Source organism: Mya arenaria, chromosome 8 (genome assembly GCF_026914265.1).
Source record: "Mya arenaria isolate MELC-2E11 chromosome 8, ASM2691426v1".
NCBI lineage: Eukaryota > Metazoa > Mollusca > Bivalvia > Myida > Myidae > Mya > Mya arenaria.
Genome location: NC_069129.1, coordinates 4799117 through 4943295, shown reverse-complemented (window position 1 = coordinate 4943295; position 144179 = coordinate 4799117). Strand labels below are relative to the sequence as shown.

General features: G+C 36.0%; 2 protein-coding genes and 2 pseudogenes across 5 annotated transcripts; 2 read left to right on the top strand and 2 right to left on the bottom strand.

Moving 5' to 3' along the window:
* Window positions 1-52207: 52207 nt before the first annotated feature.
* Window positions 52208-53983, top strand: LOC128243031 (uncharacterized; annotated as a pseudogene).
* An 843-nt stretch (window positions 53984-54826) lies between these two features.
* On the bottom strand, window positions 54827-56792 carry LOC128243030 (uncharacterized; annotated as a pseudogene).
* A 20038-nt stretch (window positions 56793-76830) lies between these two features.
* On the bottom strand, window positions 76831-99767 carry LOC128243022 (proprotein convertase subtilisin/kexin type 6-like). 4 transcript variants are annotated; one of them, XM_052960489.1, is made up of 14 exons: window positions 99216-99333; window positions 91490-91588; window positions 90792-90805; window positions 90431-90520; window positions 89566-89703; window positions 88458-88528; window positions 87985-88055; window positions 86165-86349; window positions 85775-85948; window positions 85432-85520; window positions 83160-83266; window positions 82892-83003; window positions 82128-82393; window positions 76831-78927 (listed from the first exon to the last, which is right to left on the bottom strand). In XM_052960489.1, the coding sequence occupies exons 4-14, from the start codon at window positions 90515-90517 to the stop codon at window positions 78668-78670; spliced, it is 1560 nt and encodes a 519-aa protein (XP_052816449.1). In that variant the 5' UTR covers window positions 90518-90520; window positions 90792-90805; window positions 91490-91588; window positions 99216-99333; the 3' UTR covers window positions 76831-78667. The 4 variants fall into 4 exon arrangements, 3 of the variants coding, with proteins under 3 accessions (XP_052816449.1, XP_052816446.1, XP_052816447.1); XM_052960486.1 differs by lacking the exons at window positions 90792-90805; window positions 99216-99333 and adding an exon at window positions 99603-99767; XM_052960487.1 differs by lacking the exon at window positions 90792-90805.
* Window positions 99768-99818: 51 nt separating this feature from the next.
* LOC128243021 (endoprotease aex-5-like) lies at window positions 99819-132597 on the top strand. Its single transcript, XM_052960485.1, has 13 exons — window positions 99819-100007; window positions 105686-105808; window positions 106372-106491; window positions 107672-107815; window positions 112721-112812; window positions 113395-113492; window positions 113650-113840; window positions 119117-119308; window positions 120327-120445; window positions 127336-127442; window positions 128062-128176; window positions 129140-129435; window positions 129864-132597. Exons 1-13 carry the CDS (start codon window positions 99819-99821, stop codon window positions 130100-130102), a joined length of 2025 nt encoding a protein of 674 aa, XP_052816445.1. The 3' UTR covers window positions 130103-132597.
* The last annotated feature ends 11582 nt before the right edge of the window (window positions 132598-144179 follow it).

Sequence of the window (144179 nt, the reverse complement as noted above, 5' to 3'; positions counted from 1 at the left end):
CCCTCGTTGAGTGTCTGTTGTCTTATGACGCTTTGAGTCCCTCGTTGAGTGTCTGTTGTCTTATGATGCTTTGAGTCTCTCGTTGAGTGTCTGTTGTCTTATGACGCTTTGAGTCTCTCGTTTAGTGTCTGTTGTCTTATGACGCTTTGAGTCTCTCGTTGAGTGTCTGTTGTCTTATGACGTTTTGAGTCTCTCGTTTAGTGTCTGTTGTCTTATGACGCTTTGAGTCCCTCGTTGAGTGTCTGTTGTCTTATGACGCTTTGAGTCCCTCGTTGAGTGTATGTTGTCTTATGACGCTTTTAGCATCTTGTTGAGTGTCTGTGGTCTTATGACGCTATGACCATCTCGTTGAGTGTCTGTTGTCTTGTGACGCTTTGAGTCTCTCGTTGAGTGTCTGTTGTCTTATGACGCTTTGAGTTTCTCGTTGTGTGTATGTTGTCCTATGATGCTTTGAGTCCCTCGTTGAGTGTCTGTTGTCTTGTGACGCTTTGAGTCTCTCGTTGAGTGTCTGTTGTCTTATGATGCTTTGAGTCCCTCGTTGAGTGTCTGTTGTCTTATGACGCTTTGAGTCTCTCGTTGAGTGTCTGTTGTCTTATGACGCTTTGAGTCCCTCGTTGAGTGTCTGTTGTCTTATGACGCTTTGAGTCCCTCGTTGAGTGTCTGTTGTCTTATGACGCTTTGAGTCCCTCGTTGAGTGTCTGTTGTCTTATGATGCTTTGAGTCTCTCGTTGAGCGTCTGTTGTCTTATGACGCTTTGAGTCCCTCGTTGAGTGTCTGTTGTCTTATGACGCTTTGAGTCTCTCGTTTAGTGTCTGTTGTCTTATGACGCTTTGAGTCTCTCGTTGAGTGTCTGTTGTCTTATGACGCTTTGAGTCCCTCGTTGAGTGTCTGTTGTCTTATGACGCTTTGAGCATCTCGTCGAGTGTCTGTTGTCTTATGACGCTTTGAGTCCCTCGTTGAGTGTCTGTTGTCTTATGACGCTTTGAGTCTCTCGTTGAGTGTATGTTGTCTTGCGACGCTGTGAATATCTCGATTAGTGTCTGTTGTTTTATGATGCTTTGAGTCTCTCGTTGAGTGTCTGTTGTCTTATGATGCTTTGAGTCTCTCGTTGAGTGTCTGTTGTCTTATGATGCTTTGAGTCTCTCGTTGAGTGTCTGTTGTCTTATGATGCTTTGAGTCTCTCGTTGAGTGTCTGTTGTCTTATGATGCTTTGAGTCTCTTGTTGAGTGTCTGTGGTCTTATGACGCTTTGAGTATCTCGTTGAGTGTCTGTTGTCTTATGATGCTTTGAGTCTCTCGTTGAGTGTCTGTTGTCTTATGATGCTTTGAGTCTCTCGTTGAGTGTCTGTTGTCTTATGATGCTTTGAGTCTCTCGTTGAGTGTCTGTTGTCTTATGACGCTTTGAGTCTCTCGTTGAGTGTCTGTGGTCTTATGACGCTTTGAGTCCCTCGTTGAGTGACTGTTGTCTTATGACGCTTTGAGTCTCTCGTTGAGTGTCTGTTGTCTTATGACGCTTTGAGTCTCTCGTTGAGTGTCTGTTGTCTTGTGACGCTTTGAGCATCTCGTTTAGTGTCTGTTGTCTTATGATGCTTTGAGTCTCTCGTTGAGTGTCTGTTGTCTTATGACGCTTTGAGTCTCTCGTTGAGTGTCTGTTGTCTTATGACGCTTTGAGTCCCTCGTTGAGTGTCTGTTGTCTTATGACGCTTTGAGTCTCTCGTTGAGTGTATGTTGTCTTATGATGCTTTTGAGCATCTCGTTGAGTGTCTGTTGTCTTATGACGCTTTGATGCATCTCGTTGAGTGTCTGTTGTCTTATGACGCTTTGAGTCTCTCGTTGAGTGTCTGTTGTCTTGTGACGCTTTGAGCATCTCGTTGAGTTTCTTTTGTCTTATGACGCTTTGAGCATCTCGTCGAGTGTCTGTTGTCTTATACGCTTTGAATCTCTCGTTGAGTGTCTGTTGTCTGATGACGCTTTGAGTCCCTCGTTGAGTGTCTGTTGTCTTGTTACGCTGTGAATATCTCGTTGAGTGTCTGTTGTCTTATGACGCTTTGAGTCTCTCGTTGAGTGTCTGTTGTCTTATGATGCTTTGAGTCTCTCGTTGAGTGTCTGTTGTCTTATGACGCTTTGAGTCTCTCGTTGAGTGTCTGTTGTCTTATGATGCTTTGAGTCCCTCGTTGAGTGTCTGTTGTCTTATGATGCTTTGAGTCTCTCGTTGAGTGTATGTTGTCTTATGACGCTTTGAGTCTCTCGTTGAGTGTCTGTTGTCTTATGACGCTTTGAGTCTCTCGTTGAGTGTCTGTTGTCTTATGATGCTTTGAGTCTCTCGTTGAGTGTCTGTTGTCTTATGACGCTTTGAGTCTCTCGTTGAGTGTATGTTGTCTTATGACGCTTTGAGTCTCTCGTTGAGTGTCTGTTGTCTTACGACGCTGTGAATATCTCGTTGAGTGTCTGTTGTCTTATGACGCTTTGAGTCCCTCGTTGAGTGTCTGTTGTCTTATGACGCTTTGAGTCTCTCGTTTAGTGTCTGTTGTCTTATGACGCTTTGAGTCTCTCGTTGAGTGTCTGTTGTCTTATGACGCTTTGAGTCCCTCGTTGAGTGTCTGTTGTCTTATGACGCTTTGAGCATCTCGTCGAGTGTATGTTGTCTTATGACGCTTTGAGTCCCTCGTTGAGTGTCTGTTGTCTTATTACGCTTTGAGTCTCTCGTTGAGTGTATGTTGTCTTGCGACGCTGTGAATATCTCGATTAGTGTCTGTTGTCTTATGACGCTTTGAGCATCTCGTCGAGTGTCTGTTGTCTTATGACGCTTTGAGTCCCTCGTTGAGTGTCTGTTGTCTTATGATGCTTTGAGTCTCTCGTTGAGTGTCTGTTGTCTTATGACGCTTTGAGTCCCTCGTTGAGTGTCTGTTGTCTTATGACGCTTTGAGTCCCTCGTTGAGTGTATGTTGTCTTATGACGCTTTTAGCATCTTGTTGAGTGTCTGTGGTCTTATGACGCTATGACCATCTCGTTGAGTGTCTGTTGTCTTGTGACGCTTTGAGCATCTCGTTGAGTGTCTGTTGTCTTATGACGCTTTGAGTCTCTCGTTGAGTGTCTGTTGTATTATGATGCTTTGGGTCTCTCGTTGTGTGTATGTTGTCTTATGATGCTTTGAGTCCCTTGTTGAGTGTCTGTTGTCTTGTGACGCTTTGAGTCCCTCGTTGAGTGTCTGTGGTCTTATGATGCTTTGAGTCTCTCAATGAGTGTCTGTTGTCTTATGACGCTTTGAGTCCCTCGTTGAGTGTCTGTTGTCTTATGACGCTTTGAGTCTCTCGTTGAGTGTCTGTTGTCTTATGACGTTTTGAGTCTCTCGTTTAGTGTCTGTTGTCTTATGACGCTTTGAGTCCCTCGTTGAGTGTCTGTTGTCTTATGACGCTTTGAGTCTCTCGTTTAGTGTCTGTTGTCTTATGACGCTTTGAGTCCCTCGTTGAGTGTCTGTTGTCTTATGACGCTTTGAGTCCCTCGTTGAGTGTATGTTGTCTTATGACGCTTTTAGCATCTTGTTGAGTGTCTGTGGTCTTATGACGCTATGACCATCTCGTTGAGTGTCTGTTGTCTTGTGACGCTTTGAGTCTCTCGTTGAGTGTCTGTTGTCTTATGACGCTTTGAGTTTCTCGTTGTGTGTATGTTGTCTTATGATGCTTTGAGTCCCTCGTTGAGTGTCTGTTGTCTTGTGACGCTTTGAGTCTCTCGTTGAGTGTCTGTTGTCTTATGATGCTTTGAGTCCCTCGTTGAGTGTCTGTTGTCTTATGACGCTTTGAGTCTCTCGTTGAGTGTCTGTTGTCTTATGACGCTTTGAGTCCCTCGTTGAGTGTCTGTTGTCTTATGACGCTTTGAGTCCCTCGTTGAGTGTCTGTTGTCTTATGACGCTTTGAGTCCCTCGTTGAGTGTCTGTTGTCTTATGATGCTTGAGTCTCTCGTTGAGCGTCTGTTGTCTTATGACGCTTTGAGTCCCTCGTTGAGTGTCTGTTGTCTTATGACGCTTTGAGTCTCTCGTTTAGTGTCTGTTGTCTTATGACGCTTTGAGTCTCTCGTTGAGTGTCTGTTGTCTTATGACGCTTTGAGTCCCTCGTTGAGTGTCTGTTGTCTTATGACGCTTTGAGCATCTCGTCGAGTGTCTGTTGTCTTATGACGCTTTGAGTCCCTCGTTGAGTGTCTGTTGTCTTATGACGCTTTGAGTCTCTCGTTGAGTGTATGTTGTCTTGCGACGCTGTGAATATCTCGATTAGTGTCTGTTGTCTTATGATGCTTTGAGTCTCTCGTTGAGTGTCTGTTGTCTTATGATGCTTTGAGTCTCTCGTTGAGTGTCTGTTGTCTTATGATGCTTTGAGTCTCTCGTTGAGTGTCTGTTGTCTTATGATGCTTTGAGTCTCTCGTTGAGTGTCTGTTGTCTTATGATGCTTTGAGTCTCTTGTTGAGTGTCTGTTGTCTTATGACGCTTTGAGTATCTCGTTGAGTGTCTGTTGTCTTATGATGCTTTGAGTCTCTCGTTGAGTGTCTGTTGTCTTATGATGCTTTGAGTCTCTCGTTGAGTGTCTGTTGTCTTATGATGCTTTGAGTCTCTCGTTGAGTGTCTGTTGTCTTATGACGCTTTGAGTCTCTCGTTGAGTGTCTGTTGTCTTATGACGCTTTGAGTCTCTCGTTGAGTGTCTGTTGTCTTGTGACGCTTTGAGCATCTCGTTTAGTGTCTGTTGTCTTATGATGCTTTGAGTCTCTCGTTGAGTGTCTGTTGTCTTATGACGCTTTGAGTCTCTCGTTGAGTGTCTGTTGTCTTATGACGCTTTGAGTCCCTCGTTGAGTGTCTGTTGTCTTATGACGCTTTGAGTCTCTCGTTGAGTGTCTGTTGTCTTATGACGCTTTGAGCATCTCGTTGAGTGTCTGTTGTCTTATGACGCTTTGAGCATCTCGTCGAGTGTCTGTTGTCTTATGACGCTTTGAGTCTCTCGTTGAGTGTCTGTTGTCTTGTGACGCTTTGAGCATCTCGTTGAGTGTCTGTTGTCTTATGACGCTTTGAGCATCTCGTCGAGTGTCTGTTGTCTTATACGCTTTGAATCTCTCGTTGAGTGTCTGTTGTCTTATGACGCTTTGAGTCCCTCGTTGAGTGTCTGTTGTCTTGTTACGCTTTGCCTCTCTCGTTGAGTGTCTGTTGTCTTATGACGCTTTGAGTCTCTCGTTGAGTGTCTGTTGTCTTATGATGCTTTGAGTCTCTCGTTGAGTGTCTGTTGTCTTATGACGCTTTGAGTCTCTCGTTGAGTGTCTGTTGTCTTATGATGCTTTGAGTCCCTCGTTGAGTGTCTGTTGTCTTATGATGCTTTGAGTCTCTCGTTGAGTGTATGTTGTCTTATGACGCTTTGAGTCTCTCGTTGAGTGTATGTTGTCTTATGACGCTTTGAGTCTCTCGTTGAGTGTCTGTTGTCTTATGATGCTTTGAGTCTCTCGTTGAGTGTCTGTTGTCTTATGACGCTTTGAGTCTCTCGTTGAGTGTATGTTGTCTTATGACGCTTTGAGTCTCTCGTTGAGTGTCTGTTGTCTTACGACGCTGTGAATATCTCGTTGAGTGTATGTTGTCTTATGATGCTTTGAGTCTCTCGTTGAGTGTCTGTTGTCTTATGATGCTTTGAGTCTCTCATTGAGTGTCTGTTGTCTTATGATGCTTTGAGTCTCTCGTTGAGTGTCTGTTGTCTTATGATGCTTTGAGTCCCTCGTTGAGTGTCTGTTGTCTTATGATGCTTTGAGTCTCTCGTTGAGTGTCTGTTGTCTTATGACGCTTTGAGTCTCTCGTTGAGTGTCTGTTGTCTTATGATGCTTTGAGTCCCTCGTTGAGTGTCTGTTGTCTTATGATGCTTTGAGTCCCTCGTTGAGTGTCTGTTGTCTTATGATGCTTTGAGTCTCTCGTTGAGTGTCTGTTGTCTTATGATGCTTTGAGTCCCTCGTTGAGTGTCTGTTGTCTTATGATGCTTTGAGTCTCTCGTTGAGTGTCTGTTGTCTTATGACGCTTTGAGTCTCTCGTTGAGTGTCTGTTGTCTTATGACGCTTTGAGTCCCTCGTTGAGTGTCTGTTGTCTTATGATGCTTTGAGTCTCTCGTTGAGTGTCTGTTGTCTTATGATGCTTTGAGTCTCTCATTGAGTGTCTGTTGTCTTATGATGCTTTGAGTCCCTCGTTGAGTGTCTGTTGTCTTATGATGCTTTGAGTCTCTCGTTGAGTGTCTGTTGTCTTATGATGCTTTGAGCATCTCGTTGAGTGTCTGTTGTCTTATGATGCTTTGAGTCTCTCGTTGAGTGTTTTTTTGTCTACTGACACCGTGAGTCTCTCATTGATTGTGCGGGTCCAGTTGAGTAGGCCGGTTTATGGACGTAAAACATATTGGTGGCTTTGCGTGGCCTGGTTTGTGGGCGTTTATAAGTATTGGTCTCGTTGCGTGGCCTGGTTTGTGGACGTTTACAAATATGGGTCGCATTGCGCGGCCGGGTTTGTAGAGGTTAATGAATGTGGATCGCGTTGCATGGCCGGGCTAGTGGACTTTAATGAATTTGGGTCCAGTTGCGTGGCCTGGTTTATGGACATAAATGAATATTGGTCGCGTTGCGTGGCCGGGTTAGTGGATGTTAATGAATTTTGGTACAGTTGCGTGGCCTGGTTTATGGACGTAAATAAAAATTGGTCGCGTTGCCTGGCCGGGTTTGTGGACGTCAATGAATTTGGGGCCAGTTGCATGGCTAGGTTAATGGACGTTAATGAATATGGGTCGCGTTGCGTTGCCTGGTTTGTGGACGTTAATAAATATGGGTCGCGTTGCGTTGCCGAGTTTGTAGAGGTAAATGAATATCGGTCGGGTTGCGTGGCCGAGTTTGTAGAGGTAAGTGAATATCGGTCGCGTTGCGTGGTCGAGTTTGTAGAGGTTAATGGATATCGGTCGCGTTACTTGGCCGTGTTTGTAGAGGTTCATGAATATCAGTCGCGTTGCGTGGACGGGTTTGTAGAGGTGAATGAATATCGGTCGTTTTGCGTGGCCGAGTTGGTAGAGGTTTATGAATATCGGTCGCGTTGCGTGGCCTGGTTTGTAGATTTTAATGAATATCGGTCTCGTTGCGTGGCCGGGTTTGAAGAGGTTCATGAATATCGGTCGGGTTGCGAGGCTGTGTTTGAAGAGGTAAATAAATATCTGTCGGGTTGCGTGGCCGAGTTTGTAGAGGTTAATGAATATCCGTCGCGTTGCGTGGCCGAGTTTGTAGAGGTTAATGAATATGGGTCGCATTGCGCGGCCGGGTTTGTAGAGGTTAATGAATGTGGATCGCGCTGCGTGGCCGGGTTAGTGGACTTTAATGAATTTGGGTCCAGTTGCGTGGCCTGGTTTATGAACGTAAATGAATATTGGTCGCGTTGCGTGGCCGTCTATGTAATAAATTAGGGCCCAAAAAATTCGAGCCCGCTCAAATCGCCTCTGTCGGGGATATCACGCCTTTAAAGTGCCCTATATGCCCACGCCCCAAAACCAAGTGAGACAAATATTGAATGATGTTTTATACTTAAGTATGTGGTGGCTGGTTTGAATTGACCTCTATCCACCTCAAACGCAGGTGAAACTAAAGCGAGCCAGTCGGAAGACACATAGTATCTCGTTTCTCGGTACGAATGCAGGCGGCATAAAGCGATATGACAGAGCCCAACCGTATTACAGACAATGACAGCGTACGTAACGTCACCATGTATTGCTCCATAACAGTGTATCTGTCAATGACAGAGTGCATAACGTCACCATGCGTCGCAACCATCATTATTACCGCTACTGACAGCATGCATTATGCATCGCCAACATCAGTGAAACCGTCAATGACAACAAACGTAACGTCACGTCATTCTTAACATCCCCATGCGTCGCAAATAATGGTATCGTCGTCACTGACAGCAAACGTTGCGTCACCTTGCACCGCCACCAACAGTGTCACCGTCATGACAGCGTACGTAACGTCACCTTGCATCGCCACAAACAGTGTCACTGTCATGTAAGTGTACGAAACGTCACCTTGCATCGCCAACAACAGTGTCACCGTCAATGACAGTGGCGTAACTTCAACATGCACAGCCCCTTACAGTATCACAGTCACTGACAGCATACGTAACGTCGCCATGCACCGCAATCAACATTATAACCGCTACTGACAGCATACGTAGCGTCACCATGCATCGCCAACATCTGTAACACCGTCAATGACAACTAACGTAACGTCATGTCATTCTTAACATCCCCATGCACTGCACCAATGGTATCGGGGTCACTGACAGGAAACGTTACGTGACCGTGCACCTTTAACAAGAGTGTCAACGTCACTGAGAACATACGTAACATCACCGTGCACCGCTAACAAGAGTGTCAACGTCACTGAGAACATACGTTACATTACCATGCACCTCTACCAAAAGTGACAACGTCACTGACAGCATACATAACCTCTCTTTGCACCGTAACACTAAGTATCACCGTCTCTGGCGACATACGTAACAGTATCACCGCGGTACTGTCACTGATAGCACACGCAACGTCATCATGAACCGCCACCAACAGTATCACCGGCTCTGACAGCAATCATAACGTCACTCTACATTCCCCCCAACAGAACAACCGTCACTGACAAAAAATACGTAACTTCACCTTGCACCGCCTCAATCAGTATCACCGTCACTGACAGCATACGTATCGTCACTATGCCCCGCTTTTATAATGATCATTGTTACTGACAACCAACAAAACGTCACCATGCACCGCCACAAACACTTTCAATGTTACTGACAGCCTTTGTAACGTCATTTTACACAGTCTCTAGCACCACGCATCTCCCCCAGTAATATCAACGTCACTGGCAACATACGTGACGATACTATGCACCGCCACAAGCAGTATCACCGTCACTGACAACATACGTATAAGGGATATTAATTTTGTTGATTTAAGTGTGAGATCATATTTTATATCATGAGTGGTCATAAAAAATATTATAACAATATAACATTTTCTATTACTACAAGTGAAACAAAAAATGATCGTATACTGAAAATTTCATTTTATTTCATGCATTTTTCGCGCTTTCCTATTATGTTCCCGCTTGAGACACTCCTGTTAGACGAAATACCCTGTGTGAGGTCTCCCTGCTAATGGAATAAACTGCTGCATGGATTATTTCTCCAAATATCGTGAGCAGTATAAACATTGAGATAAAATAGCTCCGCGCTCATTGAAACTTAATGTTTTCAAATATGTGTTGTTGTTTTTTCAAACTTTATATTAGAAAAAAATAACAGATTCATTCCCTTTCTGGTAGTAAATGCAAATATTTTTTGCCTTTGTAAACACATCAGTCGCCTTTTGATGGCGTATGAATACATTTGACATTTTACACATATATTGGATTCTAGTTTCAGTTAATTTGAAGAACTTCTGAAACTTTTGAATAACAGAGAATAATGCCGTTGAATTATGGTTGTATCTGTCCTCAATTTTATATCTACAGTGGCTGAGGACACAATTAAGCACAACGGAGCTTACCATTTTTTTCTGGTAACTTTTTGGTTCTACTTCTTGCTTGTTTTGAGACCTGCTTCTGCGTGTAACGAGCTCTACTCTCTCCCTTCCGCGCATGCGCCAGGCAGCCAACCAGGCCCCAGCTCACAGCGTCCTCACATCCCGTTCGCACGTGGTGGGCATGTCATCACAACACCCCCCCCCCCTATTTTATTAAACAGCCCCTTAACCTCTAAAAACATTATGACCAACCCACCGCCCGACCCAAGCCAGCCAAATCAGGCCAAGAGGATAAAGCCAGCGTCCGTAAACCGGCAGCACCCTTGGGACCCACAAGTCGCTAATCCACCACAAAACGGAAATAACAATAACATAAAGGGCAACCTACCAGAGTACCCCAAATATAAAAAGAGAGAGTAAACAATAATGAAAAAGACAACTTTCAAGAGACAGAAGAAAGATATAAACCATAATATAAAGGAAAACAGAGCTATTATTAATAAAACTGTAAGATGACTAAAAACAGAACTGCAAATTATAAGGCTATGCCTGTAGCCTAGAACACGATTGGAATGGACAGTAAAAATAAATAGCACTGCACAGGTACGCCCCCCCCCCCCTCCATCAATTCTCTGCCATGTTGGGGGCCTTCAGGATGTTGCTGCCCATGGTCCCTGTCTAAGAAAACCTTGTGATGCACTGCTGGAGCTGTTCCTAAGTACACAAGAGGAGGTTTTCCAGAATCACCTAGTCCAGTCCTCTGTGCTCAAGCAGCAGCCTGTTTATCTACACTGTGTGGGGATTGATGTGGGTATGGCGACCCGTTGGTTGCAACGCTTTCCAAACTTTTCTCCACCAAACATCTACGGAGATTAACAATTGTTTGTTCCCTTCGCAGAACGCCTAAAATAACATCTCATCTTCATTAGGGGCTACGTTGAATGTTTCATAGAACCAATTTCCCCGATACAAAACTTAAGGGGATCAACTTTATCAACCTTCATTAAAGAGTCTCGAGCTGCATAAATAAGCGTGAATATTTGAGGCTTGGGGGAGCGCTCTTTTATCCTCCTTTTCAAATGGTGGGAAATGATTGTCACATCTGACGCAGTATCTTATACAGCAGACACCTCATCTCGACCCAACTTAACCCCCCCATACACTGTGATAGGTTGACCTAACCCTCAGACTTGTTGGTTCGGACTGTTCCGATATAATAGTATTAAGCCATTCCCTTATTTCCGCCGAAGAGAGAGCTGTATCCCTTCTGGGCGGGACATCTTAACTTCACCTAGGGGTGCCTGCTGTGGAAGGTACTATATCACCGTTTGAGTAGTACTTCCTAACTGCTTCTACTGAGGGACCCCTGCCAGCAAGTTGGTGTCATTATTTAAGGAGGACGTTTTAACACTATTCGCCCCGTTTTCTGTTAGAGATACCCCTACAACATCGGTTGATGCCTGCATCTGGTGTTGCTTAACCACCAAATTATCCTGGGTATCATACGGAAAATTCTCTGACTTTACCCAGCCCTTAACGTTCTAGGCTGCTGAAGGCCAGCATATCTACCTGCTTATCTACCCTTTTACCCCCCCCCCAACAACCCTTGGTGGTTGTCTTGTCGGTTCATAGACCCGAGACACATACTTTCGGACTCGATCGGCCCAATCTTCAACCAATTTACTCTCATGCTGTTGAATCCAAAGTGGCTGTTTCTTTAATGGTTGACCCCCAATACCTTTCCCTCGTACATTGACGGGTCTCAATAAAGGACATGTTACGGCTAGGTTTAGAAAACTGGCATCAAATTCAGCAGCTTTCCCCTAGAAAGCTGATCCGAAGTGTGAACATCAGATCATTTACTGGGAATTTTGAATCGCATAATCTTTGATTAAAATACCTCATTAAACTTTAGCCCCAAAGGCATTTGAGCCACATACACTGACTTATTGGACTTGGACTGTTTGATCCATCTTGAATCATCTCATTACCTTGAACCACATCAAATCTGACCCATGCTTGCATACCTTTGCTGATTCCCATTAATCTTTAACCCCCGCTATTTTCCTTGGTACCTCAACCCCATGTGCTACCAGGGAATCCCTTAGGTTCAAGTTCATTTCGGCCAGAGAAACATAGACATTCACTTGGCGTGTCATGGACACAGGTTAAAAACCAAATATTCTGCTCTTGCGATTACATACACCCCTAGAACCCTCTGATCTCCCTTTTTGGTGTTCATAATTTTCCTTCCCGCTCCATAGCACAAGGACTTTTGTTAGAGCTAATGTAGAAATCTCCAGAATTAGCTTTTTGTTGAACGTGGCGAATCAACAGCGACATAATAATGCTGCCCTGCTGACCATAATTCCCAAATGTCTATAATGTAGTAGAGAATCCCTGTCCGGTGGATAACTGAGATTGATTCCGAAAAATGTAATTAGATCATCATGAGTTTAAGAAGACGCATACACTTGGCTATGTGTCAACGAAAAATTTAGAGACACATGCGAGGCACCATAAGTTTGAGGAGACACATAAACAAAGCCATTTGGCCAAAGTAGGAAACCTTTTTCCCAGCCGCCAACTATCAAACGTTCAGTTACTCTCTACAACCATTGTTAGTATATCGGTATGTTGCGGCTGGAGAAGGCTGTGACCTATGAACGCTATGCCCTAGCCTTTGTAACCCTACCTATAACGTTTTAGAAATCCAATTCCCCGGTTTCATATTGAAAATCCAAATATCCCTCTTCACTTTTTATATGAGCCTGCTTGAGGTTCTTTTTATTCATTACCAAAAGATGCACCTCCAGTATTCCTAGTATATTCCTTCCCTTTCGCCCGAGGAGCCTGTCGGTACCCTGTTGTCTGGTTATTGTCTGGTTATTATGGGACTGCGTGCCCTTATACCTTACACATGCGGTTGCCTAACCTCCATTTATGCTCATGAACACCCAAGACCCTGCGGTCCTGAAGCTCGTTATCTGAAAAGGCCTCCCACGTTCATGAGAAAGCCTCTTGTTTTCAGCATCAACGGACCGTGGATACCCATCCTGGACCCTGATTAGATCCTTCATTCATTCATTTTTAATTAAAACGCAACACACGGATACTCTTATTGCATTACAAAACAGGCGTGGAAACTAGCTTGGATCACTTTGTTCTAGGAAACCAATTCCGTTTGTCTGTTAAAGATAATGCGACAAGTTAATAATATAATAATAGGATAATGCGATGTGACCGTTGGTATATAGAGACGCTGTAGCCTTATATGGCAGTGAACTGTGGAATAATATTAATAACCATGATATTTTTACTATCAATAAGCTTCAACATTTCATTGTTAAAAGGATGCAAGGATTTCATATAAGGACAAGATCTGATATGTGTGAATCTATGCTTGGTGTGTTCAATCTGTTCTCAAATGATATTATTAGAAAATTGATATTCCTACATAAACTACTGTCCTTAGACGTTAATTGTACTAGCAGGAATCTGTTCATAAAACGCTACATCCAATTTACCTTGGACAAAAATAGTGTTACGTTAGGGTTTATTCCAGACATTTGCAAACTACTATGCACGTTTGGGTTGCAGACTTTCGTTAACGATGTTCTTATTAACCCAAATAACCTACCGTCTAAGCACCAGTGGAAATGTCTTGTGAAACGTCTGGTAAACACGAGAGAAACAGAACTGTGGTATAGGAGAACAATTACGGATGATGACTTTCGTTACTTTCGAATGCTGCATCCCACAATAGCCACCCGCTGTCATTTACAAAGTGTTCGACAAAAATAAGGACAAGAACATTGAACTTTATGTGGCAAAACTATGGACAAAATTATATCAAGTAGCTTACCAGTGCACTAACTGTTCACATATTTGCGTGCATGGTGAAGAAGTGCACCTCGTGTTTGATTGCAGTACAACCGAGCGATTCAGGTGGAAGTTCCTCTGTGAAGTAGCCGAACTGGGATTATACATCACAGAAACGCTATTGTTAATGGACGCAGAGACATTTTACCTCACCTTACTTGGTGCTCCTTGTGAACGTATCATGGACAGAAGTTTACACTCGGATTTCATGAAAATATCCCTCCCTTTTGTGAGGAAATGCATAAACAGTATATAAACGAACTTGTTTGGCTATAAATCACTGCACGGCGTGTTGATGAAATGAAGTATATTTCTACGTACTACTGATATTAATATATAAATAAATTCGACTACTAAAGGGCATTTGAAGCTTGGGTGTACATAAAACATATCGCACATTGTGTGTTCTGTACATATAAAGCAATAGTTTAATATCTCTTCTTTTTTTTTCTTTTTTTTAATATCTCTGTACACTGTAAATAATTTGAATGATGTGTAATTGCTAATCCATGTATTTATGTTTGATTATTCCTCTTATGTTTTGCATATTTGTATTCATGTTTAATAATCATCAATTATTGGTGGAAATAAAGAATATTGAATTGAAAATTGATATGCTGTCGTTATTCATATGCGCATAAGCAATTATTTTAACAAGTATGCACATATGGAACAAATTTATGCCTTCAATATTTTGTCCCTTACACGCGGCGGTTTTATTACCATGTTTAAAGTCGTCGAACATTATCTTTGTGCTTGTGAGTGTTGAGCGATTTAGAAAAATGACAGGAAAACGAAACATTATGTTGTCCCGTCAGGCGAACATCCTTGGAGGAGGGGTAATGATATTATCTCTAGGGTTACGTTCCCCTTCATATATCATCAATGCCGACAACTCGAACGGGTATTGTACATTTAAAGAGAGTACAATTGTACTTCAACGTGTAGCATACGTGCTATATCTAAGCATTGCAACATCATGTAGCATCATAACATGTGTGTGCTACGCAAAAGTGTTTTTGAAATTGAGGAATCATAGAGTGCAACCTCTCGCTTCAAACGAAAACGCGTATACAGAAGCTTTTCAAAGAACACGGAAATGGAAAACCACCAAAGTTAAGTGTGTACATCCATATTTAGTGGGTATAAATAATACAATTTTAGCTAACTATGTATCAGAGACATCTTTACCCTACACGTTCTTATAAACCTGTTTTGATGTATTCGTTGTAAAACTGGGATGTCGATGTTGTACTTCGCTCTTTCTTTTGGTAACTGGACTTGTATTACTTTATTTGCTTATATTATTTGTAATACCCTCTCGGTAAAGTCTGGCTTGAAGTTTGTTTTGTACTTACTCGTTAATAATTAAAATATGGTGAGTTAAGATCAGCTTCCTTTCGCTTAAAATTGGAGAATAATATTCATATAGAGTGTACATGTGTTTTCCGATTGTCACAAATCTCATTTTACATTTATATTATGGTATTATTATTTAATACAATTTGCTTGTACTAGTTTAAACATTGATTTAAAATCAATCATTAGGTAGTATTGTATCGACACGATACGGTAACACTTGACCAATTTTCACTGCTCTGACCATTTTTACGTCATCATAATTTGTACATGTTTTGGGTGTGTAATTCTCTAGTTAGTTGGGAACACGTTTTTGACCAAGACAGACGTGTAACATTCTCTGGGTGGACGGACGGAACTGCCACGTCTGCAGTTATGCAGCCGAAAAGCTGTTGGGGAATGAATGTGCATTAATACTAAGTATTATTAACACCTGATACCAGGGTTATACGTAAACAGCAGAACATCGTTTGCTATGGTTGCCACGTTACGGTTACATTGACGTTTTGGGCTCATGACGTCAGAGGACGTTTTCAACGTAGTTGGGCTTCCGGACGCTAACAGGGCGGGATGTCAGTGGACCTCGTGTTTTTACCGGTAACGCAGGCTGATGCTGAGGACGGATACGCCTAGGTGGGCGTTGATATATCCTATCGTAGACGTCGAGAGGCGGGACGTGTATTGGGATTGGCATCTGAGTGACGTCAGTGTTGACGTCTAAGTGACGCCTGTATTTCCTGTGGTCGGCGTCTGTGTGACGTCGATGCGTCTATGTGGTGTCTGTGTGACGCCGTTGTCGACATCCGGGTAACGTCTGTGTGACGTTTACGTTAGTGGGAGATTGAGATAGTGGAGTGGTAGACTGGTAACAGCGTAACAGTGTGGCAGTAGTGACATTCAACCATTATTACATAAGAAGATCTCTCTTTATTTATTGTAATTTATGTAAATAATATATTTGTTAAAACTTGTATTGTCATTTGTCAATTTCTTCATAACAATTAGGACTGCCCCTCACTATGCTTTTCCTGACCTGTGACATTGGTGTCAGAAGTGGGATAGTTCTAAGAGTTATGAAGAGATATTGATAGTAAAATAATATTAATTAAGTAATATTTTCATACAAGTAACATTTATATGTCTATGTATTTTACAACTATGTGTATTATTTTGTGTACATACATGTTTTTGTGTTTTTCAGATTTAAGGTTTTGCTGTGTAACCCTGGAGTCAGGTGGTGTTTGTATGGGTGTTGGTTTGGGTGGTTATGGTTTACATACAGCTGCATCGGTGCATGACTGAACGCTGTGGTATGTACATGTGTTGACACGACGACGTAGACTGTTGACTGTACGGTAATACTTACTGAGTGTTACGTTATTACGGGGGTACGTCATTATTTAATTCTTAGTGAAACGTCGTCAAGTGTTATCGTTAGTTTTGAACAATACAGTTTTATCTGTAATTTCTATATACTGTACTGTGTGTACTTTAGGAATAGCATTTGCTAATTTTATGCCATTGTGTTTGTTTAACCATGGATGTCCTTGAGCAGTTAACTACTCAGGGTAAGGAGTTAGGGTACAGCGGAAAGGAGTTGCAGGACTTTGTGCGGGAGCAACAGGCCATTCAGCGTGAGGATCGACGTATCCAGTATGATAAAGAACGTGAACGGATGGAAATGGAACGTGAGCGTGAACGTGAGCGAATGGCACATGAAAAGGCACTTAAGGAAATGGAGGTAAGAGATGTAAAGTCTGAGCATAGGGAGCGCACAGATTATGTTAAGGCACCTAAGTTACTGTCATTTGATGAGACCAGGGATCAGATGGATTCGTACCTTAACCGCTTTGAGAGGTATGCTAATTCTCACAAATGGGACAAGTCTACATGGACTCTTAATCTGAGTGCATTACTCAAGGGTAAGGCATTAGATGTTTACGCAAGGTTGCCCTGCGATCATTCTCTTGATTATGATGTCCTTAAGACTGCACTACTTAAGAGATTTGATCTGACGGAAAATGGTTTCCGGCATAAGTTTCGGTCCAGTTTGCCTGAATACGGTGAGACATTTCTTCAGTTTAGTAATAGGTTATCAGGGTATGCGGACAGATGGATTGAGTTATCCAAAACTGAAAGGACTTTTGAAGCTGTGCGTGATCTTTTGTTGCGTGAGCAAATATTAAATATATGTACTAAAGATTTGGCTCTTTTCCTCAGAGAGCATGTACCCAAAGACGTAGCTACAATGGTAACGCTCGCTGATCAGTTCCGTGAAGCACGGGCGGTAAGTACAAAATCCTTGTGTTCTTCTTTTAACATGTCACGTAATCCAGAGCATAACGCACCAGGAAACAAAGGCCATATTCATGGAGGCAACCAGAGTGGCAAGAGTGACAACAGACCGGCAGATACAAAGGGAAAAGGTGACGGTGCCGGACGTCCTCAGGGTGGAAATTTGAGACGTTGCTACCGTTGTGGACGACAAGGTCACATTTCTACTGAATGTATTTGTCCAGATAGAAACAAGAAGAGTGCAGCAACGGCGTCAGTGCAAAAGGACGGGACTGAAAAGGAAAAGGTTTTTGCTGCCTTTATTCCGGTTACAAATACAAGTATATACTCGAATGCTGATTTTGGAAAAGCTCTATACGTCGTCTGATAATGTAATGCCAATGGCTGAAGGATTGCTTTGTAATCGTCATGTTAAGGTGTTGCGAGATACAGGGTGTAGCGGAGTCATTGTGAAGAAGGCACTAGTTTCTATAGATGATATTACAGATCGTACACAGACTTGTCTGATGGCTGATGGTTCTAAGGTCACGGCTTCCATTGCCCGTGTAAGTCTAGACACACCATACTTCTCTGGTGATATTGATGCTTGGTGTATGGAAAACCCTCTGTATGATGTTATTATTGGGAACATTCCTGATGCTAAGGCTCCAGTTTTACAGGCAACAGGCGGCTCAGCAGCCAGAGTGACGGCGGTGCAGACTCGACTGATGAAGAAAGATGAAAACGAACGTCAGAAGTTCAAACGCATGAAAGCTCCAACGTTGATTGATAGCAGTGCAACACCAGACGACATCATGAAAGCGCAACAGAGTGATGCGACATTGGAAAGAGTGAGAAAATACGTGACTAAACCAGGTACCGATAAGACCAAGTTTGTCATCATAAAGGGTATCATTTATCGGGAGTTCGTTTCGCCTACAGTTGACCACGGCAAAAGTTACTTGCAGATGGTAGTACCGAAGAATTACCGTAAAAAGGTTATGAGTCTTGCGCATGATTCCATTATGTCTGGACATTTAGCCGTCAAACGTACCGTAGCTAAGGTGCTGTCAGAGTTCTACTGGCCTGGGGTACAAGCGGACGTGAAGCGCTACTGCCAGTCTTGTGATGCATGCCAGAGGACAATACCGAAAGGAAAGGTAACTAAGGCTCCGTTAGGTAAGATGCCATTAATTGAAACACCTTTTCAGCGAGTTGCCGTAGATATTGTTGGTCCGATAGAGCCCAGATCTGCAAAGGGAAACAGGATATACTCACCTTAATGTATTATGCCACCCGATATCCTGATGCTGTTGCTCTACCCTCTATAGAAGCGGAATGAGTAGCTGAAGCGTTGGTAGAGATGTTTTGCCTTCTAGGTGTACCAGGGGAGCTCTTGACAGATATGGGCACGCAGTTTACTTCAGATGTTATGAAGGAGGTAAGTAGATTGCTTTCTATAAGACAGCTTACCACAACACCGTACCATCCCATCTGTAACGGACTGGTTGAGAAGTTCAACGGCAGCATGAAGCTTATGTTAAAGCGTTTGTGTTTGGAAAAGCCCAAGGACTGGGACAGATATCTTGGACCAGTTTTGTTTGCCTACAGAGATGCTCCACAGGAGAGTTTAGGGTTTACACCTTTCGAGCTCATCTATGGTCGATCGGTGAGGGGACCTATGAAGATACTCAGGGAGCTGTGGACCAAGGATATTCAGGACCAAGAGGTAAAAACTGTTTACCAGTATGTTGTTGACCTGAAGGACAAACTAGAATACAGCGCTGAAATAGCACATAGCAATCTGGACAAGGCCAGTAAGATGTACGCTACCATATACAATCGCAAAGCCAAGGTTATGCGTTTGGATGTTGGTGATCGGGTATTGGTCTTACTTCCAACCAAGAATAACAAGCTTTTACTTCAATGGCGGGGACCATATACAGTAACTGGAAAAGTAGGTGGCTTAGACTACAAGATACAAATGGACAATAAGGTCAAAACATTTCATGCAAATATGCTAAAGTTGTATGTTGAAAGGGACGCAATAGTACACGGTGTCGCAAGTGTTGCTGTTGTCGATAACTACAGTGAAGGGTCACTCAACGACGAGGAACAATGCATAGCGGAGCCGCCAACGTTGTCAACAGGAATAGGTAAAGACTACCACATAAGCGAACAACTGTCTCCAAATGAGGTTGAGCGTCTGAACGATCTGTTGGAAGAGTTTTCCGATGTGCTATCTACTTCACCAGGGCGTACAAGTTTAGGTGAACATGACATAAAACTGAATATAGACACACCGGTACGGTCCAAACAGTATCCTGTACCTCTTGCAATGAAACAAACTGTTATTGAAGAGGTAAAAAGCATGGTGCAACTTGGAGTCATTGAACCGTCAGATAGTCAGTATTGCAGTACGTGATTGTAAGGAAACCTGACGGGACCAACCGTTTCTGTATCGACTTTCGTGCTATAAAAAGAGCGAGCATGATCTGAACGAAATATCTCTCACGGAAAACAATGTAGATGGCATAGTTGAAGAGTTCGAAGATCAAGTTCAGAATATTTTAGATACACTAGCACCTGTGAAAGAGATAACTCGTGTACGTCGTGCTCCAAAGCCGTGGTTTAACGAGGATATACTGCAATTCAAACGAAAATCTCGTAAATGTGAACGATTATGGATGAAGTATAAGACCCCTGAGCACTATCAGTTGTTTAAACAAGCAAGAAACAAGTATCATTTCGAACTGAAAGAGGAGAAAAGAAGGACACTTAGTCAGACAGTACTTGATCTCAAAGGAAACTCAAAAAAGTTATATAAATTTGTTGCTGACATCACTGGAACAAGTGCTGATAACCCAATGCCGAATGGAGAAAACGACAACACCACAGCTGAGAAATTCGCCGATTTTTTCATGGACAAAATAAGCAAAATCCGAGAGTCACTACAAACATTTGATCAGTTTGGACCCCAAGTGAAGGATATACCATCTTTTGACAATTTTGATGAACTGACAGAGAATGAAGTTAAACAAATCATAGGAAACATGCAATCTAAATCATGTGAACTAGATATTCTACCAACTAAGCTTCTGAAACAGTTTTTAGGTGAACTTTTGCCATTCATTACCAAATTGGTCAATGTATCCCTTATGCAAGGTGTCTTCCCTAGTAAATGGAAAAAAAGCCATTGTTCGACCTTTGATTAAAAAGATTGGCCTTGAACTTACATTCTCAAATTACCGACCGGTCAGCAATCTTTCATTCCTTTCTAAAGTGATTGAAAAGGCAGTGCTTCTGAAATTAAATAAACATGTAGATGAAAATAATCTACTCCCCAAAAACCAAAGTGCCAATAGACGTCATCACTCATGTGAGTCTGCTCTCTTGCGTCTAGTTGATGACATTCTGGGTGGGTTGGAGCTACAAGAGGTAACAGCATTAATAGCCATAGATCTAAGCGCAGCTTTCGACACAGTCGACCATAGTATTTTTGTAGATGTGTTGAACAAGCAATATGGCCTCTCCTCTACGGCTTTTGCATGGGTTGACTCGTACTTACACCCTCGTAATTGTAGTGTTAATGTCAATTCGACGTATTCAACACCTCGAGAACTAAAATGTAGTGTGCCCCAAGGAAGCTGTCTAGGCCCATGGTTGTATCTCACTTATGCAGGTACCCTGTTTGATGTGATACCCCCGACCATCACAGTGTACGGTTTCGCCGACGACCATACTGCCAATAAACGTTTTCGGCCAAACATACCTTCTGCAGAACAAAGTGCTATTCAAGACATTGAACAGTGTGCTGTAATAATCAATGATTGGATGAATGAAAATAAACTAAAAATGAATACAGCAAAAACTGAGTTCATCATGTTCGGGAGTAGGCAGCAACTTGCAAAATGTCAAACAAAAAACATCAATATTGTTGGTGACAGTATCGAAGCTGGACACTGTACACATTACTTAGGTGCCTTTCTCGATGAAACTTTAAACTTTAAGGAGCATGTAAAACGAAAATGCCGAACAGCCATGCTAAACTACATGAGAATTAAAAAACATTCGAAAATATTTGACCAAAGAGGCAACGGAGATTCTTGTTCTTTCACTGGTAATGTCACACATTGACTACTGTAATTCCATCTTGTAAGGCATTGCTGCCTGTGATATTCAGAAAATGCAAAGAATTCAAAACATGTGTGCAAAACTTGTGCTTTCTCGAGGCAAATATGAAAGCTCCAAACAATCTTTGTTTGAATTACACTGGTTACCAGTGCAAGCTAGGATAAACTTTAAAATTTTAACCATCATGTACAATTGCTCGGTCGGAAAGGCACCGGCATACCTAGTAGATCTGTTGACAGTAAAGCAACCACCACGCAATCTTCGTTCTTCGCTATCCAGTGTGGGGTGTTACGTCGTACCAACAAACAAACATAAAACATTCTCTGATCGCAGTTTTAGTACCATTGGCCCAGCCCTGTGGAACGATTTGCGATCTGATATACGAACATCGAAATCGTTAGAAGTGTTTAAGAAGAACTTGAAGACACATTACTTTCGAAAATTTGACATGTTGTTTTAAAAACAGTGACTGAACAATGAACAGTGGAAAACTAATTGTGATAAATTAGCATGCGATGATTGTTTATTTTATGTTTTATATTCATTTTATTTTTAGATATTTTAATTTATCTTACTTCATGTCATGTGTTTTATTTGCTTTAACGATGTATTTAGCTTATTTATTTTTTTTTCAAATTAAGTATGTTTGATGTCTAGATAGTATTATATCTTTAAATTATTTAAAATATTTTATCATTGTATTGTACAACGCCATTGAGTATTTAATGTAAAAATAGTCGTTTAATCAAATAAACAAGTTTCAAGTTTCAAGAGCATCTTTGATTGTGAGCCAATGCCGAACATTGATGACATATTTGTAAAGTTATCCAACTGTCGCTACATCACCAAGGTGGATTTGACGAAGGGATACTGGCAACTACCACTGACGGAGCGGTCCAAGCCTCACACAGCCTTCCAGACACCGATTGGTCTGTTTCAATTCGTTACTATGCCGTTCGGTTTGGTTTGCGCCAGCGCTAGTTTTACTAGAATTATAAGGAAATTGCTTGATGGAATGGAAGATATCGACAATTTCATTGATGACATCATTGCCTACACCGAAAACTTTGAACAGCACTTCAAGGTTCTTAGAGAACTGTTTGAAAGATTGCGTGACGCCAAATTGACTGCCCCAACCTAGTAAATGTTATTTTTGTTTTCATTCTGTAGAGTGTTTGGGTCATGTTGTTGTTAAGGACCAGGTTGGGTTGCTACCAGACAAGGTTAAGTCCATTGAAGAAGCGCGAAGACCGGAGACAAAGAAACAGGTTCGTGCATTTTTAGGTCTTGTAGGTTTTTACCAGAAGTTTGTGCCACATTATTTTTCTGTTGCAGCCCCATTGACAGATCTACCTAACAAGGTTAGGTGGGGCGAAGCACAAGAGAAAGCGTTTGTCACACTCAAACGTGCGCTGTGTTCATTTCAAATACTAAAGCTACCAGAATTGGGTAAGCAATTTGTTTTGCAGACTGACGCCAGTGACGTCGGAGTAGGCGCTGTTTTGCTCCAACAATGTAAGGATGAGCGTAGACCCGTTGCGTATGCTAGTCGTAAGTTAAATAAGGCAGAAAGGTCGTACGCGACGGTGGAGAAAGAGTGTCTGGCGTGCGTCTGGGCGATACTGAAGTTTCAGAGGTATCTCTACGGACAAGAGTTCGTTCTGGAGACGGACCACCAGCCTTTGTTACACCTCCACAGGGCAAAAATAGGTAACGCTAGGCTTATGAGATGTAAGACTTAAAAACAAGCTCTGTTTATAAGAAAAAAAGGCAATAATTGAAAAAAAACTTCATTACAGATAAAAATTCAGTTTTGATCAATATCCGTTCCAAATTTTTAAGTAAAGTCTGCGCTAAATTTTTTTTAGATTAATACAAAAACCGCTAGCGCGGTTTATGGATATGCAAAATCGCGGCCGAGCGTACTGCATGAACGCGCAAAAAATAAGAATCAATCCTTAAATGAGCCCTGGCTTACATAAATGTGGCAATAGGCTGCCGTGATAAGAAATGATCATTGTCCCCAATAAGCTCTTTCTTTTTATGGACACGGTGTATAGAAACAATCGTTTGGATGATTTCGTAAATTCAACGTACTTCATAAGAGTCAATTTGTTATTGTGCTTATTCATTTTGTATGCTTTGCCTCGTGTGTTAGGTGAAATGTATTTCATTTATATATTTCATCCCCAATTTTAACTTTTTGAACACTAACAAGACGCTTATATATGCGTATCCTTTTGGTACAAAGATAATTTCAGCCATTATTTAACAGTGTTGTTGTTTTTCCTTTCAAATGTCAGAAATTTAGCAAGTATACATCCATCCATCCATCCATCCATCCATCCATCCATCCATCCATCCATCCATCCATCCATCCATCCATCCATCCATCCATCCATCCATCCATCCATCCATCCATCCATCCATCCATCCATCCATCCATCCATCCATCCATCCATCCATCCATCCATCCATCCATCCATCCATCCATCCATCCATCCATCCATCCATCCATCCATCCATCCATCCATCCATCCATCCATCCATCCATCCATCCATCCATCCATCCATCCATCCATCCATCCATCCATCCATCCATCCATCCATCCATCCATCCATCCATCCATCCATCCATCCATCCATCCATCCATCCATCCATCCATCCATCCATCCATCCATCCATCCATCCATCCATCCATCCATCCATCCATCCATCCATCCATCCATCCATCCATCCATCCATCCATCCATCCATCCATCCATCCATCCATCCATCCATCCATCCATCCATCCATCCATCCATCCATCCATCCATCCATCCATCCATCCATCCATCCATCCATCCATCCATCCATCCATCCATCCATCCATCCATCCATCCATCCATCCATCCATCCATCCATCCATCCATCCATCCATCCATCCATCCATCCATCCATCCATCCATCCATCCATCCATCCATCCATCCATCCATCCATCCATCCATCCATCCATCCATCCATCCATCCATCCATCCATCCATCCATCCATCCATCCATCCATCCATCCATCCATCCATCCATCCATCCATCCATCCATCCATCCATCCATCCATCCATCCATCCATCCATCCATCCATCCATCCATCCATCCATCCATCCATCCATCCATCCATCCATCCATCCATCCATCCATCCATCCATCCATCCATCCATCCATCCATCCATCCATCCATCCATCCATCCATCCATCCATCCATCCATCCATCCATCCATCCATCCATCCATCCATCCATCCATCCATCCATCCATCCATCCATCCATCCATCCATCCATCCATCCATCCATCCATCCATCCATCCATCCATCCATCCATCCATCCATCCATCCATCCATCCATCCATCCATCCATCCATCCATCCATCCATCCATCCATCCATCCATCCATCCATCCATCCATCCATCCATCCATCCATCCATCCATCCATCCATCCATCCATCCATCCATCCATCCATCCATCCATCCATCCATCCATCCATCCATCCATCCATCCATCCATCCATCCATCCATCCATCCATCCATCCATCCATCCATCCATCCATCCATCCATCCATCCATCCATCCATCCATCCATCCATCCATCCATCCATCCATCCATCCATCCATCCATCCATCCATCCATCCATCCATCCATCCATCCATCCATCCATCCATCCATCCATCCATCCATCCATCCATCCATCCATCCATCCATCCATCCATCCATCCATCCATCCATCCATCCATCCATCCATCCATCCATCCATCCATCCATCCATCCATCCATCCATCCATCCATCCATCCATCCATCCATCCATCCATCCATCCATCCATCCATCCATCCATCCATCCATCCATCCATCCATCCATCCATCCATCCATCCATCCATCCATCCATCCATCCATCCATCCATCCATCCATCCATCCATCCATCCATCCATCCATCCATCCATCCATCCATCCATCCATCCATCCATCCATCCATCCATCCATCCATCCATCCATCCATCCATCCATCCATCCATCCATCCATCCATCCATCCATCCATCCATCCATCCATCCATCCATCCATCCATCCATCCATCCATCCATCCATCCATCCATCCATCCATCCATCCATCCATCCATCCATCCATCCATCCATCCATCCATCCATCCATCCATCCATCCATCCATCCATCCATCCATCCATCCATCCATCCATCCATCCATCCATCCATCCATCCATCCATCCATCCATCCATCCATCCATCCATCCATCCATCCATCCATCCATCCATCCATCCATCCATCCATCCATCCATCCATCCATCCATCCATCCATCCATCCATCCATCCATCCATCCATCCATCCATCCATCCATCCATCCATCCATCCATCCATCCATCCATCCATCCATCCATCCATCCATCCATCTATCCATCTTCTTTATTTCCTCCATTACTGAAGATATACAAGTTATGTACAAATTATTACAATAAACATATTATAAATGGAAGGGTTACATAATGTTTAAATAAAAAAAAATAAAAAAAGAACATGGTGATGTACAATGCAGCATACATGTAGTTAACACAATATGTGTACAGCTTTTGCGTGTCGGTCAGGTACATGGATTTACATATGTATACATGTATATATTTCTATAAACGTCAGCAACATGTCTTGCGTGCCCTACGCATTACCTTCCCTAAAGGGGAACTTTAACACAGTCGAAGATGAACTTAAATGATCGTTTGAGGAAAACAAGGTTTTCGTCTTCATTCAACAGTGGTAAGATAGGAGCACCGAGGAGTCTTAGTAAAAAGAAAGTTCCGTCTAGATGCAATAAGTCTGCTAGGAATTGCGTCCCAAAAACATGAATGTCACTTATAAATGACGTGCGTAATGTCGATGTCGCAACGCATACATGTACACTATGTACTAGCACATCTGTCATTGGAAAAGAACATTGATCGCAAATATTATGCTGGAGTTTGACGCTGCGGCACCAATGCCTTGCAATAGTGTTCATTATACATCTGTATCCGCTGTGAAAACACACTTTGTATACAATACATGGACGGACGTTTGGGTGAAGAACCCTAAAATATTGAAAACTGTCATCACAAAGCACACGCGAGTTCCACTTGCTCTCTTCATACTGGTAAACTAAGGTCTTAACGTGGCTCTTCCAATTTGATGTGCATGGCAGCTTTGATGGATTAACAATCACATCGTTAACAGTTGACTGTAAACCATATTTGCATAGGATAAAACATATATCAGGTACAAAGCCATACATGTGAGTTCCAACTTGTGATAAATATAATAGATACCTACGAATAAACAGATTTCTGCTAATGCAGTGGACATTTAAGCTTAGGAGTTTGTGCAAAAACAGAAGCTTTCTAATTTCAAAGTCGCAACTAAGCTTATGCAAGCCAACTATCGCTTCACACATCAGATCTAGTCAATATCGTAAACCCCAGTATCTTTTTTACAATAAAGTGTTGAAATCTATTTACTAAGTTAGCATTTGTCGTAGACATGTTACACCAAAGCTCACAACCATATAATGCTATTGGTTTGACAATTTTCTTATATAGATCTATAGAGATCAGTGGGTTGATTCCATGGGGACTAACTCCCTGCGCAGCCATGGAATAAAATGCGTTTCTCGCCTTCTGTAATCTTTCTTCAATGCGAGTTGTATATTTTAAATTATAGTCCTGCCTTATACCAAGGTGAATTACGTAGCTTGATTGTTCAATGTACATGTTTCCATAAAGTATTCCAATTGGTGGTGCAGTTCATCGTTTTGTAAAGACAACCGTGTTTGATTTCTTGACATTGACTTCAATTTTCCAGCTCTGGCAATATGTGTATACAATGTCTACTAGGCGTTGTAGATTAAGGGGAGTGACTGATACTAGTGAGATATCATCCGCAAACGATGGATTACCTCCCTTGACTGACATAACCAAACTTCCATAATTGCTTCGTTCAAGGTCGACGAGAAGTTGGTCGACGTAAACCAAATACAAAAATGTTGACAGGACCCCTCCTTGCCTAACAGAACGCAGAACGTCAAACGGCTCTGATTTAAGTCCTTGCACTCTTATTACACATTTCAGGTCCTTGTACGAGCTTATTAAGAGTCTCAGAAATTTCCCAGTGTACCCCAATTTGCCTAACTTGAAGAAGAGCCCCATGTGCTAAACGGAATCAAAGGCAGCTTTCTGGTCCAAGCAGGCAACGAAGGCATTGCTTCCACTTTCAATTTGATGGTAGATCGTCTCTTGAAGGTTAAACGAGGTAGTTATGCAACTGAGATCTTTTTGGAAACCTTGCTGCTGAGCTGATGGAAATTTTTGACTATGCACATTGGTGTTGGTATTTATCCTTGAAAGAAGCATCTTTTCAAACAATTTACAAAAACACGGAATTAATGAAATCGGCCGATAGCTGCTTGGATCTGTTTTTTCTTTTCCCTTTCCCTTGAAGAGTGGTACTAAAATGCTTGTTTTCCAAGTTCCCGGTACATTTTCATGGAATAGTATTGCGTTAAATAACCGTACTAGCGCTTCCTGGATGATTTGTCCTCCCTTGAATACGTGCTCGTTGAGGATATTGTCAACCCCAGGAGATTTCTGTGCTTTAAGCGTTTTGGTAATTTCTTGAACTTCAGTCAATGTAACTTGCTTCGTAAGTATATGATTATTGAAGAATTCGCAACCAGAATACTCGTTAACATCGTCTATTATTGATTTGTCATTTTGCAATGTTTCGTGGGGTCTGCTGAACACAGTCTGAAAGTAGTGCCGAAAACCGTTGGCTACTTCGTTGTCTTTATATGAGAGTTTGTCAAATATTATTTTATTGCATCTTTCGGATTGTTTCCCATTACGTTTTCCAAGTAACTTCCAAAATTGTTTTTAGTCCATTTCAGCGGTTCTGTTTAACTCATCCAACGAGTTATTCTCATATTCATCTTGCTTTTGTCTTTGGATGCGCCTGAAGTTTGCTTTTGCCTTTTTATACAGATTGTATGACGGGTTTCCATGTCCGCGCGGCTGGCCGTCTTCAATCCACAATCGCCGTAAATGTCTAGCGTGTGTATGAGCGTTCTTCACGGTTTCGCACCAGTAAGGCTTTGCACGTTTGTTAAACTTGCTAACTGGGAGACACTTCTCAGCAGTATACAACGATTGCACGATTATCGAGTTCAAAAAATCAGGGTCGCACTGCTCACTGTTTGTTTCTACAATACATTTAAGATTTTCACACAACACAGCTTGGTATTGTGAACAATGTTCTGCCGTGCATTTGTTCCAGGCTATGGTGGTCCGTGGGGGACTAACTGGGGTGAAACTGGGTTTGATGTCACAACACATGATAATGGGTAGATGGTCAGAGGTTAGCATATTCGTGGAGTCAATAATTTTAAAAGATCGTATCTGTTCAACAAATCCTTCGTCGGTTATTACATGATCCAACACCGTTCTATTTGGTAAACGTATATTCATTATGTTTATTAAAATGGTATTGGATGGATTGTAGATGTTTACTTTTGATTAAGCCTGTTAGCAATTTTGACTTCACGTTGCCAGATTTGTCACCGTATAAATACTGGCCGTTGAAATCCCCGCCTAGTATAATGGTCCCCACCTGTAGCTGCTTCAGCATACGTTTTAGCTGGTGACACTGGCGTAATGCCATTATTTATTCCAACTGGGTCGTTGTGTGTCTCGACTGCATTCGAGTCCAAAAGTTTTTGGTTAATCGTGGCTATCGTGGAGCCAAGTCGTTTGACATCACATTGGAGCTTGTTCATTTCGGAGCAGGCTGTGGCTTCCGGGAGACGAGCGAGGATGCTCCTGAGTGTTCCATTTAGAATTCGATAATTGCCGTTGAGTAGTGATATTTCGGTATGGATTGACGCTAGTATGTTGGAGTCTTTTGCTTGTTGAGAGGAAATTTTCTGTATTTCTAGATTCATATTCGAAATTAGCGCCAGGATGTCCGGTTGAGTTAACAATTTCTTAGGTGACACCGTATTGTCCTCCAAGATAGTTATTTGGTTGGTCCCCGGGTTCGCAAAAACATCAATGATCTCCCTTGTTTGCTCTCCGCTGATGAACGCACTGATGATATAACAGTCATTCGCACATTTTTTCTCCCGACTTGCGTGGGAAGAGTTTCGTCTGTTCACAAGGCGCGTTCGCGGGCAATCCGGTAATGCGCGCGCACGCTCTGCCAGACGATGTCTGTATTCGTCGAGCCTGCTGAGGTCGTTACAGCACAGTCGAATAATCTCGCGGATGTATTCGTCGCGCGTTAGACCGTCGAGTTGAGAGTCTAACTCTTGAAAGAATTGTTGTGGTAGTGGAGGCTGAGTGTACTCAAAATATTGATCTTTTAGATATTCATCTTCGTCCTCAAAAATCGACTCATTTTGTGCTTTTTCGCTCTTGATCCGCAGTAAGCTTTGGTTTACAATTTCTTTAGGGTCAGTTTGATCCATGACGGTATCCTGCGGCGTTCAAGGAACCGTTATGTTGATGGTTCTTAACGGTTAGCAATAACTGTCCAGTTATTTAGTTGATTGCATAATTATATCCCCAGGGCATGTGGGATACAATCCAGCGTGACCTCTAGGTAAAACGCACTTTTCTCAAACTTGAAAATCGCTCACTAAAATGCCTTTGTTATGATTTCCAGACAAAGAGATTCACTGTTTTATCATATATATATATATATATATATATATATATATATATATATATATATATATATGTGTGTGTGTAATTTTATTTTGCGAATTATACACGAACAAATGTCCTCCATGTACGTACCCAGTTCAATCCATTTATATAAAAAATATAGTCCAAATTGACAAGGAAACACGCAAAAACACTATTATTTCGGTACGCCAAGAATTTCACAACATCACACACCGGAAACGGAAACCAGATTTTACGTCGTGCTCCAAAGCCGTGGTTTAATGAGGATATACTGCAATTCAAACGAAAATCTCGTAAATGTGAACGATTATGGATGAAGTATAAGACCCCTGAGCACTATCAGTTGTTTAAACAAGCAAGAAACAAGTATCATTTCGAACTGAAAGAGGAGAAAAGAAGGACACTTAGTCAGACAGTACTTGATCTCAAAGGAAACTCAAAAAAGTTATATAAATTTGTTGCTGACATCACTGGAACAAGTGCTGATAACCCAATGCCGAATGGAGAAAACGACAACACCACAGCTGAGAAATTCGCCGATTTTTTCATGGACAAAATAAGCAAAATCCGAGAGTCACTACAAACATTTGATCAGTTTGAACCCCAAGTGAAGGATATACCATCTTTTGACAATTTTGATGAACTGACAGAGAATGAAGTTAAACAAATCATAGGAAACATGCAATCTTAATCATGTGAACTAGATATTCTACCAACTAAGCTTCTGAAACAGTTTTTAGGTGAACTTTTGCCATTCATTACCAAATTGGTCAATGTATCCCTTATGCAAGGTGTCTTCCCTAGTAAATGGAAAAAAAGCCATTGTTCGACCTTTGATTAAAAAGATTGGCCTTGAACTTACATTCTCAAATTACCGACCGGTCAGCAATCTTTCATTCCTTTCTAAAGTGATTGAAAAGGCAGTGCTTCTGAAATCAAATAAACATGTCGATGAAAATAATCTACTCCCCAAAAACCAAAGTGCCTATAGACGTTATCACTCATGTGAGTCTGCTCTCTTGCGTCTAGTTGATGACATTCTGGGTGGGTTGGAGCTACAAGAGGTAACAGCATTAATAGCCATAGATCATAGCGCAGCTTTCGACACAGTCGACCATAGTATTCTTGTAGATGTGTTGAACAAGCAATATGGCCTCTCCTCTACGGCTTTTGCATGGGTTGACTCGTACTTACACCCTCGTAATTGTAGTGTTAATGTCAATTCGACGTATTCAACACCTCGAGAACTAAAATGTAGTGTGCCCCAAGGAAGCTGTCTAGGCCCATGGTTGTATCTCACTTATGCAGGTACCCTGTTTGATGTGATACCCCCGACCATCAAAGTGTACGGTTTCGCCGACGACCATACTGCCAAACATACCTTCTGCAGAACAAAGTGCTATTCAAGACATTGAACAGTGTGCTGTAATAATCAATGATTGGATGAATGAAAATAAACTAAAAATGAATACAGCAAAAACTGAGTTCATCATGTTCGGGAGTAGGCAGCAACTTGCAAAATGTCAAACAAAAAACATCAATATTGTTGGTGACAGTATCGAAGCTGGACACTGTACGCGTTACTTAGGTGCCTTTCTTGATGAAACTTTAAACTTTAAGGAGCATGTAAAACGAAAATGCCGAACAGCCATGCTAAACTACATGAGAATTAAAAACATTCGAAAATATTTGACCAAAGAGGCAACGGAGATTCTTGTTTTTTCACTGGTAATGTCACACATTGACTACTGTAATTCCATCTTGTATGGCATTGCTGCCTGTGATATTCAGAAAATGCAAAGAATTCAAAACATGTGTGCAAAACTTGTGCTTTCTCGAGGCAAATATGAAAGCTCCAAACAATCTTTGTTTGAATTACACTGGTTACCAGTGAAAGCTAGGATAAACTTTAAAATTTTAACCATCATGTACAATTGCTCGGTCGGAAAGGCACCGGCATACCTAGTAGATCTGTTGACAGTAAAGCAACCACCACGCAATCTTCGTTCTTCGCTATCCAGTGTGGGGTGTTACGTCGTACCAACAAACATAAAACATTCTCTGATCACAGTTTTAGTACCATTGGCCTAGCCCTGTGGAACGATTTGCCATCTGATATACGAACATCGAAATCGTTAGAAGTGTTTAAGAAGAACTTGAAGACACATTACTTTCGAAAATTTGACATGTTGTTTTAAAAACAGTGACTGAACAATGAACAGTGAAAAACTAATTGTGATAAATTAGCATGCGATGATTGTTTATTTTATGTTTTATATTCATTTTATTTTTAGATATTTTAATTTATCTTACTTCATGTCATGTGTTTTATTTGCTTTAACGATGTATTTAGCTTATTTTTATTTATTTTTTGTTTATTTCAAATTAAGTATGTTTGATGTCTAGATAGTATTATATCTTTAAATTATTTAAAATATTTTATCATTGTATTGTACAACGCCATTGAGTATTTTATGTAAAAATAGGCGTTTAATCAATCAAATAAACAAGTTTCAAGTTTCAAGTTTTAAGAGCATCTTTGATTGTGAGCCAATGCCGAACATTGAACCAAGGTGGATTTGACGAAGGGATACTGGCAACTACCACTGACGGATTGGTCCAAGCCTCACACAGCCTTCCAGACACCGATTGGTCTGTTTCAATTCGTCACTATGCCGTTCGGTTTGGTTTGCGCCAGCGCTAGTTTTACTAGAATTATAAGGAAATTGCTTGATGGAATGGAAGATATCGACAATTTCATTGATGACATCATTGCCTACACCGAAAACTTTGAACAGCACCTCAAGGTTCTTAGAGAACTGTTTGAAAGATTGCGTGACGCCAAATTGACTGCCCCAACCTAGTAAATGTTATTTTTGTTTTCATTCTGTAGAGTGTTTGGGTCATGTTGTTGTTAAGGACCAGGTTGGGTTGCTACCAGACAAGGTTAAGTCCATTGAAGAAGCGCGAAGACCGGAGACAAAGAAACAGGTTCGTGCATTTTTAGGTCTTGTAGGTTTTTACCAGAAGTTTGTGCCACATTATTCTTCTGTTGCAGCCCCATTGACAGATCTTACCCGGAAAGGACTACCTAACAAGGTTAGGTGGGGCGAAGCACAAGAGAAAGCGTTTTTCACACTCAAACGTGCGCTGTGTTCATTTCAAATACTGAAGCTACCAGAATTGGGTAAGCAATTTGTTTTGCAGACTGACGCCAGTGACGTCGGAGTAGGCGCTGTTTTGCTCCAACAATGTAAGGATGAGCGTAGACCCGTTGCGTATGCTAGTCGTAAGTTAAATAAGGCAGAAAGGTCGTACGCGACGGTGGAGAAAGAGTGTCTGGCGTGCGTCTGGGCGATACTGAAGTTTCAGAGGTATCTCTACGGACAAGAGTTCGTTCTGGAGACGGACCACCAGCCTTTGTTACACCTCCACAGGGCAAAAATAGGTAACGCTAGGCTTATGAGATGTAAGACTTAAAAACAAGCTTTGTTTATAAGAAAAAAGGCAATAATTGAAAAAAACTTCATTACAGATAAAAATTCAGTTTTGATCAATATCCGTTCCAAATTTTTAAGTAAAGTCTGCGCTAAAAAAAATTAAGATTAATACAAAAACCGCTAGCGCGGTTTATGGATATGCAAAATCGCGGCCGAGCGTACTGCATGAACGCGCAAAAAATAAGAATCAATCCTTAAATGAGCCCTGGCTTACATAAATGTGGCAATAGGCTGCCGTGATAATAAATGATCATTGTCCCCAATAAGCTCTTTCTTTTTATGGACACGGTGTATAGAAACAATCGTTTGGATGATTTCGTACATTCAACGTACTTCATAAGAGTCAATTTGTTATTGTGCTTATTCATTTTGTATGCTTTGCCTCGTGTGTTAGATGAAATGTATTTCATTTATATATTTCATCACCAATTTTAACTTTTTGAACACTAACAAGACGCTTATATATGCGTATCCTTTTGGTACAAAGATAATTTCAGCCATTATTTAACAGTGTTGTTGTTTTTCCTTTCAAATGTCAGAAATTTAGCAAGTAAACATCTTAACATAAATAACTATTTGATGTTTTTGATTTTTTAAAGAACGAGTCATGAAAAACACTATTACAATTGTTTCACTTGCTTGTCCATCCTTGTCTGCACTTTTAAACTTGGCATTGTGCTTGTTATAAAAACAATACAGCGCAAATGGATATAATTGAAAAACTATTTCCTGAAATATTCATTAAGCGCAAATACAATCATTAAATACCATAATTGAATATGTTTAACCTTAGTTTCCAAACCTTGCTGTAATACTCGATATGCATAGTTATTAAAGAAATTGTTTATATTCGTGTTATCTAATTTTATGTTGATTTTACTCAAATATATGTATTTTCCTTTAAGAATTAGTTTGGAAACTTCTCGATCTGTTTTGTGTAAGTAACAACATTGTTTATTTGTTTTTCTTCATTATTCCTGACGTAATACACTAGCATGTGTTTATGTGTGATAGGACAAAATATATATTGATTTAACCAAGTTGCTTGAGAGCATGACTAATAATCAAGCGTGTCTAATTGTCAGCAATCAGATTTGAATTCACAGCTTTTACACGTTCCGGTCAACGAAACAAAATTATTATAAAATTGACCAGTCCGTGTTTATGTATTAGAATAAATAACACAGCTAAAGAGTTAGTGATATACATTGTCGCTATTATTATACACGGAAAAGTTTTTAGTCTATCTTCAGGATTTCTTCTCAACGTTTCTACAGTATGTTGTTGTTGTTGTTTTCAAAGGTTTTTATTGCTTAAAATGACATATGTTTGTTTCGTGGGTCTGGGTCTTACTTGCATAATTTCTAATGATATAAATTACCAGTCATAAAAGTAGGCATAGAGTAAACATGTTATGCAATATTTGTCATAATGTCATATCGATATTTTGGGATGTATAACTATCTTGTTTAACGCATTGCAGAGCACGTCATTGACATAGCATTTGCAAATTTATTGTATCTATGTATTGCGGACATATTGAAAATAAAGCTACCTTTCAAAAATGAAATATTCATTTGTTATCACTTAACTAGTAACACTGATACAAATTTCCCTTTTGTCATATCATATTCTTCCTTCAAATTCATGTGATTGCAGATATATATATATATATATATATATATCGAGGGGGACATTAAATAAAAGAAGAGGATATAACCTTTCCGTTTTCACCCTCGGTATATGTGTAAGATGATCGCTATGTTGATAAATGAGAAGTGATCCAATCAATGAATGTACCATTATCTGAGAAAAGAACATGAAGTATATGCCATCAATTTCCATTTCAAAGGAAGACATAGATTATATGCTTTCCGGTGGTTTATATTGATTTATCAGTAAAATAAAATTGATAATATCAATTTCATTTTTTTAACTGTTTTGAAATTTAAGCCCTCCCTCGGTTCAAAATCAAACGTCAGCGCTCACAGGATTGGGACACAACAATTTCAACGAAGTCAATTTCGAAATGACGTTGGGTACACATACAAATTGGCGCATTTTTCTGAAAAAAGGAATGTAATGTAATGACGTTCAATTCCAATTTAAGGCATATAATTAAGAGAACTGTTTTTATTTCATTGTTAAGTAGCAAACGTGAATATAAATATACATGTTGGTTCCCATAGATTGATAACATATTCTTCAAACACTACGCTTACTTTTTAAAGCTGAAATTTTCGTCCAACACTGTGGACATCATCAGAGCAACTGGCCTGACTATCGCTCACTCGCAGCTCTGACACTCGGGACTTCCCGCCGAATTTCCGTAATCCGGCGAAAAGTGGGTTGTAAATCCCAGAAAGGAAGGCCCCCTCGTCCCGGTTCATAACTGCCCCCTCAGTTTTGATGCAGATAGCCTCCTTCGTTTTTCGCACTCTCCAGTCTGATTCTCTCTCTATTACGCGTGCCCCCTCCCAGTCTATTTCATGATTATTTATGTTCTGGTGATCTGTGATTGCACTTTTCTCTATTGTCGATTCTGATTGTTTTCTAGTTGATCTAGTAAATGCCTTATTTGAGTTTGTTTCACAGTCTTTTTTGTGTTCATTCAGTCTTATTCCAAATTTTCGCCCCGATTCTCCTACGTAGACTTTATCACAGTTTTTACAAGGTATTTTGTAAATTACTTCTGCTTTCTCTGTTGTTTCCTGTTTGTCCTTGGGGTGCACTAAGATGTTGCGTAGTGTCTGATGTGGGCGCATGGCCGTGGCGACTCGATGTTTATTAAACACCCGGCTCACTGCTTCAGATAGCCCTTTCACATACGGAATAACCACCATCCCTTTAGATTTATTGTCTCTATCTGTATGTTTCACTTTTTTCTTGTCCTTGTTTTCATTTTTTCTTTTCAAAATCTCGGTCTTAACCCTCTTTATTGTCCAATCAGGGTACCCACACTGGCCTAAAGCTTGTTTTACATGTTCTTCCTCTTTATCTCTATCTTCAGTTTCGGTGACGAGGTTGTAGCACCTGTCTAATAGAGTTCTGACCACGCTCAGCTTGTGCTGTAATGGGTGGTGGGATGAAAAATTCAGGTATTGGTCCGTGTGGGTTTTCTTTCTATATACTAGCAGTTTGATACTACCATCTTCCTTCCTGGTGATGAGAGTATCCAAGAATGGAATGGCCCCGTTGCTTTCTTCTTCGTGGGTGAACTTGATGTTATTGGTAACGTCTACAGTGTTGAGGTGGTCAGTGAGGTTCTGTAGTTGTCCTCTCTGAATCTTCTCTAATATGTCATCTACGTAGCGTTTCCACAAGGTTGGTTTACATGTCACCGGAGCAGTTGCAATGGCTTCTCTTTCCAAAAACTCCATATACAGGTTAGCCACTATCGGAGATACTGGACTTCCCATAGCGGTGCCAAACTTTTGTTGGTATATGTCACCTCTGAACTGAAAGTATGTTGTAGTCAAAATAAAGTCTGTTAGATTCATGATGTCATCCACACTCAGCTTGGTTCTCTTTTTTAGGGTCTTGTCTTTCTCTAGGCGGTCTCTTATGACTGATAGGGCCTTGTCGATGGGGGTGTTGGTGAAAAGTGACACCACGTCATGTGAGGCAAACACTTCGTTGTCTTCAATCATCACTGTACTCAACGAGTCTGACAAATGTTTAGAGTTTTTCACATGGTACTCACTTAATCCCAATAGAGGACCTTATACATCTGCTAACAGCCTCGAGCTGTTATAACCGATAGATCCTGTATAGTCGACGATCGGTCGGAGTGGGTTCCCCTCCTTGTGAATTTTCGGAGTGCAATACATTCTAGGTACCTGCTCTGCTGTAGGGTATAAATGTCTATACTGTCCTTCTGTAATCTTGTCATCTTTTTTGAAGCCTGTCAATATAGAGACCAACTTCCTCTTATAATTTGATGTGGGGTCTTTATCTAACTTCACATACGTCCGTTCATCACCTAGCATCACTCTCACCTTCCCCTCATAGTCAGTGGTATCCAATACAACGGTGGACTTAACCCTTGTCGGCTGGGAGAATAGTGATATCCTTATTTTTTGACAACTCTCTCAAAGCCACTCTTTCCTCCTTAGAAATGTTCCCTTTCGACAACTTGGCGTTTTTTCAGCTTTAAAAAGTAAGTGTAGTGTTTGAAGAATATGTTATCAATCTATTGGATTTACCTACACAATGAACTCATTTAAGAATGTTGGTTCCCATTCGGTGAAATATATTGCGCTCTTACACTAAAACAAATAATTATCCTCTATGTATTTATAGGACGTGTATCAACTTCACTGTATTTTATAATTTACGGCACATAACTTTAAAGGTAAATTATTAAAAAAGTTAAATCGGAAATGAATCAGGATCGGTGCATAAAACTGCAGAAAAGAGACATACCCTTTAGTTTAAACTTTTATTTGATTTACAACAATTGTGAAGAAAGTAATTTCAACATATGCTATGACAACTCCCTTGGCACAATGGGTTTTGTTGTGGGTGAAACCGGGATACCCGCAGAATGCCCTCTTGTCCGGCTTACCCACATACGTTATTTTGACAGTTTATCATACAAATCTAAAATAATATAATAGCGAAGAGATACGTTTGAAATTGTAGTTGTGTTTCTTTTGATAAATAGAATAATATAAACTTTCTTTAAAGATGGGCCTACACGTTTAATTCCGCACAACTTTTGCGCAAAATATGGGAAAAGCATGACACTTGGAACATATGTTCCATATGCCAAACGAATCACAAAAACTATGAGATCTCAGGGTGAAGTGAGCAGCTTGACTACTTGGATTCCCAGTGCTAGAAGTGGTCATAATGATTATGTTTTTAGGTTAGACCCAAGCAATCAGCTTCTTCACATTACTTAATACGGGCTTGAATACAAACGCGAAGCGTTTGTCCGAATAAGCCCTCTTACGGTTTGTACATATATGCAAGGGACTACTTCTTTTTGCCGGAGTGATAGGCATTAAAAAATTTGGGCACCACTCAACCATGAAAATGAGAACCAGAAAAGCTCGTCATACATTGTTCATATAAAGCGCGTGCACGCCGGCAAGCAAATTGTACATGTTAAGGGCGGGGTTTGATCTCCGTTAACCAATGAAAATCAATACGGAAATACCCGAGGTACATGTACAATCCACTTTCGGCACGTCCATTAAAGGAGTGGAGAACAGATATCACGGTGATGATGCATAGCGGATTCTTTCCGTCCACATTTTTCATTTGCCGATTCTATCCGGCACCGGTGCGGATTCTATCCGTTTTGTTTATATTTTACAATGGAAAGCCGAGCAATAAATCGTTTAAATAAACAGCAAGCAATGAAAGTATGTGTGTGATTTGATTCCTAAAGAATAACTTTATTTAATATCGACTAAACAAAACAAAAATCTTTTTAGTTATCATGTATTATCAGATATTTGCATCCTGTTAATACGTTAAACTGTCCAAAGAAGGTATCGAAGCAAGTATTATTGAATTTCCTGCTTTTGCATATAATATTTGGGATAAAAAATGGAAATGCAGTCCTCACTTATCGGTTTAGCGAAGCTCCGGATTCTATCTATTATGAGCGTATGTATAGAAATTTGGGCACCGGATATGTTTTGTCACTCGCACCAGATTCTATCCAAGATTTGATATGCTGTTTTTGCTATTTGTTTTCAGGCGGAAAAGAAGATCTAATCTTTCTCTGAACAGAACGAAGAAAATAAAAAAAATAAAAATCCAGTGAAATGGTTGTCCAAAAGCTGTCAGCATTCCACGATTAATGGCAACAGTCACCGAGATCCACCGATGCAGATGCGAACCGTCAGAAAGGTTGGTTCTATAAAAATCGCTCTAAAGTAAAACGCATATTTCTTTAACTCAGTAAGTTTGCAAGTATATAGACTAATATTTTATTGCAAAAACGGCAATCTATTCATTGTATAGAGTACCGTTTATATGGTTCATAGAGTAAATTTTAGTTTTAGCACTTTTAAGCTTGAGGAAAATATTTCAGATCATTCCACATCAACACAACGAGGAAATCCGTCTATCCGAAGCCGCGATTGCTGCCTGTCGATGACGAATACCCAACTGATCATTTATTGGACTTGGAGGCCTCAAATCCCGATTAAGGACTCGGTTGTGTCTTTCATTAAACCTTGGTAGATAAACATTTATGTTTCCAAACTATCAATATGTGAAAAAAGTAGTACTTATCGCTAAAAAATATACAGTCGAACCCCGTTGGCTCGAACCTCTCGTTGATTTGAATTGGATGTTATGGACCGATTTTTAATAGTGAAGGTAAGCATTCCCGCTTGGTTCGAATTTTCAGGGACTCGAGGTATTTTCGCCGGTATCTGGGAGTTCGAGCCATCGGGGTTCGAATGTAGTTTCTTTATGCTTATTAAGAATAGTTTTAGAAATAACGATAATAAGTGTAAAAACGCTGATACTCTCTCATTATCGTGCTAACACAAATATTATACACATATATTATATTTTTACAGGAATCATTCGTTCGATAACCCACAACAATACGGCAAAACAACCAGAGAAAATCAAAACGCTCTGACGTGTCAAAACCTCATGAAGTGGCGAGAGGATGCTTGCCGGCGAGGTTTCACCATAAAAGCGATGAAACAAAGACCCTTGCAACAACAAGATTAGGAATACCACTTGAAGTTGGTGAACAAAGCAACACGTGCTAAAGCTTAAGCGTGTATTTTGCTCATAAAGTATTTCATTATTTTGTTATAACGGGCAATGTTTTAATAGAACGTTGATTTATATCATTGTTTTAAAGTTATGTCTTTGTGTCAATAAAATCAACGCGTTTATCACAGACACCACCCGAAGTGAATTATATCATAAACTATTTAAATGTGATCATTTTTAAAGATGGTTTGAAACTCTACCTTTACCTATACCTTTTATATTTCAAAAGGCTTTTATTCATTAACATGCAAAAAATACAGCAAATAAAATAATATTGTAACGTTTTATGTCAATGTAATGCCCCTGGCTTTTCATGTGTGTATTGTCTTTACATACGCGTGAACCAAGTTGCATGTAAATAGTTTTGAGTTTTGGCCAATGTTAAAATAAACCCGTACAAAAAGGAGAACAACTCAAATAGTATTGATGCAAGAGTTATGTCCTCTTCTATTCGTGTGGCAATGTGGGAAAATAAGTTGAATTTGAACATCTTGTACATTTGTGATACCAAAATTACCTTTTTTGCACAACACAGAAACCAACGACGCCTAAGTTAAGATATAGTCCGTCTTTTTTGATGAGCTATAAACGGAACAATGAATAGTTAACATTTTTTATTTCAGTCTAAACGACTTCAATGTATGTGAAAATATAATACAAAGATATCGTCCTTGTTGAACAAATAGTCGTGCAATTACAGGTACATGTACTGTTCAGTGTTTTGTTTTTATAACATAAGTAAACACATAAAAACATAAGTTTTTTAACAAACAAAAATAAAACGTTTCACATACCATGTGGTTTCATAATGTATCTAACAAGAGCTTTCACAGAGACAGCGCGCTCGACTATTCCACCGCTTTTCAGTGAAAGGATTGAAAATATTTGGCGAAACATGGATCACTGTAAAATTAGATTAGATTTCAATGCAATACATAATGTTTTTGCCGAGATGTTAACATAAATGCTGTTGCATGCAAATATTAAACCAGAATTTCTAAGTCCAAGAATAAAGGGCTATTTTTGCAAAATACATTTATCTAACTTGGTTATTCAAGTAGGTTGTGTGGTTGAGTACCATTGTATAAAGTCCCAATGCAATACAACAAGTAGTTGCTAAGATAATAAACCATGTGTACATACATGCTTACATGCAATACCTTAACCAAGGTGTGACACCGACGCCGACGCTTGGGTGAGCAGTATAGCTCTCCTTATGTTTTAATAGTCAGAAACAAACATACTGTAACAGTGAAAACAAAAATCAACATAACTCACAAGCTGGCCGTATAAAACATTTAGGCACTTTTATAAAGGGAAATAATAAAGAGAAAACATATAAGATTGCTGCAATAGATGAAGGATTTGTTTCCTGACCGGCCCACCTTGGCGTTCGATAATAAATGTTGTGGTTCCAGTTACCCCATCTACGTTGTTGTTTTAGTGATATCGTTCAAATCTGTATGAACATTGCATGGACGAAAACAAAAAAAATGATGTACTAATAACACAATGAATACTTCCTAAAATGAATTGGTTTCACTTCACCGAAACCACAGCATTAATTTGTTTGGCCATAACAAGGTACTCTTGGAAATTATATATGTAAGCTATACATGATTAGTTTTAACAAAGAAACATCCGCCTTTATTCGAAGTAGAACTCCTGTCAATTAATTATGTCCTGTGCGTTTCTTATGCATGTAAAATGGCCCTCTGTATTTAAAGAATGTACCACATATTGCACACTGGTAGCGTTCCGTGTTAGTATGTTCCATTTCATGCTCCTTCAGATAGCGCTGGGATTTAAAGTTCTTTCCACATTATTCACACGGAACTCGGTCAATAGTTTGACCGCACTTATGTCTTGCAAGATTAGGTTGATATGAATACGCACGGTCGCAGTAATTACACTTGAATGGTTTTTCCTTAGAATGGGATGCCTTATGTCCCTCAAAATGGGATTTATAGTTAAAACATTTACCACAGCTTTCACAAATGTACAAAAGCGGCAATTTGGGCCTTCAGAGTGAGTATTTACAACATACTGTTGCACAAATAGAACATGTTAAACTAATGTTTACGCTCTTATCCAATGTTTGATTCTTATTGCTGCTGTTGTTGTTGTTGTTGCTGCAGTTATTGTTGTTGGCATCCAGGGATTCACTTCTCCCTTCAACCCCTGTTTCACAAATGGAACAGTTAACGTCCTTGCTCTTATCCAAGGTATTTGTGTTGTCGCTTTTGATGTCATCCTCGACTTTACTCGTCCCTGCATCCTCGATTTCGGCCAATTCAAACCCAAAATAATTCAGTTCGTCTTCGAAGTCCTGAAAGAAAAATAAAATAATCTACATCATGTAATCATTTCTTTTAATACATTATGTCATAATATGAATATCATAATTCCTTTTAAATACCAAACTGACCAAATGTGTGATGCTGTAACAATTAAGGATTTGGGATTTTATAATAGTACTTCTGCAAACTAAAATCAAACATTTCTAATCAAGCCTTATGCAAAATAATACTTCCATAGATGGTAATACACCAACGGTGTTAAGTTATTTTAAGATGATCTGCATAAAAATCATCAAGAATGGGCGGACAGAACGCAGCAAGCGAGCCCTTCTTAATCATTAAGATTCTTATTCAGGTCATCTTACATATTTTAAAAACAACCTTATCATTGCAAACCCGATGCAGGGTTTTGTATCGAATGAGTTGCAGTGGGCGAACATTAAAACACCCACGAAAGTTGAATTGCTTAATGATTAAAGCTTCACTCTCACATATTGAACGTTTTGACAACTTTTTTTGTCTTTTTTTGTCTTGGAACGAGCCAATTTATGCGAAAACGTATGTAAACCAATCATATAGACTACTGACAATAACTTTGTCACAGCGTTTTCAGTTGAAGCTCATCAATTGAGGTTTTACGCAACATACGTTTTCAAACAGAAATATGAAAATCTGTGATTTTATCTTTTGTCAGCAGGCTTTCATTACTGGTTTGCATATATTAATGCAAACAAATGCTTATTCCAAGATAAAAAAATAAAATGTTGAAAAAAAAACCCAGCAAATCCTTGAGAGTGCAACTTTAAGCCTAGAACTAAATTATTGCATGTCTGCATTTTCATTGGCTGTTCATGTAGGTTATATTCTAACGACTCATGGTACGAGCAAATGCAGGGATCATTATCGCATAAGGCACTAGTGACTCCGGCATACCGGATAAGCATGAATAAATATGTAGCAAAAAGCTAATACTCTAATTCACATATGAAAGTTATAAAGCCATCTGAATTATTTGCATATATATTATTTAAAGTGAAGTTTAATAACATCATGCATTTTTTGCTGTTGCCTGCCACGACTTTTATTATATCCTAGAGATTTGAATATTGTTTGGTTTCGATAGGCGACTGTTGTTACAAGGCCAATAATGTTTTGAGCATACATGCGAAATAACTAACATGTACTTCCTTTTTATTTTTCATGTCTATTTGAGATATATATATATATTAAATGCAAAACTGTATTTGAAGTTTTCCTACCATTTCATAATCTGAAGTCTTCTTTGCCAGTATATAGAATCCTGAAAAGAAACAAAGTGTTGATTAAACCTGACATTTTAAGAAAATTTCTGAGAAAAAAATACTAACTTTGTCAAGACCTGTGATTTTTGTTTTTCAGACAATTACTATAAACACAGATTTTTTTGGGTTTTGCCCCTTTTTAGACTCAACCCATTATTCAGTCGAGCGTACCAGAGTATGTCCTTATTAAATACACATAAAATCCTCTAGCATTAACTAGTTACAGACTCCATAACAATAACATGTAACTGTTCAATACCAGTACAGTAGAATCCGGTGACCACAATAGCTAGATTCCGTTGCCGAGTTAAAACATGAAAATAGTCCTTAAAACACGATTAAACGACGAATCTAGATAAAATTGAATCATGGTTCTTATGGTGAAACTCTAGTGCCTGTATTTCTTATGATAGAATAAGTCATATTTCAAAAAAAGAAACGAAAACACAGTTTCTGCTCGTCGACTATCTTTTTCATGTAAAATTTCTTCATTTTTTTTTTGTTATTTTCAAACGACCGTTAAACGGCATCTCTTAAATACCAATGAATTAATAGTTAGTAATAATATTGTCATCCTTTAAAAAAAATATTTGCAAAAACGCTATAAGATAACACTAAAAAGGCGAAAAATTGCTGAGGTGTACTCACCTTTATTGTGGTTTTCACGGATAGAATCCGCACCGGTGCCGGCTAGAACCGACAAATGAAAAATGTGGACGGAAGGAATCCGCTATGCATCATCACCGTGGATATTATGAATACACGTCTAAAGAGTACTTCTTTTGACCGGAAATTATATATAAATACTCTGCAATAATAATACAAAACGAACAGGGTTTGTTATAACAATTGTTTTTTACCCCACATCTTAAAAGACCCGTCTAAATCGGATATCTAAATAATTTTGTTAAATGTATTTATGCGCATTTAACGACAACTTAAGTAAACAATGATTTGCATATAAATATTAAACTTTTCACCATGATGCAACAACACGGATTTAACGTTGCTTTCACGGTGAGTTGAACTTAGAATTATACTTGTTATTGTAAATTCAATTGCTCATACGTTGCTTTTTGGACACCATAATGACATAACGTTTTTTTTTACGTAATGAACAAGCTAAAGCGATGCAAATGGTATCCACATCAATTCCAAAGTGGGTGGGGAAGGTCAAAAACTAAAACGTTTAAAGATGCTTGTTTTATTTAGATTTGAGAAATGATCTTTTCTGGGGTTGAAACATTTATTCCTGGCGACATGTTTGGGGTTATTTAGGAGTTCAACAAATTTAAAAAAGGAAGATTTTAACAGATTATGGATCAAAAAGCATTCACATTATTACGAAAAAGTCTGTCGACATAAGTACTTCGTCATTATGCCAAAATGCCACAGACTACTTATCCAACATTGTCTTGAGAGATCCTGATAAAAAATTGTCAAATAAGAATGTTATTCATAAAAATGTAACCGGGGCTCTTCGGGCTTGAGGTGTGGACGGAAGTGTATGTTTTTAATTTCTTTAGGAAAAGGAAAACTAGACATATAACTCTTTTCAGTTTTTAATTTATTTTCTACAACCCCCCTTTAATATCAATTACAACCTGCAATAAGTAAACCAATGCGAGATATTAAACCTCTTTGGTCCTTTGGAGCGAGATTTTTTTTCTTTTTCATATTTTTTTTTCATATAAAACAAACATGAGGGTGGGGTGTATAGCGCCCCACCAAACATGCATCAAGAAAACACAATAACAAAACTAACTGAAACATACATACAAGTACAAAATATGTTTTAGAAAAGATGAAAGATGAAAGACACATATTTACCCTGATGTCACTGGAAAGTTCACAATGAGCTTTATATATATTAATTAAAAAATGTTCTTATGTTTTACTAATAATCTAACACAGTAATATGAAGGGGAAGAATATATACATATGAAGGACGAGTGGAAAGATGGTTGTTTGAAGTGATATGAATCTGGGTAAAAAATAAATCAAACAGTAATTTACAAGTATGTACAAAAAATCGATGAATATCATCATCTCGCAGGAAGATGGCTGACGGTCCAAGCTGTCAGGCCTTTCTCGTACAACCATCAACCTGAAAGCAGAAAAAAAACACACACACAACAGCACACGAATAACCACGGTATAGAATGAATATATTATATTTAAGAAATGTCTATCGAACATACTGATTTGCATCTAAAATGGTAAAATAATGTACTTTATCGCTTTCTATTAAACAGAAATTCGACCAATATGACTTATATTTATCAATATGTAACCTTTTAAAATCTATTATTATTCTATGTTTTATTCTATTTAAAAACCCATGAATAAGATCATTTGAAACAACACTTTTACTTTCTTTTTTAACCTCGTTTCTGGAACACCAAATAATATGTCTTGATTCAGATAAAATTATTAGGAGAACATATTTCACATGTTCATTACATTTAATGTCAAAATAGTGAAACCATTTTTTACTAAAGGAATAATTTCCATTTGTAACTAAATTAAATAAATACAAGCATGTTTTTATTTATTGGTAGAACAAAACCACATTCTATAAAAAGATGATCAATTGTTTCAGGTTTATTACAGAAAGTACACTTAGTTGGAAGGGAACGATTAAACCTTGATAAGAATGAGTTAACATATATGAAGTTGTGAACGAGTTTAAAACAAGTATTTCTGCATGTCAGATCGATTGCTCTAGAAAAAATGTTATGGAATGAGTTTTTAAAGTTGATATATGGACTATCTTTAACACATTTTGGTTCAATTTGTCGTGTAACAAAGGAAATGTATATTTGTTTTGCCGTTAAGATATTAGGCAGAAAAGGATATAATTCTTTAAACTCTTTTAGATATGTGAGACAATTCTTATAAAAGGACGGGACAAACTCACTATGTGGAATTAAATTGGAAAGTTTATAGCTACGCATCTGTATACCAATCCAATATGTTGTAAAATACATCCAAGGAATATCGTCATCATTTAAATATCTACAAATATGGGACAAATAAAATGCTTTAATTTTTGACGATATACAAGGAACGTTTAAACCAACCTGACTTAAGGGTAAATATAGGGTTTTCCTTGAAATGGGTTCAAAAGTGCTGTTCCATATATATCTAAAACACGATCTTTGAAACATATTTCGATAATATTGAGGCATATCTTGGGAAAAAAATATAGTACAGTATTTTAGAAACTACATAACTATTTAAAATGTTACTTTTTCCTTTAAAAGACATACGGCGAGAAGACCACAAGTTCAAAGTTTTTCTAAAATTATTAAATAATTTACTCCAGATGTCATACAGCGACATTTTAACATGAAATTTACCGCCTGGAGCTACAATGCCATGTATATCATTATCATTTTGCACTTTCTTAGCCAAAGGTTCTAAACATAGAATATAAAGTAACGGAGAAAGTGAACATCCTTGACGAACTGAACGCTCTTAATGAAAAGGCTCTGAAATATGTCCATTAACAATAATTGAAGATGATACATCGTTATACAAAACTTCAACCCACTTGATGAATTTTATATCAAATCCAAAGGATTCTAAAACTGAAAACATATATGGCCATGATACTCTATCAAAGGCTTTTTCTTGATCTAAATTAATAAAGCAAGCAGTAATCTCTTTTTGTTCGATATAATCAATCAAATTTCTCATTAAATGCACATTATCGAAAATAGAGCGACCTTTAATCGAACATGTCTGGCTAATTCCAATTACACTAGGCAAGACATTGCTTAATCTGTTTGTAATAATTTTTGACAATAGTTTTCTATCTATATTCAATAAAGAAATAGGCCTATAATTTTTCATTACTTATGCCTTATTTTTATCTTTACATAATAATGTTATATACGACAACTTTTGAGATTCTGACATAAAACTAAGTTCGTAACATATGGTAAAACGTTTCTCAAAACTTGGACCGAATATATCAATAAACTTGGAATAAAATAAGGACGTTAAACCATCGCTACCTGGTGTTTTGTTATAGTCCATTTGTTTGAGAGCGTATTCGATTTCATAAATTGTGATTGGCTTTGTCAAATCATCATCATCATCCGTAGAAATCTTAGGAAGATCATTTAAAAACATATCGTTTAAAGAGCTATCAACATTTTCAGCTGTTTACAAAGTTTTATAAAAACTCCTAAAGGAGTCCAATATTTCTAAAGATGATTTCTTCACTTTATTTGTATCCTCAATTTCATATACAATTCTATCTTTACCTTTAGAAAACTCAACATCATGAAAATAGTCGAAATATTTTCATTCTGGTTAATTAAATTAGCTTTACTACGAATAAAGGCACCCTTTTCCTTCTCTTTATAAAGCTCATTTATTTTAGATTTAATACAAATCTTCTCTGCAACAGAAGGTGCGTCTTGATATTGTTTTATCAAGTTCCTCAGTTCTTTATGATACTCAGTACTTTTGCAATTACTATAACACGGTGGAGAACCCACGTGACTTATTTGGTAAAGTGCACGGCGACAAATGTCAACAAGTCTCGATTCAGGTAAGGTTTTTAAAGATAACTTTCTTAATATTTGGAGAATTTTTGTGAAATAAAGACCATAAACCCCGCATTTAAGAGCTCTATCCACGGTAATAAAGAACTTTCTCTAATATCCTAAAGTTTTCCTGAAAATCTTGTTTTCAGCGTGTATTGTTGAACTTCTTATAGTTATTTAAAAGGCGAAAATGAACTAAAACCAAATTGATAAAGTACACGGACATTTTAGGTTTGATAAAGTACACGGTCATTTACAACCTTCAGAGTATATACTCATTATTTCACTGGCTGGTGCTAAAACGAGTTATTATTGATTTATTTATTATTTCTATTCTTCAAATTTATTTTTGAACATTGCTCCATGTTTGAAAAGACGCATTGTAATGGAGTGACAATGGAAGAATGAACGCGTTTTAACAGTTAGACCGACGGAGTCGCCTAAATGATGGGTTCATTTTCATGAATCATGGAAGTATGTGTTATCACACTAAAATTCAGTCCCGTATTTTAACAATATATTCGCAATTGACATATAAAGGGCTTGACGTTTTTGTAAAGGGTGTTCCACTTCTTTTTCGTATCGTATATGTAAAACGTGTTTGTATTCATTATACATGGTAAACAGTAACACATTTACTGCTTAATAACTTTTCATTTTGCCAATTTTGAGAAAGAAAAGTGTTCTTGTACTTTTAATGTCTTCGATTGCTAGCTGATTTAATAGACTTATGATTTTGTGACATTTGTTTCATTTCAGAATATGAAGACTCCGACTTTATGCAAAGAATGCGGAATGGCATTTCAAAATAAAAAAACAACACCTAGTAGACCACGATAGAAGGCATTCTGGTCAATTGCCATCGTTTTTGTGGGAAAGTGTTTAGTGTTTACACAGACACAGGTTAGTTTTTAGCATTATTTTTTCGCAGAGAAATAAGAATATACTAAAGTTATACTTTTATTATGACTCCCCTCGTGTAGAGGTTAAGATTTGCCGTCGTCTGACTGTGTTTTCAACGTTTTTTAGGAGTTGCGTTATTCACATAATAATGTGGTCCGTGTTTCAGTGGACAGGGTCGTTTAGTTTTATGATGCTGATTACACGATCAAACACTCATTGCGTGGCAGTAATATAGTGTTTTTTATAAATTATATTCAATTACTGACATTGCCAGCATTTCTCGCTAACTTATGACAGTACATGTCTTTTTTATAGGTGCAGCAATCACGGCGAGACAAAGTTGCACGTTTGCAAATATTGTGGCAAAACTGCTCTTGCAAGCCTTAAAAATACACGAAAGACGCGAAAGCGGCCAATTGATGCTAACCTGTGATGTGTGTGGGTTCAAATTGGGTGACACGACCAATTTCAGTGACCAGATTTCTACTAGACACAGGGGAATGACACGTCACAAATGTCTACAGTGTCGCTCAGCATTCAAGTTCAAATCTGGACTCAGCAGGCACGTCAAGGCGAAACACACCTAATCAGGACACATTGAAAGATCACAATGGTCTAGTTAGAAGTGCATTCCAGTATGTTGCCGAGTTAAAATAACGTTTTAATGAGTTTAACATTTTATTAAGATAAATAGCAAAACGTACTGTTACCAAATGGTGCTCTTTCAAAATGTTCGTTTGTCTTACAGTACTGAAAAAATTGCTGTGTAAAATTAGTATGAAAACGGATTGAGCATAAAACATTTTCACAAGGTTTAGAGATGCATTGTTGTCATTTTCCCATTGATGTCCTATAAACTCTTAACTGCATGTATCTTATATAATTCAGCAAGCTTTGAAACACAATTATTTTGTAATCACATTTCAGCCTTTAGTCTAGAACATTCTAATGTTCCATGCTCTTATCTAGATGTTCAAGTCTTAGTCCTAGCCTGTAAGTTGGTAATATAGTGTGCTCTCATTCCTCCTTGCTGTTTCCCATCTAACTCCGAGCCTCCATCTTTACAATGAGTTCCTGTCTGTATTGTTCGAACGACCGCAGTTTTACTGATGTAGATCAGATAATATGTGTTCAGACTGAACCAAATAAAATATTCAGCGTTACCTGAAAGGTATGAACAATATGCTTTAAATGTGGAAATATGTATAAACTAATTGTGATGTGCCTATTTTATTGTTTTATACAATGTATCACATCAAAATAGGAACATTCATGAAATTTATAATCACCACAAACGGGCCGCTAACTACAGAGATGTTTTATTCGCCGTCAGTCCAGATTATAATTTATAAGTAAAACTATCTGATTTTTGAAGAAATGTATGTATGATTCTGTATTGATCTGCATATTTAAAAGTAATCGAACTTATAATGGCAGACTTTCTCTTAAATTATCCCATAGACTATCTTTCAACTCCTCATTAAATATGATTGCTAAATATTTAGTTATTTAGGTGTGCGTTATATAATGCAAAATTTATTGATATAACTTAAATAAAAACTAAACACTATACATTCTGATTTCACGAATAGAAAATGCTTATATAACTATTAGTTTGTAAACCGCACTCTACTTTCAAACATAAACTAAAATGACCGTGTACTTTATCATCCTAAAATGTCCGTGTACTTTATCAATTTGGTTTTAGTTCATTTTTACCTTTGAAATAACTAGAAGTTAAACAATACACGCTGAAAACTATAAAATACATAAAATTTGCTTAAAATAAGATTTGTGTATGAATTATTTACGGCTAACATGAAGTAAAGCGATAGATTTGTCAAAAGCCGTGTACTTTGCCTTAGATTTCAACTCTGAGAAATCAGTTGGTCAAGATTTTCAGGAAAACTTTAGGATATTAGAGAAAGTTTTTTATTACCGTGGATAGAGCTCTTAAATGCGGGGTTTATGGTCTTTATTTCACAAAAATTCTCCAAATATTAAGAAAGTTATCTTTAAAAACCTTACCTGAATCGAGACTTGTTGACATTTGTCGCCGTGAGCTTTACCAAATAAGTCACGTGGGTTCTCCACCGTGTATAATCTATACAAAATTTTTTAATTAATAGTTTCATGTTATCCCACCACTCAAGGGTAATTATGTCAATTTTACTAATAATTTTCCAATAAAACTTAAAACCTTTGACAAAATTTTCATCCAAAAATATTTAATTATTCAATTTCCAAGATTTCCCAATACTAATATTATTATTAAGTTTCAATTTAACGTAAATAAAATCATGATCAGACATAGAGCATGGTAAAATTCCAGTATCAAACACATCATCTTTCAGCTTTGAAGGTATATAAAATCTGTTTAATCTAAAACCAATGTTATTTCTACAAAAGATTATGCCATTTTTTGTTGGGTATTTATATCTATAAACATCAGTCATACCATATGTTTTAATAATTGAAGAAAAACACTTAGACCCAAAGCAACCTTTATCTGGGTTACCTCCCGTTTTATCTAGTTTGGTGTTAAAAATAAAATTAAAATCACCACATAAGATTAAATAAATTCCGAGATGAAACAAAAAATTGTTTAATGTTAGAAAAACATTCATTTCGGTCTCCTGGAAAATTAGGCGCGTACACGTTACACAATCTAGCTTTAAAATCAAAAACACTAAAATCTATGTAAATGAACCGTCCATCGAAATCAGTCTGAAAATTAATTTTATCATTAATAATAATTAAACATACACCACAAGACTTGCCGTGTCCGTAACTCCATATAGACGATTCTATTTAATAGTACAGTACGAATTATCTCCACTGTCAATACTCTTCAATTTACTTGTCCGCCATTACGGAAGTGAAAAACCAATAATCTGTCAAATTATCTCGAATCGATAAAATATCGGATAATAATGCCATATAAACGAGGTGGTGGAAAGCAGTGTGTTGTGGTTAATTGTAGCAATAACCAGAAGAAACTTTACGACTGGGAAAATTCCCCCTGCCAGTTTCATAATGATGTAAATGGCAAAGACAGTCCATGTCTTGTACCGTTCAAATTCCACTGCATACCGGCATCGGGAGAAAATCGCCTCCAGTGGTTGGAATCCATCAACAGGAAAGGCTTTGACCCTCCTATCAAGTCAGTGGTGAATTATGCTAAATTTTGGAAAAAATGGAGTTACTGTGTCATATTCGTTATATTATGTATTATGTATATAGTACCATAACCACTATGGTGAACAGCCACCCTTAAAAATGGAAACGCACCACACTTATTGTCGGCAACATTAAATCAAGAAATGATGTTAAAACATTTTTTCATTAATTGTTAAGGTGTAAATAAATCTATATATTCAGGTTTGTTCGAAGCACTTTATATATGGCCGCCCTACAAAGCAAAACCCAATCCCCGTGTTGGAAATGGGATATCGACCAGTGACGCCAAAGACACCTGGACGTAGACCTTTGAAGAGACTCCGTCTAGAATCTAATGAAAATTCAAGTTCAAGACAGTCACAGCCACAATCTGATCCATTATCAACTCCTGTAAAACGACCAGGTCCAAAAGTGAGCTGTCCTCCTAAAGAAATGTTGACAGCTTCCCCAATAACTGATGCTGATGAAGCCTTTACGGACTGTCAGCAATGTTTAAGCATCTGTTGTCAGAAATCCCACAACACTGCCATAATGCCAATAAGCCTAAGCTAGTAGACAGCAGTACACAGACTATTGATTTGGTGGCCCATGACCACACTTACTGGTATTTTCTTAAAACAAAGACGGTATCTACTCAGCATTCTTCTGCGGAATTTGGTTTTGAAAACATACAAACAGACTCGGACTCTCGTTTTTACACAGGATTGAGCCTCTCAGTGTTCATGACATTAGTTTCAACATTGTCAACTTATGGAAAAGGTTTCCCATACAGAATGAGTGTTCCAAACCAAATCCTCTCAGTGCTGTTAAGATTAAGGCTTGCACTCACATTCGAAGACATCGGCAGACGTTTTGGTGTGTCTCACCAACTCATTAGCAATGTTTTTAAGTCATAGATCAATGTAATGTCCCAACATCTGTCACATTGTGTGGTATGGTTGCCCAGTGATACTATTCGAAGAACATTACCAAATTCCTTCAAAACATCATTTCAAAAGACAACCTGCATAATAGACTGTTCTTAAATTTTTATTCAAAGACCATTTTCATTAAAAGCAAGGGCTCAGACTTGGAGTACATATAAAAGTAATAACACTGCCAAATTTTTGATTGCGATAGCTCCAAGTGGATTTATAATGTACATCTCACCATTGTATGGTGGACGGGCAAGTGACAATTTCATCACTAAAAATTGTGGATTTTTGGATCATTTGCTGCCTGGGGATGAAGTAATGGCTGATCGTGGTTTCACAATAGGTGAGGATATGTGTAGCCGTCGAGTCAAACTGAATATTCCTGCATTTATGAAGGGTCGGTCGCAGCTATCCGAACAGGAGACCATTGACTCTAGAAGGATTGCGGCTGAAAGAATTCATGTTGAGCGCGCTATCATGCGAATGAAGTCTTTTAGACTGTTGAACACTAAATACAGTATAAAAACATTACATAATACAGATAAAACTGTCTGTGTAGTTGCAGCTTTGTGCAACATGAGAGATTCATTAATAAGGGATGATGTTGTTGACTAGACAAAGATCTGTGTATACATGTAGTTTAATTAATTTCACAGCCGTTAATGTTGTTTAGTGTATACAATTTATTGTTTATTGTATACAGTATGTTGTTTATTGCAGACTGTATGCAAATGAAACGTATGCTACCTCTTGGTAATTGTCCAATGGTTTGGATCTTAAATTCAAAAGCCAAATGGTTGTTTTTGCTATTTCATTCATTAATCACACTATGCATGTCTTAAATGAATTTCATATTAAATATGGCACATAAAAAGAAGAAAATATATTGTCTATTATCTCTTTTCTGTATAAGCCCACATTGGCAAAAACAAGACTAGTAGATGGTGATGCAAATGCCAATTGTAAACTGGAGAAGTATTGGGTCTATCCATTTAGTACTGTACAATAAGCTTTTCAAGTAGTGTCCTTGATGAACTATTAAGATATGTATTAAGTATATACATATGCTTTCACCCCTTTAAGAGACTCGTTCAATTTTTTAATGGTCAGATATCTTATGTCTTGATTTCAAATTTAGTTTAATGGTGTCAAGCTAAAGTCAGTGAGCGAGTCCCTTTAAAGTTTGGGAAAGATTTCAAGGACAATAATCTGAGTTTACTCCTTTAATTTTATGATGATTATAATAATGTATTACAGTAATAATTTTTACATATACTTATATGAATTACAATATTTAAGTTTTAGCAGATAAATAACAAGCTTAAGAAATCAAAAGTGTGTGCATTTCTCACAGAAATTTCCATTACATTTTAAAGTACACATAAAATGACATTTAGATTTAATAATCTTCTTCCAGGAAATTTCCTTAAGTCTCAAGTCCTTAAATTTGGTATGGAATTAACGGCACAAGGATTTGTATTCCGGGGAAATTTTCAGACGACTTGCCTGGAACTCATCTGTTAGTCTAACAAGGAGGTGCTTAAAATAAAAGTCACAGATTCTAGGAAGAATGCCCTTTATAAAGTCTTTACTGTATTGAACATCCACAACACACTGCTTTTCAGCTGTCCACACAACAAACTTGCACAAAGTTGACTCAGTGCAAAACATTGCAACTTGTACTTGGCAATAATAGCCATTTTTTTCCCTTGGGGCTCAATTTCGGCTGACCATCTTCGAGTAGAACATCATATTTTCCTGATGATATGAGGTCTTCTAGCGGGCGTGTTGGACATTTTATTTCCGCAAATGTTCTTTCGTCTATAATACCATCTGGGCTGGCGGCAATATATGGCTCCGTTAAACTTACAACAATCCCAGATTTTCTAACCTTGTGACCAGAAACGCGTTCATACCAGGCTCGTGCAATGGTTCGTATTTCTGTCCATGACGTGTAGCAAAGCATCCCTTAAACCTAGGATAAATTTGATTTGTCACAAATTTATAAGGATTAGCTCTTTCAGTCTTTGGCAAATCATTCCCTTTGCTGCTAATTAATCTCAATTTTCTACTGTCTGTCGAGACGCAGGTGTTCTGATATTCTGTGGATTTGGCTAACATTTCATTTTTTTCCGAACTAATGTTGACATATTTATCATAGAATGTTTGGCATTTGGCACATGACAGAGGAACTTGTATAGGATACGAGGCATTTTCACAATGTTCTTGGTGCAGCATTTCTTCATTTATGTCCCTTTTAACCTCTGGTGCATGTAACATTTTGTACAACATTGTACCTTTACACTCCCAAATGTTTGCCACTGTTGAATTTGACACAAAGTCCTGTAAGTCAATATGGTCCAGAAACTGTTCAGTACGAGGTGGACAATCTGTATCCGTGTTGGTCTTGTTGGCTGTTTTCTCAGTACATGGTTTTAGCTGAAATGGGCTTGGTCGGTCAAACACCATATCTGAAATGGTGTCATGTTACAGTACTTGCGCAGCTCCTTTACCCCAAGCCCGCTGTTTGTCTGTACACGTTTCCCCACCTACACCATTCGCCCACGCCAGTGTAATTGCATAAATAATTGCTGATATGTGACTACACGATCGGGCATTGCCAGCTGGACAAGAACAATGGCCAGTCTCAACAGTATTTTCACTAGAAACCGCAATTCATGAGTTATAGTCCTTGCGCCCGACGCCTGGCTGACTCGGCGAAATTTTGGCCTTTATGTAAGTCATACCCTCACATTCAATGGACCACATATCACCAATCCAACCATTTTGTACATAGTTATATCCGTACAACGATCTAAAGGATTTCATGGCCTTTCCATCATATGCTTTTGCATGTATCAAATAGTCAACAAGATCCTCGTACATCAGTTTAGGCCAGGCATTGCTTTTGTTCTTTTCCCACTTCAAGTCATCGGGTGGCAGCCCTGTAATAAGTAATACATAAATCCTCTATTTGGAATAACATTTATTTGCAAAAGGGTTGGAAGTCTTTAAAATTACAGCCGAGTGTATAAGACAAAAGCCCAAGGCTATTTACCAAAAATGTTCACACCTGTCAAATCTCTTGGCAGTCAACAGGTCAACATTGCATGTACTCTTGCAAGTTGAACGGCTATTGTCATTATTTTTTTCCGTCAAGAAAGCATTTTATACAACATTTTATAAATGTTTATTTAAAAACCAAAAACAAAAGATTCTTACTTTAATTATACGAATAATCCTCTAAAAAGATAAACATAATTTGTTAAACAAAGTCCACCATTTTGTTTTTTAGAGCAATACGGCAGTATTTAATTGTCTTTTTACAGGCCAGTTACAACTAAACGGTCTACTATTTACTACAATTACATTCAGAAAAAGTGTTCCAATAAAACAACTTACGTAGCTGCTTCTCGGAGGTCATTTTTGGTCTCAATTTTAAAATTTGAATGGCGTGTGAGCGTTCTTGCGGACTATCAGGAACTTTCACTTCTGTAATGGCGGACGGTCACGTGACAAAAAAATGGCGGCAGTCTAATTTAAGACATATGAATCGTCTATATACCTATATTTATCGGATATCATTTGTTCAATATTTCTTACCAAAAAGAAACTATCAATGTGTGTTTCTTCAATACAAAGTATATCAATATCATTATCATGTATGTAATTCTTTAAAAAGGATTGTTTTAATTTTGACCGAAGTCCGTTTATATTTAAACTATATATGTTTACAGACATTAATTTATAGTTTTAATTGACCGGCGAGTAAAATCCATATTTGTAAAATATTTTAATGAAAAGGAAAGTCGGGATAGACGATACATTTTCCCAATATTTCCTATTACATCTGGCGCAAGATAAACAGAGTTTAAATCTATAACGATGTAAAAGAGTACACAATAAAAATACCAATACACTGACAATCTTTCTAGGCTACATTGTTTAACGCGTGTGTTTAAATATACATGAAGTTTAAGCGAGTGTAAAGAACACAGTGTATTCATGGTATTGGAAAAAAATAATAAAATGTACACGACTGAAATGAGATAACACTTGACTTGAGGAAAAGTACATGTACATTACCATTTTAAGAAAAGGACATAGGCTATTTTTATATTTTAAAGGATAAAGGAACAGTTTTAATGATATTGAATAATGACTATTTCTAATTAAATATAGATAAATCATGCAAAACCGTATAATCAAATCATAGTTCAAAATCAAAGTCCATTTAACGATCCAAATCATTCTCCATGTTAACATTGTACAATCCATAATCTAAATCAATTTAGGTGTCAAGGGTAAATCAAATTGAATCAAAGTATGTAAAGCAATGAGCTTATTCATGACCGGATCCTGGGCAGTGGACTCCGAGGGGGTCAGCGGATTCTCAAGAAGAATCTGACTGACCACCGTAAGGCCACCAGACCCTGCCACGCCTACGCTCCTGAACTTCCGTCTCTGACGGGATGCCGGAGTCCACCCCGACTCCCGTTCATCAGAGGCGGACCGCTTCTCCCCTCTCGTCTCAATAACCATCACCTCATTTTCCTCTTCACTCTGTCCGCTCTCCTCCTCACGTTCCTCCGTCCTCTCCTGACCCCCAGCCCCCTTCTCTCTTTCGGCTGCGACCCCTCTCACCTCCTTGTCATCCCCCGTCTCCTCAGCATCTTCCTGTCTGATCTCGCCTGCCTCCAGCGTCATTTCTAAGGCCACACCAGCAAAATCTGCCCGTGCTTTACTTGCCATGCCCGGGCAGGAGTTCCTTACGTGTCCAACATATTTACATCTCAGGCACAAGGGCGCACGTCCCCGCATCGTCACTAACGCTTGACTCCCACACGCAGAATAAAGTAAATGTGGAATAATTCCCTTTTCCTTCTCAGTCACCTCAAGCTTTACAATTCTTACACCGTTCTTAATCTTAGCATCCCCGTATTTAACAATCATGTCCTCAATACTCATCACCTTTCCGTAAGATTGAAAAATCCTTTTCACAACAAAGTCTCCTCTATGAACTGGGAGCTAATGTACCCTGCACTCAACTATCTGCGAGTTATAGTTAACAATCGAAAAGCACTTCCCTCTATATGTGAGATCTAGCGAAGACAACAGCTTGTCTACAACATCCTTTGACACAAACGACACTTCAAAAAATTTGGTTGTTGGAGGTCCTTTTGCCACAATTTCGACATCATCTGGTCTAATGTTATATTTTTGAAGCAGATTCATAATGTCAGTAAAACTTAAATATCCAGTTGAACATTCAATTTTCACAGATCGGTCGATAACAGTGTCGACAATCAAAGTAAATGCTTTTTGAAAAGAAATCTAATAAAATATTCTTTCATAAAAATTGTTCAACTCCTAATTACAGCTTTTTATGTTGCATCGGATATATTAGTCATGCTTGTTAAATATTGAACCTCAAAACTACATAGAAGTTGATTTTTTCAATATTTTAGATTTTTGGTCCTTCAATCGACTTTCATCGCTAAGTAGTGAAAACTAAATCTAAAAAAAACCATTTGATTTTCATTAAAAATCGTTGTGCACGATTATGGTAAACCTGAGAAAAAAGTGTGCCTGGTATGGGTCTCAGACTCACTACCGCAGAAACACTAGCACGGCGCTCTTGCCAACTGAGTTTAACGGGCAGCTGGTCACACAGGCTAGACTCATCTGCCCATTAAAGGGGCTGTCTCACAGATGATAAAATTGCGAAAAAAAAATTATTGAAAAATATCATAAATTCGGCATCAAAGTGTATAATGCATTAAAAATTACTCGCTGAAATACCACATAGTTAACAATTTATTTGAGTTCAGCAGTTATTTCGTATATTTCCATTAATTTAAAAAAAATTTACTGGATATGTCTACCAGGTATAATTAATTCCTTATGCGTGATTTGCTAGTCGGTGTTATCACGTGATATTACCGAGGTAGGTGTATAGCTTTATCATGTCACCCGATTACGGCGATTAGAGGAAGCCTTAATAGCTCAGTGAGTAAGACACTAGACTTCAATTTTGGCGACCCCGGTTTGACACCGGTCTCCCACACCTTTTTTTTACATTTTCGTATTTTTTTTTACAATTATGATATCAAAGCGTAACACATTCTATTAGATAATATTGTCCTGAGATTCGTTCCAGAAAAAAAATATTTTGGTGCTAATCTGTGACACAGTCCCTTTAACCATTTAGGCCGACATGTAGGCACTCCTGCTCTTTTACTGCTGTCACGATTGTGGGTAACCCGAGTGTAATTATGCCCAGTGAGGGGATTAAACACACCACCGCAGACGGAACGCTATATAGCAACTCAGAGCTAACTGGGTGGCTGGTCCTAACCCAAACAAACTTCAACTATATCAGCATATATATATTGACACATGAATAATGACCCAGTTTAAAAATTAAAAATGTTTATTGAATTAATATTTTTGTCATGGCAGAGTGGGGCAGATGACTCGCGATAAAGCGATAAAGATGTATGAATTAAATTACAGAAAACCACTTCAGCACAAATAATGAAATCAAATGTTTAGTAATTCATAATTTGTTTTTCAGGGGAGGACAACCATCAAATTTGGCATGTTTGACCTGGTTTCAACAAGCATAATAATGTGAGTATTATAGATTATGAACCCGGGGGAGGTTTCGGCATAAAAGGCAGCGTTTCTTATTGGCAGAATTACATGATAACACTATAGCTACAGCGTCTTACCGGTGATTTTTTACCAAGGTTTTCAAAAAGATACATTTAGGCGAGATGAAATGTATTGACATGTCGTGCTTAAACTGGCACATATTTCTGCACAGAATTTCTTTAAGTTAACCTCTTTTCAAAATTATTCAGCTGAAGGCATGTATAAGCATGCAAGACAGTTTTAGACAAACTCTTTCCTGCAAAATAAACAATGACATTTAAGTAATTAATTATTTAAATAGGGTGGGTTAACAATGTTAATAATACCTTTTTTCTCCTGCATATAATCAGAAAATGCAGGGTCATCAGTTCAGCACAAAACAGTGGCGGTTTTTGCAATATTTTTCATAAGTTTTTAACATGCTTGTAGATCAGTGATTTTTCTTCGTGCAGTGTGCAATTTACTCTTCCTAACAGCTGTTTCGACTTGAGATAGAATCTGGTCGAGAAATATTTTCTTCTCATTTTTTTCTTCAAAAAAAATCTATATGAATTACTTAAAAAGCGATATTGTTTATGTAAAATAAACAAGACATTTACAATGCCAACTCTAATATATAGTAAAGCAAAGGCATAGAAAAATTCAAAACATTTTTATTATATATGCTTTGTGGAGAATTTATAGACATTTATAAACAATAAAAACAATCTTTTACTGTTTCGAACATATTGATATTTTTTTACTGTTTGAAATTTCAGCCAGCTCTAAAATAAATATTGAATGCCAGTGCTAAGAGGGCTGGGACACAATTTGAACAACTTTATTACCAAAATAATGTAACCTTTGTATACAAATTATAATTTGTTGCCCTACTTCAATAATTATAATTGAATGCCATTTTATACACTTCTAGGGTCTAAAATTGAATTAAATTATTATGTTTGTGATAGATCGCAAAATATTTCAGTTCGTTACTCTTAAAATATAGCTTTTGATTCTCACTCAGTGAAATTCTTGTACATCAGGATTTTACACTTAAACAAGACAAATTCACTATTTATTCTTTCTATAAGTTATCGTACATAGGTTATGGTATGGTACCATCCTCTTTATTTAAATTGTCAGAAAATGTGAATGCATCTCAGTAACTCAGTTGGTGAAGAACTCACCCTGTTAGCAAAGGGGTCCCGGGTTCAAGCCCTGCAATTGTCATACATTATTTCTGTCCCAATTGTACTTCAATGGATAAATTCAAATTCTGACAATAAATAATGACAATTTAGCAAGTGGAGCTATGATCCTATTCATGTCATGTATTTTCATTTCTCAGTGATTGAATTTAAAGCTGCACTCTCACATATTTACCAGATATACCCCCCCCCCCAGGTCCGGGGGTATATCGGGGACTGCTGGGGGAAAGGGCCGTGTTTTTACTTTCCAGGTGGCCCCGCAGGGCAGGACGATAGGGGTGGTTTTGTCATAGCGCCAAATTAAGCCGAGATTAGGCCCTATATAGAATCTCTGGGGTGCGGGGTCATTTGGCCGAGTTTAACCATCAGTTCGTCCCTGCAGAGCGGGAATTTTACTCAGGGTTGGCTGGAACGTAAGTCAAAGTCCTGGCTATTCCCCGGACCTGGGGGGGCCTTGGGGCACAATGAGAGGAAGTGCAGTGTTCAAGAACCATAACTCTAATTTAGCTTATTACTGAGTTATTGCCCTTTATTTGTTTTTTGCTGTCATTTTTTTTTTCCAGACATTAACTTGCAAACTACGATATGGAAGTTTTTTGAAACTTCATACAAAGGTAAAGCACAATGAGAGGAAGTGTAGTGCACAAGAGCCATAACGCTATTAAAGCTAATTACAGAGTTATGGCCTTTAATACTTTTTTCTTGTCGCGAGCATAACTTGAAAACTATTGGATGGAATTTAATAAAACTTCATACAGTGCTAGATCATAATGAGAGGAAGTGCTTTGAAACTTTGCACGCTTGTTCACCATCATGCCCCCAACCTGAACACAGGAGGAGGTAACTCTATCAAGCATTTTGACAAAATTATGCCCCTTTTTCAACTTACAATTTATGTTAAGTTTGCGTTCCACCTCAAATGTTTTCCAATTCAATTTATGTAAATATCTCAGCACATCATGTATTGCATTGAAATCTAATATAACAGTTATCAATGCATGTTTCGCCAAAACTTTTCAGTCCATACACCGAAAAGCGGCGGAATAGTCGAGCGCGCTGTCTCTGTGACAGCTCTTGTTTTTATTTATTTTCTGTTTGTAAAATATTCCTCATATGCGTTTGTGTACTTGATCTCAAATGCATAGTAGCATTATTTAAGTTAATTAAGAAGAATAACTCTAAACTTCATATAAAATATAAAGTAATGCATTATATATAATGTATACACTATTATTGCGTATACACTAAATAAATTGCTAACAGCAACAGAACTGTTTGTTATTTAAAATGATTTATTAACATATACAAAAAAAAACGTTTCCCTTTTACTCCTAGTATGTTTCACTTAGTCATTAAGTAAACTTAAAGTGTCCGGCAATAACACTTCAAGCCCATAGAGGCAGCACCTTAGTTCATATTAGTTCACAGGTCACATTATTCCATTGGTCATACTATCGTAGAAAATACAATTAAGCAAACGTCATACAAGTATAACCTTTAATTAGAATTGTATCTCATTAGTTCTTTAATCAAATCAGCCTGATTGCGAGCTGTATTTGCATCAGATCAAACCCGGTTACTCCTTATAATGGATTATTCCACATATTATCGAATATTAGCACGACATAACTAGCGAATAAGACGTTTATTTTGCAGATAATACTAATTAACGTAAACAAAACAAAACTTATTACGATCTGTAATCGCATCAGATCAAACCGCCTCCCACAGTAGTGCAATGTGTGGTCAGGTTTACGTAAACACCCTCTAATACTAATACTGATAGTATTGTGTTGTATTCAACTTAACGTCTTATACCAAATAACCAACTTTAAATGTAAAAAAAAGAAAAAGAAATTTCGTGAGAAAATTAAAACATTGTTTTGACACTTTTTCAATTTTTGTCTTGGAACGAGCAAATTTTTGCGAAAATCCATGGTAACTAGTTATATAAGACTGCTGACAGAAATAAGATCGCAGATTTTGATATTTAAGTTCAAAAATTGATGTTTTATGCATTTTCTTAAACTATTAGTAAACCGTTAAACATTAAATTTCGAACGGATATATGAAAATCTGCAATCTGATCTTCTGTCAGCAATCTTTTACCATTGGTTTGCAGATATTTACGCAAAAATTTTCTCTTCCAATGACAAAAAATAAAAAAAGCTGTAAAAATGGTAAATCTGTGAGAGTGCAGCTTTTATTCAATATGCACTTATTTTCAAAAAGCATACAGGATAAAACTCATTTCAGTACAAACAGTATTTAAATGAGTTTCACTTTATAATGCATATATATTGAAATAAATGGACTCATTTTAATATGATGTGCATTTGAAAACCTTCATATTGACTATTTCATAGGATAAATAGGTCTATGTCAAATTGGATGCATGCTTTGTGTTTCATATCCAGAACGATGGTAACTAAGCACGAATGTAAACAAAATGCATGAATAATTGATAAGCCAAAGCACAATGGAAAAATCTCCAGTGGTAAAAATCTGCTTAACATTGCCTTGGACCTTTATGTAGCTCATATTCTAGATACGATGAAACCATTCACTTCCATAAAGTGCATTAACTTTAAAAATACAAGTTCGATTAAGCGATGTATTGTGAATAAAGAAGGAGATGAAGGGGAACATTTCAAAATGAATTCAACGTTTAAATACCTACCGGTAATTAAAAAATATACATTTTGAAAGAAAGATAGAAGCTGCTTTTCAATATAGTTATGCGAGTCAGTGCAGAATCTTAACAGAACCAGGTTTGAACTTAACAGCATTGATACATCAGCACTTGGCACTGTTTCATATCACCAAACTTATCGATCAAGGAAACCATTTCGAAAGTGTCTCGAGCCAAAAGTTATGCCGTCTGTTTGATTAGAGCAGTGACAAACCAGAGAGGCTGGATCTTGGCAGGTGATAGGTAAGTAACAGAAGTAGAATAACCATGTGCAGGAAGACAGTTTTATGAGCATTTTAGAAAATAACGTAGAAATTAAATGCAGCACAGAAACTGTTATGCTCCATGTGCAAAAGCTCAATAAATCCAAAATAACTTTTTTTCATTTCCCACACGTCACCTGGTGATGACAGTCTATCTCAACAAGCATCACTTTCCAATTTCTCCGTTATTGCATACTCTGAAGGTACTCGTGACTCCATCTTACCAAAAAAACTGATCAGATATTATGTTGTGTACTTTCTTCGACAAATTCCGTCACAAATCTTTGTGACTTATTTCACTAGCTAATAGCTCAAAATATTGCAATTCATGAGTGAGAAATGCTGCTGGAGAGAGAGCACTTAAGTCATCAACATAATTTGAGACAGGTACAGTAGGATGTGAATTAATGATAGGCATTACTTTTTTCCATGTACTGTAACAAAAACCTCACGTGTAAGGTGTTGAGTATTTGAAATTTTGAATCCAAAATTCTGCGTTTCTTTCCCTAACATCCTCGCATGCATTACCAAGATGCCAGCTATGTGACGGATTAAACATCCAGACACATCTAGCTACAATACAATACAATACAATACAATAAGTTTTATTTCAAGTCGGCAAGACACAAACATATGCAACATAAGCTCTGATGAGCTTTTTAACCGACCGTTAACAAGTGTATATGAGATCAACACGAGTAAAAATAGCTATAAAAGGACAAAGTATTAGATATTTCTACATTATATATCATCTAAAAGCACACATATTAAGCATATCTAAAGCTGTGGAAAACGCTGCTGATCCTGACCAGTGGCCTAAAAACTGCTATAAGAACTTATGTAGATAAAACACTGAATTATCAATACCAGCACAAAAGTGCGACTGCAAAGAAAAATGGTTTTAAGAAATCAATTATCCCCCCAAATCAGATTTGAGAAGAACTGATCAGCAACTTTCTCACAGAGGGTAACTACATTAGCTTAACATTCTCAGTAACATATTAAAACATTTAATGAAATCAGAAATGAGATTATACGACACATGTAAAACAGAATGGATGTTATGATGTCCTAAACAGTATTACATGCATGGAACAAAAGCAGAAATATTGACTGCAAAGATGCAACAACTTTGTCACAAGCAAGCACAACTCAAAAATAATAAGCACAAGTTGACATGCAAACATACAAAGGCAAGCATAACGCATAAACTGAATAAGGCAGAAAGCAAACAAAATATTATTTGGGTATACGCACCTGTGCTGTGATTAAGTTAGAAAAAGAGAAAACAATAATTTAATTTGATGAGGAATTACAGGCAATGCATCTACAGTTTTGACCATTCCAGGAAGCCATAAGAGATTTAAATTGATTAAAGTTTGAACATGTTCTGTAGTTTTCTGGTAGTGAGTTCCACAGCACAGGGGCAGCATATCTGAAGGAATTCTTACCAAATTTAGTTGTTTTCACTCTAGGGATTTCCAAAATATTTGTGTATCTGAAATTATATTTAGATTTTCTTTTATGTACTAATTCTGATAAGACAGGAGGTGCTAAGTTATTTAGTATTCTGAAAGTTTCTATTGCCATGGTTTTCATTCTTCTTATATGTAAGCTTGGTAAGTTAACTTTAGCTAGTAGGTTATTGTACGATGATTCATAGTCATTGTAGACAAATCTTAGAGCTCTTTCCTGATTTTTTTCCATTTTTTTAGTATTATCTTCAGAACAGAAATGCCATGACATTGGACAGAAGTTAAAATTTGAAATTATAAATGTATGGAATATAGTAAGCTTATTTAATTTACTTAAATTAGACCCAATTCTTTTCAAAACATTAAGTTGTCTTGCTGCCTTTTTACAAATATTACTTATATGAACATTAAAATTTAACTGATAATCTATGTCTACACCGAGCAGCTTAACAACTTCATCGCAGGTAATATCAGCTGGACCAATATTAAAAGTTGGTTTTTTTTCAAAAGTTCTTTTTCCAACAGCTATAGCCTGAAATTTATCTGGATTAGCTTGCATACAATTAAAATTAAACCATTCAATGAGAATTTGACTTTCTTGTTCTAAAACGTTTTTAACTTCATTAAAATCAGGTGAACTAAAAGATAGTGTGTTGTCATCTGCGTAATTATAAAGTGTTCCTTTCTGTATGAAATAGAAAATATCGTTAATAAATACATTAAAAAGTAAGGGACCTAGTATGGAGCCTTGAGGCACACCTTTCTTTATATTTTTCCATGAGCTGACGACATTACCAATTTTGATTTGCTGTTTGCGTCCAGTGAGATACGATTGAAGAAGAGTTGTTGCTGATTCGGATAAGCCATATGCAGATAGTTTACTTAATAAAATGTTATGAGGTAGGCAGTCAAATGCTTTTGATAAATCCATTAGGATAGCTGCTAAGTATAAATTTTGGTCTAAGGCATTTTTCCAATCTTCTAGTAATTTTAAAAGTGTAGTTTGGCAACCATGGCCTTTCCTAAATGCACATAAAAAGTTATCAAAGATACTGTCAAAATAGTCAGAAAGCTGTAAGGACATAACTTTTTCAAATATTTTAGATGGAATTGGTAAGATACTGACTGGTCTATAATTTGATTTTGTCATTGTGTCGTTTTTCTTATGTAGAGGAGTAACCTGGGCTTGCTTAAGTTTATCTGGGAATACTTGTGTTGATATTGAAAGATTGACCAGGTCTGTTATTGGTTCAACAAGTGACTGCTTACCTAATTTTAATAATTTTACTGATATTTTGTCTGCTCCTGTGGCTTTTTTCACATTAAACTTGTCAATAATTTTAGAGACAGTCCCTGAGTCAGTACTCTTAAAGCTAAAATTACTATCTATGTTTTCTTGTTTTATTTTATTTAAACTTGGATGGTTATTCTTATCAAAAATATAATCCTTCCCTATACTATCTGCTACATTTACAAAATAGTCATTAAAAATATTTGCAACTTCCCTATTTTCAGACACTATTTTTTCATTTTCAGTTAAAATTATTTTGGGTTGTGAAGTACTTGATTTATTTGACAAGTAAGGTTTAATTGTATCCCAAAAATCATTTTCCTTACAACCACCTATACAACGTTCTTGGAAGTAGATGTTGATCGATTTCTTTTTTAGTTTATTTACATAATTTCTCTGTTTTCTATATTTTTCCCAGTTTTTGGAGGTTCGAAAGTTCAAAAATTTATGGTAATGCATTTTTTTGTTGTAAATAGCCTTTCTTAATTCTCTATTCATATATGGTAGTTGTTTGCTTCTTCTGTACATTTCTTTCACAGGAACATGATTATTAAAAACATCTGTAACATCTGATTCAAATTTCTCATAAATACTGTTTATACAAGATTGTTCATTCTTGTTAGGATCAAAAGTTTGTATATTAATTTTCGAAAGATCATCATTAAATGCTTCAATATTCAAGTTTTTAAAACTTCTGTACTCAATTTTTTGCTTTTCATTCTTTGGAGTATTGTTGTTTATAACTGTACATACTATGTTGTGACAATCACTTACACCTGTTGGAAAATTTAACGTTTTCATACATAACATCTTGGAATTTGTAATAATTACATCTAAAAGGGATGGAGTACCATTTTTCATAAAACAAGTAGGTTTTTTTACCAAATTTGTTAAGTCAAACATTTCCATAAGATTTATAAGTGGGGTTCCTTTGTTTTCATTCAAAAGATCAAAGTTCAAATCACCTATTAACATATAATTGTCATATAAAGATATACACTTGTCAAGGGATATTGAAATACTTTGTATAAAATCATCTTCATGCATATTTGGTGGCCTATAAACACATACATAGCTTAATTGAGGAAGTTCTCGGTTTTCTTATTCATAAAATCAAGTTGAACAGGATCAGCGGACTGAACCAAGTTTGTTTCACGATCTGAACGAAACAGGTCACACGAGCGTAGAGAATAAAATTAACTAAACGTCATGCAATTATTATATTTCATTAGAATTACTATATCTTATTAGTTCTTTAATCAAAAAAGCCTGATTAAGAGATGTAGTCGCATCAGTTCAAACCCGGTTACTCTTAATATCGGATAATACCAAATAATACCAGGTAATACCATGAAATATCTACCGAATAGTACATTTTTGGAAGGTAATACTCATAAACGTAAACAGAAGAATAGACAGTTTTTGACGTTTATTATTCAAACTCTGTATCTCAATGTCGACATATTGTTTTTGTCTCATCACGGCAGCCAGTTATACCGTTGTAGACATTTCGCGAGGAACACGAGTGAAGGTGTATTTCTCTACTAATATGACCATAGACTCTACTGATTTATTATCTTAATAAAACAGTTGAGCAAAAATTTCATTCATCACTTGCTTTAAACTCTCATGATGTTCTTATTTAATGATTAGAAAATGTTAATATTACCAAAATCTAAATGTCGCAAGTTTTAGTTTGTTTGTGATGTTTAAATGACTCGATCCCGAAAAAATAGATGGCAACGCCTTATATACCCAGCTCCCCGACGATGGTCGTTAACCAAAATTGTGTTTAAAATCGGTAGATTCTACCTAGAAAAGACTCCCTAAAATTGTTCTGAAGTTCGTGCCAAACGCCTACCCGAATTTGGTCGATGGCGTCAGCGTCATAGCACGCGAGAGTAGGTCGCCATGTTGGTATTTGGGATTCGAGAAGTGCTGAAAATGGAATTCATATGTACGATTATAACTAAACCTACGTTTGAATATTGCCTCTTCATGACTGAATCTAAATAAATTACAATATACATTGGATGCCGACGCGACAACAATATAACGAAGGTATGTTTAGTGTTAAGCGTCCTGTTCCCAACAAGCGTTTAAAGGGCCGAAATCACTTATGGTTCAAATCAAAGGTTAACAGAACCCAATAATCTACGTCTGATAAGGGGATGGTTTAAAGGTTTGATCTTTAAGGCAACACTGTCTGAACAATGATCCCAACTATCCCTCACGATACACTGAACTGGTAGCAATTTTAAGTGATAGACTTAACATATTTTGCTTAGTCTTAAACCTATCAGAAATTCTACATTACTTTCTACAGATAACTGGGAAATTAACCCATCATTGACATAGAGTGTTTACTGACATATAATGAACACCAACATCAGCATTTCCATCTTTCTTCAGTTAACCGTATGTGACTACCACAGGAGAGGGGCGCTACTAAAAACATGTACACACATGCAATTCTGTAACAACTGTAGATTTGGACTGTAGTTTCGGTACCACAGGAACTGTAGAACGTTTCTTTGTTTCTAGTACACCATAAACATATGGAAAAGTTGCTCGGTATCTGTCATAACAGGAACATCTTACTGCCTTAATCTCATTAATACCCCTATACTGTTCGTGCGGTCTGGTAATAAATCTGACTTTAATAAAAAAAAAAACATTTGAACGTGCTGAAGATTGAAATACACCTCGAACTTGTTTCGGCTGTTGGGTATGTGTAACGCCAACAATGGCTAGAAACCATCACTCTTCTTCATGCTTTAAAGGATGGGTGATCTCAACATGATCCCTGTCTAAACATTTCAAAATGAATTCGACAAGTAAATATATCGTACCTGTTCATCTTTGCTAAACTAATCATCAAACGCTTTGCCTGTTTCAACAGTAACGCATAGTTATTTTGAAGTCTCCGTCTATCAGACTTGAAAGGAAGGGAGGGACAACCAAACAATTACTCCTAAGCTTAAAGATGCACTCTTACTCCCAAAGAAGATTTACCACAATTAATAATAAATAATAATATTGTTTTAATATTCCAAAAAGGATGAATAAATGTCAAAAACAATGGTTCTTATGAAGGATATAGAGTTAAATTTGAAAGAAATGAGCATAAACCACAGTATTTCTGCCTTATGAGTCTATAGTAGACCACAGTTAATCTTTTAGCATTCACCAATCATTTAATATTTTTGCCTTTTCTGCTATTAAATACACGGTTACAATCTCGTTATCAGTAGTTAATATTTTCCATAAATGCATTATTTAGTAAGTAGTTTAAGGTTTATCAGTCAAAATTTATGTTTGTTAAACATGTTTATGTATTGATTTTGAATAAGAGTGCCACTTTAAGAAAAATACACATAATATTTTAAACGAAATTAGTATAAATGTTATAACTAAACGATTATTTTATGACAAAGGCGTCTTGAAGTTGCTTTAAGAGGTAAGTGGATATTTGCCAACATAACTTATATATTACACAATATTTTAAAATGCAAAATTGGTTTTGTTTTTTAGAGTGGTAAGCATTTTGAACGAATCGCCAAAACACATGAGATTTGCAAATTAGTAATAACGATCTTCCTTTGGTTAAGGAGCACAAGTCAACATCTATTTAGGCCTCGTAACTAACACAGAGACAATGGAAATGATATTGATAGTATTAATATTTGTATTTTCCGTTTTTTAATTATTTTTCAACATCCTATTATGACGACAACAGCGCCACCGTGGCTGTCATGCATAAAAGAAAAGCCTTTGAAAGATGTTCTTGAGAACAAATACAACAAACCTAACAACGACAACACAATCTAAAAAGCGGCAAAGTAACATTTATTACAAAACTTATTTTAATGACAACTAATTCCAGCCTAAAGACGCACAATGTAAGTTGATGCAAAACAAAATGTTTCAATGCATTATCATGCAAACCTGATTTGACGTTAACGATAAAAAAGGCATATGAATTGTGTACAGATAAAACAATATTAGCATTTCTAAAAAATAATTTTTGAATAACTAGCTACGTGGCTACACATTCCCTATTTTAAAAATCGCCATAGTATCGGTCATATGTTTTTTATGTACACAAATCATAAGATATTTGTATTGTTTTGATCATTAAAGTAAAATTAGTAAAACATGGTAATGCATTAAATTTAATGTATATCTTTTGCATTAAAGTATATTGTGCGCCTTTTAAAATATTGGCAATATATTACCTTCTTTTATAAAAGCATATACCATCGATATAGTTATAATAATGGTTTTAATGGGACTTTTACCCAAATTTTAAAGATGTTTACTATCGCGGTTTCAAAGTCACTAAACCGCGGGATCTTCTTTTTCACATAATAAACCGGAACTCGTTGTAATATACTCGTTCACATTTATTCCATACAATCAAACAGTCAATCAGTCAGCATAACAGAACGTAATGGAACATATCCTAACGCTATTGTACGTGTAGGAGCGTAAATGAACGTTAAGGAACGTAGGAACGTATGAACGGTTATCTGAAATAACCCAACACAATAATCAAGACACATATATCATATACACAATAACAATCAAAATAATGCAATTTACATAGCAAATAGATGTTCACAGAGTATTTTCATGACATTCAAAAATACTTAAAGTCACAAAAAATGCTCTGAAGTTGTCTTGCCATCAACAATTGCCTTAACTAACATTTCCTTTATATTGTAGATTAACTTCATTTATAAAAAATAAAAAAATAAAAAATGTAACAAAATATAACTTACTAAACATTGGTACGTATTCCGATTTATTTAACAAAACCCAAACATTAATTCATATCTTTTCACTCGCACCTCACTGCTGCCAGCCAATCAAAACACAAAACAAGCTCATGGTAACCATGCTAAATATATTTTGTATACGTATCTTGCATATCCCGGGCAAATAATCTAAACAATGGGTCTGATTAATTTGTTCTATTATTATAGCGATGAATCATACTCGTTAGCGACTTACAAAGCTTATGAATTTAATAAACATATTCCTAGCTGCGGCACATTTACTATATATGAATTAAAAACGTGATTTATGTTTCAATACGCCAACTGCCAAACTTCATGGGCTACAACGAGCGACAAGTAAATATTTTGTCTATATTTTAGATATTATCACATAATCATAGATTAAGAATTAAAAAGTAGTGTCTGTAAAATAAACATCAGTTAACAGAAAAATAAAGTTTCGATAAAAAAGTATCGAAAAAAAAACAACATATTGATTGATCTTGTGACCTTTAGGAACATGTTAGATAATATATTGCAGTTTTGTCGAATTCATAAGATAAATATTTAAACATAAGGCCAGCTGGTAAAACCATTTTAAATACTAAAGCATTTAAATGACAACTTATGATAGTTTACAATACAGTTTTTAAGAAAATTTACATAATGTTATGTTTCTATACATCTTTATAGGTAATAAAATGCTCAAAAATTCACCCTATTTATTTAAAAATGGGAAAAGCTTAATTGTATTCATTCAATAAATTTTCTCGTTCAAATTTCTGGCATTTATGTAAAATATTAACTCAGAATACATTGTTTTAAATGAGTGTAAAATAAACTGTGTTGAACAAAAGCTGTAATACCCTTTGTAGGCATTTTGATGCTATATGTTTGACCATCTGTTTTATTTGTCATTGGTATTCTAACATTCAGAGTTTTCACAACCATCCAATCCCCCCAGCGTTTATACTTGTAATGTGTGCTCAGATCAATGCTGAATCAACTGTACACTGATTTTGTTTTCGAAATCAGGTATCGTCAGTTCTACTTGTTGACATGACATGTTTAAAGAATCAATGCACCGAGGTTACAAAATGAGCGTTATGCGGTTAAAATTTTTACAAACGTTCATAGCATTGCAACGTTTATTTGAATATGAAGCAAGCCGAAACTTCTTAAATAAATCTTGGCGAGGAACCGAGGGGAATAGGTTTTATAGATAATTTTCGCAGTAAATGAAATATCTGCTTTCATTTTAATAACTTTGCACTAGCAATAAACTTTTGAGATGAAAGCAATGTTTATATATAGGTTTATCATTTACTTTTATGAAAACTAGCTTATTGTATGAAATAAATCATCAATTTACATTACCTTTTCTTAGGTTATGACAGGCACTTTTCGGTTACAGTTAAAGGACAACACAAAATATTTTGGATTTGATATTTGAAATTTATTTTGCCATTAATTTGTGATAGTTTACAATATTTTTAGCGATATAATGATAATTTTTGACCTTTATCAAAAAAAATATGAGAGAATATTTAATTTATCTTCTACGATTTACAAGAAAAGTGTATGATAAATGCTTAACTTCAATAAACAATCAATTTGAAATTAATCATTTTTTTGTCAAATTACAGAGTAATACATTGATGTGAAATAGTTTACGATATGTTTTAAGATCATGTGTGTTTTATAACAGTATTTCATTCTTTTATTTTGTCAAACAAATTGATGAATGAAAAATCAAATGATATCTATATAACACACTGCCTGATTACATTTAGAATCGAAGTTTGATAAAAATTGGACATACTATTACAAACAACTCTTTGTATTTTTTAAAACCAAAATTGAAAACTATTCATATTTTATAAATTAAGTCTGCCAAAGAAGATACGTTTCATTATTCATTCAAAACCATTTCACATGATGCGCGTTTGAAGCGACGAATTTCATGGAAACTAAAAAAAATAAATGTTTACTTTGTGATTTTTCAAATTTGTAAGCATATTTTGCATTAAACACTGTGATAAAAAATTATACTAAGTGTAAAAAACAAATAAATAGCTACATTTTATAAAGACAGTTAAATAAAAGAGAATACAGGCAGAAATAAAAAAAAAAAATGTGTTTGTAATCACACGATTTCAACTCTGAGGCTGGCTATTTCCAAAAAAAACTCTAAAATAGTTTGCAATGTGAATCAAACTTTACTTTACTTGGAAATGATTTACAAATTAAAAGTGTTTTTAAAAACAAAAAAATAAAGGGCAATCTTAAAAAGTAAATAGACCAACTAGGAAGTTAGTACTCATTCTAACATGGCGTGTTTCTTCTTATTTCTTCTTATACACATGCCGGCGACACATGGTATGGGCTTACCGTCTCAGACCATCTGCTACTTTCAATCTTTATATATATATTGAATATGAATGGTTTGTGATTTCAAAAACAAGCTTAGCATGCTGGATTTACTTGATTTACTCTATTCGTTTACATTTTACCACATTGTTTGTACACCATTACCGGATGTGGTGTCGTAAGGCACTAGAAAGCAGTGCTATTTCGCGTGCAAATTTGTCAATTGACTAAAGAATATATAGGAAAATTATTTAGTGGTCTCTGACCTCAATAAGTAGCGTGAAGAAATTGCAGTTCTTTGATTTTTACCCGCACACTACGTTCTGCATGGTATTAGCTCGTGTGCCACGTATGGAATGCAATGAATGACAAACAGCAAAAAATACGAATTTAATTTGGTACACTATCTGAAATACGATTTGTGTGATTTGCCTTAATTTAAGTCCAAATCAAATTCATAACTCAGTTTTGATATTTTTTTAAGTAAACCATTGATAATTTAGTATAATAGATCTAATCTAAGAATAACAGATCTGATCTAAATACATTATATCTATGTTGTGTGCATTTTGCATGTGCTCAAAGGTATGTACCGGAGGTAAAAAAACGGTCCAGAGTAAATTACCTGCAGCCGTTTGCATAAATCATTGGTTTAATTTTTGTCCATTTGATCCAAAATGTAACCGCTTCTATATAATTTGCGTATATACACGCAGAGGATAAGTAACCAATCTTGGATAGCTTTAACTTATAATAAGGCAAAACGCCAAAACCTTCCACAATGCACTGGAAAAAAATGGTTCCGATAAGTGCATGTTTCTTTACCGCCTTTTTCTGTAAACATCGTTGACTCAAGACCTTACGAATATATCGCTGAATATTAATTAAACCAATTGCCGAACAAACTCATAACCGCCTTTTAGCATTATTACAACGTAAACACGTACATTACTTTCTTAAATATAAATATCAATATATCAATGGCTCTTGCCATGGATCAGAAATAACAGTTGTTTACAAATGCAATCCAGCTGTTGCGGCTATTTCTGTTATTTCTTATCCACAACAATATCCATAGATAGCCAGGACAGCTAGTTTAACTTTCTAAGCAACTATTATTTCTGATCTAAAGTAATAGCAACTTAGTTCAAAGAAAGTTGGATCACATATAAAAACAACTGTTATTTCTTATCCACAGCTATAGCCATTGAATGACTGGACAGCTAGATCACGTTTCAGAAACACCGCTATCTGTTTAGTGTCGACATGCTGAATTGGTTCAATTTGAAGAATTATTTTTCCCAACGAAGCGCAATACGTATTTGTGTTCTGTGATTATCCGATATATCCTTTTCAATTATTCTGTAATATATTTAACTTACTGCAACGGTGAGAACGTCACAGTGAACCTCAATAAATGTGTTAGACAATTTAAAAACGTATACACGGTTTAAACCTTATTTAAATTGTGTTTCCCGTTGGCGCCATATTGTTTTGGTATCATTTGAAGAAGATTTCCTTGCAGATTACAAATATTTAAAATATATATATAACCAAAAGCACATTTAAGTTATTACAATTTTATTAGAAGTATAATGATCTATTTTGCAATCTTTGTTGGTCAAAAACGTTTGTTGTATTTTTAGGTAACATTTGGATTTCCTTTTTCTTCACACAAAACCTTTTCAATGGGAGTTAATTAACATGGTTTTGAGGGGAAGCAATGATAACTACAAGAAAAATTCCAGAAGCTAAACATTAACTGTTATTTTGCCCAGAGGGATCTGACGAACACATATAAAAATTGTGGATAACCGACGACCCCATGTTATTTTGGTATCATTTGAAAGGGCTATGTGTGAAGGAAAAGGAAGTGCAAACATGGTATTACCTTAAACAATACAACAAATGTTTTTGAGCAACGATGATTGCAAAATTCATTGCCTTTCATTGTACGTCATATTCCAATTGAAATAAAGGCCAAAGTATAAAAACTGTAATAACATACTTAAATGTGGTTTTGGTGATTTTATTTTACATATTTGTAACCTGCAACCAAATCCCTTTTAAATGATACCAAAAAATATGGCACCACCTGGCAACATATTTCAGATAAGCTTAATGGAACTATCAGAGAACACAGTTATTTGTTAGTCAGATTCCTTGAGACCCAACGCTGAAGTATTAAGTCAATTGAACAAAGGATATAGAAGTTATTAATGAATATTCCAACTTGCCCTAAAACTTTAACCCAAGTTCCACAGTCAATCAGGGGCCATAATCTGTGTAAAGAATAATATGGAGTTATCTAACCTCATCATGTGATGGCCCTGAACAACTGTGTGAAGTATTAAGTCAATTGAATGTAAGGTATTGGACTCATAAGTGAAAATCCCAACTTGCCCTAAACCTTTAACCGGACGCCGACGCTGGGGCGAGTAGTATAGCCCACCTATTCTTCGAATAGTCGAGCTAAAAATATGAAAATATTTATTTCTGATACAATATATATGCAAAAACCTACAGAAACATGCTCAGTAGCAAAAAGTTTAAACATAAACCCGGTTAAGTGGCGTTGGGCAACGCCAAAGACATAGAACACAAATTCACAAACAAGAAACATAGAACAGCACACAACTCTACAAACAGCACAGTGCATAAATACTATATATATATATATATATATATATATATATATATATATATATATATATATATATATATATATATATATATATATAATTGGTATGTTTATCAAGAATTGTTAGGTACCGCCTTGGAACGGTCAGTAAAATGTAAATTTACTCCATAACAAGATTGTAACGCTGTATTTAATAGCTGAAAACGCATTTTTTTCAAATGAGTGGTGATTACTTAAATATTTACTGTGATCTATTTTCTTCTCATAAGGTATAAATACTGTGTTTTGGCTTTTTTCTTTCAAATTAAACTCTGTATTCTTCATAAAAACCATTATTTTCTATATTTTTATCCGTCTTGGTATCATTAAACAATTAATAAATTGTGAAAAATCGTTTTCGGGAGTAAGAGTGCATATTTGAATATCAACATTAAAAGTTGTTTGTTGTATGTATGGTCACAGTGGCTTGATGATGACAAAGGCTCATTAAACTCAAAATAAATCATTTCAACTAGCCAAAATGACATTTTACGCATACTTGAACATGTATATCATCAATATAATAAAGTTGCCTTAAACATTAAATGACATTTCACAAAATTCAAAATGTGTGTATAGTTTATTTCAGAAAATAATGAAGTCCGGTTTCGTTGCTGTCTTAAAACTATAAGAATATCAGGTCCTTTAAGGTTTCCAAAACTTATATCCCAAATTTATTTGATTAATGTTCTAAAACCTTTGTGCAAAAAGGTCTTCAACATGGCTAGGGTTTTTTAAATTCAGACAGACGGACAGACAGACCTACACAATTGTTTGTTGTCGTATACATGTTAATAACAGTTTCTTCGTAATATGACATGCATCAGAAAATAATTAATATGGTTTAAAAAAAAACATGGCATATTACAGGAAAAATATAAAGACAAATTAAAACATAACAAACAAGAAAAGTATCTCAAAAGTACAATTAATACATTTATAAATCAAAATGTAAATATCGGAAATTATTAATCCACATTTACGTATTTGACGCGATACGAAAGCCAATTGCGGTAAAAATATTAGACAATTGACGACAATATATGCCAAAACTCGGCCAATATCGACCAAACTCCCAATATGAGTTTCTGCCTTTTTGATTGGCCACACAACTCGGCAAATCTAGGATTTGAGAAGTGGGCCATTTTCATTGGCTGTCGAAACTTGCTTTATATGAGAAATATGCTGGGAATTATTTTAAAATGTAGCCATTTTGTTTCCGTTTTTTCCGACTGTTGTTCAAATGTTATGGCTCGTTTTAACCTATTTGGAAATACTAGCCTGTTATATAATTCAACCACTTTGTATGGTTTTATATAACAGTTTTATTTAATCTGTTGATACATTTTACGATAATTATCTTTTTTAAAAACTGCCAAAATGGCGGCGCAAGATGGCCGAGAAAGGTGTAAATTATGAACTTTTAGCAAAAGATTTACGATATAGAGACAAAAAGACATGCATCCTTAGACTGTACAGTGCTTTCTTTATACGGGTGTGCATCGTCACTAAAAGGCTGCATGTCAAAATAAGTCATGTTTAGTCCAAAAAGCAGACTACATGAATTATTAAATAGGTTTCAAATATAAATTTAAAGTAATATATTGGAGCGCTTTTAACCAAAGTGTTGCACCATACGTAAAAGTTAATTAATAGAATACTCATTAATAAGTTGATGGCATATAGGCTGGGGTTTTTTGCCCTCGGTCAGCAGTCTTTGCACTCCTCCTTCGGGCAGCGAACTACATTTTTTTACACATGATTTTATTTTTGCGTACACATTCTTAACAATCTGCAAACTGCCTAAAACTCTTAAGACCCCAACAGTTTAACCCTTTTAACCACTGAGCGAACATCTAGAATCCGGAGTATTTTATGCGAGTTCAACACCATGTTCTACTCATTTTTGTTCTAATAAAACAGCGTCACGGAGTTCAATATTTGTTGTTGAGTTGTAGTGTTTTGTTAGATTATAACAGCATGCTCTTATCCTCCGCCTTAAAATAATAATAATCATAATAATCATTATAACTGACTGTATAAATGTAAAGACAATATTTAACGAAACGTATTCTGGGTGGCTTGTTTTATGCGTTGATATGTCTTTTTCACTTTGTCCTAGTCCTTGAATGACGAGCACGGCAGACATAAAAGTACAACCTGAAATGAATGGAAAATAGATAAGATGATACACCAAAGAGTCGCAAAGCCAATAACAACGCCATTTCAGGATCATCCGACGTCAATTAATTAAAGTGATGAGCCGTGTGGTACAATTCCGTATTGCATTTGGCAACATACAAACTGTCATTTGGATACTAAACGGATTTTAAGTTGAATTCAGGGCTAAGGGCTTGGACGGCGGCTTCGTGTTCGACAACACCAAGATTATTGCAATACCTCGGCCTTTGAAAAACTAAAATGAGCACGCTTTATATTAGAATGTTACGTGTTATATTTATATCATTAAGTACGTTTCGGTCTACCTGATTTTGCCTGTACACTCCTCGATATAAATCGCAATAACTGTACATACACATCGTATCCGAAAGCTATGTCATTGGGCATGGACTTGGAACCCGTTAGTTTTAATAATAGACTAATGGCCAGTTTTTTTATTTGAACCGAGAATTATTCGCGAATTTACTCCGAGTTAATCGTTTTTCTTAAGGCAAATAATCCTGCCAAGATGAAAATTAACCGTTAGCGAATTATTCGAGTGTAGAATCTTTGGCCGTTTGTTCTAAATAACTCGAGAATTATTCGAGGGTTGTTTTCTGTTGTTTAAATAATCCTGGGGTATAGCTGGATTATTTGAATGATGTGCATGTAAATTTGTTCAAAATGACTGATCACTTGGTCGCAAAATTGGACATCGGTCGACGTTAAATTGTAAGCAGAGGTCGTCCGAGAGTGGTTAGGGACTGGGTGAGCATTTATAAATTATAATGATGGCCGCGCTATTCGCGATAGTTTGAAACATTGGTGAGCGTAACGTTTAATTGTTAAAGACGTACGAAAATAAATGATAAATATAACTAGTATTAATAGTTTTAATTTTCATACTTAGTTATTCAATATCACGCGTTAATTGTTTTCTTTCAAGTTACATTATACATAGAATGACCGAGCTATATGTAAAATAAAACAATATCATATCCAATTAATTCACCTTTAATTCTTTAAGTAATAATTGGGGAAAATGCATACATTTGATATCTGTCTGGACAAATGAATATAAATGAAATCAATGTATATATAATTTTCATCCAACTAACAAATAAATTTTTATTGTTCTTATACATTTAAGTATTTCCGTTTAACAATATTGATAAAAAAACTTAACCATTCCGATTAACTATCTAACTTCCTTTTGTGAGTATGAGCATTTCAATTTTTATTTTAAGATTGTTCATTTTCAGTTCATGTTTCATTAGGGCCAGGCCTTTGTACAATTCAGTTGCTTTATAGCGCGAGGAAGAACACCATGACTAAAAAGTGTAAATAAATTGCAATTTATCCTATAACCTGTAAAAAGCTTCTAAATGTTAGTCAAACAATGGGTTTAACACATGCTACAATATAAGTGAAGGCATGGTTTATGAATTATTATTGAAGTCCTTTAGATGTTAAAATAGTATTTGAATGATCTGTAAACTCATAGAAAAACGTGTAGGGTATTTCCCTAGCGTACACGCACACATATGTAGCCGTGAACACACATATATAATATAAATGTGAAGTACACTTGCGTATAACATACATATTATTGGTTTTGATAGCATTCGACAGATCTGTATGGTGTTCGACCAGATATTCCACGAACACTGATACCGAATGTTTAAGGGAGGTCACTGTTCCATGTATGTGTACAACATATATACTTACTACATTTCATTGTCAACATCATTTACATAAATTGCTAACAAAATTAGTGGGCACAAGAGTATGAAATAAAAACTTTTTTTATATATTAAAAGGTATATGTAAGTAAAATTTCTGGTTGATTAAAATATGTCGTTACCTGCTTCCACCCATTTTTTTCGAAATGGTTACGGCATCTTTGTTTTATTCTGTATACATTCTTTAGAACTATCAACAATTTCTAAAATAACATTTTTTTCTCAAATGGATCGAAATGTGTACCTTTTCCCAACATATTTATAAATATTTACACCTCAACTTCTATTCCTTAAATGAACTGCTTTTCGGCAATTGCGTTTATCATTCGATGAACGCATCATCTTCGGTCATGTTCGAATTAAAATTCATCGCATAGCAATATACATGGAAACTATTGACCTTGGTATTGTTGGTATTGTGTCAGCAGGTTCCGTATAATATAAATCAACATTTGAGAAAGTGTTAATTTATAATATTTTAAATTTATCGTTGCCATAAGTGTTTCAATTTTACGTTTAAAAGTGATTTCAAGTGGTTGATCTTTTCCCGCGTTATTGTGACGTCATTTGAAAAAAATGTTTCCGGTTACAGCCGGGTCGTTTCATTTACAGAATTGGTAAGAAAGGATTACTGAAAGGTTTTCTTAAATGAAATGAAATATTTTTTTACAATTCTTGAATGAAATAATGAACTATTGGTGTATCGGACTCCACACACTTTTTGTAAATCTTTTAGAAAAAACGCAGTGCGAATAATTCCGGATTACGAATTACACTCGAATAATTCGCGAGTTTACAAACCCAGGATTAACCCAGAATTAATTCGCCGGTAGAAAAACTGGCTATACTCCTATCAACAAAAAATTCAACGCAGCGGCTACTTCCCATCGCATATTGCATTCGTTCACAACGATTAACATCTGACTCATTGCCCTGCGCTTAACCGTAAACATATTGAAACCCTTTCACAAAAACCGTATGAGGCATACCTGCTCTATCCCTGGCAGCGTTCTTTAATTAAACGAGCTAAAATGACTTAATGGAATTCACATCATAGCTTAATTTACATCATCCTAATTGCGGAATCTCTTTAGAACTGTTTAAGCTCTGATGAAAATTAAATTCATTTTTTTTAATTTGAATACGTATACAACGGACATTCATATTTCTTGAAATATAAGAGTTTATTGTTACTGTACATGTAAGCATTTGAATTAAATAGAGATATGGATATATCAAGAATAAGCATGAACATGTTAACGGACAAAATGACGGATAGGCGGGTGGGCGATGGAACTAAGGGATGATTACTAAATTGTTCTAGCATTTTTTTAAACAGATATTGATGTTTTGTAGGAAGTGAACAAACTATTTATTTTGTAAAACGAGTACACTCAAAATATGGAGTTTTATCAACTTTTTAACATTATACTTTTTTCTTTGTTATTTAAAGCTTACCTAAACAATGCAATTTCCAAATGCCACTACTGTCTTCTCCCCAGAAGTGTGTAGACATAAACCATCGGTTCACAGGTTTGCTTGACCAGTGATCTGTTGGAATTTCTGGTGACTCATAAAGAATGGAAAGCGTGCCATTTGGGGAGATAAGGAGAAGAATGAATCGCTTTCGAAAAGTTATTCTTTTTATTTGAACCACAACTTCTTCAATTTTATGTACATACTTCTCGCCACTAACCGTACACGAAAGAACGGAAGTTTCATTTCTGAGAAACAAACATGTATAATTCTGTTACACGTATATATCAAAATATATAATTACCTCGTTAAAAACGTAGATACGAAATGAAGAAAAACATTCATAAATGTATTTATTCTATTTCAATCTCATTTTAACGAAACTAAATATCGAAGAACTAGGTATAGCAGTGTCAATGAAATCAATTAAATTATTAACACCCGATAAAAGTTATTTGAATATAGAAATATTATATGCTTAATAAATCTTATCAACTTAAAGGTAAGGATTTTATTATGTGTAAGAGGTTAGTATAATGGAAAATGTATAATATTTTTTCATTTATTTAGTATGAGAGTTTTTGTTTTTTTCATGTTTTGCAAATGTGACATTCTTGAGTTTAAACCATGTCTATTTAGCAACGGTAGAACCTACAAACAGTCAATATTACAAAATATATTATAATCATCAAAACAGTTTTAAGAATAACGCACCGAACATGAACCAGAAAACTAAGGTTACTTACTTGTTGTCCATCTTGTACCTGTACGTGTATTGCATTGGGAGTCGTTTCCAAGATTTTGCATATTTAATCATCTGTGTAACATTTGGATATCCGAATCCCAATGCTGGATGAACTGCAATTAAAAGGCAATTGTAAATATTTACCTCAACTCCTGTGGCAGTTATATCAAAAAAATAAATCAATAACCATGATGTATTAAAGTATACAGTTTATGCGTATTCAAATGATATAGCGAACTGTTTTAGGCAATTCATATAAAGCCACGTACAGTAATGTCCAGCCCCGTTTGGACTGAATTCGTTTGAGAAGTCAAGTCCAAGATGTCCGGAGGATTTGATTAGAATCTGTTTGATATCGCGAATGGTCAGGTCTCGACTAAAATAAGATTCAGTTAATCATTGTATAATAACAAGGTAATTATGCAATTAATATTACAGAGAGGAATACAGGTAAAAATCAAGCACAAGGGTCAGGAACGGTGTAGAACAGCGGTGGGGAGAATTTGCATGTATGATTACTACACTGTGACGGATTATTGGGGAAGTCACTAAATAAATTTAACTCTCAGGAATACCGTTATTTGTTCATGTATAATGATAATTTATTATTAATTGAAACATGGCTAAAAGAAAATGATAATTGTGAAGTAAGACGGTTTTCGTACTATAGGCTAGATATAACAAATGTGAATAAAAAATGTAAAAGGGTGGTGATTTATGTGTCAGATAGAATTCAACGTGATGTGCATTTCTAAAAAAATAGTGATGACAGCATTATTTGGTTAAACTTTAATAAAAACATTCTAGGTACTGGGAATGACATATTGCTTTGTCTGTGTTATAATATATACTCTGGGTCTAGAAGGAAAATAATATCAGAACAGTGTATTTTTGACACAAAAATAAATTATATGTGTTACTTTGATAATGTATATGATGATTGTATATACCTTAAAGCTGGAGACTTAAACATCAAAGCAATGTTGAGATGTGACTTTGTACAAGATGAAAACATTTATAATTTATAATTATTGCCAGATGAGTATGAGATTGACTGTACCTACCTAGAAAGAGCACAGATAATGTAGTAAATGAAAATGGCAGACTTTTACTGGACTTGACCAACCAGATGATGATACATTGTTGTATATTGTATTTTTAAGCTGCACTCTCACATTTTTTACAACTTTGTTTTTTTTTATTTTTTGTCTTGGAAAGAGCTAATTTTTGCGTAAATACCTGCAGACCAATGATATAAGATTGTTGACAAAAAATCAGATCGTAGATTTTTATATTTCCGTTCGAAAATTAATGTTTTATGGCTTAAACCGTTACTAACGGTTTTAGAAAAATGCATACAACACAATTTTATGAATGGAAATATAAAAAATTGTGATCTAATTATTATCAGCAGTTTTATATAACTGGTTTCCATGGATTTTTGCAAAATAAAATGGCTCTTTCCAAGACAAAAATTAATAAGTCTTCAAAACGTTCAATCTGTGAGAGTCCAGCTTTAATGATAGATATGTGAATGGAAATTAACCTGGGCGCTCAGGATTATGTCGTTAATGAATTCTCTAAATATGCTCCCAATAATGTACTTGAATACCTACATGGGTTGTTAAATAAATTGTTTGACAGAGCATATTGTCAAGACTTCTTAACTGAAGGCTATAGTGTGCCAATTTTCAAAAAGGTTAGTAGGGAAGACCCTGTAAACTTTTGGTAAATAACTTGTGTACCTATCCTATCCTATCGGAAATCGTAATATATGTCTTTAAAAATCTACTGACACTGGACAGGCAATTTATTTGAAGGGCAAAAAATAAACTTTTACCAAGCAAATTCAGACGGAACTTGTACGTGAACCATTGCTTTAAAGTAAAACACAATTCATTTAAATTTTAAAACCAATAATAAATAACAGAACACTGGCTTCAGATGGACATATTGTTAATTTAAAATAAAACGACAATACTACAAGTGGTATTATGGAACTTGAAGTATATCTTTATGTAAGAAAAAGTATGATCGACCCATCTGTGATCAGAAACTAAATGTGAAAAACTGTTTAATGGTTTTTCAAAAATACAACAAAATGGGTATGCATCAAAGTAAAGTTAACAAAACTTCTAAACGTTTGTAATTATTAACAATGACATAACCAAAATTAACTCACAAGAAAAACATCATAAACAATACAAAATACACATAACAAAATAGAAGATTTCTTTGAAAGACGTCATTTCCTTATAATTTTCATTTTTGATGTTATTTTGGACGCAGTTAGTTGGAAATGATGCCACTGGATTCGCTTCAGTTAAAAGAAATATGCCACTGGTATAAATTACGCGCTATTTAAAGACATTGAAGATGAGAAGGGAAAATCCAGTCATGATATATGCGTAACATTTCGCGTCGCCGATCGTGCTCTTCATCACGTAATAACATTTTCATTGAATAAACTACTGTAGACATGGAAGCTTTAAAATATTAACATTTCATTCCTTAAGAAAAGCAAACAACGAAAAATCTTACTTTGCCTCCAGGGTTAATGCGATCATCCCGGCAACCATTCCAGGCGCAGTGTAATGTCCAAAACATGAATTACTTCTCCTCCTGGATTTCTAAATGAAATTTTTGAACTTTACTTTTTGAAAAATGTTCTAGACTTTTTCGTAAACATTAGCTTTAAGGTTAGGCTCCTTCACCATTTCGGTTGAATTGGCCTTAAAAATACAAATGCACACACGTACTCATACCTTCCATTGTACTTCATATATAGGCACAATTTGTTTTCTGCTTTGACAATGTTGATTCCGGAATGTTTGCTTTAAATGCCTATTGTCACATCAATATGTATATTAACGGTGTTACTTACATGGTTTTCAATGTAAATAGCGGAAACCAATGTCGCCGAATTAATAATAAGATCGCCGTAGTGTGTCTGATTACAACATACAGATCCAACCGAGATAACAAAGGTGTCATTGACAAACCCATCTCCCGCATAGCCGGCAGGCAGCACGTATATTGAGCCGAGCCCTCCTCGACCCTGTTTAATCGTGGAAATAATATATATATATAATACATATGAATATATATATAAATCTACCTCCTTTACATAAAAATACTTTCTTAAATACCAACATCAAGTTAATAACTCTTTATCAAAAGATTCAAGCACGCATTTATATATTGTACTATTTTCGACATATTCAAACTCATTCCGTAGTCACTTATTACGTAAGCAATATTCAGGTGAAATTACCACTTTAACTCCGCTCTGAATGGACGACTGGATTGCAATGTCGGTTTCACGCAGTTCAAAGTCGAATTTCCATTCGCATGCATATATATCGACTTGAAACTGTTTGTAAACTAATGCCTTTGCAAAAGAATCGGCATCAGTTGCATGTGCACGAGTTATACCTATAAACGACCCGATCTCAATATCTAAAAACACAAGAACATGAAGAACATGAATTCACCGTTGATTATCGATATGCACATTCATTTATGACGAACCTTCCAAGTTTCTTTTACTCCTGACACTTTCTTTAACGATCGGCTTTCAGTTTGGATTTAACATAACATTTTCAGGATATAGAACGCTTTATAAACGGGTTAACCATGGAAATTATACATAAAAATTGAAATGTCATATTGGTGTAAGAAATCGGGTTTGCTGATTTTGAAGGAATAGGCGAATATCGAGCTTTTTTTGGCTGAATATCATTTCGTTGGTCTGGGACGACGCTTCTTTCGATCTAAACCGTAGACCATATAGCAGGTAATTGGCCGAATAGATGAAATATTTAGGAATGCTTAAGTAGACAGTTGAAGTAGAGGTAGTAGCTATAAACGGGTTTTATGTTTACACTTTTGGCTACTGAGCTTATTTCTGTAGTTTTCACAGAAGCATTTCAATTGATAAACATTGCATTCTATACATATGGCAGTGAGGAGCTCGACAATAGTTTTAATAACATGAAAGTTGACAGAGCTAAAACAAAAATCGAATATTGAAGGAGGTTTATCTCCTTCTCCAGAAGGAGTAAGTGTAGTTGGATGAGCTGTTGTTAGAGAGGGAAATAGTTGTCCATTAGGGTAAGTTTGTTTTTCTACCTGCTTTCCTTAATAGATTCAAGTCCTGTTTGCAATATACAGATTGGATATTAAAACAAGTCGTGTTGCATCAGAAATGATTCGCGCTGCCTCGTATGTTCTTTATCTAGGTTGTCTACGTCTTCCTGCGTGAGATTATCCCAATCATATGTCTGTATAGTCTAACAGTGGTCTTAAACATGATTGGTATTAAACTTTAAGTGAGTATTTGAATAACCTCCTTAATCGTTAATCTCTTGAAGTTGTATACATCTTTTAATTTGATTCCAAATTTCCAAGCATAAGATCAAGTACCCTTTTTTAATGAGAGGATTAAAGTTGATTTAATTACGATGCATTTAATCATTATCGATTAAAGAAATCTAAGTTAAAAACAAACTCAAGGAAATGTTTTTTCCAAAACTATTCATCTATTATTTCGTTTTTTCCCCCTAAGTTCCTTTGTCCTCAATCCATAGGTTAACAAATTTATATCGTACACCATATTTTGTTTTGTTTGCTGTTATTCAAAATATGTACAGCCCCCTACCTTACTTTTTACACTTACAAAGTATGCAAATAGACTACATTTCAAAATCAACATTAATGAAACAAATGTTCAATTGTCAGTTGTTGAAATTTTGGAAGATCGATGACCGAAGTTCACTTTGAAGAGCGTGCCGAATTACACATACAAATTATATTGTCATGAGTAAAGTGTGCACATGTTTTAAACAATCTCTATGAACATGCAAAGTTCAATTAAATTCACCAAATATATTTGAAGGCACCTGAACTGTTAAAGCCAATACTCAGTAACCTATACATGCTCAAATAAACATCAACCGTGACAGAAAACAGTAAATCTTCTTCTTCTTACAGCATCATCATGTCAGTAAGTATAACCATATTTGCACGATTTTTGCATATAAACTAAACATCACGGCTTTATATTGGTAATATATATTTGAATATGCCACTTACCAACATAATGTGCATCATAAGCTATCCCAATATCGCACAAGTCACAGGATTTGTCAGATGCCTCGTTCATACTAGAAATAAATGACCATACACATTGTTAAAAATAAACATTTTATTTCCGTTTGAAAAGGCATAAGAACAACAATAAATTACTCTTAATTGATTTAAAATTACCCCACGGTATAGCAATCGCTTAAAATGTTGTTTTTAACTATACATTGATATTTACGTAGTCAGTCGGTGTTGTTTTGTACATTTAGATACACTCGTTAAGCGCATGTAACGCCTTGGCCTTGTGCCTTTCAATACAATACTTGTTAATTGTTTGGCGTGTAAACTTGGCTTGTCCCTGTAGTTAACATTTCCTTATTTGTCTTTTCCCAAGTGTGTGTTCCCTGTAGTTGTATTATTGAAATATGGTGTGCTAATCTATATATAAACATGTTCTTAAAATTTAATATTAATTTACTTACTTGTTTGCTTCAGTGTTCGTTTGATGAATCTCTCCAACTTTACTTTTAAAATCAAGCGCGAATGATATATTCTGAAAGAGTAAGTATATTGAAGAATATACATGGAACATGTTTTGTGACGATGATGATTTTTGGGAAATTGAGCAGTTGTGTTAAACTTTTGCCAGTAGTATTAGGTTATGAATATTTCTTTCTTTTGGCATTGTCACAAAAATGTGGTTTCGAGGTTGCCATATATAACTAGAGGTGACCTTGAATGATAAATGTCTCAATGCCTTAACAAATATACCAAGGGCAGATTACTCTGACGATTTTAGACAATGGTAAGAAGAAATAATGAAACACTTCTGTGTACAGTCGTTACATAAAGCAATTTCGTTATGTTTTATGTTTAAACTTTCGACTTCTGGACCTCTGTAGTTTTTCATATAAATATGGGTGGCATGACAATTACCGCATAACAAATTGTTTTGAAGTACCCACGCACTTGTTGTCATCGACTAATATCGTTCCAAACGGAAGAAAAACTAAATGTGGTCATCTACCTTTTAAATGTTATTTAACACGCGTAAGTGTTGACTATTTAATTAATCGTATATCGTTGTTTAATTGTGAAATAAAGGTTTCGAAACACTACGTGGACTTGTTTGCTTAATAACGGCAGTATTGATATAGAATCATCGACTCTCGCATTAAACATTCTGATTGTGTATATTTTATAAATGTTAACCTAGAACAAGCCTACCGATACTGTAAGACGCAAGTTATAATTGTTACATGTATCATGTGTATCTGCTACGTGCTTTTAAACTTGTTAATGGTACATATACTAGATGAAATACCACCTTATTTTTGTAAATCGTGCTTGAAGATATCTGGGAAAATTATAACAAATTTCTTTGGAAACAACTGTTCAACAAGAAAGTGTAATCCTACTGCTGAATAGAGGCAGTTTGCTTTGATTACCGAAACACAAATATATGTATTACTTTATGGCAAATACAGTGTACATAAAATACACCAATTCTTTTAATGATTAAACATAATGTATTATAACATGAGAAACACTTATGCCTCATATTTAATCAAACAGAAAATATTGACTCACAATCGGCAGTGAGTCCGTGTGTTTTCCATGGAAGCCAGCATCGATTATCCCAATGTTAATTCTTTTGCCGCTGTAACCTGCCGTCCAAGCCTGTGAAATTCCATGTTCTTTGTGGTATAATCCTGAGCAGCTTATTATCTGAAAAATTCAATTTAAAAATATGTCAAGACAGCTTTTAATGAACCCTAGTTGAACAAGGAAATATTTAGACAACATCCAAGTGTGTATCTTGAGAAATGATAGTATACATTCTGAGGACGAGTATACATATATCTGCTTTATGCATTTGATTATGAAAAATTAGCAATGAGGCACGCAATGAAATAATTTATGGAATATATCGAATGCACACTTTTCTGATGGCCAGTATTGATCACGTTTCAAACTGTACAGTAACATTAAAATTGAACCTACGCATTTCAGCGCGAGTCCGCCTCCCTGCTGTCGTTAGGATATGAGAGTTAATCATATGTAGAAGAAAACATTGCAAATGGAACCTTTATTTTAAAATTTGAAATTATTAATAAAGGTTGGAACAGGTATGAGTTTATTGTCAATGAGCTAGTTGTAGCCCTATTTATGCTCGTGTTCCAGTGAACTTGAGTTTCAATGACCGAATTTAGGCGGTAATTCATCGGTAGTTAGTTTGTACGTGTGTATTTGATGTTTACTCGTTTGTGTCTCTAGTGCAGTGTCGATAGGGTCATTGCTCAATTGTGATCTAAACAGAGATTATATTTGATTGTGTTAACTTCTAGGCTTGTGTAGTTTTTAATTTTTTGCATTATACATTATACATTTTTATACTGCATTGTATCATTCAAGTTTTCTTTTCCGTCTAAAATGCCAAAGAATCGGTACTCACAGAGAAGTTCTTAGGCAATCTGCCAACCTCTTCATCTTCCGTTGTCGGTATCAAGGGATACATGTATCGACTTTGCTCCAAGGTCATATTCTAAAAATTATAGTAAATACGAAAATACTTAAAATTTAAACATTTCCACCAAATGGCAAGTATTTTGTTTACAAAAATATTTAAAGGATATGCCACGAGTTGTCATATTTTATGCAAATACGAGTTCAGGAAATTTGTTAGTAAGCATGCCCTTGGTGAGATTACTAACATATTTCCTTGAGTAGTTGAGTAAAATTGCGTTTAATATGATGACGACTGTCAGATTCTTTTAATCATAATTATGCTGTTTTTCCTGTAAAACACATCTTACCTCTTTCTCCTGCGCTGTTGATGAGCCGTAAACCACAAGTTAATGCCCGGAATATTTTAAAACAAAAAATGTACCCAATTATTATTTTTTTGTTTATTAGTAAATTGAATACTGAAATTATATCCAGTATCAATCACAACATAAACATTATACTTAAAAAAATATGCTAATTATTACCAATGGTTATTCAGAACTCGGTTATAGTATGTCATTACACACGTATTAGTTTATTTACTCATGACGTCATTTCCAGTTTCAATACAGAAAGTGACGAACGTTTTTAGAACGGTTTTCATGAAATTAAGAGGTAATATAAAGTTTTCCTGGTATGATTTAAATGGAAAAAGAACTGCTTTTTGCATCTAATTATTTAACATTAAACTAAAATTAGAAGTACGCGTACGACTTGCATGAAAATTGCAAATTAGGCAAGTATTGTATATATATATATATATATATATATATATATATATATAAAGGTCAAGATCAATTTGATGTGTTCGGATATAAAATAGTACTGCAATTCTGTATTCTCAATCGTTTTTAAGTGATTCAGGTTCAGCTCATGATGACTCATGATTTAGAACGACATTGACAAACTGCCTTTTAAATCTTGACCTAGACTAAATAATGCATCGGAATTTACACCACGTCTTTGATATTTAAATACTTGGCTTAATTATATAAATTCGACTCACCATTTCTTTGCAATGTTGCTTTATATCCTGCAGTTGATCGTCCGAAAGTTTTCCATGAATGCCACCCGTTTTCTCAAATACGTGTATTCCTTTAATGATCTGATATAAAAAAGAAAAAAAAAAACCTCAGTCATTGCATAATGTATTTTGGTTAGATAATTAACAAAAACATAATTGAGGAAATATGTTTTACACAATGAAGACATCGTTGCATTTACTTTTATTTGTCGACTGCTTATAAACCTGTCAAAAATGACATGAGCGTTATTTTAAGGATCTAAAACCACCCTTTCAATACCTCAAGGGTCGACATTGTGCCATTTTCATTTATGCCTCAACTCGTTCTTTTATATGTTGATATTTACGTTTGTACATTTTCCAATGGATGCGTTATTTCCAAGCATATTAATTTGTTTGATACGTCCAATATATACTTTGGTACGAAATTGTTATGCTACGAAACGTTCAAGTTTTGCGTACGAATACATGCTACTTGTAAATCTGAAGACTTTCTTAAAACTCAAAATCAAGCTATATGCATTGCAAGTATGGTATGATGTGTGGTCTATGTTTATTAAACTTCCATGAGTTTGCACACTGCAGACATTCCCATGTGTAGTGCTTTCGTCCGATTGATAGAACTCCTTTTATGATCGTTGTAGTTGGGCTGTCGTCAAAATGTTATGAATGTAAACAGACAAAGGTTATTTACATTCAAAGTACGACTTTTGAATATATCCACTAAGCTATGATATGTATAGTACTGAATCGCACGGTACATTTAAATTGCTATGAAATATTTGAAAAGGGCTTTTAACACCGATGACCGTCTGCAATGCAGTAATTGGTGAAATATATTGCTTTTCATAGATGGATTTTGTATTTTTAGTGTTAACAATAATTTAGTTTTAGGCTTTTCATTCCATTTTTAAAAATTGACTTCAATAATGTATCGCTAGAGCAATCGATAAGATGCTGCTGGCTTTCAAATCGTATGTAGTTTCCTGTTGTGAGTTTAAACCTCTAGTAATGTACATAGTTGCTCATTTATTTGTCTTCTGGTGGTTTTTAAATGTTGCAAAGGATTTCTTTAATGGAAATAAAATTTGGAGGTGTTCAAGCTTTTCCCATTATGATTAAAAACCTTTAAGTTTATTTCCTATGCTAAGACTGAACATATTACACGGGCTATTATTCAATAAGCTTTGCAGCTTTGCGTATTTATCAAAAAGGGAAACGAGGATTTATGAATTTCGTGTCGAATGACCTCAAAAGTGATCATTCTCATAATAATATATTGTACTTATTTAAAGATGCACTCTTACCCCCAAATAAGATTTACCACAATTGATACAATTGTTTTTATATTCCAAAAAAAATGAATAAATGTCGAGAACAATGGTCCTTATGAAGAATACCGAGTTTAATTTTAAAGAAAGGTGCAGAAAACATGGTAGTTTAACCTTATGAAACTAAGAAGATCACAGAAAATCTTTTTGCATTCACCAATCATTTAATATGTTTGCGTTTTCAGCTATTAAATACACTCGGTTACAATCGTGCTTCCAGTGATAATATTTTCATAAATGCATTATTTAGTAAGTAGTTAAAGGTGTATCATTCAAAATGTATGTTTGTTATACATGTGTATGAATTGATTTTGAATAAGAGTGTCCCTTTAATGAGGTATATGTTTGAATACATAAAGCGTTGAGTCAAACAGTATTACACTAGTTGTAGAAATGATATTTGATGTATAAACGCATTTGATCACTGTTTTGACCGTTTTTGTGCAACAGTGTTACAGCGTAATTTATCTCCATACATATCATTTCAAAAAAAGCATATCAACCATCAACTCCAACCGTATTACCTGAATTCGCACGTGTCTGCACACTAGTAACCATGAATTGATCTTTAAAGAAACAAGTAAAAAATATGGCTGCTAGACCTTGAGCTGACAATTGACCCTGCTCCCCTAAGGGGGAATTTTGAAGGTTATGATTTTCTTAAAGCTTCAGCAAAACACCACAAAATGATATATGTTTACGCCCTGAGGGAGGTGGCATAAGTGAGTAACGGACTTAAGTTCTATGAAGGTTTTCTACTAATTAATACCGCGCGAATTGGTGTAAATTTCGTTACTGTTAAAACGTAACATCATAAGCAAAGTTTTTATAGAAATAATATGTTACACAGAGTGCTTATACAAATAAAGTCATGCTATTTTGCTCGTTGAAAGAGCTGTACCATATCTTAAATACGTATAAAACGATGTCATCCATAAATCTATACACTTTATTATGATTGTGCAGATAACGAGTGTGTAATTTACGTTACTTTTAGTTATAAATTGCATAATAACGATTGATGCTGGTAAATTATGAATACCCTTTAAACAATTAATCGCTTTAGTTATACACACATTATATTTTGGTTTTATTTCTAATTTGAACCAGTGATAAAACCTACGTAACCATGATTACGTTACATGGAGAGAAGATTTGAATGTTATTGTTAAGTTTCATGTGGAGAATGGGTAAGATCGAATAGAGTTGCAATCAATGAAATGTTAAATGTTAAAACACAATAATATAAAATATATATATATATTTGTTCAACATAAAAATAGATATTTATAATTCATACTCAATAGATCGTAAACATTCATTAAAATGCAGTTTACAAAATAAACATAAATTGATAAATAAGTGGAAAAATCTAAATTTTGTACGATAAATAAATTTGTATTCATGGAATGGGCTAGGCAAATATGGAATATGTCATTAAAAAATCCAATTATTAACAAAACTGCCCTTTTCTAATAGTCAAGTTACATGGTCCTTAGAAATAGCTGATACAAAAATACAACAATGGGTCCCGATTGATCTGCAACAACAACAACAGCAACAACAACAATATGGCTGACTTCCTGTTTTGCTTTAAAAAAACATCTCCTCTGAAACTACCACTCCAAATTCAATGAAACTATACAGAAAGCTTCCTTGGGTGACCCTGTACAAAAATACAACAAGGGGTCACGATTGATCAACAACAGCAACAACAAAATGACCGACTTCCTGTTTTGCTTTAAAAAACATCTCCTCTGAAACTACCACTCCAAATTAAATGAAACTTAACAGGAAGCTTTCTTGGGTGACCCTCTACATAAATACAACAAGGGGTCATGATTGATCAACAACAACAACAACAGCAACAACAAAATGGCCGACTTCCTGTTTTGCTTAAAAAAACATCTCCTCTGAAACTACCACTCCAAATTAAATGAAACTTTACAGGAAGCTTCCTTGGGTGACCCTCTACAAAAATACAACAAGGGGTCACGATTAATCAGCAACAACAACAACAAGAACAAAATGGCTGACTTCCTGTTTTGCTTTATAAAAACATCTCCTCTGAAACTACCACTCCATATTCAATGAACCTATACAGAAAGCTTCCTTGGGTAACCCTCTACAAAAATACAACAAGGGGTCACGATTGATCAACAACAACAACAACAAAATGGCTGACTTCCTGTTTTTCTTTAAAAAACATCTACTCTGAAACTACCACTCCAAATTCAATGAAGCTTTACATGAAGCTTCCTTGGGTGACCCTCTAAAAAATAAAACAAGGGGTCACGATTGATCAACAACAACAACAACAACAACAACAGAAACAAAAACATAATGGCTAATTTCCTGTTTTCCTTTAAAAAAACATCTGCTCTTAAACTTACACTCCAAATTCAATGAAACTTTACAGGACGCTCCCTGGAGTGACCCTCTACAAAAATACAACAAGGGGTCACGATTGATCACCAACAACAACAACAGCAACAACAACAAAATAGCTGACTTCCTGTTTTGCTTTAAAAAAACATCTCCTTTGAAACTACCACTCCAAATTTAATGAAACTATACAGGAAGCTTCCTTGGGTAAACCTCTACAAAAATACAACAAGGGTTCACGATTGATCAACAACAACAACAACAAAATGGCTGACTTCCTGTTTTGCTTTATAAAACATCTCCTCAGAAACTACCAGTCCAAATTCAATTTAACTTTACAGGAAGCTTCCATGGGTGACCCTCTACAAAAATACAACAATGGGTCACGATTGATCAACAACAACAACAACAACAACAAAATGGCCGACTTCCTGTTTTGCTTTAAAAAAACATCTCCTGTGAAACTACCAGTCCAAATTCAATGAAACTTTACAGGAAGCTTCCTTGGGTGACCCTCTACAAAAATACATCAATGGGTTACGATTGATCAACAACAACAACAACAGCAACAACAAAGAAATGGCCGACTTCCTGTTTTGCTTTAAAAAATAACATCTCTAAAACTACCACTCCAAACTCAATTAAACTTTACAGGAAGTTTCCTTGGGTGACCCTCTACAAAAATACAACAAGGTGTCACCATTGATCAACAACAACAACAGCAATAACAACAAAATGGCTGACTTCCTGTTTCGCTTTAAAACATGTCCTCTGAAACTACCAGTCCAAATTCAATGAAACTTCACAGGAAGTTTCCTTGGGTGACCCTCTACAAAAATACAACAAGGGGTCACGATTGATCAAGAACAACAACAACAAAATGGCCAACTTCCTGTTTTGCTTTAAAAAACATCTCCTCTAAAACTACCAGTCCAAATTCAATGAAACTTTACAGGAAGCTTCCTTAGGTAACCTTCTACAAAAATACAACAAGGGGTCACATTTATCAACAACAACAACCATCTGACCAACTTCCTGTTTTGCTTTAAAAAACAACTCCTCTGAGTTGTGGCCCTTTGCTAAGGTGAGCGTTTTAGGGCCATCATGGCCCTCTTGTTTTCATACTGGTGTAGGTCACAAGCGGCGTTTTTTCTTTGGAAATGAAATTGGTCAAAACAAAGGAGAAGATGTTTGTTCAGTTGTTTTAGCCATTCATAGTTTCACAAATTGTGATACAACAATGGCGCCACTTTAAATCCCAGAAAGGGACTTTTACCAATTCCATATGGGTTCACTGTCTAAACTCGGTCACATTCTTGAAAGAATCGAATGCTTTGTCTGCTGAACGGTAAACCAAGATAAACAAAGGTGAACAAATTGGGATATGACACATTCTTCAAAAAAAGAACCTAGATTCTCGAGGTCTCACTCTAGACTCCTATAACGGTATGAACATGAGTTGTAGAGCACCCCTTAAAATGCATGATCAACTACCAATTGTACGTCTGCCAATACTTCCATGAAAATTACCCACTTTAACTTTGAGATATAAAATGAAGTGGTTGGATAAAAGTGCCAAGTAGTATCGAATATGTGTGAACATGTGGAAAGATTGTTTCACAAGAAGTTATTAAAAGTTTGTGTACTAGGAAAGATGAGATGACAGTGACTCGGAAAAAAATGACGAGGAAGTGGAGCTTGATTTTATGACTGACATCGTATTTGAAGAGGAATGTGATACAGACTAGAACAGGATGTTGCTATATTACGAGCATATCGGTTTAAGTGACACTCTTACATACACATGTAAAACAAACATAGATTGTGAGTGAAAAACCTTTTCCTTTTGAAACTTATGCAATAATGCATTTTTGGAAAATACTATTTAATGATAACAATAATGTATTTAATGTATTAGTATTAGTGTATTTAATATCTTAACACGCAGTTTTTCTGAGATTATGAGTACTAAAGATTTACTGTGATCTATTTTCGTCTCATAAGGTGGAAATACCGTGTTGTCTACGTCTACACTCGGTGTCCTTTATAAGAACAATTTTTTTTTACGTTTATATATGCTTTTTGGTTTATTGAAACATTTGTATAAGTTGTGGTAAATCATATTTGGAAGTGAGAGTACATTTTTAAAAGTATTACGAACATTAAATAAAGTTAATTGACTTCACTGATTGCAGAATGTTTTCCAAAATTAAACTATAATGTATGATTTTAAAAACGTTTAGACATTTTTTTTAAGTAAATTATGCAAAATCGGTTAGATGTATGAGCATTACAATTTGTCACGTATATGACACATAATGTTAACAAATGTCAATTTGTTTCAATTATAATTTTATATTGTCCCGTTGCATGGTTAAGGATATTCTTTTTAACACTGGCAACGTAACTACAATTGACAGATGCAATAGTATTCCCATTTAAGAATGTAATTGACATTTCTAGTCCATTTACATAAAATATATAGGAGTGGTATGTTATGACTTATCGGGTCAAAATGTCAAGTCATGTAATTGAAATTTGAAGTAAAGTATTTTATATGCAGATTTGTATTTTGTGTTACATATTTTTAATTTAAATTTAATGATGTAATGATCGTTCATTTTGTTTTCGCAATTTAATCTTGCATAACAGATTAGAATTGTGATGAGAAAAGTGTGAAGTTAATAGATCTAGTCCTATTTACTTAAGAAATTGCCTGTAACGTATTTTTTTACAAAGTAACGTATTCTACATACACATTCATCAGGAAATGTGATTATTTTTCTAAATCATATTTGTAATTTGCTTTTATGCCATAAAAAAGGATCACTGTATTGATAGGATTGCAAAATTGCGATAAATGCTCACTGTAGGTATTATTTGTTTAATATGTATAAACAGCCAACATATTTGTCTGATGATGTAACGTAATATACATGTGAAAATTCAACTTGACATTAAGTCTTTTTCATCAGTACTGTCTGAAGTTTAATATATATATCAAGATTTCTCATCAAATCAATGCAGTTTATTTTGATGCTTGTTTTTCGTCATAAAGTATTGCAAGTTTTAAAGTAACGTAAATTACAGTTTAGTGAGCCATGAAACATCTTTGTTTTTAGATGAAAAACTATTGGTGCCTAAAATTACATCATATATTTTTGAATTCAAACAGTTTTCTACACTTTTTCTTTTATAAAACGACAGTATTTGACAAGGGAAAGCTATGTTCGGAAGTTTAAAATTATTCGGTAACGAACTTTAAAATGCTGTAGTTTCCAAACGCCATAACGGCCAAGGCGTAAACATGTCTTAAAATATTTGTAAGATGATACACTTTCATAAAATCATGGTCTACAAAATCCTCCTGGGGGGGGGGGAGCAAAACCCTTTTTCCGCTCATGGCCTATGCCTAATAGCGGTAGAAATTTCACCAATGCTGATGGTTTTCAACGCAACATGGTTAAGGGAAGTTAATCCTTTAAATTGCTGGCATGTTACGCTGTCAATCATTATAACGTACTTAATTGAAAATGAAGCACTCCATTTTGATAGCCATGTGAATCTTAGAGAACGACAAAATATCTAAGCATCCAAACTTGAAACAAAATAGTTAATAAATATAAAAAGATATGAACCTGGTATTAAAGCATTTTCGTTTTTTAGTTTGTCCAGTTTAAAAGCCAACAAAATGTTTGATAGAACAAAAGTTATCATTTATAACAATTTCATTCCTATGTGCTTGTTTTATTTGTGATAGATCAACTAAACCCCTGCGAAACTCATAATAACCACAGGCAAATCAGGTATAACATAAAATACCCACTGGAAGCCCCCATACATGCAACTAGGTTAAATATCGCCATATAAATACGACAATAAAGTAGCTATTGATAATGAATGTCTTAAAACTACGCACTTCTCTTATCACAATGATATGCATGTAACTTGAGTGGCATACATTGAATTAAAGGTGACTTTCAACTACATACCGCAAGAACCTCTTAATCGCAATTGTTACTTTCAATCATTTGAAAACATCAGAAAATTTAAATATATCCATCAATTTGTTTATTTTAAAAGCAAATTCTCAAATCAGTGTACACTATTAATAAATCCTTCTGTTTTGTTATCAAATAGAATACCAAATATTAAATCTTTGAAATTCAGCTAACCGTAAAACAGAGGTCCTTTCATAATGTGTAGCAAACACATAGAAATAAAGCGGGAAAACCATTCATTCTAGAACAAATATTGATTTTACATCAAATCCATTAATCTATCCATCTCTCAAACTAATATTTTGTTACTTTAAGCCGTAATCAGTAAAGTAACTATGCAGACGGTGATATAATCTTGTGAAATAGAATTAAAAGTACCTTGTAAACGTATTCATACTGAAGCTGGTGCAAACAGTGTTTAACTTTCTCTAGTAGCTGATCTTGAACTTCTATGATGAGTTTGTCTGTGTATTCCGTTGTATCTACCGTACAAAACACAACTAATATACAAATGATCACATTGAAAAATATTTCGGTCGCCATATTTATAATTATCGATCGACTGCATGTCTACTTGCGGTGTCATACTCAAACATGGCGGATATGGATTATAAATGTACTTGTTTAATAATAATTTTGAACTTGCTTTGCATTGTGAGGGCTTGCATTGATTATGATCTTGATATAATCTTTACAGACAAAATAAGTGTTGTGTGTGATGAACGAGATATTGAAGCAGTTGTCGAAGATCTTTCCAGAAGAAATATAACTTTTCTTTATAAGGTCAGTTTATAGTTTTTAAAATGATAATACACTACGGGTTTAAACACGTCTAAACTTAAGATAGGTAGGTAGTTTATTTTCGTTTTACTCCATTGTACAAATCACATTATTACTGCTGAAGCTAAGCTTTAATTAACAATATTTGTAGAGAACAGTTGTTTGTTTTAGTGTTAGTGTCAATATTATACTTCATCGAGTGCGCACAAAAGAATATTTAGATTTGAAACACTTGTTCACAATAAGTTGTATAAATGCACATGTATTTTGTGAAGTTTACTGAAACAGTTTTGTTTACGAATAAGGCTCATCATGTTTAAACTGCTTAAATGCAATTACTACTAAAAGCCCAGTATATTTTAGGGTAGGAGAAAAAATAGAAGTGCATATATAACTATGATAGAATCATGAGGATCACACGATGCTTTATTAATTATAAATGTATGGGAAATACGAACGGTATTACTAACCCGACTTCTCACTCGTTATATGCTAATGGGTAGGAAAAGTTGTAGGAGCATAGCGCATTATAAACAGTCCTGGAAAATTGACTAATTCCGGACTCTTTTTGAGGTTTTAAACTGGAGATCTAACTGAAGAAAAACTAAACATTTTCAATTGATAATTGATGTTTCTAAGATAGTTGTGATACAAGCCTATTCGAATACAAACAACGATTTATGTTGTTTAGTGAAATATCGCCGATTTAATTTGTCAATACCAATTCTATTATAATCTCCATTTGCTTCAAACTTATATTTTTAATAGCTTGCATAAAACATTAACTTAAAACTAATTGTATATTTTTTTTATACATTGAGATTTACGTTATATTACTATTTCGTAATGACGTTGAGCTAGCTAAATTTGGATTATACTTTTGGTTTTGTTGCATATCTAAATTGCGATAAATGCACTCTACATCTTGGTAATAGAAAACCGTCAAAAAGTTTAAGAAAAGTCATTTCGATATACATACACTTTGATAAGTTTGCACATTACTTAAACGTACTTTATTGTGTTTGCACCGACATGAACATTTATCTTGCAATGTATATCTGTATGATTAAATCATAGCACTGAGTTATAATTCCAGCCGCTATAACGGTATATATTGTTTGTGGTAAGGTGATATATATACATTCTGAGTTGCATCATACAACATCCGAGCGAATCCGATTGTTTTAAGGAGCCAATGAAGGTGCATTATCATACACCCGCATCTACGTATAGTGTTAATAATATCAATTGCATAACATCTTACAAAAATATAACAAGCTTTCGGTTTTGTAATCGTTCAATAAAACCGCATGTTTTTGGGGCGTATTACTTCTAATTAAAATGGTAAGTGCATTTGCTTAAACAATCACGCCTTTTAAACGAATTTGAATTCGCAATTGCTATCATTATCAAAACTAGATGCTTAATAGCGACATGTCGAGCCCAATAAAAGAGCTTTGACACAGGCGTAATGCATTTCTCATGCAATTGAAACACAGAGTAACATGTTTTTTTTAACAATTTGTATACCTGTGAAACTTCGCCTGAGCATTGAGAACATTAATAGAAAGTGTGTGTTTTTAAATCATATGATGCATGGTTAAGATACAGCCCGGATAATATTCATTCTAGAGCAGTCCTATATTTTTTTTACATTTAGCCTTTAAGCGTACCTTGACATTTGAGGTACAGACCTTGGTCTCGTGCGTGACACGCCCCCTCATCATGGTGAACCTTCACGGTGAGTGTTTTGAAGTCCTAACATGCATGGTTAAGAAGGAGCCCAGACAAGTATCAGTTAAACATTTGACCTCTTACCTTGACCTCGAGCTTTCATGTATAAACCTTGGTCATGTGCGCAACACCTCGCCTTATCATAGTGAACTTTCATGGCAAGGTTTTTGGATATCCTATGATACATGGTAGTAATACAGCCCCGGTAAGGATCATTTCAGCCTTCAACCTTTAACATTGACCTTGATCTTTGAGGTACAGTCCTGAGTCTTGTGTGCGACACTAAACCTAATCATGGTAAACCTTCAATGCAGTTTTTTTGAAAATCCTATAATGAATGGTGAAGATAAAGCCCCGATAAGGATTATTTTAACCTTTGACCTCTAACCTTCATCTTTGATGTACAGACTTTGGTCTGGCCTCATGATGATAAACCTTCATGGTAGGTTTGTTATCAAATCATATTATGCGTGGTCAATATACTGCGCGAACAAGGATCATTTCACCCTTAGACCTCTATCTTTGACCTTGATCTTTGAGGTACTGAGCTGAGACGTGTGCGAAACACTTAGCCTTATCATTGTGAACCTTTATTGCAAGTTTTTTGAAAATCCTATAATGCATGGTCAAAAAAAGCCCGGACAAAGCGCATTTCAATAATTGAACTTAAGCCTTGTCCTTGACCTTTGAAGCCGACACGCCGCCTCATCATGGTAAACCTTTATGGCAAGTTGTTTTTTTTTTAAATCCTATATGCATGGTCAAAATACAGCCCGGACAAATTCAGTCCGGAATGACGAACGCACATACGCAAGCACTCACGCACGGTCGCTTGCAAGCACGCACACACACACACACGCACATACAGGAAACTGCCATTGTGACAACTTTCTCTCGCTCACCAAAAGCGAGCTCGACAATGATATAAACGTGACATTGTTGAAAATATCGTGCCCGAATTCTAAAGTTCACCTTTTGATATGTGGACTAACATCATATTTTTTTTTATATTTATATGTAATGACATCGTGACAAGACTAATTTTGCAGACAGTGAAACGGTTTTTATGCTGACAGTGAAACGTTACGATGTACATAATATGACAACATTTATAATGTAAAAGGAGATCAACGTTGAAGAAAATTTATAACTTTGCATAATAACAGCTTTCGAACCGCGAAATAACAACCACAATAAACAAAATATATCACCGAATCTGATCATAGCTTGACAATAAGTATTTAAGTTATTGTCTGCACAAGACCTAAACCCAAATAAAAAGGGGCATATATGGGATATTTACCTCAGAGCCAAATATAACCGAGACTTTGTGTCTTAAACACTGTTACATAGTTGTATTATGATAAAATGACCAATAGCCAATGATGGGTCCTTATGACCACAAAAGAAAACGGAAAAAATAAGTTATTGGCTGCACAACGTTTTGGTGACAGCCGTCGCCGACGCCGCATCCGACTCCTGAAGTAACGCCGGTATGACTTTTCTTTTTAAAGACACAACAATGATTTGCTACAATTGTTTAGACCAAAGCAAACGAAGATTAGTAATACTTAAAACCGATATATTAACATATATACAATCAATAAAATACGTCAATGGTCATTCAATATTCAAACCATACAACATAAACAAAGCGAGAGGAATAAATAAATATTATCTGTAATATATAGTATATAGTAATATAACTATAGTAGGTATTTATCAACTCGAAAGCTTTGAATACAGACATAGTTATTTTTTTAATTACATTAGTAATTTGAGAGGTGAAATATTCTTTAAATTTAATCATATTAGGTCTTGCATAATATTATTTTTCTATGTAAGCTTTTCTTATATCAGTATACAATTTACATTTAAGAACAAAATGATGTTCATCTTCCAGTAAATCAAATAAATGACATTTTCTTTCTGAATAAGGTATAGCAGCTGGTTGATGACATCTACCAGCCTCTACCTGTATTCTGTGTGCAGACATCCTTAATCTTGACAATGCAAGTCTTTACTTAGCAATGTTAATATCCTTTAAATACGTTGTTATGTTCAAAAATGCAAACAGCACATAGGTTCTGCCTTTGGTAGATTCTGTTAATTCTTAGCTTCAACTTTGTATAAATATATCAGTAACGTTTTGCTTAAAAACATTCAAAATAAAGATATATCCCCAACTCCTTTGTTTAACCTTACAACATTGAATCCTAGCCTCTGTAATAATCATCTTAACATATAAATCCATGATCTATTATTTGGATTTCTATCTACTTCTAAATACATTCTATCCTATTTAAGTCTGACATATTTTATGGTTTGCATATTTACTATTATAAGCCAATATCTAATCACCTTTACAGAATGTTTACTAAGCAATGAAGCCCTACCTAGTTCACCATAAGCAAAACTATTTTGAGTTTGTTTTCTAACTCCTAATATTTCTATTTGCTCACTATTAAAAAGACCCAACAATTCAGAGCCGTATCTTAAAACCGTTTAAGTTTATCAAAAATATCTAATCTATGCTGCACAGACAACGTCGGAAATTTGGATAAGCACTGTCTAATTTTATATATACCCTTCATAGCCTGTTCAGACAATGTTTCAAACGTGCTAGTATAGGAACCTCTGGTGTAAATTGTATTCCAAGATATGTAAACTTGTCAACAGTTTCTCATTTATGGCCTTTATACTATATTATACTATACTTTATAATATACAACATTTTTATATTTCTCCTTAATCTACCGCCTTTCCTAAATGTCATAACATTTGTCTTTTGTGAGTTAACACTCATCTATCACAATACCTCTCTAGTAATAAAAGACCTTCTTGTAAAACAGACTCTGATTCTGACAACAAAACAATATCATCAGCATACAATACTATAAATAGTTTAAACATGTCTTAACCTTTACCCTGGTGGTATTAGTCATGAAATTCTCTTCTGTATCATTTAGATACATAGAAAATAAAAATGGAGCTAAGGATTCTCCTTGACGAACACCTAACAAACATGTTAAACTATCACTTAAAACATTTTCATATTTAAACTCTAGACTTAACATTCCTGTACATTGAACGTATAATGTCTAACATTTTACACCTCTTACACAAGTTTAATAGGTTAATACCATATGATGTCCCGTACAACATAATCGAACGCCTTGGTAGAGTCTACACATGTGTTAAATAACTTATTATTTGTATTTGTGAAATAGTTTATAATGCCATGTCAAACAAAAACATTATCAACAGTTCCCATATTTTGCTTAAAGCCAGTCTGAGCCTCAATATAAACATGACAATTTTCAGCCCAATCAGTAAGTCTATTATATAAATTATATGTATATTGTATATAGTTTTTTCATTATCCAGCATGTCCAATTAATGTTATAGATAAGTATCACATAATTATAGTATACATATATATTATAATACACGTTAAATGGTTTAAGTATTACATGATATGTATGCTTTAATAATTAATGTTTTAATTGCGTTCAATAATGCAAATAGTTAAATTGATGAAACATTATATGTAAACAAAGACAATAATACAATTGAAACATGTCGAGTGGACAAGTTACTCCCAAACGTTTTCACTCTGATGCTCTGATATGTCCATGAAACAATTAAATGAAAAGATGAACTTATCATGTCCATCTTAGACAAATAAATCTGTTCTGTTGCAAAAAAAGAAAGTCACATGCTCAGTTTAGAAGACAGTCAAAACTATCTACATGACCAACTAACACAATTAATGTATTATGGTCTAGGCGACGCAGCTACTTAAACTATACATTCTACATTGCGACTCGAAAAAGATTATTAACTTCCTTTAATATTAAATGAATTATAAAGATACGTTCTCCTTATGCTACATAATGACAATCATAATAAGATGTTTTTAATTTCATAGATGTTCCCATTTACAGGAAGCCAACAATGTATTTGCTTTCAAGCTTCAACAAGACTACACCCACGAACTAAATGAAGATGAAATAGCTGCTATATACAAAAGCTATCAGGGCGATTCCAACAAAAATAAAATATCGAAGGTAATACATAAATGTAATAAATCTAAGTAAACTTAGAAAGGTCATTGAAAGCGACATTATTTTCTGTTACGCAATATAACGTTACCTCTCCCTGTGATTTAACGCTTTTTTCTTGTAAGTGTGGCACACTCAACTCACATGAAAAGCCCTCCTGTTTTCATAAAGCATTAACAAACATAAACTGCAATCAATCCTCATATTCACATTTGAAAATTAATCGGGACTAAAAGTTAATAAAAAGTTCTGCAGCTGAGAAATTGTTATCTAGAGCATACAATTATACTAAATTGGTTTACAATATATGTTTGTATATCAGAGTAACCGAACATTATAAGTAACGTCCTGAACCATTGGTATAATGACGTCGCGCTTTTGCAAGCTATGCGCTTGACTGAAATAATAGTGACGTCATAGCCAGTTGCAATTTTTTCATCAAGTTTTCTGTATATACGTATATAGCAAGTGTTAATATAATATGTATATAACATATTAGTATTCCTAGTTTGTTTAACTCGAGCTGACAAACACAACGAATGATACATACTGAGATGGGAATTTTTCAGATACAATTTGTACAACAAGGGGAAGATCACTTTGCAAAGCAAGACTTCATACCTGTCGAAAATCATGAGCAAGGGATTGAACACGCAACGAGACGCAAAAGAGACGAGGAAAAAGATTCCGTAAGGACTGATTTGCTTCTTTCTTTTCATAACGGCTTTATTCATTAGTCTAATTGTTAATGTTCAAAAGCGACATATTTTACCGACTGAATTAGGCCTTTGGATGTTATTTCATAGTAAATGATAGTGAAAAACTATCTTTGTTGACAAAAAGTTAACAATGTTGAGACTGCCGCTCAATAGAAGTATTGAAACAGTGATGTGAAAGGCTGTTGCATGAATATGGAACTCGTATTGTTTAATTCTTTTAAACAAAAAAATTGACCTATCGATATAGTTTTATCAATAGACCTTTACTGTCAGTTTACAACCATTTTGGCAACTATGTCGGCCTAATCGCATGTTTTGTTACAATGTATGTTTATGATATTAACATAAAAATCGGTTTTAAATATCTCAAGTTTTTCACATAAGTATGTATGACAAATGCCAAAATAAGTAATAATCATTTCTGTAATAATGTCATAGAACCCGTCACGTTTGGAATCTTCACTGGCTGATCAGTTATGACCAGTTGCCCATTTCGTTGAAAGTTTTTTGAAACAGAAACATGATCGACAGTTTTAACAACTTTAATATCGGCTTAATGCAAACAGATAGATAGCAAGATACTAAACATTTAGAGATTCACTTTACGACCTTCACAAAAACGGGCCTCTGCAACTCCACGGGAAAGAGCTAATATTCCTTACCGCCTAGTGGTTTTTTCACGTGTAATCTCTATATTCATGGAAAAAAAATAATTTGTGTGAGCGTTGTTCTTAATGTGTATTTCAAAATTGTCAACGGTTATACTTGTTTATTAGCAAACTATAGTAGTTATGGCCTTTTTAGTCACCGATATTAAGGGGCGTACGAGAATATATAGCTAGATTAAGAAATTCAGGGTGTCAAAAATCAAATTTGATTTTAAATTGCAAATTTGAAGATACCTAGTGTTCCAAAACAAACTATTCCGCCCAACCAAATATAACAAATTATACACTATGTGTAGTCTTAATCAATGCATACTATAATATGTCAAACATGTTAAGAAAAACTACTTGGGTAGACTAATCAATTGAACGATGTGGTATTAATAGTTTTCGTAAGACAATGTCAGAGAACCATTTTTTCCACTGTGTTTTCTATTTTTCAACACATTTTGTGTCTAACGTAGTGTGGATATATTGTTTTCCAGTCCGGCTTGGTTTGTAGTCCATTTTACGACAAAGCCCATGGCATTGAGCAAGCCTGGATAGATGGCTTCACAGGAAAAGATGTCGTCATTGCTGTTTTAGATGTCGGTGTTGACATGGAACATCCGGAACTGAAACAGAATATTGTAAGACAATCATGCTAACAAACAACTGACTGCAGAAGCCCATCATTTCATTCAGACGGACATTTTTTAAACCGTCTATTTACAGGCTTTATGTCAAAGACGACGTCACGTCTGTACCCTTGAATGCTTGATAATAATGCTTTCTCATCATTAATGAAAGTTAATCCAAAACTGAATTACCTAATGTACTGCCATATTTTTGTAAGAGAAAAGTAAGCAAAGGCTTCATAGCAGGTATTAGTATTGCCTCTCAGCGTTTGTCATTGGTTGCAATTTTTCAAATCATTTGGAAGGAAAGATTAGCTAATACATGTCGCTTTTATTTTTAATAATATTTTCTTTATTTGTTCCCAGTTTTTGTACAATGATGCTTTTTATTATGAAACTCTATGATCACACAGTTTTAAACCTTTTATTTTATAAGGCAGACTGTGTGTGATGTTCATAGTTTCAAACAATGACTGCATCGTATCTTTGAAAAGTTTTTGCATTAGGTGCTCTGAACTGTATTCATCCGTCTGCAGATAGAGTTGGGATAAGAAGTACTTGGGGTTTACCTAAAAGTTTATTATTATTTGTTTTATTGTTAAGTTTCCTCAAGTTAATGCATACTTTGATAAGATTTACCTTTTGCGTTTTATCTTTATTTAGGATTGGTGGGATAAGAGTGCGGTTTGTGCACTTAAACTGGTTTAAACCCCCAGTAAATTTACATTTTACTGACCGTTCCAAGGCGGTACCTAACAATCCTTGATAAACATAGTTTATATAATATATAGAATGTATGCACTGTGCTGCTTGTGGAGTTTTGTGCTGTTCTTCTATGTTTCTTGTTTGTGTTTTATATTATATGTCTTTGGCGTTTACCCAGTGCCATTAAACCGGGTTTATGTTTAAACCTTTTGCTACTGAGCTTGTTTCCGTAGCTTTTCGCATAAATATATATATAAGTAAAGTGAGTTTGTAACCACCAAACGCAACAGAGAACGAAAAACCAGCACCACACTTTAAGCAACAAAAATGTATTTACTAACACTTTTCCACAAAGCAATGTCAAAGACGAACTGGGGAAAAAGAAATACCTAGAATAAAGCATTATGTACAAAATTTAAAATATAAAATCCTCACTGATCCTGATATTTTGAATATTCATAAATTTAAATCCACATTAACAAAACTTTCAGAATAAATCCCACGAAAAAATGACATGAGTTAACAAGGGTGAAATGTAATCCTCATATATCATTTGTTTTGAAATTCAATATTTTAGTATTGTTCTAGCACTGGAGGAACTTATATGAAGACTTGTTACCTTTTGAAAAAAAATGATTCTGCCTCTATCCCGAAAGCAGTTGAGTTCTCTTGTTCGTCCCTTTGTGATGGTTCTATGTGAGAAAGATTCTGGTCTAGATTTTGCAGAATGTCGAAGCTTTCAATCTTAAATTAACCAAGATCAGACTTATCAGTATTATCACAATTGTTCTCTTACATTTTTCACGTGGGACAGATTTTACAACCGACCATAGGTTAGTAAAAGAGCTGTCTTAGTCTATGTGTTATTCTAGCATTTAACATTACACATTCATTTTTGTTTGCGGCTTCCAGGAGTGTTTACAACATAATTAGATGACTGACTCTCTTTTCAATAGTGCATAAACAAACATATCTGGCCTGTTATGGTTACCAAAGTATAGGCAGAAGAGCAAAGACAGTTTGTCCAGGTATTACACATCTTTCTGTTGCACTCTCAAGATGCCTTTGTTTCATCTTGCTCTTAGACATTGTAAGATTAGACCGTGGAACCTCACATGCCTTTCTTGTTTCTTAAGCGTAAAACATACTTAAGCAAATTAACTAAACATTCATAGTCTGACATGAATTTTTCTTTTTTCAATGTCTGGTGAAATATTTCTAATGTACCTTGGATGCTAAGCTGGTGACCAATATTGTTTGATCCTTAACTCGTGCATGACCTGTTTGAATATGCCAGACGTAAAGATTGGCCCCTATGAGACTGAGCTGATTTTTGAAGATAAAACAAATGTTAATAATTTTATAAGATCCATGACAATGGTCTAGGTTTTAACTTCTGGGAAGCGTTTTTAACAATAATACTTGTCAAAAGGTATTCAGAACCTGACTTAGTTCTAGTTAAAGGACCTACACAGTCCATAATGATACTTCTACAAGGCTAAAATTGCACGATTCACAGTACCTAGAAACGATTGAATGGAGTTTATCATTAAATCTTGAGACAATAAAATGTCAACAGGTTTGTCTCAATGCCAGCCAGACAAAAAGGAAGGGGTATATTAAATTCAAGAGTTAACTTAAGGGTTATTTTTGTTCTCAATGGATTGATTAGCTATGGCTAGATTAATTGAAGACTAGTCAATGGATCAATGGTAACATCAATGCAGGTTGTAAAATATACAAGTGGGCTTACCAAAACCTTATCGCCAGTTAAGTAAATTCCTAGCAGTAAATGGACACCTTCAACAGGTAATGAAGGTCTCATTCCAACAGCCACTGGCCTAGTAACCAAATCTGAGGTTAAATAAACAAATTGGCTAAAACACAATCTACTCCCTGAATAAACACACATGAACTTACAGGGGTCTTGTCAGAAATAGGCAGAGTATCTGCTAAAATTATAGATTGAGAAGCCCTTGAATAATTAAATAGGGATAGGTGGGCAAGTAAAACCATCAAGTTACAAACAATCATAGAAGAGGAATGGCTAAAATCTATAACAGAATTAGACTTGGGTTCTGTGACTTTAACAATTGCATTGTTGTCAATGCAAGACTCTGGTTTTTACCTTTAAGACGTAAGCTTGTTGGTTTAGAGTCATCACGTTGTTGTTGCTTCGTTATTAGGATTAAGCCCTCATACATGGTTTTCTTTCAGTACTAAAAGTATGTTGATATAAGGGATTTTGATCTTTGCGCTCTTTAAAATACATTGGTTTCTGTATATTTGACTGACATGGCTTGCCAATGAATGACCGAAATAGCGTAAATTTGATAATGTGGGGACGTGAGTTATTATTAATGAAACTATGTGGAATAGAAATCGACCATACAGGCAACTTATTTATTGCATCTACTTGTTTCTTATCCCGGGATAACCTGACATCTGAATGTGTGCCACGTTGGAGCCTCAGGGATCAACTCAAAACCATGAGAATGAGCACTCTTACTATGACATAATTAGGGTTTTTCTAAACATTAGGTTACATGTAAATTTGACGAACTTTTCCAATTAAAACATTATCCAAGAGTAAGGTCCAATGCACTTTTGCCAATTAGATTTTCTGCAACCTTTTGAAGAATATTTCTTAAAATGGTTGGACGAGCTTAATGCGTTTCGAAATATTAAAAAAATGACATATTACTGGCTCGGAACGATATGGTCGATCTTGGTGTCATAATTCCTTCAGTGTAACTGAAACTGCCCCTCATCGCGTTCTTTTACTAACCGATTTGTATGTTGCCTCCTCTAACTGCATGTTCAGCTGTGTGTCTTGCACCTGTCTCTCTTTTAACTTACTTTTATACTGAAGTTCCCTTATTTTGATTTCATACTGTGTTTTAACAATGATACTTAGTGCATTCTCTTTAGAAATCTCCTTGACCACTATTCAGAGACATTTTAATGCTTGTCAAGATTGAAAGGCAAATCTAACTCCTCTTTTGAACGGTTAGCTACATAATTATCTCAGTAGAGTGGCATTGCTGTATGATGCTAGTTTCAATCACAGGAAGATAATCAAACATAATTATGTTACGACTTCCCCAGGCAACAGAGAAATGTACATAGGCAACAATCTTTAAACAACAACATAATTTATTCACTACCAGTTTTAGATAAAAATAAATTCATGTAAGTAATGTGGACATTTAAAAATGCTAATTGCAGATAATGTCAAAAGGTTGACAAAATATTTTTACTTATGTGTTGAATGTGCACACAATCAAATCACGAAACATTGTACACACTATATAGGCACTTATAGAATCAATCAACATGTTCAGTAAAGTGCCCAAAAAAGGTTGAAAATAGTTCCTAACAAAATAATATAATTAAACCTATTATTTAGAAATTTTCTAGGGCTGCGAAACTTTTATAAAGACACAGTTAACTTTTTAAATTAATTTTGAATTTACCAAACACCACTGATCAGAGAAGGTTTCCCTTAAATACAAAAAGAAATGCTCAAAAACTTACAACAAAACACCTCATGATATTTTTTCAGACTCTATCAAAGCCCGTTTTAATAAAACTTCTCTGCATAAAATAAATGAAGTATTCTAGAAAACCCTACACAAATATAAATAGTGAAACAATAAAGTATTGAATTTAAAGTACACATACATGTAACAATGTTTCCACATGGTATGTGATATTAAATACTATTCCCATTAAAAAATAGTTACGCATCTACGTCGGTACTTTATTTGCATTTCATGCATATCGGAATAAAAAAATGTGTAAACCCTTCGATAAATCTGATGTTTACAAGTGATTTTCGTGAAATTCGTACACAATATGATGGCAAACTAGCATCAGGAGGTAATAAGCCGGTGAAATATATAGCTTAAATATATAGTTTACCAATATTGGATGAGATATTATATAAAAACATGTATTAAAAAAGGGAAAGGCACTTAAACGACTATATTTTTTACATCCATATGTGTATACGTTCAAATTCTACATAAAAGCAGAGGTTTCGAAGCCTTGGACTTTGGAAATTATTCACTCCATATCACATGATATCCCTTTGAAAATGTCCTCAAAACCGCGTTTGTCTACTTCAGTTTCAAACTCAGAAAACCCCAATTACACTTTCGCATACTCATTTTCCCTCAACGGCCCCACTAACTACATGACAGTTTTCAGGCAAAAAGTATTTCAAAAAGTTTTGTCATGGAAACAGATGACCCCGGAGCAACTATACATGGCTATTATCCAGAGGCACGAAAAGTTTCCAAGTAAGTATGCGAAAAGAAGATGATTGAATGCAGCTGTACGGTTTAATTACAATGCATTATTAATGGAATTTATCTAAATGACTTTTAATTGCACAAACAGCAGAAAAGAGTTTTTTATCAAAATGCATCAAGTTAAGCTGTCAGGTTAGCAAACAACCATTCGAACCATCAGACAAGTTTTGTCTAGCAGTTGATTAGCACTACCCCTCTTTGATGTACTCTCACCAGTATTTAAATGACAGTGTTTTCGGTCATCAAACAGACAACTACTGAATTGAAGTTTTGTTTATTTGGTGTTTCTGCTTCGGTAATATATCTACACATTAGTAATCAGCACGTAATATCATTGCAATGTTGTTGTTTTTTCTTTTATATAAGCTTAGATGTAAATCAAATACCTTAAATACAACGCCACGGCGGACTATTGATGACGACCGATTACTGTCCCAATTGTGTTTAACAGCATGATTAAATCAAGTTCTAACGATGAAACAACAACAGTGGATGCGCAAGTAATCGGACACGTATCAGTAAACAGTTTCGACGACCATAGTAAATCTTATTTTACAATTTCTATTTCAGCCATGGCAATGCTTGTGCAAGCGTTGCCGCTGGGGTCAGAACAAATGCAACTTGCGATCTATGCAGTATTGGAGTTGCTTTTGATGCCAAAATAGCAGGTTGAAATATTGTTCTTTTATTCAAAAAGAATTACTTGTCAGCTATTTATTAAACCTTTTCTTAAATACTTCAATTTGTACAAAATATTTTCAAATGTGTGTTTTCATTTAATTTTGGGGTATATAATATATTGTTTATCTATACGCATTTTTGTAGTTTTGAAAGTCGGTACTGTAGTAGACGGACGTGAACGGTTTTACCCGTCTATCGAAACCCCTGCATACGCCGCAGCTCTTGGATACAGAAATGATGTTATTCAGATATATTTATGTGGTTGGGACTTCGAAAGACCTTTTACAAAGCTAGATATTGGAGCTGAAAAAGCAATTGAAGAAGGCTACACATACGTAAGTAAAATCAGTAATGGTAAGTAAGAATTAGTTTATTCTTCAATTTCCAATTGCGTAGCGTAACAGGGTACTGAATATATTTGGCACTGAACAAGTGTTTTAATATGTCTTATAGCAGTTACCTAAATCAATATTAAAATGCAAGCTTTTAATTTCATATTCTCAAACTATCTGCAATATATTTGTAACGTCTCCAAAAGATAATGTTTGAAAGTTCAATATCATATATATGTGACGTTAAAGTCAAAGTTTTATCTGAATTGCGAATCGAACCTTGGTTAAAAGAGAAAGAACCCCAAATTTGTTATAGCAACATAATGTCTTAAGAGTCTGGTTCATTAATATTTGAGCATGCTTGAGCATACTTCAAAACGATCCAAACCATGTATGTCATTAAAACCAAATAAATAAACTAACTAAAGGAAAAAAGTCAAAAGGTGATAACCAGAAACTTTGATTGATAAACCTTTAACTGCTTTTTAAAAAATGCATTTATGGAAACTATTAATTACTGAAAAGAAGATTGTAATCGTGTATTTAATAGCAGAAAGCGCAAAAATATTAAATGATTGGTGAATGCTAAAAGATTTACTGTGATCTACTATAGTCTTATAAGGTAGAATTACCGTGTCTTATGCCCATTTCTTTCAAAGTAAACTTGGTATCCTTCATAAAAACCATATAATCGTTATTTATTTATCCTTTTTGGAATATTAAAACAATATTATTAATTTAATTTGGGAGTAAGAATGCATCTTTAACAAACTAGTTGTACAGAACTTTCTCAAAAACAATGACCGTTTTGTTTTAATATAAAAGCCCTTCTGCATAGGGTATTATCTATATAACCAGTGCGCGAAATATAAAGCAAAGATTTATTGCAGAACGTCGGATTTGATCTCTATAAACCCCAATTATAAGTGTATTAGATTGCAAATCAACAACAACAGCAACGACACAAAGGAATAAAAACAGTGGCAAATGTAAGACAATTTAGTTTAAATTATAGCTACATGGGCATCGACTATAGTACGAGTCATGTACAGACACATTTTACTTCTAAGTCCTTCTACGGTTCAAGTGTATAGGACTACTTCCTTTTATCATCGCCAGTGCTTTTTTCAGCTAATTGAAAAACAAATAAGCTTGTATTCATTGCTAATATAAGCCGGGTGTATGCCGGTAAGCATATTGTACATGTTCTGGGTTGCGTCTGACCTCCGAGCAAGTCAAGCCGTCAAGCAATGAAAATCAATACGGTAATACCCGATGCAAGTTTACAGTTTTACATTGTGTCTGTTACGAAGTATGTTTTATAAATTTACGAACGTTTACTAACAGCTTTTAAACCCAACATGCATGTACGCATATAGACTTGTGCAAAATCAACTCAGCTCCCTGTGGAGAGCAATTTTAACATTGACCTGTCCTTACAACTTTGTTTCCAACCAGATGTAAAATTAAAACCCTTTTGTTGAAAGACGAGACTATAAGTATCTTCCATGGCCGAGAGTGTAAGATGGGTTCATCCCAACCCGAGCGGAGGGTGTTTGCGGAATTAACCTATCTTACACGAGTGGCTATGGTAGATGCTTTTTTCCCATCCCAGTTAAACAAAATAAAGTATAACGTAATGATGTTTTTTTTTCGCGCGAATTCTTTTGTGCGTAGTGAACATAATGTGCGTATAGATATGATATCACTCGCGGTTGTCATGGATATGCGCGCAATGATTCGGATAATCATTTCGTTCTTTTAATAATTTTAAGGAGAGGGCATCATTATTTCTTGAATGGAGCGCGAAAACATTTTTATGGTGCCCTTTGAAGTGAGAAATAATTAATTTCGATTTTTAAATATTGCCACAAGACAAGGTTTTAATGATGCTACAGACCACGATCTTCAACAAGGGATGTAATTGTGTGATGACAATATAAAAAGGAGTTCCATACGGGTACTTATTTCATCTTTGCCGTGGGCAAGATAATAATTTCCGGCATGGACAAAACTTTGGATCTACTTGTCTCAGGTGGGAGAAAAAAGGCTCTGTAGGTGATCAAAATTGGTAAAGAATACTCGACTCTATACATGAATACTTCACTGTGAAATAAATACCTATGCTTGTATATAGCTAAATTCTGTAAGGCTGTGTTAAATATATATGTAAATTGAAAATAAGATTATTTTAAATTAAAAATTATAGTTCAGATTCTTCTGTTGTATTGTTCTGAATGAACGCAATATTTGTATATACTGTTTACATCAAAACAACAAATTTGGTTTCATATTTATCTTTTTTCAAAAGATTTTGCCACTTGCAGATTTATATCAAATTGATTTATGTTGTTTAAAAAAACAACTAAGAATGTAGTAAATTCTCACAGAGATGTTTTTGCAGATGTTGTATCAGAGTTGCCAGGCTACAACAAATAGCTCATGAGGCATCTTAAATAAATAATCGCTTCACAGTTAAGGTGTAAGAGATATTCTCGCTCCATAAATATTGATAATTAAGTACATTTTTGGCCATAATTTTCTTTTATATTTAAATTGTTTTTTGTCCATCTCTTTCTAGTATAAACCAACCATCCCTCTTAATTGTAATATTCTTCGCAATCTATATTGTTATTTTGAAATTTGGTAATGCTTTTGATATGTGGAAAATTCTATTTCTTTTTTTTTTTGCTTAATACATTTACTACTAATGCATTTGCGTACTACATAGTATTTAAGTTGAAATGAATAGTACTTAATGTTTAATCGTTAATAGTTATAGTTTTAATGTATCATTATAATCCTTTCTACGATAGTATGCATTAAAATATGTTGTGTATCTCTATTTACGGATGACCTCATTATTCTACGTGAGGTTTACAATAAAACAATACTGTCACCCTTTCATTTGAGCATCATATATATATATATATATATATATATATATATATATATATATATATATATGAATATATATATATATATATATATATTATTAAATGTATCCAATATCATTGTACATGTTTAGGCATATTTTAAATAAAACGTCAACTGCAGCAGAACTGCTTGTTATTTAAAATAAGGTGAAAGCCTATCATGTTGCATTAACATACGACTGATGTTTCCCTTTTACTCCTTGGCCCGTATTCACTAGCAACAGAGTCTTAGTTTGAGACTCAGGCTCGGAAAATCAAAAGTTAAAGTTGGTTGTAAAAATGCTATTGCAGATTAATTATATTATAGATACTCAAACTCAGACTCGGGACAATAGTTAATATGTCTCACTTGACGTACAGTCGAACCTCGCTGGCTTGAACTCTTAGGGACCGGCGAACATACCTCGAGCCTCGGAAAATTCGAACCAAGCGGGAATGCTTACATTCTTTGCAAATATATCGGTCCTTTACATCCAGTTTGAGCCGATGAGGAATTCGAGCCAAGCGAGTTCGAGCCTACGGGTTTCGACTGTAATTAGATAAATACACCCTTAACGTTTCCGGCAGTTAAACTTCAAGCCAAGAGAGGGTTAGCCTTATTTCAAATAATTATACAGTTATATACAACAAGAAGAATCTGACACATAAATGTTTTAATTGTGGGTACCCCATATAATGTTTGTATAATTTGAGAGGGTTTTGTTTAAGGGTAAAGAAATGTTAAACAATACCGAAAATATTCCGAAGAATGCAAAATACATCATTTATTATCTCCTAACGGAACGGAAGATGGATACATTTATTTATTATATGCCTATCAAATTCCTTTTCCATATCCAACAGTGAAAATACAGCAACAGTGAAAGTATAGAACGCCGTATAGAACAATCCGTATCATGATACTGTCGTTTTATGAATTCGTATCATGCGAGTACCGTGTAGTATCGGAACTTCTTTCGCTTTGCTAAAAATAGGGTGAAAAAAAACTGGTGGAACCTGTCAACTTTTACATAAATTATCTAACTTTACTCACGCTCCAGAAGCATGAAACTTTTCAGGAACATGGTTCTCATGTTCTTCAAAGAACCATGAGGATAAGCACGAAGGAGAGAACACTTCCAATCTATCTAGACAGCTACTTTAGTTTAGTGAACTAGTTGTTTGCCATTTCGAAGTTCATAAATTGTTGCATTATCCATGTGTATTATCATAAATATGAGCAGCTCGCCAATACAAAGAAGAAAGCGAATTCGCGACATCGATAGAAATAGCGATTGAACCACGAACTTACCTCAATTTTGCATATTATGATCGTAAAACAATCCAACGAATATTTACTTTGTTTAAAATGGCCCGCGTTACGTCTACATGACGATTAGTTTGTACTCGTAAAACAAGTACCGTTTTTGGTGTGTTTTTATTGTTTGCTGTGACATTGTATAATTGTGTTCATATTAGCAGTTTCTTAATTTTGCTAAGACATAAAATATTGTGTTCTTATTTTGCTCAGTAAAGTTAATTCTGTAATTTCTGACTTCGTTTTGCTGTAGTTGCCTCCCTTGACTTCAATACACAAAACTACTTAACACATTCGAATTCATACGCGCGTTTGACAGATGGCGGTAAATTCAATCAAATTGAAACCGAAAAATAAAAAGGAATAATTAAATAGGCAGATATATAATAAATGAAATATTACGATAAAACGTTTTTCTGGTGATCTGCATCACGTCTCGTTCGGTGAGTAAACATGCATGCATCCTGTATACACCGAACTCGACGTGATACAGGTCACCAGAAAAGCGTCCTATCATAATATTTCCTTAAAATTAAAAAAACAAATCAAAAGAATAATCTAATATTTGCACCAGTCATATTTCCAATACTTACTGTAAACCGTATATCGAGGATTGCGGACATGCCCAGTAGTCAAACGTTGAAATAAAAACCCTGATTAGAATTTCACAAAGAGAACAATGTCTCGCATTCCGACGGATCAAAGAGTACATAACTTTCATTAAGCCAGACATTTACCTCTTGCACCACCAGTTTGTTAATCTTTAATATTTAAGACTTTACTGATAAGAACATGATTAAAGGCTTTTCCAGACAACTTGAAATAGAGCCATCACTCAATTGAAAAATGAAATTCCTTAGAACGAACTGTAAGTGTACATAGTGCGTATTGATATGTCTCTTGACGCTAGATATGTAGATGTCGGAAAATAATAATTTAAGGAACGAAGCTCATTTGTATACAAAAGCTGTAATTCGAATGATTTAGTTGATACGGTTATATCCTATATATTTTGAAACACAGTTGTTGTTTTTTCATGTTTTTAGGGACGGAATGGACATGGCACATTTTATATCGTTCCCTCCAGTCGACCCGGAAATGCATTTGCAAACAGTCCTTACACGATAACAGTAAATAGTTTTGGAATTAATGGATCTTTGCCTGGAAGAAGATACATTAATTCGGCAACGTTAGTTTCTGCCTTTGGCGATGGAAAAACTCGGAATGCATCTGGAATGGCATGTGTTTTCGAAATTATTAACTATTTAGTTATGTATAGAATATAATATGTATTTACAAATAGCATATAGTTTCATTGTCATTATAAAATTTAAAAAGGTCAAAAACCGGTCGGTGTTAAATTTTCTACATTCTGATGATCGTACATTCACCAGTTGATGTATAGATTGATGCTGAATAAAGGTTAGAAGGTATTGTATAGTAAATTATAACATCAATGACTATTAGGAAAACGTTTTGTTAAGCATTTCCATTTGATAAATCATGTTGTCAATGTTAAACACTTTGAAAGACCAAACAGGTTAAGAATACAACTGAAGTATATGTTATCTTTACCAAGTATTGCAGACAATGTATGAATGACAAAGGTTTAACTTTGTGGAGCTGGGTCGTTGATAGTTGGTCCTCGTGTTTATAATGTCGTCCCTTGACAATATCTTCGCCCGTTTTACTATTATAAGAACTCAGACCAATTAGAACGACAAGATCCGACTTGGACATTCATTTATCGTTGTCCATTTATTAATAATTAATTAAAACTATTTCATCAATGGCGTTCATTATTTGCCTTGGACTTTTCTTGTCTCGTTCGACATTTCCTTTAAAGTGACACTCTTATTAAAAAACAATATATGCACATGTATAGCAAACATAAATATCTAGTCAAACACCTTGAACTACTTACCAAATTATGCATTTATGGACAATATTTATTACTGATAACAAGATTGTTACCGTGTGTTTGATGTGTTGCGCTGAACACGCAAAACTATTAAATGATTGGTGAGTGCTAAAAGACTTTCTGTGAACAACTACAGTCTCACTAGGTAGAACAAAACAACATGTTTTCAGCATCTTTATTTCAAGATAAACTCGGTATCCTTCATAAGAATCATTGTTTTTTTACATGGGTTCATCCCTTTTGATGTATTAAAACAATTGTATTAATTGTGGTTATTATGCCATTTCAATTGTCCATAATAAGTGTAAATATTTTGTTTAATGATTGTTTTTCAGTGTACTGCTACCCATATAGAACTGGCAGTTGGCGGTATGTTTTGCTCTCATGAATTTCGTGGACCATCATCAGCAGTTTCAATAATAGCGGGCATCATCGCACTCGTTTTACAGAACAGGTATAACGAGTTTGAGTAATCATACTTTATTTGGCTAACCGTTAAATATATTATCCTATTCAAGTTCATAAAATGAATTGCAATGTCTCCACGTGCTAGAAGCATTCGTTGTAAAAACATTCACTCATGTGTACAATGCAAAATAAATATTAATAGTAATCAAGTCCTACTACGATTCAATTGTGAAAGGGCTTATTTCCTTTGCCGGTATGATACCTTTATTTTCTTCAACAATTGAAAACCAGCAAAGCTTGTCATTTATTGCTCATATAAAGCGCGTGGATGCCAGTAAGCAAATTGTACATGTTCTTGGTGAGATTTTTATTTTCGCAAACCAATGAAAACAAATACGAAAAAACCGATACGCCGTAACTTTGCATAATTGGATACTCATTATTATGCAAATCACAATATCACGGCTCAGTGTCTCAAGCAAGAGCCCACAAGTGAATACTATAAATTCACAAATGCCGAAAATATATGAACACAAACGTAAAAAAGTAACTGTAATAAAAGCCAAAAGCCTCTAACGCACCACTGTTATGAAGGCCTCTAACGCACCACTGTTATGACGGTTTTTAATGCACCACTGTTATGAAGGCCTCTAACGCACCACTGTTATGACGGCTTTTAACGCACCACTGTTATGACGGCTTCTAACGAACCACTGTGATGAAGGTCTCTAACGCACCTCTGTTATGAAGGCCCTGTAATGCACCACTGTAATGACGGTTTTTCACGCACCACTGTTATGAAGGCCTCTAACGCACCACTGTAATGTCGGTTTTTCACGCACAACTGTTATGAAGGCCTCTAACGCATCACTGTTATGACGTTTTTTCACGCACCACTGTTATGAAGGCCTCTAACGCACCACTGTTATGACGGCTTTTCACGCACCACTGTTATGCAGGCCTCTAACGCACCACTGTTATGACGGCTTTTAACGCACCACTGTTATGACGGCTTCTAACGAACCACTGTGATGAAGGTCTCTAACGCACCTCTGTTATGAAGGCCCTGTAACGCGCCACTGTAATGACGGTTTTTCACGCACCACTGTTATGACGGCTTTTAACGCACCACTGTAATGAAGGCCTCTAACTCACCAGTGTTATGATGGCTTCTAACGCAACACTGATACGAAAGCCCCTAACACACATTTGTTATGAAAATACCTAACGCAATACTGTAATGAAGGCATCTAACGCAGTACTGTTATGACGGCTTTTAACGCACCACTGTAATGACGGCTTTTAACGCACCACTGTTATGACGGTTTTTCACGCACCACTGTAATGAAGGCTTCTAACGCACCAGTGTAATGAAGGCCTCAAACGCACAACTGTAATGACGGTTCTCACGAACCACTGTTATGACGGCTTTTCACGCACCACTGTTATAACGGCTTTAAACGCACCACTGTTATGAAGGCCTCTAACGCACCACTGTTATGACGGCTTTTAACGCACCACTGTAATGAAGGCCTCTAACGCACCACTGTTATGACGGCTTTTAACGCACCACTGTTATAAAGGCCTCTAACGCACCACTGTTATGACGGCTTTTAACGCACCACTGTTATGAAGGTCTCTAACGCACTACTGTCATGACGGCTTTTCACTCACCACTGTAATGAAGGCCTCTAACGCACCACTGTTATGAAGGCCTCTAACGCACCACTGTTAAGAAGGCCTCTAACGCACCACTGTTATGAAGGTCTCGTACGCACCATTGTTATGAATGCCTCTAACGCACCACTGTTATGAAGGCCTCTAACGCACCACTGTTAAGAAGGCCTCTAACACACCACTGTAATGAAGGCCTCTAACGCACCACTGTTATAAAGGCTTTTAACGCACCACTGTTATGAAGGTCTCTAACGCACTACTGTCATGACGGCTTTTAACGCACCACTGTAATGAAGGCCTCTAACGCACCACTGTTATGAAGGCCTCTAACGCACCACTGTTATGAAGGCCTCTAACGCACCACTGTTATGAAGGCCTCTAACGCACCACTGTTATGAATGCCTCTAACGCACCACTGTTATGAAGGCCTCTAACGCACCACTGTAATGAAGGCCTCTAGCGCACCACTGTTAAGAAGGCCTCTAACGCACCACTGTTATGAAGGCCTCTAACGCACCACTGTTATGACGGCTTTTAACGCACCACTGTTATGAAGGCCTCTAACGCACCACTGTTATGACGGCTTTTAACGCACAACTGTTATGAATGCCACTAACGCACCACTGTTATGAAGCCCTCTAACGCACCACTGTTATGAAGGTCTCACACGCACCACTGTTATGACGGTTTTTCACGAACCACTGTTATGACGGCTTTTCACGCACCACTGTTATAACGGTCTCTAACGCACCACTGTCATGACGGCTTTTAACGCACCACTTTTATGAATGCCTCTAACGCACCACTGTTATGACAGAATTTAACGCATAACTGTAATGACGATTTTTCACGCATCACTGTAATGAAGGCCTCTAACGCACCACTGTAATGACGGCTTTTAACGCACCACTGTTATGACGGCTTTTTACGCACCACTGTAATAATGTTTTTTTACGCACCACTGTTATGAAAGCCTCTAACGCACCACTGTAATGAAGGTCTCTTACGCATCACTCTGATGACGGCTTTAAACGCACCACTGTAATGAAGACCTCTAACGCACCACTGTTATGACGGCTTATAACACATCACTGTTATGATGGTTTTTCAAGTACCACTGTAAGGACGGCCTCAAACACACCAGTGCAATGACGGGTTCTCAGGCACCACTGTTATGACGGTTTTTCACACACCACTGTTAAGAAGGCTTTTAACGCACCACTGTAATGAAGGCCTCTAACGTACCACTGTAAGTACGGTTTTTCACGCACCACTGTTATGAAGATCTCTAACGCACCACTGTAATGGCGGGTTTTAACCCACAACTGTTATGAAGGCTTTTAACGCACCTCTGTTATGAAGGCCTCTAACGCACAACTGTTATTTCGGCTTTTAACGCAACACTGTAATGACGGTTTTTCACGCGTCACCTTTAATGAAGGCCTCTAACACACCACTGTAATGACGGTGTTTCACGCACCACTGTAATGAAGGCCTCTAACGCAACACTGTTATGAAGGCTTTTAACGCACCACTGTTATGAAGGCCTGTAACGCACCAATGTTGTGAAGGCCTGTAACGCAACACTGTTATGACGGCTTTTTACGCACCACTGTTATGAAGGCCTGTAACGCACCACTGTTGTAAAGGCCTGTAACGCAACACTGTTGTGAAGGCCTCTAACGCACAACTGTTATGTCGGCTTTTAACGCATCAATGTTATGAAGGCCTCTAACGCAACACTGTTATGACGGCTTTTAACGCCCCCCTGTAATAACTGCTTTTTACGCACCACTGTAATGAAGGCCTCAAACGCCCCACTGTAATGAAGGCCTCAAACGCTCCACTGTCATGACGGCTTTTAACGCACCACTGTAATGAAGGCCCCTAATGCAACACTGTTATTACGGCTTTTAACGCCCCCCTGTAATAACTGCTTTTTACGCACCACTGTAATGAAGGCCACAAACGCCCCACTGTAATGAAGGCCTCAAACGCCCCACTGTCATGACGGCTTTTAACGCACCACTGTTATGACGGACTCTAACACCCAACTGTAATGACGGCTTTTAACGCGCCACTGTTATGCAGGCATCTAACGCCCAACTGTTATGAATTCAAGTTACAAGCTACTATAATTAAGGCATTTAACACACCACTGTTATTAAAATGTCAAACGCGCCACTGTTTTGGAGGCCACTAACAAATCAACTGTAATGGAGGTCCCTAACGTACCCCTTTAATAAAGACCCTTAATGCTTCAATGTAATGAAGTTTTGTACCACCCCCTGTAATGGAGGCCCTTAACGCACCACTGTAATGGAGGTCCCTAACGTACCCCTTTAATAAAGACCCTTAATGCTTCAATGTAATACAGTTTTCTACCTGCCCCTGTTATGGAGGACCTTACCGCACCACTGTAATGGAGGTCCCTAACGTACCCCTTTAATAAAGACCCTTAATGCTTCAATGTAATGAAGTTTTGTACCACCCCCTGTAATGGAGGCCCTTAACGCACCACTGTAATGGAGGTCCCTAACGTACCCCTTTAATAAAGACCCTTAATGCTTCAATGTAATACAGTTTTCTACCTGCCCCTGTAATGGAGGACCTTAACGCACCACTGTAATGGAGGTCCCTAACGTACCCCTTTAATAAAGACCCTTAATGCTTCAATGTAATGAAGTTTTCTACCACCCCCTGAAATGGAGGCCCTTAACGCACCACTGTAATGGAGGTCCCTAACGTACCCCTTTAATAAAGACCCTTAATGCTTCAATGTAATGAAGTTTTCTACCACCCCTGTAATGGAGGCCCTTAACGCACCATTGTAATGAAGGTCCCTAACGTACCCCTTTAATAAAGACCCTTAATGCTTCAATGTAATGAAGTTTTCTACCACCCCCTGAAATGGAGGCCCTTAACGCACCACTGTAATGGAGGTCCCTAACGTACCCCTTTAATAAAGACCCTTAATGCTTCAATGTAATGAAGTTTTCTACCACCCCTGAAATGGAGGCCCTTAACGCACCACTGTAATTGAGCCTCCTAACGCACCGCTTTAATAAAGACCCTTATGAAGGCCCCTAACGCACCGCTGTAATGAAGGCCCCTAACGCACCGCTGGTTGGAGGTCCCTAACGAACCGCTGTAATAAAGGCCCCTAACGCACCGCTATAATGAAGGCCCCTAACGCACCGCTGTACTGGAGGTCCCTAACGCACCGCTGTACTGGAGGGCCCTAACGCACCGCTGTACTGGATGTTCCTAGCGCACCGCTGTAATGAAGGCCGCTAACGCACCGCTGTAATGAAGGCCCCTTACGCACCGCTGTACTGGAGGTTCCTAACGCACCGCAGTACTGAAGGTCCCTAACGCACCGCTGTAATGAAGGCCCCTAACGCACCGCTGTACTGGAGGTTCCTAACGCACCGCTGTAATGAAGGCCGCTAACGCACCGCTGTACTGGAGGTTCCTAACGTACCGCCCGCTGTAATGAAGGCCCCTAACGCACCGCTGTACTTGAGGTTCCTAACGCACCGCTGTACTGGAGGTTCCTAACGCACCGCTGTAATGAAGGCCCCTAACGCACCGCTGTACTTGAGGTTCCTAACGCACCGCTGTACTGGAGGTTCCTAACGCACCGCTGTTTTGGTGGCCTTTAACTCGCCAGTGAAATGATGTCCTTTGAGACACCATTGTTATGGAATTCTCGCACAACTTTTATTGAACTCAATGCGTCAAAGGTATCACTGAAAGACAGACAGAGTCTACTAATACAACACAGTAAGAGATGCCAAATGCTGTTTATGTACCACCGAAATGGAACCGAAGTCTCCAACGCCATTGTAGTAGTGGATTGAAGTCAACTTACATGACACTGAAAGGGAACCGAAGGCCACCTACGAGCAACTCATGTTACTTCGGCAATTATTTGCAAAAAACTTACTTGCATGTAGATCTTGGCATTTCGACAAAAAATAACAAGCGTAAATGAAAAACCTCTCTCCTTTTAGAATTGACTACTAAATATACCGTTACCAATTAATATGCGTTTAAGAATAAATATAACTTTAACTTTCATCAACTTAAACTACAGTATTTCATGTTTAATTATATATTCACTATTATGATTTGCGAACGGAAATTGCTATTCTGGACAAATTGTGTTTCTTAATTTGAGGAAGTATTTATTAAACGCAACTGTTCCATTACAGTATAACAATTTTCACCATTTCTCTTATATCAACCCTATTGTTATAACAAACAATAGGACCCTAAATCCCAATGTAATTTCCATAGGAAAAAAATGCAATTGAGTAAGTGGAAACACACCGCAGCTGGGACATGAGCAGAAAAGAACTTCTTTGATATAAAATGCTAGTTTAATTAAATCATTCTTGTAATCTGCTTTCAATAATTGTAAAATAAATTGGTACACAGAAGGGTGCATGTAGAAAATTCGTTTTAGATATCTCTTTTTTACATCCAAATAACATGCATGTTCACAAATAAAAGAAAAGATAGTAATAAATTTCAATCCATTTCATTCATTTGAAATTATTCAAAATCTCTCTATTGACCTTGTCTTTTCTGTTTACAAGAATAGATTAGTAATCTATGTTGGCTATGAAATGTTTTTTTCTTCCATTCAATACCCCAAAATTTCGTCAGAATATATCTTAATTTTATATGAGGGTTTCACATGTTATTGTATGTTTAGTCACCAAATATTTTTTAGGATGTTGAAATATCGGACTAATTTGTTCATTCTTCTTCCACGGAAAGTGACGAAGTAATCTATATACTTTTGTTCGGGTATTTCCGTATGACCATTTATTGGTTGATAGACTCTTAAAATTGACCTTTTTTCTCCCGGCTTGCACGCGCTTTATATGATATGTTTCTGGTCCCAACATGCTGAACCAACAAGCAAAGAAAGAAAGCAGTTCCTTGTAAACATGACACATTGATTGGGCTCTTATAAATTGTTTTTCACACACCACTTAAATGTATTGCATTTGAATGTTCTCTGAAAATAAAATATGTTTTTACAAACAATGAAATACTTTAAAAGTCCTAAGTCTATAGTATAAGTGAAAAGTAATATATATATATATATATATATATATATATATATATATATATATATATATATATATATATATATATATATATATATATATATATATATATATATATATATATATGTGTGTGTGTGTGTGCAAAGATAATGTATTTTTGTGCGTGTTTTTGCAGACCGACATTAAGCGTACGTGAAGTTAAGCACCTTCTTGTTGATTCAGCTGGTCACGAAGGTTTAGCAGAAACATCAAACTTTGTCAAAAATGGAGCAGGGAAAGCGTGTAAGACATTGCGTTTTGTTAACTTGTTTGTTAATTTTCTTTGATGTTCACATCGGATCTATGTTTCTCTTTAATCACTTCATATAAAGTAATATAGTTCTAACTGTACAATGATGTATGTAATTTCATATGATAAAACAATGCCTAGCACTAAACATCTACGAATGCCCTGTTTTATGCTCAGACACTTAAACGAGATACACACGGAATACATTACACCATAGAAAGACCACACATGTTATATACATCACAGGTTAAAAAGAAAGAAGCTTTCAGTTTTTCCGTTTAAAAAAACAGAAACTTGTAACAGACAGTTTATATGGCAATTAAATTGTTATAAGACAGTTCTAAAATATTTTGAGATCGACTGAATTTATCATTTTAGCTGTACACATACAGATTAATGCCAATAGTCGAATTATATTCTGTTGATTTTAACCTAACCTAAAATAAACTATGATGCAGTCGGGCAATCTTCGTGCACTTTACAATTTTCATTTCACATAAAACAACTTTTTAAATTACTTTCATTCTAGAAAACGCTTCTAGCACACATAATCTTCCGGTTTCACGTCTTATTGACATAAAAAAGAACACTTACAACACTCATACATTTTAGACCATCCTGCGTTTGGTTTTGGCTATCCAAATGTGCCTAAAATGATTGATTTATCTGGAGGAATCTCTAAATTGGCGCCACTGGTTACGAACTTAGCATGCAGAGAGGGTGACAGGTTTGTCTTTTAATTGTTTTAACCAGTCAAAATATAAAGAGAAGTGTTGATCTTAGTTGTCCACCTCTTACTCAAGTCGAACTAGTGGAATGTGTTTCAAATACGACTAAGATCCTTACACACTGAAAAAGTTGGTGGGGAAAGCCAACTTGTTTTTTTTCTAAAGGTCATGTTTTAATTAGTTTTGAGGAACAATCTTACAAGCAAAACATCATTTGGAACATGAGAGTGAAAGTAGAAGTTGAACAAGTAGATCAGATTTTGGATACATATTGTGGTTTCTTGATGGTACTTAATAAAGTATAAATGAACAAATAGAGAAATTATTCAGCTTCTCGTAACAAAAATGCAGAATTGTGTTTTAAATGAGCAATCACCTTAAAAGGCAGAAGACAGTGTCGAATGGGTATTCTTGAAAAGAAAAGTATATTAACTTTGTTTGTTTTTTGTGTTCTATGTCTTTGGTGTTGACCCTGTGAAATTTAAGGGTTTAAGTTTAAAGTTTTGACTACTGTGCATGTTTCTGTAGTTATCCATATTACTATTTAATGCTTTTTTATCCAAAATCTGATGTAATATAAGTTCTTAAGATTTGTCTAATTCCTAATTACACGTACGCATGTTTCAACTGATGTATGTATTATGCTTGCTAAAAATTGAACTATAAAATTAAGTACGCATGTAATTTTGAAACGTTTAATGTTTTGCTCCTTGAAACCAATAGTTTGCTCAAAAGAAGGCCTTTGTTATATATGTTAAGATTTTGAAGTCCACCGCATTAGAATAAGCAAATATTGAAATGTTTCTAATGCTTTTCAAAGTGTATATCTTTACAACGACAGTTCAAACTGTTGTTTTTATAAAATATGTTATTTTCATTCAAAACGAATTACTTATAATTTTCATACCGTATCCTTTTGAGCAGTGCAATTTATTGTTAATGTACAATATTTACTTTCGCAGAAAAGAACGTGATAAGTCTGTCGTGGAATTTTTTGAATGGTGTGACCTAGAAATTGAACAGGTAATGGTAGAGGTCGGAATGCAACTTCCAAAAGAAGAAAATGTTGTTCTTGTTCTGATATCGCCATTTGGAACTAATGCGACTCTGATGGACACGGTATTGAATACAATTCCTGGTGAAAGTGATAGAGTCGAACTTCGACACATCCAGACGCGTTTTTTGGCCAATGCGTTTTGGGGAGAAAGCAGTTACGGCAACTGGCGGCTGGAATTGTACGTCAGGAATCAGAAACTCTGTACGTACACTAGAGTTTTTAATAATATTTTAAAAGTTTGTTTTATGTTTCAGTTTAGTTTTACAATCATTACATGACATTGTCACTATCTATCACATTTGTATCATATATGTATGCTCTTGTGTTTGTGTATGGGCCGGGTGCCTTTTGTGCAATAAACTTTTAACTTCGAACTTGTACTATGTCTGATATAGTATTATCGTGTGTAGCCATTTCATTGACATAGTAGTTTTTGGCAACCCATCTATGACAAATAAAATGAATATTTAGTCCTTCGCGAATAATTGTGTCATAAACTATTGAACAGTGTTTAACTTCAATAGTACTCTTAACACTTGAAACACAAACGATTGTAGCTGATAAAAGATTCGAGTTACAGGTTTTTGTCTTGTTCACTTCATGCACAGTACTTGTTTTCATATTTACAGATTCGCCAATTGATCTCAAGAACCTGAAGTTGCATATCCATGGGACACAACCGGACAAAGATTTAATTCAAAACTGCTCGCCAGTATGTAACCAACATACTCCAACGATTTCAAAAGAAGAAGAAAAAAAGCCAATTTCTTTAACCAATACCCAATCCAAACCAATCGTCTTAGTGGTAGCTCTAGTGATAGTCATGATTATTGTTATAATACTACTGTATTTTTTTGCTAGGATATAGTAATGGTAGGCGCGATTCCGTGTGTGTGTGTGTGTGTGTGTGCGTGTGTGCGTGCGTGTGTGCGTGCGTGCGTGCGTGCGTGCGTGCGTGTGTGCTCGCGCGTCCGGCCCACATTTATTTCTTTGCATCTCCTCTTACATTTCTCATGCGGTTTGTACCAAACTTTCACAGATTGATGATCATGAAGTGAAGCAGCGCATATTTTCGGGCTTTCCCGATTCGACCATTTTTGCAAGAGTTATTGCCCTTTGCTTATTTTACATTTAAAATTGGTTTCTTCGCAACTCCTCTTACGTTTTTCATGCGATTTCTACCAAACTTTCACAGATTGATGATCATAAAGTGAAGCAGCGCATATTGTCGGGATTTGACCATTTTTGAAAGAGTTATTGCCCTTTGCTTATTGTACATTTAAAATTGGTTTCTTCGCAACTTCTCTTACGTTTTTCATGCGATTTCTACCAAACTTTCACAGATTGATTATTATGAAGTGAAAAAGCGCATATTGTCGGGCTTTCCCGATTCGACTATTTTTGAAAGAGTTATTGCCCTTTGCTTATTTTAAATTTAAAATTGGTTTTTTCGCAACTGCTCTTACGTTTTTCATGTGATTTCTACCAAACTTTCACAGATTGATGATCATGAAGTGAAGCAGCGCATATTGTCGGGCTTTCCTGATTTGACCATTTTTGAAAGAGTTATTTCCCTTTGCTTATTTTACATTTAAAATTGGTTTCTTCGCAACTCCTCTTACGTTTTTCATGCGATTTCTACCAAACTTTCACAGATTGATGATCTTAAAGTGAAGCAGCGCATATTGTCGGGCTGTCCTGATTTGACCATTTTTGAAAGAGTTATTGCCCTTTGCTTATTGTACATTTAAAATTGGTTTCTCCACAACTGCTCTTACGTTTTTCATGCGATTTCTACCAAACTTTCACAGATTGATGATCATAAAGTGAAGCAGCGCAAATTGTCGGGCTTTCTGATTTCCTGATTTGACCATTTTTGAAAGAGTTATTGCCCTTTGCTTATTTTACATATAAAATTGGTTTCTTCGCAACTCCACTAACGTTGATGACTATAAAGTGATGCAGCGCATATTGTCAGGCTTTTGCAATTTGACCTTATTTGAAAGAGTTATTGCCCTTTCTTAATTTTACGCATTTCTTATGTTCCTGAGAAACTACCCTTACCATTGATTGGCTTTCGTTACAAAAAAAATGCCCCATGAGGCGGGGGATATAGCTGTCTGTGACCGCTCTTGTTGTAAATAGAAATGGTAATACTTGGTTAATCTTTTGTTTAGTAAGTGCGAAATCCATGAGAAAGAAGTGCAGCTAAATCAGCTCATTTTAAAGAAATTATCGAAACTATATTTAGTCATGAAGTGAAAGATGCTGGTATACCATTGTCACATACGTAAGATATAAGTGTTTTGATGAATTGCGATACCTTAAATGTGTTGTATAGTATTACATCATCGGAGGATATGCAAAATAATGTTAAATGTGTTCATGGGCCTGTTTAAGCAAAGAGTCAAATTTAACTTAAATGAAAATCTGAAGAGTCGCTGTGAATCACCTAAAGCTTTGTTCTTCGTTCTACGTTCTACAGATCATTTGGTAGATTTGAATGTAAAATTCGGCAATCGGTTCCCGAAAAAAATACCAGTGATAGATTATACACATAATTATGTGTGTCTGTCTGTGAATGTGCGTGCGTGCGTGCGTGCGTGCGTGCGTGTGTTTAAATTTCACAATACATGTGCATGTAGTTATATTATCCATACAAATGAGGGATGGTCTATAACATTTTGGGAAAATATGTGTTTTTGAAAGAGTTATTGCCCTACATCCGTTCATATAGAATTAGTTGACTTGCATTGTATTGGAATGTTTGATTCAGGGATAATATTGACATTTTTAAACAAACATCTTGTATGTATATATGTATATAGGTACAAATGGCGTTTCTCATATTTGTAAGATCTTAAATGGTGATATTTTACTGTATTTTGTTCTTGCCTGTATTATGTAAGATGTTTAATAGACTGTGTCTGTATTACATGTTACAAATAACCCTACTGCTCAGTATTAGTATTCAGCTTAAAGCTTATCAGTTAAAAAGGTATATGATTTAGTGTTTTCCAGTCTCTGGCCAAGTAAGTGCAACAAAGTAGAATATACCATCAGTGAAAAGGTACAGACGGGTACACAATACCTTATGTTACGGGATCAGGGAGATTATGTCACCTTGTTCCTACTGTTGAGGGTTTTAATAAATAATTGGTGTCCTTAATAATGTTAAAGAACAAACACATATTAACGTGTTTTATAATCAGTTTTATAATTCAAATAAATGTTTTTGCAACAAGAAAAAATAATTGTTAATATTTAACTAAATTTATTCCATGCTAGATATATTTACATTGTGAGCTTGTTTTTTCAGGGTATTGGTGTTATATTTATGATTAAATAAATTATTGATGTTCATTGATGTTGTAATATAGACTTACCTATCAAGTGGTCAAGAGACTTTCAAAAACAGTTATTTGGTCAAAACTTCACATGCCATTTACAACCCTGAGAAATAGATTCTTATCAGAGACCTTTGCACTTGCAAGAGATATAAGCTTAACTGACTGATCACATAAATGGAATTGAAATAACTGTACTTACATGATTTGGTTAGTTTATCAGATAACAATATGATATTGTTAAAAGAAGGGAAACGTTGGGTATTTACCTTAAATCATGTATTGAAGATTAATTCTATTGTATATGTATATGTCTGTGTTATAGTCTGGTTTTAGAAAGAAACGTGTAAGACGTTGTAACTACAAGCATCATTCTGTATACAAAACTATACAATTATTAAACTGAAATGACAAGAATGAAATGTTGTTTTTTTCTTTTATAAGTATGTTAAAAACACAAATGAAATCTAAGCTAGGCACAATGTTCTGCGTAAACTACAAAGATGAAGACAAAATTTCCTGTGAAAGCTACATTCATGTCAGATAAAACGTCACATTGACGTCAGATGTAATGTCCAGTGTGAGTCACATAGAGGTTAGATTAAATGACCTGTGCAAGCCACATTTATGTCAGACAAATGTCCTGTTTGACGTCACATTGACGTCAGATGTAATGTCCAGTGTGAGTCACATAGAGGTTAGACTAAATGACCTGTGCAAGCCACATTTATGTCAGACAAATGTCCTGTTTGACGTCACATTGACGTCAGATATAATGTCCAGTGTGAGTCACATAGAGGTTAGACTAAATGACCTGTGCAAGCCACATTTATGTCAGACAAATGTCCTGTTTGACGTCACATTGACGTCAGATGTAATGTCCAGTGGGAGTCACATAGAGGTCAGACTAAATGTCCTGTGCAAGCCACATTTATGTCAGACAAATGTCCTGTTTGACGTCACATTGACGTCAGATGTAATGTACAGTGTGAGTCAAATAGACGTCCGACAAAAGTTCCAGTGTAAGTCACATTGAGGTTAGACTAAATGTCCTGTGTAGTCATATTGACGTCAGATTTGAAATCCTGTGTTAGCCACATAGACGTCGGACAAAATATCCTTGGTAAGCTACTGCTATGAATGCTTCCAACGCGCTGCTGTAATAGATGCATCTCATGTCAATGCAATTAAGGCATACAGCACACACTGTTATAAAAAGCCTATAACGCACTACTGTTATCAAGGCATCTGACCCGTTACTGAAATAAAGGATACCACAATAATTACGACTTTTTCGAACGTAAGCCCTGTGTCCATGTGGCAACAAGCGCACGCGTTTAGGAAATACAATTATTTGGGTTGTGGCAGAATTTACTTAAAGGCACTATGTTTTACAATATGTATAAATCATATCTTTATAATGTTGAACCTAGGTAGGTGACTTTCCAAAAATGTCCATTCCATCGTCAAACAGTAACACACTTAATACTGATAATATCTGTAATGTGTTCCCGTCCCGGATCGAAAAATCCGACCCGAGGGCACCTGCGTTGCCAGGTAACGAGGCTTGCCGAGTAACCGGCTACGAAGCGTGCCCGAGGGTCGGATTTTTCTATCCGGAACGGACACACATGATAGATATTTTTTCTAGCATTTTAAATCGATAATTGACATGGATATATGCACTAATTGGCATGTCGTACCACTTTAGCGAGTGTCATAAACCGAGTGAGGTCGACAAAGGAAATCACGGGCCAGCGCGTGGAGTGCAGTAGATCTAGGACTATCGCAATTGCGATTATATTTTTTTCAAAAAACCATGAATTCAAGTACCCACGAAATTGTAATTATTCGGCAAACCACGAAATTTCATGCCAACGAATATAAATGATTTCACAGTACCTTAAATTACATTTTTTCGTGAAGAAAATACATAAGAAAGCGCGTTTTTGTACATTTCACCAAAAAGTGCGTGCGATGATGTTTACTGACGTCATGATGCGCAGTAATTTGTATTCACTGCATACGTCAATAAGTTCCTTCGCTATCACGTCTTTTAAGGCTTATTTTGTTTTGTTTTTAAGAAATATTTTGTAAGTTAATGTTAATGAAACTCATCTATTGAAATCTCATTACTATGGTTACATTAAGTGTTTAATGAAAGAAATTGAAAGTATTACGTCACAGCGCGTGACTCATCTGGCATGGGGGGATGCCAGATGGAGTTTTCCAGCACGGCTGAAATCACCAGAAATGCCTATCCGGTGTGCTAGAAAACATCGTCTATATTTTACCCAAAATTGACGTTCTTGTAAAAATGTGTTTATGTTATGTTTTAACAAAAACTATCGTGGACATTAAATCCCCTTGACGTTTGCCAATAACAAAACAAATCAAACGTAACACACAATTAAACAATCCGATCGAATTTATAGCCAATCGTGTATATAAGAACAACATTTAAGAATCATTTCCAAAGTATGGCACAATCGCAACTCGAGTTCACTGAAGACATATTGAAAAAAAACCAGATTCACTTCTGTTCAGTGGTCACCTTTTTTCTATCAGATTCATTGTCAACTTGTAGAACAAATACTCCGTTCATAATGGCACATCATGTATGTAATGGAAAAATTCTAAGGTTTGGGGGAAGCTTGTTAAACCCAGAAACATGTGACCTCATAACGTCCCAGATTTCTCGACGGTCGCATAACCTAGAGACCCGAGCTATCACCAGAACGGAACAGGTCCGGATTCCGTTGGATGCGCATGCGCAGATAACTACGACATTCATCACTCAGTATATGGTATACGGGAACTTGTTGACGTCATAAATCGGTGCCATATTTACGTCTAAGGTCCCGTGATGGTTGTGTACCGTACGAACCATAGACACCACAAGAACGGAGCCGGTTCGAGCTCCCCCGGATGCGCGTATACGCAGAAATCTGCGACATGAACTCCCCATTGCAAGGTTTAAGAGAAGACCTGTTGACGCCAGAAACCGGTGACCGAATAACGTCCTAGGTCGTGCGACGGTCGGGTACCCTCGGAACACAATCCACCACCAGAACGGAACCTGTCCGGGCTTCCCCTGATGCGCCATTGCGCAGAAATATGCCACATTATCATCCCATTTTAAGGTTTGGAAGAAACTTGTTGACACCAGAAACTGGTGACATAATAACGTCTCAGATCCTGCGGCGGTCGAACCAGAACGGAACTGGTTCGGGCTCCCGAGGATGCGCGCATGCGCAGATATTTGCGACATGATATTACCATTATATATATATATAAAACGGTGACCGAATAACTTCCAATGTCCCGCAACGGTCGCAAACCCTCTTGACCCGAGCCACCGCCAGAACGGAAATTGTTTTTTTAATGTATCAAGGAGGTGTTTATCACCCATCCACATCAACATGTACACTTAAAATTGAATCAAAATACCCTAAATGAATTATATTTGCAACATGTTCACATACTGCTTCAACTTTATACTGTACATATTTAGAGAGATCTCGGCAAGTACGACATACTGATACCAGCGAGCTCACTTTGTATAAAGTAATATTAGAATCCACCTAGACCTCTATCTATAGGATCACTTTATTATGGTCGCTCCTGGGCACAAGTAGGAAACAGTCTCAAGCGTGGTTAATATTAGCATAAAAATATCGGTTATTAAATAAACTAAACATCTTCCCTAAAAGAGTTGAATGTTTATTTCTTGGCCTTTCCGGAAAAGAAATATTTAGTTTTACTGTAACATGTAAGCCTTGTTTACCCAATCAAGTAGGATTGATGGTGTCCGACATTATCGTTGCTTGACATTATACATAACCCTTATATTACACAATTTAGGACCATCCAAAACAAGTGAGGTAAGCTTATGCATAAAGATCTTCGGCAATGTTTGATTGGGATGAAAATCAGCAGTCTTACGACAAGCTTGAATTTCCACAATCCCTCTAGACCCTCACTAACAGACAAGAAAATCAATTTGCGAAAATACACCATAATAATTCAAGAATTTAATAGTTTCATTCCAACTTTTGTTACAATATATCATTATAAGCATTCACTTATGAATTTCATTGAGTCTATATAAATAGCCCGTGCTTCAGGTTTGAGAGATTTTGATATGCCTGTTTGCCTGCCTCCCTGTCAGGCATGTTTTTCAACCAGGGCAATGACCAACCGAATGTGGGTCGGTCTAAGTCAACTTAATATTATAATTTTGTTCATGTTTTATTTTCCAAAACAACTTTTATTTTCCAAAACAACTATTCACATGTTTTCTTAGCGTAAAGCCGCGGAATGGGTACCTTCTCGAGAAATGTAAAAGTTCCCAACATGTTTAGAATGAAAACTTGATTGTGGAACAAGCTTCACAAAAAATGTGTCACCAAGTATGGCGACTCGAAAATACGCACCCGAGCCAATTATCTTCGCGGTCGCTAAGAGGCGTGGCGGTAGCATCGAGACACCGTTGAAAAGGTCTCGTCAAGATATTTCCAGCGCCACCATGATTGGCCGACTGGGCCAAGTGGCAGTTAGTAAAGCAAAATAAACGAGATGACTGGGATAATGTTCTTTGCTAGCTAGGACGTGTGCATGAACTTTCATAAAACTAACAAATGACTAAATGGAAAATTGGCAAATATTTTAATTTGAGCAATTTTAAATAATTAAATAAAATCTGTCCAGCAAATGTTTATTAGTGTTTAGGCTCATGCGTCCGCAAATAGGGTTACCGGACAGAATTATATTTAATAATTTAAAACAGCTCTGACAAGACAAATTCATTCAGTGAATTACAATGGCCAAATTTGCAGTAAGTCATTTATTGGTTTTATCGAGTGTATTTAGAACCTCACGAATGCTGTTTAATTTATAGGCAATTAACGTTCAACACAAAGAAAGTTATCATTTATTTTATATCAGTAGTTACAAATGGAGTGGAGCAATCATCGTTTTACGATGTTTTGCTCCTATAAAATGGAGGGGAGCAATCATCGTTTTTTTTGCTCCTATAAAATGGAGGGGAGCAATCATCGTTTTACGATGTTTTGCTCCTATAAAATGGAGGGGAGCAATCATCGTTTTACGATGTTTTGCTCCTATAAAATGGAGGGGAGCAATCATCGTTTTACGATGTTTTGCTCCTATAAAATGGAGGGAGCAATCATCGTTTTACGATGTTTTGCTCTTCAAAGAAAATTGTGACCTTTGGAGGGGGCAAGACTCGTATTGTATTCTGTGATGGTCCTTTACGATATAAGTAAACGAATTGACAATAATGCGAGTGTGTATAAGTTAACGTGAATGAAAATTGTTGTAGAACGATATTGTTCTTTATAGTATTAGGGAAACAACTGCTACACTACACGACGTGGAAATACGGAGAAGCGTTATTCTTCTTAATCACACTCGCTGGGTTTTGAGAGTACTTTACATTAGTACTTGGTGTTGCTAATTCCAGATCGTTTGCTTATATTTAAAGGCGGGGATTATAAAGACCCTTTTTTATAGATAAATGCTCATTCTGTGTTAGACCAGTACCTTTATAACTCATAGATAATAAAGAGAAAGAAGACATTTTAGAGCGATATTATTTTAATGAGAAAAATCCCGCTGCTTATACGGGTGCGCAGAAACTGTTTCGTGTTCTTGATGAAAAATATCCCGGAATATTTACGATATCTTACGTAAAACAGTGGCTAAGTAATCAGGATGCCTATTCACTTAAACAAAACGAGAAGACAACGATTTAAGACCGCGGGTGAGTACAGTGTGACAGTGACCCAGATTACCGAATTACTTATGCCTGGTTATTATCAGACTCGTTTTCATCAACAGATCCTCTTGATCAGTAACGTCAGACATAGCGTCTTCATCCGAATCTTCGTTTGAAAGAGCAGACCTTTTATGTCGCAACATATTATCGCGTCTTCCGAATCTTTTCAAACGGATATCACACTAGTGCATCGCAACAAAATCCTTAAGGGCTAATGAGGAGGAGTGAGTGAAACATTCAGCTTTATACCTGCCCGATGGGGACGATGTTTTCGGACTTTTCTAAAGTTTGTCTCGGCGTTTTCTGTCTAGATGGTGCCACCTTTCTAGGTTTCTTGTTGCCCTTATTACCGATAACACCCGCACTGGGCACTTTGCCATTTCGTTTTTTGCTGGCTTCTTTCATTCTTTGTAACTCCAAGTCAATCCAAGTCCCTTTAGGTTTCGACTGACGGTAAAGCATGCTTTTGGCGATAGCTGTCGTCTGTTCAGCCGGGAGAACCATCCGTATATACATTTTGAAGAGCGGCTCATGTCTGTTTCGAGAGGCACTGCTTCTCAATTTTCTCCTCATCTTATATTTTCGTGTATCCAATAGATCCATTTTTTCCACTAATGTACGACTTGACTACTTGTCATCCAAACACTCACTGAGGTTGAAAACTTCATGGCACTTGATTTTATAGTAGCATCATTAACAGCGCGGGTTTGTACCAAGTATTTTCTTCAAATGCAACAAAAAGGTTTTCCGATCCTGAAACGTTTGCTCGCAGCAGATACATGTGTAGGAATAATACTCGCAGGTATGCCATACTAGTAAATGGTGCAACAGATTCCTCCAGGAAAAGAAAAAGTACCTACATTTGACGCACGAGTATAGACGAATTTCGTTCTCGCTTTGTTCCATTATAAATGCAAATCTGTCAACGGTATTTCGCCGGACACTGACTTTAATTCGACACAAGTATATTTGTTAAAGGTATGCGCACAATGCAACCCTCACGTTTCTCAAATGCATGGAAAACACTACTAGAAACTCATTAAAGCCTCCTCGTCACTCCTCCCTGCCTCCTGTGTCCTCGTCAATCCCTCCTGTATCCTGCTGTATTTAAGGTACATACGCATTGATAGGGTGGAAGACTCTGAAAAAGAACAAGAACCTACAAGTAAAAGGACAAGAGCTAAAACTGCAAAGTGATCTGCTTATTAAGATTAATTGAAAATCACAGAAACAGTCAGTTCGAAGTTTAAATGTTCTGATACATTTATTAAATGTAAAAAGTCATTTCGTTAAACTTAAATACAATATTTGATTAATACACGCAACATATTTATTTATCAAAAAGAAACCGATAATAAGCTCAATTCAAGTTAGTTGTTTTACACGGTGTCACAGATTTTCTCTGCTCGAAAAGGGATATCACTCAGTAGGAAATTGTCATTTCAAATCAAACGCCAATGTAACTATTGACTGCTTCTCTAGTCAGTTACCTTCCCATTCGGAACTCCTCGGCCATTTTTTCAAAAACAACCTCGGATGTATATGGACGGTTTACACACTTAAAAAGTGGTACGTTTAAGTCCGCTGCAAATAGATCGCGTAGTAATCTTATTTAGTAGTTAAAATTTATGACTTAACTCTTGGGAATCGTAATTATGTTTGCAATAATACACTTCACTGGCAATCAATTTAAACTGAGAGCAATGAATACAACTCTTAAACACTACATTTAATTAATGATTTTATTAAAAAAATACGGACTACTTCAACAGATGTACCGGCATACATCCGAGGTTGTTTTTGAAAAAATGGCCGAGGAGTTCCGAATGTTACCTTCCGTGATCGCTTATTTTGGTTTAAAAACTAAAATTAATAAATGATAAAAGAATACAAAAGGCTTGAAGCGATTTAAATCAATTTGATAGTACTTACATGAAAATGATAAGAAGAATTATCGGTAATACATCGCAAGATCTGGTAGTAAATGATGGTAAAATCGAGTGACCTACAGGTGGCTTAAACTTCGGATAAAACTATTTTTGGGCGCCAAAAGGAGTAATTAAGTGAACATACTACAAAAGTTAAATGACTGAAGAATGTATCCGATTGACCTCAATTTAACATTGCTTGTCTCGAAATAAAGCAAATATTTTCGGATAGTTAAGTAATCATCTTAGCAATAAATATAAGTGAAATCCGGAGACCTTAATTCGGACAGGAAAAAGAAAATCGTGAGAGGAAAAGGAAGCAATGCCTTGTTGTATCTAGCATTTTTTCCTGCGTCAAACGCGGGGAATAGGTATAGTAAGGCATTTTTCTAAAGTCTACGTTAACGGGGATAGTGTAAGCTCTGGTAAGTTATTAAACAAACATTGTATATATACACTTTACTAAATTGTCATCTGTAAAACTTATTACAAGTATGGACAATGGGCGAACGTGTTGTAAGCTATGCTTAATTATAAGGCGCTAAAAGGTAAGATTCCTCCCACCAGAAATACACTACAACAAAATTATACAATGTTGGTGTTCTAAAATATTATACATATTGTATTTCATATCAAAACAACTGATAAAATCCATTTCCATTTCCACGCCTATCTGGTTGTGTAAAGCAAGTTCGTAATAAATGTCTACGTGTCATATTATCTTATATCACGCCACCCTTACTTAATTCATTTCTCAGGTCACCAGGCATAAGTAATTCGGTAATCTGGGTCACTGTCACACTGTACTCACCCGCGGTCTTAAATCGATATCTTCTCGTTTTGTTTAAGTGAATAGGCATCCTGATTACTTAGCCACTGTTTTACGTAAGATATCGTAAATATTCCGGGATATTTATCATCAAGAACACGAAACAGTTTCTGCACACCCGCATAAGCAGCGGGATTTTTCTCATTAAAATAATATCGCTCTAAAATGTCTTCTTTCTCTTTATTATCTATGAGTTATTAAGGTACTGGTCTAACATAGAATGAGCATTTATCTATAAAAAGGGTCTTTATAATCCCCGCCTTTCAACATAAGCAAACGATCTGGAATTAGCAACACCAAGTACTAATGTAAAGTACTCTCGCAACCCAGCGAGTGTGATTAAGAAGAATAACGCTTCTCCGTATTTCCACGTCGTGTAGTGTAGCAGTTGTTTCCCTTATACTATAAAGAACAATATCGTTCTACAACAATTTTCATTCACGTTAACTTATACACACTCGCATTATTGTCAATTCGTTTACTTATATCGTAAAGGACCATCACAGAATACAATACGAGTCTTGCCCCCTCCAAAGGTCACAATTTTCTTTGAAGAGCAAAACATCGTAAAACGATGATTGCTCCCCTCCATTTTATAGGAGCAAAACATCGTAAAACGATGATTGCTCCACTCCATTTTATAGGAGCAAAACATCGTAAAACGATGATTGCTCCCCTCCATTTTATAGGAGCAAAACATCGTAAAACGATGATTGCTCCACTCCATTTTATAGGAGCAAAACATCGTAAAACGATGATTGCTCCCCTCCATTTTATAGGAGCAAAACATAGTAAAACGATGATTGCTCCCCTCCATTTTATAGGAGCAAAACATCGTAAAACGATGATTGCTCCACTCCATTTCTAACTACTTTGATCCTCTAAACAATTTAATCGGCGTCGGACTGTGCCCCGCCTACCAATTTAATTGTTTAGACGTCCAAAATGATCAGCAACTTTAACTTTGATAATAGTGTAAAAGTTTCAAATTTCACAACAAAATTTATGTTACATGTACCTTTCAGGAAACAGTTGATGTTCTGTATATTTCGATTCTAAATGAGTCTCTATAAAGCATTTTCAACAAATTAACATTGTTTGTTTTTTTCAAATTTATTGGAAGTCCTGAAATGATGTCAATGGCTTACTTTACAACCCAAGGTTGTGATCATTTATTTGTACCTTCAAATTATGTGAATGTCTGTTCTTACTTTTCAATTTAATCTTGCAATTATTATAACACTTAAATAGTCCTTAATGGTTTTGCCATTCATTGGCTTTTATTCCTTCTTCATTTTCGTATCTGATCTTATTTGTCTTTCAAAGAGATATGAAGCCATATAATACATATATGCCACTAATTTTACTTTCAGTTTCACTGTCATCTGACTGAAGATCCAGTCACCTACATGTATGTACATTTATACCATAATGTAATTGTTTTATTATATTACTATAGTGTTGATATTTTGAAATATAAGCTAGAATAAAAACTAAATTCTAAATAAAAGTCATAAAGTTGATTTGCTGTCAATCAAATAACCTCACAAAAAGCATGCAAATATGTTTAAAAGAATGGAAATACAAATCAGCAAATCCCTACTTCTCCCTGTATACATGTGATCCTTACAATATACATATCTTTTTAAGATGTTGTCAGACATGATTGTAATGTTTAAGCCTTGTTTTGTGATACTTTAAATAATGTAAAATTAAGCATAATGTTTCTCATTGATTATTATAATTTTGTTCTAAAACTTGTTTACACAAAATGTATACACTTGAATATTTATGTTGTCAAATCTATTAAATGCATTTAAATGATATTGTGTCCTCTGTTATATTTTCAGGCTCATGGTGGCTTGACAGAATAAAGCAGATCATAGAGTTCCTACCCTGAGTCTTACAAGTTCATATTGGTGTAATTTTACAATATTCTTCACAATTTGACACTGTCTCTTTCATGCAGCATTCAGACTATCAAGTGTCGCACAAATAATTATTAAAATCATGCCGTATCCAAAAAACATTTAAGTGCAAAGAGGAAATAATTTTTATACGACTATACCCCCAGCATAGCTATTGAAAAAGTGTCTTCTTACGGTTGTGCAAGCGGTCTGTGCATGAGAATTTCGAGTAATCGCACTAGCCGATACATTGTATTTAGAAAGGCCATGATAATAATCTAATGTTTAACTTTCAAAAAGAATTAATTATAAATCTCTATTTATTAATTCATTAATGCATTTATTTGCTCACTAATATATGGAATACACGTATCGTCGTATACGTCAGATACAGTTACGAGTTGTTTTTTAAACAGACGTAAGAAACCGTTTCGCTAGGACGAACACCAATTTTATCCTCGGCTTTGCCTGGGACAAAATTGGTGTTCGTCCTTACGTCTGAAAGAGGACACGTTTGAAGAAAAACTCGTACTGTATATAGTGCATGCATATTTGACGAACCTTTAAGATGACACATTACCTGACTTTACCACATGAATTTATTGTTTAACATTGTTAATGCTACCATAAGCACAATTTATTCTGAAATATATAAATGTACTCATAGTGTCCAGCTCTTTCCTTTGAAACAAATGTGTTCCGCCAAACGATATTTCTTTTCCGATTCGCAAATGTAAACAATGATCGATATACGAGTTGAAAATCGATTGTTGACTATTTGTGTTTTCTGACAGGAATCATAACTGTTTTATTTTCAATGAACGATCGATTTAGTCTTTAAAACTTGATTAATTCATTGCAGGCATATACTTGATCAATGTTATTTATGACGTATTTAATAATGGGGCAATAACAAATAGTTATATCGCTAGAAGTTATCTGCCACAGATATCCCACCGATACATTTCATCTAAATCTACTTTAACTCTAACTGGAGGGGCAATACAATGTATTGTTATTTTGTCATGAAATGTATATCCAGACGCGTACCCCGTCATAGTCCAATACTCCCGGGAGTACTACGATATAAAAAAGGATTTTTTTAAATGGCCTAAATATGTTGTAAAACTTAAA

What these genes read in the sequence shown, in the direction of transcription:
- LOC128243021 (XM_052960485.1), top strand. Translation starts at nt 99,819, where the DNA reads ATGGCGGATATGGATTATAAATGTACTTGTTTAATAATAATTTTGAAC. An exon ending in GAGGCACGAAAAGTTTCCAA is followed by an intron (nt 112,813 to 113,394) that starts GTAAGTATGCGA and finishes TTTCTATTTCAG; the next exon opens with CCATGGCAATGCTTGTGCAA. An exon ending in TTTTGATGCCAAAATAGCAG is followed by an intron (nt 113,493 to 113,649) that starts GTTGAAATATTG and finishes GCATTTTTGTAG; the next exon opens with TTTTGAAAGTCGGTACTGTA.
- LOC128243022 (XM_052960486.1), bottom strand. Translation starts at nt 99,767, where the DNA reads ATGGCGACCGAAATATTTTTCAATGTGATCATTTGTATATTAGTTGTG. An exon ending in AGCAACATTGCAAAGAAATG is followed by an intron (nt 90,521 to 91,489) that starts GTGAGTCGAATT and finishes TATAATTTTTAG; the next exon opens with AATATGACCTTGGAGCAAAG. An exon ending in ACACGGACTCACTGCCGATT is followed by an intron (nt 88,529 to 89,565) that starts GTGAGTCAATAT and finishes TTACTCTTTCAG; the next exon opens with AATATATCATTCGCGCTTGA.